This window comes from Pipistrellus kuhlii, unplaced genomic scaffold, assembly GCF_014108245.1.
Source record: "Pipistrellus kuhlii isolate mPipKuh1 unplaced genomic scaffold, mPipKuh1.p scaffold_m20_p_18, whole genome shotgun sequence".
NCBI lineage: Eukaryota > Metazoa > Chordata > Mammalia > Chiroptera > Vespertilionidae > Pipistrellus > Pipistrellus kuhlii.
The window spans coordinates 6,528,655-6,668,571 of NW_023425493.1; the positions used below are offsets into that span (position 1 = coordinate 6,528,655).

At 53.5% G+C, this 139,917-nt stretch overlaps 4 protein-coding genes and 1 non-coding gene across 8 annotated transcripts; 3 read left to right on the top strand and 2 right to left on the bottom strand.

Annotated features, from left to right (window-relative positions):
* The first annotated feature begins 16,084 nt into the window (after positions 1-16,084).
* LOC118721461 (neurokinin-B-like) lies at positions 16,085-16,814 on the top strand. The gene is given in 2 exon segments (XM_045583405.1): positions 16,085-16,123; positions 16,125-16,814. Coding segments are annotated over 2 exon segments (369 nt in total). The 5' UTR covers positions 16,085-16,099; the 3' UTR covers positions 16,470-16,814.
* A 3,579-nt stretch (positions 16,815-20,393) lies between these two features.
* TMCC2 (transmembrane and coiled-coil domain family 2) lies at positions 20,394-62,079 on the top strand. 4 transcript variants are annotated; one of them, XM_036442455.2, is made up of 5 exons: positions 20,394-21,210; positions 34,399-34,953; positions 56,799-57,742; positions 59,733-59,868; positions 60,567-62,079. In XM_036442455.2, the coding sequence occupies exons 1-5, from the start codon at positions 20,998-21,000 to the stop codon at positions 60,876-60,878; spliced, it is 2,160 nt and encodes a 719-aa protein (XP_036298348.1). In that variant the 5' UTR covers positions 20,394-20,997; the 3' UTR covers positions 60,879-62,079. The 4 variants fall into 4 exon arrangements, with proteins under 4 accessions (XP_036298348.1, XP_036298349.1, XP_036298352.1 ...); XM_036442456.2 differs by lacking the exon at positions 20,394-21,210 and adding an exon at positions 22,065-22,318; XM_036442459.2 differs by lacking the exons at positions 20,394-21,210; positions 34,399-34,953 and adding an exon at positions 48,182-48,417.
* A 4,053-nt stretch (positions 62,080-66,132) lies between these two features.
* LOC118721824 lies at positions 66,133-66,236 on the top strand. Its single transcript, XR_004988842.1, has one exon. It is a non-coding gene; the product is annotated as a U6 spliceosomal RNA (small nuclear RNA).
* A 19,657-nt stretch (positions 66,237-85,893) lies between these two features.
* Positions 85,894-104,390, bottom strand: NUAK2 (NUAK family kinase 2). Its single transcript, XM_036442280.2, has 7 exons — positions 104,085-104,390; positions 94,481-94,601; positions 91,547-91,698; positions 90,932-90,997; positions 89,043-89,162; positions 88,431-88,563; positions 85,894-87,779 (listed from the first exon to the last, which is right to left on the bottom strand). Exons 1-7 carry the CDS (start codon positions 104,295-104,297, stop codon positions 86,704-86,706), a joined length of 1,881 nt encoding a protein of 626 aa, XP_036298173.1. The 5' UTR covers positions 104,298-104,390; the 3' UTR covers positions 85,894-86,703.
* A 9,023-nt stretch (positions 104,391-113,413) lies between these two features.
* KLHDC8A (kelch domain containing 8A) lies at positions 113,414-121,068 on the bottom strand. Its single transcript, XM_036442282.2, has 5 exons — positions 120,279-121,068; positions 116,709-116,873; positions 116,254-116,469; positions 115,595-115,696; positions 113,414-114,454 (listed from the first exon to the last, which is right to left on the bottom strand). Exons 1-5 carry the CDS (start codon positions 120,652-120,654, stop codon positions 114,261-114,263), a joined length of 1,053 nt encoding a protein of 350 aa, XP_036298175.1. The 5' UTR covers positions 120,655-121,068; the 3' UTR covers positions 113,414-114,260.
* Between the last annotated feature and the right edge of the window lie 18,849 nt (positions 121,069-139,917).

Consider the following 139,917-nt stretch of genomic DNA (forward strand, 5'->3'; position numbering starts at 1 on the left):
AAAAAAAAAAAAATTTTACCCAAGCCAGACTTCTCTGACAGCCTGAATAATGTAGTTCCTCAACTGAACTTAAAAATAACTGTAGTTTGAATCTGAACTCCCCCAGTGCCTTGCCCAGGGACCTTACTTCAAGCCCTTTGGGCTCTAAAATCTTAACTCTTGCTTTAAAATCTTTGCTTCTGTCTCCCAACATCTCTTCCCTTGGATGCAGATACTCCTAGCTAGGTCCTGTCATGATGATTGGATTAGTTCCATGTGAAATGTGAAGGCTTTATTTTATATTTTTAGCGTGTTATAAAAAAGGGGTCTCTGGTTCACAGAACCTCTATTCGGTAAATGCCTGGCAAAGAGGGAGCCTCAAGCTTCCTCTCGGTACTACCTTCTGCTTTCTCACTTATTCTTCACCGGCCACTCCTCATCTTTGCAAGACCCCACAGGTAACCCATAAAAAGGCTCAGTGGAACAAAAAGGGAAATACAAAATGGAAGATTTAATACAAGAGGGTTGATATTATTATTAAAAATGAAGAAGAAGCCAAAACCGGTTTGGCTCAGTGGATAGAGCGTCGGCCTGCAGACTGAAAGGTCCCAGGTTTGATTCCAGTCAAGGGCATGTACATCGGTTGCAGGCACATCCCCAGTTGGGGGTGTGCAAGAGGCAGCTGATGGATGACTCTCTCTCATTGACGTTCCTAGCTTTCTCTCTCCCTTCCTCTCTGTAAAAAATCAATAAAATATATATTTTTAAAAAATGAAGAGGCACTATAACAAGACAACGTATGATACTTGCAACACAAAATAATTTCCAGCAAAGATCAGATGAGAGCTTACTTGAGCTGGAATTATCCAGAAAAGGAATAGGGAACTAATATCTACTGAAGAGAGAGGAAGATTTGGATAGGCAGAATTAACCAGTTAACTGCCACGTGTCCAAAACGGAAACCATCCCCACACTCCACGATACTTTGAATTTAATTTTAAAAAATCAATTTTCAATGAATCTTATAAAAGTAAATACATTACTCACAATTTGGGTGTTCTTGAATATTTTCAATTGAAAATTCTCATGAAAAACGATTTCTTCAAGCATCTATAGACACAGGATACTAAGGGAGGGCATTGTGTCAGGTAAAGGTCATGGAGCTCATTCTTTTAGAAACTATTCGTTAGTACTTTATATTTATTTTTAAATGAATATGGCTGTGGTATGAAATTTAAATAGTACATAAGGAAAAAGCAAGTCTTCCTTTTTAAAATATATATTTTATTGATTTTTTACAGAGAGGGATAGAGAGTTAGAAACATCAATGAGAGAGAATCATCGATCAGCTGCCTCCTGCACACCCCCTACTGGGGATGTGCCCGCAACCAAGGTACATGCCCTTGACCGGAATCGAACCCAGAACCTTTCAATCTGCAGGCCAATGCTCTATCCACTGAGACAAACCCGTTTCGGCGCAAATCTTCCTTTTACTTGCTGTCTTCCAGTCACCTAGTTCCCTCCCAAGAAATAACCACTGTTACAGATATAGATACTACATTGGGTGGCCATATATTATTATATGTTTTTTTCTCTTTCTTCCTTCCTCTCCTTAAAATAAATTTAAAGAATGGGGATGAGATATACTCATATATTAAACGTTATGTATGTAGGTTAGTTATTGCAGCATTGTTTGTTAACACTGAAAGCCTGCAAGATATCTAATGGTCCATTGATAGGGGACTTGTTATGATATTATGATATTATGATCTCTGAACACATAATCATCTGGTCACTCAGTGTGTGTATGTGTGTGTGGTATACACACACACACACACACACACACACACGTATACAACTGAGTGGCCAGATGATTTTCTATATATATAGTATATGTATATGTATATGTATATGTGTATGTGTATGCTTATGTGTATATGTATATGCATGTGTGTATGCATATGCGTATATGTATATGTATATGTATATGTATATGTATATGTATATGTATATGTATTAGAGGCCCGGTGCATGAATTCATACCTGGGTGGTCCAGCCAGCCTGGCCAGGGGGAGGGGGGACATGGACAGTTGGCCGGCCTGCCTGCTGGTAGAACTCCTGGTCAAGGGGACAATTTGCATATTAGCCTTTTATTATATAGATATACACTGAGTGGCCAGTATATTATGATCTCTGAATGCATAATAATCTGGCCACTCAGTGTATATAAATATGTATTTTTAAGCCCAAATGATAGCCTACTATACTAACTCTGTACTGCCCTTCTAGACTTTTCTACACCAAGACATAAAGATCTGCCTTATTATTTTTAACTGTATAATATACTACCATATGGATTGGAATGTTCATTTAACGAGTCCCCTATCAATGGACCATTAGATATCTTGCAGGCTTTCAGTGTTAACAAACAATGCTGCAATAACTAACCTACATACATAACATTTAATATATGAGTATATCTCATCCCCATTCTTTAAATTTATTTTAAGGAGAGGAAGGAAGAAAGAGAAAAAAACATTGATGTGAGAGAGAAACATCAGTTGGCCCTCCTGCACACCCCCCAACTGGGGATCAAACCTGAAACCTGGGTATGTGCCCTCACGGGCAGTTGAGCCCACCACCCTTTGGTGTACAGGATGACGCTACAACCAACTGAGCCACACTGGCCAGGGCTCATCCCCATTTTTTATCTGCCGAGGAAAGTGGTCATTTGTTTTGTGTCGTTTAAAATCTTAATGATGGTGAAGGACAATGAACTCTTTCTAACTCACAATCACCTAAAGTGGAAACACATGTTTTATTCAGATATCCAATTCAAAGAACAAATAGATGAGCAGAAGGGCTTGAATGATAATGAGAGGACTTACGTTAGTACAGGAAAGTGTTTCAGAAAGTGATGAGAGTTCAGCAGTTAAGAATGTCTCCTTTTTTCTCCTCTAGACCACTGAAATGACAGTACCTGGACTTTCATTTTGTTAATTCTCACCTGAGAATATTTTTTCCCACTGACTTTTAGAGAGGGTGGAAGGGAAGGGGACGGACAGGGAGAGTGAGAGAGAGACATAGATTGGTTGCCTCCCACACCCACCCTTGACCAGGGTAGGGGATGGAGCCTGCAACCGAGGATTGTGCCCTCGACCAGAATCAGAATTGCACCCACAACCCTTCACACTTCAGTCTCAGGCTGACATGCTAACCACTGAGGAAACCGGCTTGGGCCAGTAACTGGATTTTTAAAAGCATAAACCCACAACAGTGAGAAGAACCCGTACTAAAACAAAAACAACGAAATAGAAGCTGAAAAGCAAGAGGACAAGTATTAACTAAGGTAACCAATCTGGAGAAACCTAAATTCTAAATCCAAAGTGGGGAAAACCTGAGAGTCCATGTGTCTTCCTTCTGCTTGTGAACATTTTTTTTTTAATTAATTTTTTTTTTCCCATGTAAAAAAGGCCGAGGCCCAACCTGGTTAATACTGCAGAATCCCCAAAAGTCTAAGTAATTAGTTGCAGGCATTCTGAGGATTTTACAAGCTGTTTAAGATCGGCAAACTCATTAGTCAACAGAGCCAAATAGCAACAGTACAACGATTGAAATTTCTTTTGAGAGCCAAACTTTTTAAACTTAAACTTCTTCTAGCGCCACTTGTTCTACATAGACTCGCCCAGGCCGTGGTATTTGTGGAAGAGCCACACTCAAGGGGCCAAAGAGCCGCATGTGGCTCGCGAGCTGCGGTTTGCAGACCACTGGGTTAGATCTCCAGGTCACCTCTCCCTTTAACTATCCTACTCCTCCCCAAAGAAGACTGTTTTCTTTATTCTCCAGAGAGGGCGAAATAGGAGGTCTCCTTATAAACAGGGAGATTCAGTTGAATGTATGGATATCAGTTGCTAAAATTCCCAGCCCTCTTCCTCCACTGAGGTCCTAGGTCTGTGGCTACCAGATGTTTCCCCTTTAGAGTGGAAGCCTGAAGTGTCCGAGAGGAAAAGCCCAAAGATCCTGACAGCAGAACAAGAGGTGTTTGTCTGGCTTGTTCACTGCTGGGTCTCCAGCCCTGAACAGCGCCTGTCCCTTAGAGGGTGCTCATTAGATGTTTGTTGAATGAGTGAATATTCACTGTCATATATATTGATATATATAGATAGATAAATAGATAGATAGATAGATAGATAGATAGATAGATATAGATAGATATAGATGGAGACACTTTGCATATTAGGCATATATATGCCTAATATGCAAAGTGTCTCCTCGGGAGTTCGACTGGGAGTTCGATTAGTTGCTAAGACATGTGCTGACCACCAGCAGGTGATGTGTAACAAAGCAAGGCCCTGGCTGGCAGCTGGCAGCCAGGTAAGGGAGGCCCCACCGGCATCTGACAGCCACTAGGGACCCTATCTGTACCTGAGTTTCATGCACTGGGCCTATAGTTTTTGAATATTCAAGAAAGCGCAAGGGAAAAAAGAAAGACCATTGATGTTTCTGCTATCCAGAAAGAATTGGTAGGTTTACATTTGTATAAATTAATGTGGTCCATGTTGGAGGAAGAGGAATGGGTAAGAAATATAACTTTCTAACTTTACTGTTCTATGACAAGTTCCTCTTGGTTAGGTGATTCCTGGAGAGATTCTGAAACCTTGGTCCTCACGTTCATGTAGGTGGGATTCGAGTGTATTTTTATAGGACACCAAAGACATTAACATTGCTGCCAAGTGAATTAGAGACAAGCTTACTAATGGAAAGTTATTACTATTCTCCATCATGAAACATAAAATCACAATCACAAATCTAAGAATTAAGAAACCCACAAATTAGCCCTAGTCGGGTTAGCTCAGTGAGTAAAACATCTGCCTGTGGACTGAAGGGTCCCAGGTTCAATTGTGGTCAAGGGCACGTGCCTGGGTTGCGGGCTCAATTCCCAGTAAGGGGCGTGCAGGAGGCAGCCAATCCATGACTCTCATCATTGATGTTTCTATCTCTTTCCCTCTCCCTTCCTCTCTGAAATCAATAAAAATATATTTGGAACAGAAAGAAAGAAAGAAAGAAAGAAAGAAAGAAAGAAAGAAAGAAAGAAAGAAAGAAAGAAAGAAAGAAAGAAATCCACAAATTAAAGAAATACAATTAAACACTTGAGTTTCCCATAGATATTTTACTACTGTTCAATTGTCATCTTCTAAAGCTATCACTAACAGTCAATGAAACTTGGCTCCAAAAAAGAGAGGGGGAACATTAGGAAAATAAAATGAGATAATAACATTTGTTAACCATTTCTTTCCTATGAATTGGGAAAAGATCACCATTATCAAGTTTAGCAATAGAAACGTGCCTTCTTCCAGCTCAAAGCGGATTTCCAAGGAAACATACATGAGAATCTCTGTTTTATTTTTTGTTTGTTTATTTTTGTTTTTTTTTCTTCTTCCTTTCTTTTTAGGAATCTTGTTCTAGATTATCTTGCTCTCTTCTCTGCTTATTCTGTATATTGCTGACGGTGTTGTAATTCAGCACTTCTCAAACTTTAATGTGCACAAGAATTGTGTGGGCATCTTGCTAAAATACACTTCGGATTCAGTGGGTCTGGGGTGGGACTTGGATTCCACATTTATTACTAGCTCCCAAGTGATGCCAGTGCTGCGGTCTGTGGACCACACTTGGGGAAGCCCAGGTGTATGGAGACAGAATAGGAGTTAGCAAAGCCGCAGGGTTCAGCAAATAGTCTTAGAGTCCGAGAGACCTGCATTCAAATCCTAGCTCTGTCCCTTCCCGTCTGTCTGTCCTCAGAGACATCACTTTCTCTAAGTCTTAGCGTCGACCTGCAGACTCAAGGGTCCCAAGTTCAATTCTGGTCAAGGGCATGGACCTTGGTTTCGAGCACATCCCCAGTAGGGGGTGTACAGGAGGCAGCTGATCGATGTTTCTAACTTTCTCTCTTCCTCTCTGTAAAAAATCAATAAAATATATTTTTAAAATATATATATATATTTTAAAAATAAAAATAAAATAAAAGAACAACGCCAATTGTAAATCTCAAATTATGTCAAAGTTTTTAAAAAACAGTATCTGACACGTAATCAGCACTCAATCAATGGCTGCTGCTTTTATCAATTATATTATCAATATTACAAACCTGAGTTCTAGCCCTGACTTGCAACTTTACCATCTTGGGCAAATTGTTGGCCCCTCTGAGTCTTGGTTTTCTCAACCATCAAATGAGATAATAATAGGTTATCATAAGGATTAAGGTGAGGTTATTATAAGGATTAAAATGAGGGGGAAAGTATTTTTGAAAATGCTCAACACAGAGCTTAGCACATAAAAGACACCCAATAAAAGGTAACTGAAAAAATGGTGATAGCTATATACCTAAGTCCTAAAAGCTGGCTCTGTTAAAAGGGAGAATCCTATGATTGTGCTCCACATCAGTCTTTTGTTGGGATGAGCCACAGTAAATGGAAATTAAATTTCGTAAAAATTTAGGGAAAAGCCTGAGTCACAGAGAATCTGACCCGAGTTCCGGAGCTGGTTGTGTTGCTATTTACTTTGTGAGTTTAAGCAAGTTTAGCTTCGTGGAGCCTCAGTTACTGCATCTGTATAGTTGAGCCAGTACCGCCTAACTCACGGGGTTGTACAGATTGAATGGCATAATGTGCAAAGCAGTTAGTACATGGCCTGGCACATAGGCGTGCTTAATAAATGGTTTATTCCCCAGAGACCAGAGGTCTATAAAACAGAACTAAATGCTTTTTATTTAATTATACATCAAGTATCATCCCAGTGCTGAATATTTCATCAGCGGCATCCTTGGCTGCTAGGATGCACAGCATGGAGAGGAAAGATACTTAATGTGGTGCAACCCCAAACAGAGATCATCTTGTTTTACTGCCAAGTAGAGGAACAAAGTTTCTAGAAATTTTTCTTTTTTATTGATGAGAGAAAGGGGGCGGGGAGAAACATCGATTTGTTGTCCCACCTTTTTATGCATCCATTGGTTGATTCTTGTATTGCCCTGACGGGGATCGAATCCACGGCCTTGGTGGGGTTATTGGGACGATACTGTAAACCAACTGAGCCACCTAGTCAGTTAGAAATTTTTAAAAAAATAATTGATTTTTTTTACAGAGAGGAAGGGAGAGGGATAGAGAGTTAGAAACATCAATGAGAGAGAAACATCGACCAGCTGCCTCCTGCACACCCCCTACCGGGGATGTACCTGCAACCAATGTACATGCCCCTGACTGGAATCGAACCTGGGACCTTTCAGTCTGCAGACCAATGCTCTATCCACTGAGCCAAACCGGTTTCGGCCAGGGTTAGAAATTTTTTAGAATCACTGACCCAAAGCTTTCCAGAAGTCCTGAACATAGTTTTGCCACAATTCATTCCTCATCAGCAAGATAATACTGCTTTTCCCAGTCTAAGTGCTTTTGATTCTTTCTCCGCTATGTTGTCTGACTTTAGTGGAATTCATTGTTGGTTAATGTTTTTTGCCTGCCCGGCATAAAACATAGCAACAGGTTGTACTTTTATATCTCCGGGCCAGTCCCTGTTGGAGGAAGATGGATAGATGAGAACCTGTCGATACCCTTTTCTGTGTCAACGCTCTCTTGGCAGAGGTTTTCTGAAAGATTCTGAAGCCTGAGTTCCAAAACATACTCCAACTGGCTTAGGACGTGTCTATCCATACGTGTCAAACATAATGCCTGACACAGAGAGCGTGCTCAATCTATTTCGGCTGAAAGAAAATCTCTCTCTCCCATCATCCTCTGGCCTGCCCGCTCTCTCAGGAATCCAGCTCTGAAGGGAGGTGGTTTAACGGAAGCGAGGGTTAGGATTCTGAAGCAGAATTGGATGGAAGACATCCGGGTCACAAGAACATTCCCCATCCCCAAAGTGTAGAGGAGAGAGGGAGTTCTCCGTAGCAAGCTGCACATACATCTCTAAGGGCATGGAAAGCAGGTCCTGGGACCCAGTGGAGCCACCTTCCTACGTGCCAGCATCTGGGGCTTCTATCCTGGAGCTGATTTCAACAGCACTGCTCTCCGGCCCTTCTTAAAGGGCTAGTGACCCATTTGGGCAAGTTTCCAGAAGACATGAGCATACATCTCTGGCCTAGGGAGTATGGAATGTTTTAAGGATGTGGAGGAATAAAGGGGGAAAGTAGTATTACATTTAAGACAACATAAAAATAAATACATGTCAAATAACAATGTTCAATAGCACTCCCATCCCATCCTGGTTTCTGCAGATTTTTATCCATAGAGTTTATATCAGTTGGTCCGAAGGTTGTGGGTTATTGTTAAGCTGATTAACATAGAGTTTATATCATCTTTAATTCTTATAACAGCCCTGGAGAGATAGATTTGTTTACCTCCTATTTTATAGACAAGGACATTGAGACGCAGGTTAAGTGACGTGTCTCAGTCCATCTAGCCAATAGCACAAGCTCGTTGGACTCCAAAGCCCTCATTCTAGCTCTGTGGTCCGCAAACCGTGGCTTGCGAACCACATGCGGCTCTTTGGCCCCGTGAGTGTGGCTCTTCCACAAAATACCACGGCCTGGGCAAGTCTATTTTGAAGAAGTGGCATTAGAAGAAGTTTAAGTTTAAAAAATGTGGCTCTCAAAAGAAATTTCAATCATTGTACTGTTGATATTTGGCTCTGTTGACTAATGAGTTTGCCGACCACTGTTTTAGCTCAAGGCAAACTTTGCAGTCTAATGTTTTCATTTTACATCACTTAAAGAAGGCTTTTTGTGTTTCTGTATCCTTATATGTATTTTTGCTTAATAGCAATATAATATTCCATTGTATCGTTATGCCGTTGTTTCTCATTCACTCCCTTATCTTGGACTTTAGGGTTGTTTCAGGCTTTTCATAGTAATAAGCATTTTTTGTTGTTGTGCCATTACTTGCTTTCTTTTTAATTACTTCCCAGGATAATGCCCAGGAGGGTATAACTTTGTGAAAAGAGTACAGACAGACATTTATATGACTTGAGCTCTACACTGCGAAATTGCACTGTCATTCCAACTCCCTTCCCCAGCACCCTGGGAGAGGTACAAGGCAAGCCTGGGTGGATTCACCAATGAAAACACCCCTTTGTCTCTCTGTGTGAGTATGCCCCAGGCTATGAGAGACTGAACATTATTTATAAGTAGGCATGCTTCGGAATGAGAACTCACATGGGACAGTGTGATTCCCCCTTCCCAGAAGAGGCTTCCTTGATGAAGTTGTCCTTTTCTTTGTAGTCACAAGACCAGCAGCAAGTTTTTCAAGCCATTGGCATTTTCTTCTTGATTTAGACTGTGGCTCTCGATCCTGTTCAGAAAAGATGTGGTAGCTGTTAGAAAGGAGACCTAGATTTCAGCTCACGATTGGCCATTCCAAACGAGGTGCAAAAGTGTTGGGATAGCTTAAACCAGTTTGGCTCAGTGGATAGAGCGTCGGCCTGTAGACTGAAAGGTCCCGGGTTCAATTCCGGTCAGGGTCATGTACCTTGGTTGCGGGCACATCCCCAGTGGGGGGTGTGCAAGAGGCAGTTGATAGATGATTCTCTCTCATCGATGTTTCTAACTCTATGTCCCTCTCTCTTCCTCTCTGTAAAAAATCAATAAAATATATGTATATTAAAAAAAAGTGTCGGGATAACGTATACCAAAAAAGGAAGCCCTGGCAGCGAGAGCTGAAAAAAAAGATTAAAAACTCAAGAAGAAGTAAAAGTGAGGGAAAGCAAAGAAAGCTCTGTTGTCCCTGGTGGAAGGTACTTTTGAGATTATAAATTAATAATTCTGAATCTTAGTTGTCTTGCATGGGGCAAGAGTACCATGTGAGGGCATTGGAAGATTTAGGTTGAAATTATATGGCATATAATGGGCACTCAATCCTAGGCAAGAGACGCTGTGGTAGGCATTGTGGGAAAAGGAAACACATTGAAGGCTAGCAGAACTGGTTTGGCTAGCTCTCTCTAACCAGGTGAACTCAGCAAGTTTTCATTCTCTTTGAGCCTCAGTTTCTTCAACTGTAAAATGGAGGTTACAATACTTACCTATGAAGTTTGTTTTACAGACGAAAGTGAATGTGTGCTAGGCACATAGTAAGTGCTCAATGAATAGGAGATATTATCAGCTCACACATCTAGCCATCTATGTGACTAACCAAGTCTTCTGCTACATCACTTTCTCAAACTTCAGTGTGTGTAAGAATCACCTAGGGCCCTGGCCGGGTAGCTCAGTTGCTAAGAGCATTGTCCAAATAGGCAAGGTTGTGGGTTCAATCCCTGGTCAGGGCACATACAAGAATCAACCAATGAATGCATAAATAAGTAAAATAACAAATCGATGATTCTCTCTCTTTTCTCTCCTTTCCTATCTCTCTCAAAATCAATAAATAAAAATTTAAGCCCTAGCCATTTTAGTTCAGTGGATGAACCATTATCCTTCAGACTGGTTCAATCCCAGTCAAGGATACGTACCTCGGCTGCAGACTCCACCCCCACCCAGCCCTTGTAGGGGTGCCAGAGGCAACTAATCAATGTGTCTCTCTGTCTCTCTTCCCCTCCCTTCCACTCTTTTTAAAAATCAATGGAAAAATATCCTGGGGTGAGGATTCACAATGAATGAATGAATGAATAAATAAATAAAATTAAAAAAAAGAATAACCTAGGATACTTGTTTAAAATGCAGATTTTTTAAAAATGCAGATTTTCAGGTTCCACCTCCAGCAATTTGGTTTCTATCAGTTTGGAGTGGGGCCTCAGAATCTGAATATATGAAATCTGCATGTATACCTAAATTCCAAGGTGACTTATGTTGTCAATGTGATACCATTGTATCCATGTGATACCATTGTCATTAACCCAGTTATTAATTAATTAACAGGAAAGGAGCAAAGGGAAGGCCAGAACATACAGGCACGCCATTTGTGCTAGGAAGCTGCAGCTTAACACTCTCCAGGTCTGTTCCCCGCAGAACAGGGGGGAGGGACTGGACAAAGGAAGAGTAGATGCGTGCCCAGTGACGTCTGGGTGATGTAGAGACGGTGACTCTCTGTCCATCACACCTGGGAGTAGGTCATGGGCCAGAATAGGCAAAGCCAGTGCAAGGGCGTGAAATCTGAGGCATAGAAGCTCCTAAAAAAGGGAGCTCCCTCTCACAGCCCTCTTGCGTTCCTGGCTCTCTTGTTGCAGGGAGTCTACTACTCTGCATTCGCCCACAAGGCCCACAGCCATGTGGACCCCACACACAATGGACTGATGGACTAAAATGAGCCTGATGCTGTCTTAGCTGGTGTGGCTCAGTGGATAGAGCGTCAGCCTGTGGACTGAAAGGTCCAGGATTCGATTCCTGTCAAGGACATATACCTCAGTTGCAGGCTCAATCCCCAGTAGGGGGCGTGCAGAAGGCAGCCAATCAGTGATTCTCTTTCATCATTGATGTTTCTATCTCTCCCTCTCCCTTCCTCTCTGAAATCAACATACATGCATACATACATACATACATACATACATACATAAAATGAGCCTGATGCTGTCCTGGACTCACCTCCACCATGGAGTGGAAACTTTGGACACTGGCTTTACCGCTAGCCCTGCTGAACCCCCAGCTGCACACTCTCCAGGACTGGGTTTAAGGGAAATGGGACTTTACCAACCAAGGGCTATAACTCTATGCAAATGAAAATCACTCATTCTCCCGTGTGAGTCTTAGAAACATCTTTTTCTCGAGATATCATAACAACCCTGCTCCCATTAGCAATGGAGAAACCCCACCCTGGTAACACTCTGATAACACGTGAGCCATACTCTGAGGAACACTGCTCCGTGGTCTCAGAGAATACAGAGAAAAGGTGTCTTTCCCATGACTCAGACCCCATAAAAATTCTGTAATATGCAGGCGTTGAGTTAAAGAGTTCCAAATACTGAATGAGTACATATTCAAGATGACATATAGTTCCTGCCTACTTAAAGGCTTTTGAATCATTCCAAAGCAACATTTTATCCTTTTAACGTGAGTGATATGGATGGATGTGTGTACCGCTTCTTCCTTAGTCATCTTAATCCATCCCAGAGAGCTCCCTCTCTCCTCTGGACGGTGGTAGGTAATCTATTTTAGTCCTGTACTGTTGTTTTATGTTCCATGTGTGTCCCATTTCCCCCACCAGACTTCTTTTTAAAAATATTTTTTAATTGATTTTTTTTTTTTTAACAGAGAGGAAGGGAGAGGAATAGAGTTGGAAACATCGATCAGCTGCCTCCTGCACACTCCCTACTGGGGATGTGCCCACAACCAAGGTACATGCCCTTGACTGGAATCGAACCTGGGACCCTTCAGTCCACAGGCTGACGCTCTATCCACTGAGCCAAACCGGTTAGGGCTGGAACTTTTTAAGTGCAAAGGCAGGGACCAAGGACTTCCTTTTGTTCTCTACCTTCCACAGGCATCTTGTAAAGCGTTTGTATGTATGTGTTTCATAAATATATTTGAATGTCGGTATATTTAACTGTAGACTAATACTCATTGATAAATTCTTTACCACGAGAGTGGCTCAGAATGACAGCTGTGAAAAGGTGAGCTATAGGTTCTTAGGGTTCGAGCCAGGCAGAGCACAGCGCGGATCTCAGGCCTGTGAGAGGGCTGGGCTCTCTCCAAGCCTGTGTCCTCCCCGGGGTGTGCGGGGAACACTTGCCTTTGCAGACTTGTTGTGGGGATTCAGGGAGCCAGAGTTCACAAGGTTCCCAGCAAAATGCCCCACACCTAGGTTTTCCTGTGAGCAGTAGCTGCTTGCTCTTATTATTTCTAAAAGCACCACCTAGAATAGCAGATGAAACTGCTGAAGGTATTTATCCTCAGAAGTAAAATAATAAACAACGGGTTTTCTCTGAGCGACGCTGACATTTTCTCTTTCCTTCTTCCTTGTTTTTCTAAGGTCTAGCATTTTCAGCTTTAAGTAACAGACTGCCCGGGGGTTTGTATGGTTTCCCTATAGGGACGGGGAAGGACACAAAGCAGCCATTTTTCCAGTCCCAGGCTTTCACGCAGAGCAGTATAATCAGGGTTTGAGTGTTCGCCTCACAAACCTCCTCTGTTCGTGGCCATGATTATTGTGACTTTTCTCCCACCACGCAGTAGCACCCAGCACCCAGAATGAGGAATGTGCATCCTCCCCAAAAGGAGAAATAAACTTCCAGCTTGCTGTGCTACCGATAGGAGAGTCACCGCTCCATCCACGTCTAAAGATGCTGGGAGGGCAAAGGTCACAAGAGGGGCAACCTGCTCAGTTTGTTCAGTCCTTTAAAACACTGGCCAGTATCAGAGGTTCTATGCTCTGGAGGAAAAATATGTACCGTTTCTGAGTAGAAAGAATAATTACAGTTTATTTCTGAAGGTGAGAAATTGAAATAATTATCTAAGAATAAGGTGGTTAAACCCTGAAATATTCACGTGATAGAATGGTAAGCTGTCATTTTAAACGTTTACTTAGCATATGTCTAATTGCATGCACAGTAACGTGGAAAATGTAATGACATATGGAAAATGCTCCTGAGTACATTAAACACACACACACACACATACACACACACACACAAACAGGGTAACATTTGTTTAGCACAGAGCCTTCTCCAACTGACGAGCAAAGCAGAGCCTTCCTGGTCCTGCCCCCCCTTTACAATAGCCAATAGAAGGCCTGGATTGCGGTGGTGGGATGGTGACGTAATCAACGATCCAGCCAATCTCCCTGAGGATGATTTGCATAATTCCCTCCCCCCCAATCCAACAGAACCTGATTTATTTATTTTTAAGGGGAAATGGATATCTCCGAAAGAAAGGGAAGAAGGTTACATCCACAGAAGAATATTTGTAATGATACTGGTATCAAAATGCAGTGATCAAAATTATTATATCTAGTCATTCTAAAGAATGCGTTCACCTTCTCAGAAAAGCAGTCTACTCCGTATGTTTAAAATAGCTCTCAAAAACTACCTGTCCACTTGATACTTAAAATTTGTTTTTAAATTAAAATAAAACTTTTAAAAATAAAGTAATCTTGCCCTGACTGGTTTGGCTCATTGGATAGAGCATTGGCCTGCAGACTGAAGGATCCCAGGTTCAATTCCGGTCAAGGGCATGTACCTTGGTTGAGGGCACATCCCAGTAGAGGGTGTGCAGGAGGCAGCTGATTGATGTTTCTCTCTCATTGATGTTTCTAAACCTCTCTCTCTTATTTCTTCTCTGAAAAAAAAAAATCAATAAAATATATTTTAAAAATAAAATAATCTTAATAAAAATGTTTTTTAAAGAATTTCTACAGAATAGGAAACAATTTTCTTGGATAATCTACAAGCCTCTTGCTATTGGCAAAAAGAAGCTTTTTATTTCTCAGACTTGATTTTACACACACAGACACACACACACACACACCCTACTCTATGCTTACTTGTTGATCTCAGCAACTTATCCTCCATATAATTAAAACTGTATCAGTGTATCAAGCTAAATGAACTGGCTGCTGACAAAGGAACAAGTTTCCACAACCCTTGTCTTTATCCTTGTTTATACAACTCACTGGTTTCACAAGTTTGATTCTACCAGGAGAGCCCCCTTTCAAACTGGGATTTCCTTTGACAAAAAGCGTTAATCTTTGTGGGACAATTCTCCTTTCTCCTGTGGCAGTCAGGGACTTGAAAAAGTTGATTGTTTTTGTTTCGTTCAGGTTTATTGAGCACATACCATGTGTCAAGCTTCTTCACATACATTGTCTAGTTAATCCTTACAATACCATCTAGGATCATCTTGAACATCAAAACATAGTATGTGCCTGTATTTTCCCAAAGAAGCCTAGAAAAATAGAAGGATCTAATCCTCTTTAAAAAGGATATATATATATATATATATATATATATATATATATATCAGTGTATCAAGCTGTTTCTAGCTCTCTATTTCTCTCCCTTCCTCTCTGTAATATATATATATATATAAACATCTATGAGAGAGAAACATTGATGAGAGAAAAATATCAATCAGCTGCCTCCTGCATACCACCCACTGGGGATGTGCCCGCAACCAAGGTGCATGACCCTGACCAGAATCAAACCTGGGACCCTTCAGTCTGCAGACCGATGCTCTATCCACTGAGCCAAACCGGTTTTGGCAGGATCCAATCCTTTAAATAGAATTTCAATAAAAATACTTTCAGGTTCTATTTATCTTAGGTACTCAAGAATTTACGATGGAGTTGATCTGACCTGTTGGTCTCAGTGGATAGAGCGTCAGCCTGCGGACTCAAGGGTCCCAGGTTCCATTCCGGTCAAGGGCACGAACCTTGGTTACAGGCACATCCCCAATAGGGGTGTGCAGGAGGCAGCTGATCGATGTTTCTCTCTCATCAATGTTTCTGACTCTCTATTCCTCTCCCTTTCTCTCTGTAAAAAAATCAATTAAAATATTTAACATCAACAAAAAAAGAATTTATGATGGCCAATGAAAATGTGCTATCAGCTTCAAACTGGCTGTTGCAGGTCACACAGCTCTCTACACAGACTTCCCACTCAAACTGTCTTGGCAGTAGCACATTTGTTCTACAAAATGACACTCAGTGGAAGTCAGAAGTGGTGTGACACATTTAAATGAACTACCAAGGATAGAACCATTGGAGTGAAGTGTGCAACTCTTTTGAAGCCAGATGACATCTCTGATTATAGGTATCGCCCTCCCACTCTGCCAGGCAATATCTAAGTGCTTTGCAGACAGAGGTGGCAAAAGTAGGTTTACCGTTGTGAGGGTATATGAAATATACATCCTTCTGAGTTAATAAAACGATTGCAATAATCATAACCTGTAAGTCTGTTTCTATCCGAACTCCTGTAAACCTACGTTCGCCCACCCTATTACCCAACAGTCAGTCCCCCCTCCCTCCCCACTTCCAAACGAGGAATCTTGGCATAAAGAGGCTAGAGAGAGAGATTGCCTCCACTCCCCGCTTCCCTCTTCACAGCGGCAGCGGCAGCAGCAGCAGCAGCAGCTTTGTGGGGAGCAGGGCAGTAGTCCGCCCAGCTCCCTGATTCTGCTAGAGTCAGACCCTCCCGCGGTAGGCTCCACAGCACCATGCGGAGCGCCCTGCTGTTTGTTGGCAGCCGTCCTGGCCCTCAGCCTGGCTCTCGGGGCCGTCGGTGAGGAGTCACAGGAGCAGGTGGTACCCAGTAGGGGCCGCAGAGAGAAGGTCCCAAACATCAAGGAGCTGCTCAAGGCGCTCACTAACCACAACTCGGTCTCCGTGGTGGATGAACTGCTCAAAACTCTGAGCCAGGGGAGCAAGGATCCTAAGAAACGGTCCTTTCTCCAGAAACGCGACATGCACGACTTCTTCGTGGGGCTCATGGGCAAGAGGAACAGCCAGCCAGGCACGCCTGCTGAGGGGACCCCCCAGGGCGCCGCTCGCTCTGGCAGCCCCCCGTACCCCGCCAACATGGAATGAGGTGCCCCTCCCCGTCTCCTCTGCTCCCCCAGCTGGCGGTTGGTGGGAGTGTTACCAGGCAGAAGATGTGATTTCATTTTTTTGGTCCTCGGCACTCTGTTTCTATTCTCCTGGCTGCATCATGAACAACCCCGTCACCCCCTCCGAATCCCCAAGTGCATGCACTCCGATTTCCCTTCTCTCCCCAGCCTGCACCCTTCTTGTGCTGAGCCTCCTTCCCCATCCCTCTACCCAACGCGGATGTGGACAGTGCATAGTGACCCCCCAGTTCCAGCTGGCATTGACAGTATGTTCCCCTAGCTTCTTCCACAATAAAGGATTTTTACATATGAAAAAAAAAAAAAGTGGCTAGAGAACTGGCCTCCAATCACATACTCAGTGGAGAGCAGAGCCAAGATTGGTCCCCAAGCAGTCTGGTCACAGAGTCTGAAGCCTTAACAACTGTGCTATCCTGCCTCTCCAAAACGGAATGTAAAGTATTAGTTGATTTTATGAAACACACCACAAACTTTTTGTTGACCTGCATCGCACCTTGTTAAATATGATCACAAATAGGAAATTTGGCTATGTGTATCCTATATGAGAAAAGCCTAATATGCTAAGTATCTGGTCAACTGGTTGGCCATTCAACCAATCAAAGCGTAATATGCTAATGATATGCTAAGGTCACCCAACTGCTGGCTATAATGTGCACTGACCACCAGGGGGCAGATGCTTCGACCTGTAGGTTAGCTTGCTGTGGGGGTCCGGCCAATCAGGACTGGACGAGATGGGGAGACAGCCCTGGAGCCCTCCCTCAGTCCCTCCTTTGCTGGCCAACCTCCTTCTGGCTCTGATCATGCACCCAGTGGGTCCCTCAGCCTGGCCTGCACCCTCTCACAATCTGGGAACCCTGGGGTATGTCAGAGAGCTGGTTTCAGCCTGATCCCACAGGCCAGGCTGAGAGACCCCACTGGTGCACAAATTTGTGCACTGAACCTCTAGTGATAATATGAAAACCAAGGCGTTGGCCGGTAGCTCAGTTGGTTAGAGTGTTGTTCAGGTATGCCAGGGTTTCAGGTTTGACTCCTGGTCAGGGTATTTTCAAGAATCAATTAATGAATGCATAACTAAGTGGAACATCTCTCTCTCTCTCTCTCTCTCTCTCTCTCTCTCTCTCTCTCACTAACAAATAAAAATTTTAAAAATCAAACTTAAGGTCACTTCAACCTAGTACAGAAATGAGGCATAAGTCAAAATGATAATAGTATCTGCTTCCTTAAAGCTTCACCCCATCTCTCCACTTTTCTTCAGCTTAGAGTCAGGTCATGAACATGTGTCCATGTAGGGTCACCATTTGCTGGTCACTGCTTGCCCCCCAAGACTGGCCCAGAGTCTGAGGGGGCCCCTGCACTTCTCTGGAGCCAGTCAGGCAGGGGGCAGTAGACTCCTCTGCCTGACATCTTGCACCCTGTGGATCTGCCCCACTGGTTCTGTCTGGATCTGCCTTGGTCTTCATGGCATGTAGCCTTTACCTCACCTTTGGGAATGCTGCAGGTGCATTGTGGCTTGTGTTTCTCTACATTGTGTCTGATACTGTGTAGTGGATGTGTGTGTGTGCGCGGGGGGAGTGTTACATTCCCAACCATCCTAAGTTCCCATCTTCTAAAAATGGAGCTGCCTAGTTTAGAAAGCAAATTCTTAACAACTTAGGCTCTTCTAGGATGCACATTAAGATGAGTGATTAGAATGGGAAGAAGATGAAAGAGTCAAGAAACTCACAGGCTAGCCTAACCAGTTTGGCTCAGTGGATAGAGCGTCTGTCTTCAGACTGAAGGGCCCCAGGTTTGATTCCCATCAAGGGCATGTACCTTGGTTGCGGGCACATTCCCAGGAGGGGTTGTGCAGGAGGCAGCTGATCGATGATTCTCTCTCATTGATGTTTCTAACTCTCTATCCCTCTCCTTCCTCTCTGGAAAAAAAAAAAAAATCAATAAAATATGGGTGTTTTTTGTTTGTTTTGTTTTGTTTTTAAAGAAAGAAACTCACCGGCTAATAGGACTGACATGAGGCTAGAAGAGTATGATGGGTGCAAAAAGTATTGTTAAACTGTAAGACAGTGGAGATCATCCCTGTGACTCAGAGTCAGTATCTCCTTCACGAATAGTCTGGGCCAGAGGTCCTCAAATGTTAGCTTGCATCAGAAATAGCTGGAGGGCTTGTTAAAACGGATTTCTGACTCGGTAGATCTGGCTGGTGTCCAATATTTTGCATTCAATCAAGACCCCCTGTGCTGCTGAGGCTGCTGGTCCCAGAACCACTCTTTGAGAACTGTGGTTCTAGGCTTCTGAATCGGCAACAAGCACGCAGTAGGCATTCGGATGGTCTTGTTATCACGAGGCTCTGTATTTTGGTTACCCCAATAGTTGCTCTCCTTCTGCCTTCGGATTACTCAGTGCAGTTTGGCTGAGATTTATGGGGAAAAGAGATTGTGTTCCTCTCCTCTTCCATGAGTCCCCATCTCCTGCCACTGATATCCTTTCTTATTTAAAAAGCTCTTTACAGCCAAAACAGGTTTGGCTCAGTGGATAGAGCATTGGCATGTGGATTGAAAAGTCCCAAGTTCAATTCGGGTTAAGGGCATGTACCTTGGTTGTGGGCACATCCCCAGTAGGGGGTGTGTAAGAGGCAGCTGATCGATGATTCTCTTCTCATTGATGTTTCTAACTCTCTATCCCTCTCTCTTCCTCTCTGTAAAAAAAAAAAAAAACACACAAAAAACCACACACACAATAAAATATATTTAAAAAAATAAAAAGCTCTTTACAGCTTACAAGGAACGCTCACGCTCATTATTGTGTTCAAATATGAAAGATGTTGTCATTCCTGAGCCTAAAGCCAAGACTCATGAGAGTTAAAGTGGGGGAAGGGACAATGGGATGGAAGAAGTCGCTTTCCCTTTGCGTTTGCAGCACTGCATGTAGCTCTGAGTTTCTGTTTCAAACCAAGTTTCCTAGGCACCAGGGTCTTCCACATGGAAGGAAATATCTATATACCTATAAGTATGAAAGGCTAATACACTGTGTTCAACTGGCCACCGTTGACTGCTAGCTATGATGCGCACTGACTACCAGGCAGGCAGTCAATGCACAGGCATGGGAACATGGAACCGACTGATGAATCTCAGAGGGAAGAGGGGAAAGGGGAGGGCGAGAAGAGATTAACTAAAGATCTTATATGCATACTAGAGTCTTGCTGTATGATTTGTGCACCGGTGGGGTCCCTCTGCTGGCCTGCACCCTCTCCCAGTCTGGGACCCCTGGGGGATGTCAGACTGCTGGTTTCAGCCTGATCCCGCAGGCCAGGCCAAGGGACCCCACCAGCACACGAATCCGTGCACCAGGACTCTGATATAGATAGATAGATAGATAGATAGATAGATAGATAGATAGATAGATGATAGATAGATAGATAGATAGATAGATAGATAGATAGATAGATATAGTGTATGCAAAGTTAGAGTGAAAAAAGCAGTGGATAATAAGCATACCTCCTGCGCCCCCTCCCCACCAAATAAAACTGAGTGGGTGGGAGTAATCCCGAGAGAGTCTTCCCTGGGAAGTTCCCTGCAGCATCTGTCACCCGGGGCCCCGGGTGGCCCGCTGTCCCCTCCCCTACTCTGCAAGACCAGGACGCCGCGACAGAGCCCTCCAGACCTCTCCTGGGGGCGCACGCACACCGTGCAACCAATCCTGACACCCTAAAACGTGGCCGCGCGACGCCCCCTCGGCCCCGCAGGCTTCCCATTGGCTCGCTGCCGTTGTCACTCCTTCCTTGCCTCGCCTTCCCCTGCCAGGCGGCGGCGCCGGGCGGGGTAGGTTGCGCTCGCCGCTGGCTGTGGCTGCGGCCGCGGCTTTGCAGCAGCGGCGCGCCGGCGGGGAGCGGGGAGCGGGCCGCGGGCGGGTGGGAAGCGAGGAGGCCCGGCGCTGCAGGCTCCGCGACCGGCCCATGCGGGGCTGGGCCCGGGGGCAGGGCCGGGGGCCCCCAGCCCGTGCCGAGGGCGGCCGCCGAGGTCCTCCTGCCGGGCCGGCCGGCAGCCCCCAGCCCTGCCTCGCCCAGAGCGCGGCCAAGCCAGAGGGATGCGCTGCCGCTGCTGCTCAGCTCCCCGGCCCCGGCCGGGCCCTGAAGCAGAAAGTTGGGGGGCCGGGGGCTCCCCTTCTCCTCCTCCTTCCCCCGCTGCAATGATCGCCCGAGGACTCCCGCCGGTCGTCCTCCGCCGCGCTCTGCCTGCGCGCTCCAGGTCGTCGGGAACGGTTCCAAGCTGTAACCAAGGCTCCCCGGATCCTCGTCCCTCCCTCCCTCCCCTTTAAAGATTCATTTCCCAATTCAAGAAATCGTATTCCGTCGGCTCCTTTCCTCGCTGGTCCTTTAGATCGCGGGCCTCGTTGCTGAGTGTAAGAGGGGGTGCGGTCTCCCTCCCGCCCCCCACCCACCCACCCAAGACGGGTCGCGGGAAGGACAGATTCCCTCCGGCCGACCCACATTCAGCATGAAGAGGTGCAAGTCGGACGAGCTGCAGCCGCCGCAGGGAGAGGAGGATGGAGGTGGGCTGGAAGATGCCGTCTGCCACCTGCCCGGCGCGGACCTCCGGCCCGGGTGGCCTATGGGTGCTAACTCTGCGGGCGGCGGGCCAACTAACGACGCGGGCGCTGCCGCCTTGGCGCCCAACCCTGGACCCCGGAGCAAGCCTCCCGACCTCAAGGTGAGCACAGACCCTCCTTCCCTCCCCTGGCCGGGTCAGCCGGCGACTTAGCTTTTATTTTTCCCCTGCCCCGAGCGCCCAAGTACTTTCAAACAGGATACAAAGTGATGGGAAAGCCAGGCAGAGGTCAGAGAGGATGTGGGGCCAGAACCCTGGGCTGGGCTTCAGGTCCCATTGGTGCCTCTCTGTCTTTCGGCTCCATGTCAGGCTTCTGTGTCGGTTCCTCCTTCTTCAGCAGGCCTCCGAATGACTCACCCATAAAGATATGTTTGAAAGATACTGTGTGTGAAGTGCTTAGGCTCAGACAAAGGGCTGGGGAAATCCAGAATGCTAACCAAAAAGTTGACACCACTCTCCTCCGTTCTGTGAGATGGCAGGGGGAGAAAACAGACAGAGCGGAAGGCCAGACAGAACCGTTAATTAATCGTCTTTGCTGAATTGGTTTCCTCCTTCGGAGGCCTTTCTGGGGGAAGGAAGCTCAGTTTGTCCATCTGGGAAAGGGGAGTGTGGACTTCCTGCCGTTAGGTGGAGCCAGAGGTTAAGCTAGTGTGTGGCCATCCCCGCCTGTCTGCCTGCCTGCCTGCTGGTGGAACCAACCTCCGGGTGGAGAACGGACAGGTGGCCCAGCACTTGGGCTGGTGTGGGGCCGCGGTTCAAGTTGCACACACGCTGAGCCGGCAGTGAGAACCAGAATCCGAGGGAGCTGACCACACGCAGCGGGGAGCGGTTTGTTTTCCGGCCCGAGGGTGCTGAGGAAATGATCGAGCTGCGTTGAGTATGCCTCTATATTGATGAAAACAGCCGCTGCGATAAAATAACGCACCTTAGCTGGAGCAGGGGCTGCAGGCGTAGGCTGCTCAAGCCAGCTCGCCTCCAGTCCGAGCGAGATGTCAGCCCTCAGAAGGAACTTAGATGCCTTGGAAATGGATGCCTCCAGGAGATTTTTCTCCAGAGGGGCTGCGAGGTCTGGACTCGGGGAGTGAACGGACTCGCTATGTCAAATAAAGCCCGTATCCTATAGCAGCAGACGCCAAAGAGCTTACCAGAATAAGCCAATGACATTCCTCGCGTGGCCCGAGTGGCTCAGAGTCAGGAAGTCAGAGCGCAGGTGAGTGTGCTTTTACCTGTGTGTTACCTGTGTGTGTTCCCTGGGGAGGGATGAGAAGGGGGACAGCTAGCTCCTTGGGTGTGGTTTTTTAAAAACTGTAGTAGCTCCTCGAATGTGACCTCTGGTTCTGCTGGCCTTTTCAGAGGTCTGGGGCTAGCCTTATGTCTGAAGATGTGTTCCTCGGGCTAGGCTGTGCCCAGGGAGCTGGGGACTGGCCCCGCTGTCACCCTGGAGCCCACCCAGGGTGCTCAGGAGGTGTGGTGAAGGGACAGGGATGCCCTGAATGCAGCTGTGGAGAGGGGCCAGCCTTCTGCCCCAGGCTTCAGCTTCATTCCGGGCCAAGGTAGATGCGTTCGGCCAGCGAACTCTGGTTCCTTAATCAAATAGAAAACCTCGCCCTGAGTCCAGAAAGAGCAGCTTGGAAGCCCCCCCACACTTCCACTTAGGCCAGCTGTGGAAACTGTGGGCTCCACTCATCCTCCATCCCCGCCCCCCAAGATGGGCCGTTTGTGGTGTGAGGGCTGCAGCGTCTGCCTCTGTAGATAAAGCTGCTTGAAGAAGCTTGTTCATCTCACTCTGTAACATCTCTCTCTCTCTGGTGACACCTTCATTCTGGCTGCGGTAAAAATAGCAGCACCTCTACACTTGCTATTGAATGCTGAGCTCCCCTGAACCAAAATTAACACCAGGTGTGACAAAGGGAGTTGGATTCCCCCACCCCCACCCCGGAGAAAGCAGACCCCCGAGGTGGATCTCGGCCATCTGGACCAGGTTGGCAGCAAGGAGTAGACACCATAGCTGCTGCCTGCTGGTGGGAGCACAGGGCTGTTTATCTCTGTGTGCTTTCACACATGTTTACAGGGGAGGGACCTCAGAGCCAGACATGCGCTTCGGGGCTATTGCAGTGTGATTTGCTGTGTGATCTCAGGCAAATCACTCCACTCTCTGAGCCCCTTTTCTGAAGAAAGGGACTAGGAATACCAAGTGGGTCCAGACTTGTTTTCCAACGCTGGCACTGCCTCCCAGCGATGGAAAAATTCCACCATCGGCTGTAGCCCTGGGTTGAAGCAGAGTTGTTTTCGATTTGATGCCAGTACAAGGAAGGGGCGAGTTTAATAACACCCCCTGCTTCACCTGTGTTTGGCCGAGGGAGACCCGCAGTTCTGGTTTGCTTTTATGTTCATCCTAAACGTTGGAGACAGGGAACTTTTGGTTCCTCAGTCCCACTTCTGTTTGCTGGTGAGAGCTTCAGGCCTTGGGATGCGTTGAGTGCATTGGGGGAAGTCCTGTGAGAAAGGGGCAAAGAGAGTAGGAGGCTTTATGGGAAGCACCTCCTTTGAGGTGAGGGGCTGGGGAGAAGAGAGCATTTTAGCCTTTGCCAGAGAGATCTGAATGATGCCCTGACTAGTGGCAGCGAGGTGTTGGGGAGAGGCCGGACCCCGCGCCTGTGGTCTCCCTCCCCGTCCTTCCATCCTTCAGTCCTGAGGCGTTGTGGAGCATGTCGCTCTGCCCTGTAAAGCTTCTGCTCCCGTGGCCTGGCGTCTGTGGTTATAGGGTGGGGAGGGCCAGTGAATAGAAGGGGCAATAGTTAAGCAACAGTCTTAACTAGTTTAAGCGCCATCATACAACTGTAACTGGCCACCTGCACATGAACACTGCCCTACAGGAGGCTTGTGCAGCTGGGTGGGGGGGCGTCTGAGCTACTCCTCACGCCACAATCCAGAGCCACATCCCTTCCCTCTGTGGCTTTGGGTTCCTGTTGATCCCCCCGAGTTCATGTCCTGATGCCACTGTCATCATTACCCAGTCCTTGGCTGCTCCCAGAAGCCCTGCTAGGAGATGCCAGGATTGCTGGCCACGGAGCGTGCTGGCTGACCCAAAGTGCACTGGAATTCTCCAGCCAGGAGCCCGGCTCCAGGGAGAACGGGAGTGGGCGGAGCTCCGGGAAGACTGGCAGAAAGGGGCACTCTGGTGCCCACACAGCAGGTGATGGACATTCTGAGGCCAGGGAGTTGCTAAGCACAGGTCCCCAGTCCTGTCCTGATGCAGCTCGGAAGCTGAAGGCAGGGGAGGAACCCCCCAATCTTCTCCCCTCTGCCCTCTTTCCGCTGCCCTCCCACCCCCCTCCCCTGGCCCCCACTCCTCCCACCCCTCCCCACGTCCCCCTGCTATTAGCGGGAGGAATTTCCGGAAAGGAAGGGTCTGGATGTGCCGGCCAGAAGCATTTCCCTGGAGGTTCTTTTCCCTCACAAAAGCCCCTGCGAATCATTTCCCCAGGGATTTCTGAGCAGTATTTATATTCTTCCGTGAAGAAATAGGGGGTGGCTCCAAATTCCATTATTCCAAGTGCTTTTGACCCAAGTCCCATTTGGGCTCCCGCTCGTGTGCTTCCATTCCCACCGTACCCTGGTCCCACTCAGGAAGGTCAGGAAAAGCAATTAGAAGCCGAGGGCCAGCCACAGCCGCTCGCTCCTCCGCCTTGCCTGGCGGGCGCAGGGCCTCAGCCCACACCCCACGGCGGCCCTGCTCTCTCCCACTCCTGCCGAGGGCCCCCTGGGGAAGGGATCAGGGTCCACAGGCGCCGGACACCCTCAGTTTTACACTGTGAAACATGACCTGCATACACACACCTGTCCGAAAAGACAGGTATGCTCTAAGGAACAGTCCCAAATCCAACACCCCACCACCTCCCTACTGCCCAAGCCAAGAAAGAGAACATTGGCATTCCCGGAAACTCTGCTGCTTGTTCTGTTCTTTTGTTTGTTTTACTTTTATTTATTTATTTTAAGGCCCGGGCCCTAGGGTTTTGATAAAATTAATGGGCCTGGGTTTCTCCACGTGTTCAGTGGAGGAGACCCGCTGTTCATAGGAATGTGGGCGGGATGGAGGCGTGCGCGCTCTGGGACGCGGGGGGGAGGTCCCCATGGCAGGAGTGTGGCTCTGTGTGGCCTGGCTGCCCCTCGAGGCTCCTGCTTCCACGTTAGAAGTGAGGTGCCGAGGTGTGGAGACCCCCGCAATCTCAGGTGGGAGCTGGGCCCTCGGGGGTTGGGGGGCAGGACTGAGGTAGACCTGAGAGCCAGGTCAGGGAAGATCGGTTCTTTGGCAACGGGCACTGCCTCTGCCTCTAGGTGAGCTCCCGGCCAAACAGGATGGGGTACTTGCAAGAGAGTCATCCATCGAAGGACACATGAGTTTCAGGGTGCTTCCAGCATCGTGTGATCGAATCAGAAGCAGGGGTTAATTGGGAAAGATGTTCTGGGGTAGGTGGACATAGAGCATGATATCAAAGTAAGGGTGGCATGTTAATGATGAAACGAGAAGATCCGGGCTTTCCAACGGGGGCGGGAGGGGGGGGGGGGTTGAAATGGCAGGGGGCCAGGTCCCTTCTGGGACAGCACTCTTTTGGGCTGCAATGGCACTTGTTTTCAGCGGAGGGCGCTGAAGAATGGTGAGGTCACCTGTTTGTGTGTTTTGTTTTTGTTAATCCTCACCTGAGGATATTTTTCGATTGTTTTTTTTGTTTTTTTTTTTTAGAGAGAGTGGAAGGGAGGGGGAGGGACACAGAGAGAGAAACTTCATGTGAAAGAGACACAGGGATTGGTTGCCTCAGGCACACACCCAGGCTGGGGCTGGGGATGGAGCCTGAAACCGAAGTTCGTGCCCTTGATGGGAATTGAACCCGGGTCCCTTCAGTCTGAGGATCTTCGGTCCGCTGCTCCACCCGCAGAACCACTGGGCTAGGGCAGGGTCACCTGTTTTCATCCCACCTGCCCTTCATGTGAGGAGGGCAGGGCTCCCGAGGCCTGGGATTGCCCACTCCCATCCCCTCTGCCTTCAGTAATATTCAGAGCAGCCCGTGCGTAGGCTCAGGAGGAGCTAGCGACCGATGGGAAAGCATGAGGCAAGAGCAGCTTGCTGTTCTCCTGCCACATGTGTTCTAGATCAATCCCCAGCTGCCTCGTTCTAGCGGGAACTGTCCCGCCGGCTCAGTGTTTACAGAACGTCCTCTCAGCCCATGTCCTTGTGTCTTCACTGCCAATCCCATTAACAAGAATCTCTCCCTCAAGGAATGCAAACATCTGCTAGGATCTGAATTTGGGGTTGAAGTTTTTGTTTTTTTTTAAAGTGAGTGTTGGGGCTAGGACAAAGCTCAGCTGGCTTCTCAGAGATGGCCTTGGAGGCCAACTTAAAACTCGCCTCCCCCTTTCTGTTAGAAGCACAGTGATGAAAGGTTTTTTGTTTTTTGGGTTTTTTTTTGAGTCATTTCTTCTCCTGTGGGAAACAGCCCCTCCGTTGGACATCCTCATTGACTAAAAGGGTCCTTCTTAGAATGAGGGCTTGGCTGGACAAGGTCCACCTCAGCCAGCCAAACGCGTCAGCCTCTCTCCTTGTTAAGAAGTTAGGCCGAAGCCAGTTTGGCTCAGTGGATAGAGCGTCGGTCCCGGGTTCGATTCCTTGTCAAGGGCATGTACCTTGGTTGCAGGCACATCCCCAGTAGGGGGTTTGGAAGAGGCAGCTGGTCGATGATTCCCTCTCATCGATATTTCTAACTCTCTATCCCTCTCTCTTTCTCTCTGTAAAAAAAAAAAAGAAAGAAAATATATTAAAAAACAAAAAACAAAAGAAGAAGTTAGAACAAAGGTGTTGAGGGACAGCAGGTACGTTTCCGAGATGATGTGAGAAAGACAGCACTTGACTTTCCAAACCTATCGGGGAAAGGCTCGCTCATTTCAGCCAAGTGAGCGGAGTGACGCCCGCCCAGGGAAACGAAGCCGGCAGCAGGGACACGAGCCCCGCCGAAGCCACGTGTGGGCACCGTGGACACTGGAGCTCCTGGGTCTGCCACGCCCTCCACGCCAGCGTGGTCCTGTCAGTTACCCCGACAAGGGTTGAAAATGCAGCAGGAGGGATCTGGGTTAGTTAGGCACGACAAAAAGCGGCCTGACTGAGCACTTTATTTATTTATTTTTTTTTAATTTTAAAAAAAATATATATATTTTATTGATTTTTTTACAGAGAGGAAGGGAGAGAGATAGAGAGCTAGAAACGTCGATGAGAGAGAAACATCGACCATCTGCCTCTTGCACAGCCCCTACCGGGGATGTGCCCTCAACCAATGTACATGCCCTTGACTGGAATCGAACCTGGGACCTTTCAGTCCACAGACCGACGCTCTACCACTGAGCCAAACCGGCTTTGGCCTGACTGAGCACTTTAGATCTTTGGAAAAGTAGTTGTCTAAGAGTGAAATGACCTTTTAAAGACGTGGATAATTCCACTCAGAAAGTAAACATAATTCAGCGCCACTCGCCATGTTTGTGTTGCGGTCTCTGCCGGGCAATATTAGGGACACTATATAGATACAGATGATACAGGTTCTGTCCTCCATTCACTCATATGCTCATTGTCAGTTTCGTCAGAGCCGGTGAAGCCAAAACCGGTTTGGCTCAGTGGATGGAGCATCGGCCTGCGGACTTAAGGGTCCCAGGTTTGATTCTGGTCAAGGGCATGTACCTGGGTTGTGGGCACATCCCCAGTGGGGGGTGTGCAGGAGGCAGCTGATTAATGTTTCTCTCTCAACGATGTTTCTGGCTTTCTATCTTTCTCCCTCCCTCTCTTCCTCCCTGTAAAAAAAAAATCAATAAAATATATTAAAAAAAAAAAGCCAGTGAAAAGCTTGAGTGACATTTGAGAGCAGGGGAAGCCATACCATGGGGCAATCCACGCTTAATTGCAGATAATGTGCTCTCTAGAGTGCAGAGTTCAGAGCAGGGGTGGGGGGCGGTGAGCGCCCTGCAGACGGTGTGGTCAGAGAGGGCTTTACGGAGGGGGAGGCCGGGAGAGGACACACCATGCAGGTAATTGGAATCACAACCTTCTGTGCTGGTGGATGCTGAGTCTGTCCTTCCTAAGGACCCGATGGGTGAGGTCACTGTCCCACCTCGCGTTGGCTCTAGACAGAACTCTGTAAGCCATGAAGGAAACGAGGAAATCATTTGCCCCAGTTGAGGTCTGTTTTTTAATGTCACCTGTGATGCTGGAGAAGAAATGATTTAAAAAAACACACAAAAAAACCCTTTCATCAGGGTGCTTCTAATAAGAAACCCCAAACAGGCCTGTCCAACCTTCCTTGTGGTCCTTGGTGCCAGACTTGGGGTGACAGCTCCCGTCCCCCTCTGACCCCGGGTTCCCCACCGGAAGCTTCTGAAGAGCCGTTGGAGACTTCCGCAATTCACTTCGCATCCCAGAGGGTAGAACTCTGTGGGTTTTCCTGGCGATTAGCTCTCTAATGTTGGCCCCGTTTCCATAGAGACCCTATAAATAGAGAAACGTTGGCGACTTAGGCTCACTGAGGCTCACTGTGACCCAGTCACCCCCTGAACCCTCACAGCCAAAATTTCGCAAGGGACGGGGGGTGGGGGTGGGGGAGGGGGTTCAAACCCGAGTGTGAGGAAGGGGCATGCAGTCAGCTGCCAGGGGGGATCGGTGAGCCGTAGGTTGGTATGGCTTCACGATGCTTCCAGCTCTTCGGGGAGTGGTGAGGCACACAGGGACCTGTGGACCTGAGAAGCCACTCGGGCTATTTTTTTTTTTTTTAATTTTTGTTGCTCCATATAGACCAATTTTTTAAAAAATATATATATTTTATTGATTTTTCACAGAGAGGAAGAGAGAGGGATAGAGAGTTAGAAACATCGATGAGAGAGAATCATCGATCAGTTGCCTCTTGCACACCCCATACTGGGGATGTGCCTGCAACCAAGGTACATGCCCTTGACCGGAATCGAACCCGGGACCTTTCAGTCCGCAGGCCAACGCTCTATCCCCTGAGCCAAAGCGGTCCCGGCTGGGCTATTTTTCATCAGATGGTGGCAGGGGCTCTGCACCTCGAAGCATTTTACTGTTGGCCCCGTGCAGCTGTGCTTGCAGATTTGGGAGCGGACTTCCTCTTTGGGGGACCCACACCCCAGGAGGAAAATAGATGAAGCCCAGCTGTTTGGAGACCACAGGCGTCTCAGGAAGGATCTTTCAGAAGCCATCGAGTCCGCCCTTTCTTCCGGAGAGGACGATGTCCCCGGAGAAGATGGGGTCCTCCCTGCCCTTAGAGAGAGTTCCAGGGAGGGAGGCAGCCCCTCCCCTCCTGACCTCCCCAGGCAGCTGACGCGGACGCTCTCTTTCTGCTCACCCCCAGCCTCCGGGCTGTTTGGGTAGATCTTACTTTTCCTTGTGAATCGGGACACCTCTGTGTGTGCCCACCTCTGACTCTGAGACATCTCAGCCCTTTTCCTACTGCACGGCTTCAGGTGGCCACCAACACTGGTTTCTGGCAGCCGGGGGGGAGCCAGAGTCAGCGTGGCAAAGCAAGTGACATTTAGTCGCTGGAGCCCGTTCGTCGGAGCAGCTGGTGCTTGCTTTCTGCTGCGTTGGTGGCTACGTCCCCTCCGGCTAGTCACCATGGTTTTCCTCGTTCCCTCGCTTCCAAAACTCGAGGCTGCTGGTTCCGCGGACGTGCTGAGTGGTGGTTGTTTTTTTAACACGCCGTGTTGTATCAAAACTCCTAACCACCTCCTCCCGGGCATCCACGTGCAGGAGCAGGCCGGCCCGCCACCCTGCTTTCTTGCCTTGCTCCTTGGGAGGAGAAGCCCTTGTGTGTGGAACTCACCTGCCCCCTGCTATCCTTTTGACTTTTTTGTTCCCTCCCTTCGTGCCCACCACAGGCTTGAGCAGACTCCTCCGTGCTGCTGGGCCAGGGGCCCTGCGTCCCTTCACCTGCTACACAAGTGGGGAGGGGTGACACGAAGCCACAACGTCAAAGGTCTTGCCCAAGTCCTACTCAGTTCAGGGGGCCGTGTGCCTCCTGGCTCAGGCGTTTGTTGTTGTTTTAAAATATATCTTTATTGATTTCAGAGAGGGAGAGAGAGAGAGAGAAATAGAAACATCAATGATGAGAGAGAATCATCGATCAGCTGCCTCCTGCACATCCCCCACTGGGGATAAAGCCTGCAACCCGGGCGTGCCCTTGGCTGGAATCGAACCTGGGACCCTTCAGTCTGCAGGCTGACGCTCTATCCACTGAGCCAAACTGGCTAGGGCGGTTTGTTTTGTTTTGAACCTGCCTTTGCTACTGTCCCAGGATGCAGATAGCTACCGTGCCCACTCCAGGGTTGGGGTCAGGGGGTGAGCAGGGGAAGGCCCCTCAGAAGCTGGGGGTCTGCCTGTGTGATTTGGGTGAACCACGTAACGGTGCTCGCCTCCATTTCTTCCCCTGCAAAATGGAGATACTTGCTGCTGTAGCCGTCCCCTCCCCCTTCCCGAGGGGCAGGCTGGCATCGGGCTGGAATGACCGCATACGTTGGCAAGCACTTTGAAGAATGCTGTTGTGTAATATTAAAAACAAACGGACCCAGGATCTTAGGATGCAAGGCCATGGGGCAGACGGCGTTGGCCGCTGTCCATGGCACCTCCGCCCATTTCCTGGGGCTCAGCTGAGGGCAGGAAATGCTGCAGGGCGCTGGGACCTCTGGGGAGGCCTTCCGGAGGGCCTGCTTCTTCCCTGAGTGGACATGGAAGGTTGGCCTCGTTGCTGGAGAAGCTGGGTTAGGAGTGGTGGGGAGAGGAGAAAGACCTGGGATGGGATGCTAGAAAGACAGTCTGTGATATGTAACGGGACCATTTGGCAGAAGCAACTGGACCGATGCCAGAGCCAGCTGGCCCATCCCTGGCACTGGAGGGAGGGCTGGTATCAGCTTGGGCATAAGGAGGGGGGAGGTGTCTTGGCTCACGCCAGGTCTGGAGACGGCGAATCTGGCCCTTTCCAGCCCATAGCCGCCTTGGCTCCCCGATCCAGGCTTCCTTGGACTCATTGGTTCTGCCCAGAGTGGATTCAAGGGGTCCCGCCTCGTCGGGCCCCGAGGGAAGGTGACTCCCACTGGAAAGCTGGCATTGTGTGCCTGAACTCGGGGCAGTCCCAGCGTTAAACTCCTGAGATGGAATGGTGGTACCCTGTTTCCCCGAAAATAAGACAGTGTCTTATATTAATTTTTTCCCCCCAAAGTTGCGCTAGGTCTTATTTTCAGGGGATGTCTTATCCTTCCATGCGCTAGGTCTTATTTTCGGAGGATGTCTTATTTTCGGGGAAACAGGGTAGCTTTAATTTTCTCGTCTGAAAAGGGAAATGTCTCTGCTGTCACTGTTGTTAGATTGGGGAAATCAGGTGAGGTAATTCGGGAGAAAAAGCACACGGAGGCTGTGAAAGGTCAGTTTACAGTGAGCGCTGATGAGGTAACGTATCTGGTCGGTAGGATGGGTGAGGCCAGGGCCCCGCCCACCTGGAGGACTGCAGGGAGACTCAGGGAGGTGGAAATGAAGATGCTGACCAGCTCCGTGGTGGTGTGGCCGCGGACACGCAGGTGCAGCGGGGCCAGCGGAGCAGTGAGCGTGGGGCAGCTAACTCAGGTCTACAGGCAGCGGGCGTCTTCTGGTTCTACATGGTCTCAGTTTTCTGCTCTGGAAGTTTTGTGTCCAGAAAAAAAAGAAAATCCTGGAAGTGTAACTCTCTGGAATGTTTTTAAAATGACGGAGGCTGCCTCATGTGATTAAGGGCTGTTCCTCCAGATGTGGCTCCTGGGGCCCCACATGGCTGGGTTCAGAGTTCCTGCTCAGGAGGTACAGACTGTGGGTTCTCACCTGGTCGTCCCGGTCCCCGCCCTCCTCCCATGGGCTCTGAGGGCTCAGCCTGGCCACAGGAACCAGCCCCTGACAGAAGCAGCTGCCTGCGATTACAGCACAGTTGCCTCGCCTGGCCCGGTAGTCCGGCTGCCTGCCTCTCTGAGCAGCCTGCCTGGGAGCAGGTGGGGGATCTCAGCAGCAGAGCTGCAGGGGCTGGCTGAGGCCAGAGCCTCTTGGGTTATCTCCAGTCTGAGAGTAAAGGCACTCATTTGGACAGCAGGTTTTTTTGTTTGTTTGTTTTTTAAATATATTTTTATTGATTTTTTACAGAGAGGAAGGGACAGGGATAGAGAGTTAGAAACATCAATCAGCTGCCTCCTGCACATCCCCGACTGGGGATGTGCCTGCAACCAATGTACATGCCCTTGACCGGAATCGAACCTGGGACTTTTCAGTCCGCAGTACCGACGCTCTATCCACTGAGCCAAACCGGTTTCGGCTGGACAGCAGGTTTTTATATGTGTGCTAAAGAAGTGGTCACATTACTGACATGAAAGGTTTGTCCATAGGTGTTTGTTTATTAAGATTTTTTTTTATTGATTTTAGAGAAAAAGGGAGAGGGACAGGGAGGGAGAGAGAGAAACATCATGAGAGAGAATCACAGATCAGCTGCCTCCCGAATGCCCCCCCCCCCAAATTGAACCTGCAATCCAGGCATATGCTCTGACCAGGCATTGATCTGTGATCTCCTGGTTCACAAGTAAGTCAACGCTCAACCACTGAGCCACACCGCTGGAGATATATATGTGTGTGTGTGTGTGTGTGTGTGTGTGTGTGTATATATATACACACAGTATATATATATATATCGATATATATATTTTTATGGTTACCAGTTTGTTATAAGAGACACGGAGGAATAGCCAGAGGAAGAGGTATAATGAGTGAGGTCTGGAGGGGTCCCAAGTGCAGGAGTTTCTGCCCTGAAGGAATTGGGGGTGTCCCCCCCTCCTGGCACGTGGCTGTACTCACTGCCCTGGAATCTCCAGTGAAGTTTATTTTATTGTCAACAATACCAGGAACGAGATTGGCTCCAGATAACAGAACATCATACTCGTGTTGTATAGACAAAGCTAGGTTTATTTATCTCGTGCAGCAAGAATCCCAGGACAGGCACTCAGAGCTGGTTTGGGCGTTCTGTAGGGCCCTCGAGTCCTCAGGCTCCACTGTGTGCAAATGGACCTTCGTATCGTGCCAGTCACCTGGTGGCAAGATGGCTGCTGCGTCTCTAGGCATTGCCTCCACATTCCAGTCAGGAAGCAGTGTGAAGGCCAGGACCTTTATCAGGGAAGCAAGTCTTTCTAGACCACTGGTTCTCAACCTTTCTAATGCCTCGGCCCTTTAATACAGTTCCTCATATTGTGGTGACCCCCAACCTTAAAATTATTTTCCTTGCTACTTCATAACTGTCATTTTGCTACTGTTAATGAGTCGTAATGGAAACATCTGTGTTTTCCGATGATCGCGACCCACAGGTTGAGAACCGCTGCTGTAGAGCCTAAGACCATCGGAAAACACAGATGTTTCCATTACGACTCATTAACAGTAGCAAAATGACAGTTATGAAGTAGCAGCGAAAATAATTTTAAGGTTGGGGGTCACCAACAACATGAGGAACTGTATTAAAGGGTCGAGGCATTAGAAAGGTTGGGAACCACTGTTCTAGAGCATCTCACCTTGTTATTTTTGTTTGTTTGTTTGTTTTGTTTCATTTTGGCCAAAACTGTATCATGTGGCTACTCTTAGCTGCAAGGGAGTCTGGAGAAGCAAGAATTTTTAGCGGGGTGCATGAAGGCTATGCAGACTGGTTGTTAAGGAAGAAAGGGGGAAAGATGAGGAGTGTGCAGTTAGCAGTGTCTGCTACAACAGCATAGCCTGATTGTGTGGCTCTGATTTTCCCAGAGTGCCACCATGGGGCCTCCTGGGAAATGGATGCCTGCTGGTCTAGAGGAGCCCATGCAGCTTGAAGGAGGACCTACCTTAGAATGAGGAAGGGGTTGGGGGACGGGAGGAATCAGACCAGAGGGAAACCACCTCCGTCCTGCCTGCGTGTGCCCCTGTGCCCCAGACTGGCCCCGAGGACCTCAGGCCCAGCAACCCTGACCCCGGTGTGGCTTGGGAATGTCCTGTGGGAGCCACGGAGGTGCATTTCTTTGGAAGGAAAGGAGCAGGTCTGGGCGGCCACCTCTCTGCAAGGCGTGGTTTTCAGGTGTGACCCGGGCCCTTTCTAGGATCTTCCAGGTTCAGACAGCTGTGGTGGCTGCACTGATCTCCCAGGAGCAGACGCCTCACGCCCGCTGGGCATTCGGGAGCGTCCCACTCACCAGGGGCCTCTGTCTGTCCCTCTTCAGAAAATCCAGCAGCTCTCGGAGGGCTCCATGTTCAGCCACGGCCTGAAGCACCTGTTCCACAGCCGCCGCCGGTCACGGGAGAGGGAGCACCAGGCGTCTCAGGATTGCCAGCAGCAGCAGCAGCAGCCACAGCCGCAGCCACAGGGCGTCTCTGACCATGACTCCCCGGACGAGAAGGAGCGTTCCCCCGAGATGCACCGGGTCTCCTACGCCGTGTCCCTGCACGACCTGCCCGCCCGGCCCACCGCCTTCAACCGCGTGCTCCAGCAGATCCGCTCCCGGCCCTCCATCAAGCGGGGCGCCAGCCTGCACAGCAGCGGCGGGGGCAGCGGGGGCGGGGGCGGCAGCCGGCGCACCAAGAGCAGCTCCCTGGAGCCCCAGCGCGGCAGCCCCCACCTGCTGCGCAAGGCGCCCCAGGACAGCGGCCTGGCCGCCCTCCTGCACCAGCACCAGTGCCGGCCCCGCTCCTCCTCCACCACGGACACCGCCTTGCTGCTGGCGGACGGGGGCAACGTGTACCTCTTGGCCGAGGAGGCCGAGGGCGTCGGGGACAAGGTGAGGTGGGACGAGGGGAGGAGGGCCTTTCAGGTCGGGGGGCTACTCCGAGGCCAGTGCTGTTTTGGGGCACAGGAGGTGGTTCTGCACACACACACACACACACCCCCCGCACAGTGGGCTTGGACCCCTGTTGCCTGCGGATCTGTCTGTCTGCTTGAAGGAGGCAGAGGTAGACTACACCAAGGCCAAAGAGGACCCCAAAGGCTCAGGCCGATGCTAATGTTGGTCTGTTTTCTCCACACGTGCTAGTGAGAGGAATTACGTGCCGTGGCGAAGAGCACAACCCTGGCTTTGCCACTTGACCAGCTCCACTAGTCACTTAACCTCTGTGTACCTCGGTCTCCCCAGGTGAAAAGGGGGATAATCATAGGGTTACTGCGGGATAATCATAGGGTTCATATGTGTAAAAATACGTGGAATGGAGCCCGATACAGCAGCGTTTTTATTATTCTTACCAACCAAAGGGGTGGGATCCAGGAAGTGCTGCTCAGTAGACAGTCTAGTTTGGTGGTACTTCCCGAACTTACTCGTGTAACAAGTGTTTTATCGAATGCTCTTTCACTGCTGTGAGAATGGACACGCCAGAGGTGTCCTCAGGGAGCTCCCTGGGTAGAGGGGAGACAGCGATGGGGTGAGGAGGCTGTGGTAGAGGCCGTGGGAGCTTCAGGAGAGGGAGGCTGGAGCGGCGGGGGGAGCTGGCAAAGACCTTCTGGAGGAAGCCGTCGCGCTAAACCTTGAAGAAGGACTATGGTTTAGGCAGCAAAGAGCTGGGTGGAGGGGACCAGAGAGGGAAGGCGTAGCGGGTACCAAAGCAGTTTAGGTGGTGCCAGGGGCTCCGAGGGGCTCATTGTGGTTGGAGAGTCCGGCCCTTTGGGGGCCTGACAGGTAAACTGAGGCCAGTGAGACACGAAGAGGAAACAAAGTGAGAAGACGCGTGGCGTTAGAATCAATGGTGCCAGTTGAGAAGTGGACATGGGCGATGAAGAAGAGAGGGAGGAGGGGGTGGCTCCAGGGGTTGGGGACGGGGCTCTCTCTGGTTAGGAAACACGGTGGAAGGAGCATGTTTGGGAGGAAAGGGGTAAGTTCCGTTTTGCTGCTGTCTGACTGCAGAGCACCAGCTGGCAGCCGGGGTCTGGGGGCGAGGTCCGGGCTGGGTCCAGCGGCCCGGAAGTCAGCACTGAGCTCCAAGTCCCGGGTGTGGATGAGACTCCGGGAGGGCATGTGTTGAGTGAGAAGGATACCAAGGGCGCGTCTGACATACAGGGACAGAGCAGCCAGGTTTGAGGAGTGAGAGGAGAGAGGAGGCCGAAGCCAGAGGAGAAGAAAGGCACTGGAGGAGGAGGAAGTGGTCCACAGAGTGAAGTGTGGCAGGGGTGCAGGTCCGATCTGGGTTTGGAATGTAGATGGGTAGTAAGTGTCACGGTAGGGCTACGGGGGTCACTGGTAACTAGCAAGAAACCAGTTTCAGGGCATTGAGGGAGATGGTGGAAGGCATGGCAGCACGTGTAGCTAGTCTGGAGAGGAGAAAGGCCAGTGATATGGGGTTGGGGGAATTTTATTTTGAGTGAGTGGTTTTTATTTTATTTTAATTAATTAATTAATTAACTTTAAATATTTTATTGATTTTTTTATAGAGAGGAAGGGAGAGAGGGAGAGAGCTAGAAATGTCGATGAGAGAGAAACATCGACCAGCTGCCTCTTGCATACCCCCTACCGGGGATGTGCCCGCAGCCAACGTACATGCCCCTGACCGGAATCGAACCTGGGACCTTTCAGTCCACAGACCGACGCTCTACCACTGAGCTAAACCGGTTTTGGCTTTATTTTATTTTATTTTATTTTATTTTATTATTATTATTTTTTTAATTAACTATTAACGTTAATGAATTTAAACCTTCCAGAAAACATGGATCCAAAAGGAAATGTCCAACAGGTGACCGAGCCACATATTTTATGGCCTTTCCTGTATCGGCCTCGTACTTTCTAAACATCAATGGGAAAAAAAAATCTTTATCGAGTTTTGCAGTTTTATTCTTCCGGTGCACAATGTTCGGCCGCTTTATTTTATTTTTTGAGTGTTTTTGTTTTTGTTTTTGTTTTAAGACGTCGGGGAGGATTGCAGCTCACATAGGGCTCCGTGGACCAGGAAGAAGGCTTTTGACTTCTTTTCCCCCCTCAAGTGCGATGGGAAGTCATGAGAAGGTTTTCACACAGATGAGTGACACCTTTCCAGACGATCACTCCGGCTGCTAGGTGGAAAACGTGCCGTGAGCCAGGGCCTGAGCATGGAGCCCAGCGAGAAGGTGCTGGAATCCTCTCGCGGGGTGGTGATGGCTCGCAGCAGGGTGGGGGTGCTGGAGGTGAGGAGAGGGGGTGGTTCTCTGGATTTGCTTCCGAGATCAAGCTACCTCCATCTCTGGCAGATGCGGGGCGTGGCGGGGAGCAGGCAAAGACGGCCTGCATGGCTTGGGCCTGGCAGCTGGAAAGAAGACACTGCCCTTGACGGAGTTGGGGGAAAGCAGCGAGTGGAACAGATACTTGGCCAGGGCTGTGGGGGTAGCAGCGGAGCAGGTTTTAGACATGCTACATTTGAGATGGTTATTAAACACCCACGAGGAAATGCTAAGCAGTCAGACGAATAAATCTGGAGTCTCGGGGAGAGAGCCAGGCTGGAGGCATTCACCGGGGAGTTGTCGGTGGATAGACAGTATTTAAGACGGTGGCGCTGGATCGTGTGCAAGCAGAGTTTCAACTGCGAAGAAGTCTGTTCCGAGAGTGAGATCTGGATGTATCTCCAGAAGGGTGGTGTGGCCTTGCGGGCGGCGGGGGTGTGTGTGTGTGTGTGTGTGTGTGTGGCTCCGAGGGGCCCGGCACACCGTCATCCCTGCATGTGAGGCAGCCAGGCCCCACCTCTCACTGCTGAGTCATCGGATACATTTTAAAAATCAAATTAGAACAGTCCTGTTGAGTGAAGGCCTCTGGTGCTACACGGGAGAACGTGGACCGTGCAGCCTCTGCCCCTGGGGCAGACGGAGCTGGCGGGCGGTGGGCCCCGCGGGAAGCTGCGAAGGGTGGTAGGTGTTTGCTGACTGGGAGCACGGGTGGCTTGTAGGTGGCCTTCACGGTGCCCTGGAGATGCCCAGAGGGCAGGCAGGGTTCTCTTCTTGCTGCCAGCGGCGGGCCAGGCCCAGAGACCCCTGGGTGAGCTGAGTGGGAGATGGCTCCTGGGGGCAGGGTGGGGATGGGGGAAACGGTTGTTCCTGTGATTGTTTTCCATCCTTATTGAAAGCTCTCAGCTTTCCAAAGCGCTGTCACGTGCACCGCCTGGTTAATCGTAATAACATCCCTGAGAAGCAGGCATTTATGATCTCCGTGTTACAGCTGGACAGACGGAGGCTTAGTGAGCGGGAGGAATCCAGGGGCTGCTGGTCTGAGGGTGCCCGGCTAGCTCATGGCAGGGAGGAGACTAGACCCGCTGTGTCTGGCCTGTCCACGAGATCAGATGGAGACTGTTTCTTTCTTTTCTTTTTTTTACATTTTTTTAATTAAATTATTATCTGTGTACATATTTTAACGTTGCCCCCCCTCCCATACATACCCTCCCTCCCCAGAGTTTTGTGTCCATTGGTTATACTTATATGCATGCATACAAGTCCTTCAGTTGATCTCTTATCTTCCCCAGATCTCCCCAGCCTCCCCGCTGTAATTTGACAGTCTGCTTGTTGCTTTACTGTCTCTATATCTATCTTTTGGTTCGTCAGTTTATAATGTTCTTTATTATCCATAAATGAGTGAGGTCATGTGATGTTTCTCTTTCATTGACTGGCTTATTTCGCTCAGTGGAGACCGTTTCTATGCAAGGTCTCCCGCGAGCGGGTTTGCCCCGGCCCAGGGAGGGCGACTCGATCTCCTCGTTGACGTCTCTCTCGGTGACACAGCTTCCTAACCTGGGGCTGTCTCTCCACGGACAGGTGCGGCCTTGAGGGAGGTCCTTCCAGGTCAGGGAGGGAGCCCCGCTCTGTCAGCTGACTTCCCGGGACCCGGAGGCCATTGGCTGGTGCGGGAAGCTGTGGTGGTGGTTCCCCGCTGGCCTCTGGCATGAATAGAAGGTATTCTTCTCTCTCGAGTAAACACAGCCCCACATGCTCTCGGCGAGCTCCCTGGTGATTACTAGCATCTATTTTTAATTCATCAGCCTCCCTCACCACAACACCCTTTGCCATTGTTTAGAAGGACCAGAGAGTCCTCTCGGGGGCTGAGTTATCAAAACGCCCCAGAGGCAGCAGAAGTTGCTGGGCGGCCCTGGAGAGGCTCATGCCACCCCAGCCTAAGAAAGTGGGGGCCCCAGAAAGTGGGGGCCCCAGAGCTCCGAGGAGAGCGTGGGCTCCACGGAGGGACAGGATGGGGTCCCCCCAGTTCTAGCCGCAGTTCTGCCTTGGTGACATGGCCTGGCTGTCATTTGTTCCCTTCAAACCCCATTAGCTGCCTTAGAGGTGGTGTCTTACATAAGTCCCTTTAAAACCGTGGCCGGTCAACTGTGGCTCGCGAGCCACGTGTGGCTCTTTGGCCCCTTGCATGTGGCTCTTCCACAAAATACCACGGCCTGGGCGAGTCTATGTTGAAGAAGTGGCGATAGAAGAAGTTTACGTTTAAAAAATGTGGCTCTCCAGAGAAATTCCAATCGTTGTGCTGTTGGTATTTGGCTCTGTGGACTAGTGAGTTTGCCGACCACAGCTTGAAAACAACAAAAATATTGTCCCCACAGCCTCACCATTCTGCTTTCTAATATTTGTGTGACACTGAGCAAGGTAACGACTCTGTCTCATGGCTGTGGAGCGGAGAAACGTTGTCAGCATCCGCTGGCACCCTGGGGCGTTGGCGGGAGAAGAGGGAAGGCAGGTGACATGACTTCTGAGCCCCCATCGGTGTGGCTTGCTCCTGGGAATCCCGGGTCTGCGGCAGGAGACGCCGGTCCCAGGCGCAGATATATGGGCTGTCAGGTTCCTCAGCGGCTGAATTCCTATCCTCAGTTTTAAATGTGTTCTCTGCTGAGCAGCAGTTTCTAGAAAACGTGTGCTCAGGAAAATCGAGTCACTCTTCCATCCTGGCTTCGTTACCTGGGAGTGGATTGGCAGGAGTCAGCAGTCTGTATCCCCTTTCTCCTCTTCCTTCCCTGTCCGGATTGTCCTTTGCTTCCCTTTCAGCCTTGTTGAAAACCTCTCCCCTGCCCTGGCCCGCGTTGCTAAGTGCACAGAGCATCGGCCTGTGCTCCAAAGGGTCCTGGGTTCAAGTCCCAGTTAAGGGCACACACCTGGGTTGCAGGTTTGCTCTTTGTCCCTAGTTGGGGTGCGTGCAGGAGGCAGCCGATGGATGTGTCTCTCACATCAATGTTTCTCTTTCTCCTTCCCTCCCTTTCCCCCTTCTTCTCTCCCTCCCTCCCACTCTCTCTGAAAAGCAATGGAAAAAATATCCTCAGGTGAGGATTAAAAAAACCCCACCAACCTCTCCCCAGCTGTCACCACATTCCTCCCACCCTCCAGCTGTGCATGGTGTCCGCATTGTGGAGAGGGCTAGCGCAGGAGTGTGGGTTTACAGCTAGCTCTGCCCCTCGCCTCTGATCTTGCCCTGCTCGCCCTTTCCCCTCTGTGCAGTGTGCCCCGTCCCCTCTGAGCACAGGGAGCAGCACGGGGTGTGGGGAGCCGGGAGTTCCCAGAGGGGGTCTGGGCAGCCTTCAGAGGCCAGCCAGGAGGGCCCGGGGGCAGGAGGGCTCTTGCTGCCAGGCCGGCCGGTGCCCCCGGCGTGGAGGGCAGGTAGGGCGGGGAGAGGCCGGGTGCGGAGGAGTGAGGAGGTGGAGGTGATGTCATGACTGGACAGTCCCCTGCGCCCGTGGCCGCGTTATCTTCCGGCTGCAGCTGGGAAAGCAGGGCCGGCTCCGGCCACTCCCCCACCAGATTCATCAGCAGCAGGACTTCCCCTCCACCCTGGCGTAAATAAGCACCCCTCTGTGCTCCGGGGGCTGGGGTGAGGGGCCGCCCTGCGCGGGGTGAGGCTCTTGCCAAGAAGTCAGGGCTTGGCAGGCACACGGGCTCTGGTTTATTTATGTCTGGGAGCCTGCTGGTTCAAGGTGGGTGGGGTCGGCCCTGCTGGGAGAGGTTTCCAAACACGTCCCCTCGGCAGCCGGGGGAGGCCAGGCCGTGCATCTGTGCGGCCTGCGGAGGCATCTGAACGCAGAGCCCACAGGGGGTCCCTCGGCCTGTCCACTCGACGACACATGCACCTTTGGAGCCTGTGGCGCTGCTCCCGGTCACAGTCACTCCTGAGCCAGTTGCTGGGGAGGACAGCTGCCGCCTCTCTTCCCTGGTCCTCATTTCATCCTGTCTTCCCCGGGCTCTCCCCGCTGCCTGGAGAGAGGTCCTGGGTTCAAGTCCCAGTTAAGGACACAGACCTGGGTTGCAGGTTTGCTCTCTGTCCCTAGTTGGGCTGCGTGCAGGAGGCAGCCGATAGATAGTCTCTCACACTGATGTTTCTCTTTCTCCCTCCCTCCCTCTCATTCTCTCTGAAAAGCAATGGAAAAAAGAGGCTCCTTAGGCAGAGCAGGCCAGAGGCAGCCAGCCCCGTGGCCTCAGAGGAGCCTCTGAGGCCAAGGCAGGCTGCTCTGCGATTTGCCACAAACTCTTGCTCCCAGTGATTAAAAGCCCGTATTCCCAGGGGCCTCTGGGCCCGGCCACAGCGATCTGTCTGACGGTGCCTGGCCAGCCAAGTGGTGCAGATCAATAGTGTCGTCATAACTCTGCACGGGGACCAGTGGCCACACTTCCTGTGGGGCTCGCTTTATAAGTTACACAAATGTTGCATCACTGGTATGCACCTGAGACTAATGTCATATTGTATGTCAGCTGCACTTTCGCTTTTAAAAAAGCTCTTTCTTGCCGAAACCAGTTTGGCTCAGTAGATAGAGCGTCGGCCTGTGGACTGAAATGTCCCAGGTTCGATTCCGGTGAAGGGCATGTACCTTGGTTGCAGGTACATCCCCAGTAGGGGATGTGCAGGAGGCAGCTGATGGATGTCTCTCTCTCTCATCGATGTTTCTAGCTCTCTGTCCCTCTCCCTTCCTCTCTGTAAAAAATCAATAAAATATATTTAAAAAATACTTTCTTTCTTTCTTTCTTTCTTTCTTTTATAGATATATTTTATTGTTTTTTTTACAAAGAGGAAAGGAGAGGGACAGAAAACTAGAAACATCAATGAGAAAGAAACATCGATCAGCTGCCTCCTGCACACCCCCTACTGGGGATGTACCCGCAACCAAGGTACATGCCCTTGACCGGAATCGAACCTGGGACCTTTCAGTCCGCAGGCCAACGCTCTATCCACTGAGCCAAACCGGTTAGGGAAGAAAACTCTTTCTTTAGTCTGCTTTGAATTCCCGTTTCAGGGGGAGCCCCTTTCCTCTGAGGGTCTTGTCCCATCAGGAGAGGGCTCTGCCCCTGACCGGAAGCTCTGGCACCAGTGGGCCTGGGCAGCAGCCTCCTCTTGGCTTCCAGAACGGATCGTGGGCTCAGGCAGTGTCCCCGGGGGCACCTGCCTCTGGAATTGGCCTTTCTTCGTCCTTTCCCCGCTGATACCATGACTTGCTTTCTAGATAGAATGTTCCGAGAGCTCCCCAGATTAGCTCTGACTTCTGCGAGGTCAGAGTCCCTGGGTGCCGTTAGGTAACATCCCGTCACCTCCCTGAGGCCTGATGTCAGGCGCTTGCCTGCTGACGGCGGAGCTGATGCCAGCCCAGACGCAGATGGGCAACCCGGTCAGGCCCCCAGCCTGCGCCCTCCGCGTCATCGTCGGCCTCGGCCCGGGCCTCGGCGCCCTCTGGCACACATGTCCCGGCGCTGCCTGGGGAAGCAGCGCGGCAGGGTCCGGTGTCAGCCCCCATGCCAGCGCGATAGCAGTCAGCGGCAAGAGGAGCCCTGTCCTCTGGTTCCAGACAGCGAGGAGCCGGCGCTGGCGATGTGGGCACGGGGCATAGGCGCTGGCACGGGGCTCCCCGACGCTGGGCACATTCCTCCCTGATCCAGCACATCCCTGAGACCTGAAACGTGACTCCGGGCCCCTCGGGTGCCAGATGAGGCAATGGAAATACAGTATCACGAACCTGATCCCTGCCTCGGCCTCTTCTTGCTTCTCATGGGCACAGTGTGGGCTTTCTGTGTACCCTCTGGGGCAGAGGGCACGGACGTAGGAGCAGAGAGGAGTGCACGCCACCCATGGCCTTCGCTCTGGGCTCCCGGGGACTCCCTGGCTCCGCAGTAGCGGGGCTGGAGGCGGTGAGCGAAGTTTCTCAGAACAGCAGCCTACCCTTCTCTCTCCAGCAGGCGTTGGGGTGTTGCAAGCAGCTCGTCTGAGTGTCCTTGGTGCCCCCGGCCCACTTCCCACCTCCCGCAGAGGCTGATCGGAGGCCCCTGACTCCTTGGTCCTTTTCGACCTTCACCCAGGTCTGGATTTGGGGGGATTCTCACTGCCTCCTTTTCCTATCTCTCCAGATACCCCGCCACGGGGACCCCGGAGCTAGGCCAGTATCCATAGCCCGTGAATAATTCAGCACGCTCACCACAGCGGACTCGGATCCAAAGTGATACTGTGACCAGGGGGCCTCCTGGGGGTGGCTGGAAAGGCGAACCCTGCCCTGGAAAGACGAGTGCGCTGTAATATTAACTTCCTTATATAAGGTTTCTTCCCGGCCTGCGGAGGCAGCTCCACGCCCAGACATTAGCCGCGTCCCAGGACTCCTCGGGGCTCAGCGCCATCGTGGGCAATCCCCTGGGACACGCCGGCCTGTCCCTCGGCGCCTCCCGGTGCAGGTGCGGAGCGCTTTCCCATTCATCCCTCCTGTGGTCGCTCACGGCGGCTCCGGGGAGGCTCCGAGCCTTCGAGGCCGCAGGTCGCCCAACAGTTCTGTGTTCCCACCCTCCGCGTTCGGTGGAAAGCGACCCTTTGGAGTTATTCTTGGCAAATAGGGTGGCGTGGAGGGTGCTTTGTTTCCTAAAAATTGCCCCCAAATAGTGCTTTTCCCTGCATCACATTCTCTTAGACCAGTGGTCGGCAAACTGCGGCTCGGGAGCCATGGTTTGCGGCTCTGTTGACTAATGAGTTTGCAGACCACTGTCGTAGGCCTGTCAAGGTCCCCTCCCCCAGGAAAATAGAGCGGCTGGGAAACGCATGGCATCGTCCCTTTCTCTACCTGCCTGGCACCCGTTTTTGATTTTTTTAAAACGTGACCTCGGTGCGGGGCTCTCTCCACTGCCCACCATCTGGCTCACGACTATGCCCCAGGAGGACTCCGGAAACAGGAGTGTCTCTGGCATCAGGCGGGCAAAGGACCAGTGGGTGGCAGAGGTGATCTCCTCCCTCCCGGAGGCAGCTGAAAGGTGGTGTGGGGTATGCGTGTGAGGTCGCCCATGACTCTCTGGCTGCGGCCTCACTGCCTGCTTCTTCAGCCCCTTCGGCCAGGCCTGGCCATGTGCTCCTTGGGAAACACCCTGGCCCTGGTTCCTCTAGTTCATTCTGAAGAATATGAACCTTGCCAAAACCGGTTTGGCTCAGTGGATAGAGTGTCGGTCTGTGGACTGAAAAGTCCCAGGTTCGATTGCGCTCAAGGGCATGTACCTTGGTTGCAGGCACATCCCCAGTAGGGAGTGTGCAGGAGGCAGCTGATTGATATTTCTCTCTCATCTGTTTCTAACTCTCTATCCCTCTCTCATCCTCTCTGTAAAAAAATCAATAAAATAAAATTTAAATTAAAAAAAAATATGAACCTCCTGCCGCATTTCCCCAGAGGGAGGCCCAGCTCCTCGCTCACTGGAGTTCCTGAGAAAATGCAGTTTCCGGTTGCGGCTAGAAGTGAGCGTTAGTGACTGTTTCCCAAGACCCGAAGTCCGAGAGGTGAGCCTTAGAGGCCGGTGTGCTTCCCAGCACAGCCCTAACAGAGCTCACAGCTCCTCTGGAACCCGAGATATTTCTTTAGGCCTCACCTTGTACCCCGAGCTACTAAATTTAGCTGCTTTTCAGCATTAGATTTTTGCTCGTGAAGACTAGGACTTCTCAGGTTCCCATCTTTCAGAAGGTGTGGTTCATGCTTTCTTTCTTTTTTTCTTTCTTTTTTTTCTGCCAAGACAGAAAAGGAAGTAGGAAGATTTAAAGAGGAGGGGACTGAAGAATGATCACAAGGGCAAAGGGAGAGACAAGAAATGTTTAATACTTAGAGCAGTGGTCAGCAAACTCAGTCCACAGAGCCAAATATCAACAGCACAACGATTGAAATTTCTTTGGAGAGCCAAATTTTTAAAACTTAAACTTCTTCTAACGCCATTTCTTCAAAATGGACTCGCCCAGGCCGTGGTATCTTGTGGAAGAGCCACGCACAAGGGGCCAAAGAGCCGCGTGTGACTCTCGAGCCGCAGTTTGCCGAGCACGAACTTAGAGTATTAAAGGAAGAAGGGGCGTGGCATGAAAACTGAGGGCCGGGAAGGGAAAACTAAAAGAAAGGAGCCCAGTGAGAGAGGGGGTGGGACCCGCCGGGCGTGCAGGGTGGAGGGTCTGCGAGCAGGACCTGGCTTCCGTCCAGGGTCCCTGTCCCGGGTGCCCGGAGCCCGCCTGTCGCCCCCGGACTCGGGCTGACTTGCAAAAGCGGCGAGGGCGAGGCCGGCCACCTGCCCCGCTCAGCTGCCCGGCCTGCGCCTCCCCCGTGACTTGGCGAGGCAGGGCCCGCGTCTCGGCCAGGCCCCGGAGCAGGTGGCGGGGCAGCCAGGGGGTGGCCAGGACTTCCCAGGAAGGACACGTACTGGCACCTGCCCAGCTCTGTGGCGCCTGTGCTTTCAGAGCCTGTGGCTTTAGCACCCACGGCGGCAGCTCTTCCTGTGTCCTCCTGCCACTCTCAGCCGTGCTCCTTACAGCAGCCGCTTTCCTGGCTTTTCCTGTCCCAGGCAAAGTCCTCCAGGGGCCTTCTCTACTGACTGGGGCGTGTGTGGCATGTGCGTGCGTGCGTGCGTGTGTGTGTGTGTGTGTGTGTGTGTGTGCATGCATATGTGTGTACATACACAGGTGGTGAGGAAGCCTTAGGACCAGTCATCTGTTCAGTAAGACCTATGACTTGTCATGCTCCCATTTTACCTTCCCTGTGGCTTGGGAGCAGCTGGGCTTCAGAAGCAGTCTCCAGGGCTCAGCTCACCCCCTCTTCCCGCCTCCCCATGCCCGTGCCCATGCCCTGGTCAAGGCCGTGTCCTTCAGGCAGCCGCTTTGAGGGTGCTGCTGCCTCCTCGTGCAGCTGTGAAGAAGTGTGTCCGAGGCCACACAGCCTCTGAGTGGCAGGACGAGGACTGACAGCAGCCTCTGGCTCCACACCCTCAGTGTGCCGCTGGGTCTCAGCCAGCACCAGGGACCACCGTGCCTTCCTGCTGCTTGCCCACTCCCAGCCAGGGCCTTCCCAGCCCCCCCTCCTCTGGAACCCTCCCACTGTTGTGGACACTGAGTGTCAGAGCCTCTGGTGACTTGAACAAGGTCCCTTAGCAGCTCTGGACCCGAGACCCAGACCCTCGCCGTCCATCCTGAGGCCTTGGGCGCCTGCTTCCACGCCCCAGAGCAGGAGGCGGATCTGAGAACAGGCCTCACCTGCAGACAGAAACAGACTAGAGCAGGGGTTGGCAAACCGCGGCTCACGAGCCACCTGTGGCTCTTTGGCCCCTCCAGTGTCCTAACGCCACTTCTTCAAAATAGACTCGCCCAGGCCGAAAGCCGACTTCTGCGCATGGGCCACGAGGTTTCAATCGCACTGTCCGTGCGCCCGCACGTGGTATTTTGTGGAAGAGCCACACTCAAGGGGTCACAGAGCCGCATGTGGCTCTCGAGCCGCGGTTCGCCGACCACTGGACTGGAGGAGCGGGATCTCCCGCGGGCTCGCCCACCAGGCACGGCTGCTGCCTGTTCGCTGCTTTCCTCTTAGCAGACTTCACCCCTGGACGTCCCCGCTGAGCCCCACCGGCCCTTCCTGAGGCGGTTACTGTGCTGATGGGTGTGTGTTTCTGGAGGGTGGCTGAACCCCCTCTTAGGGGATGCATCGGGCTGTGTTGGGGTGACTCTCCTTCGGGTCGTCCTGGTGGTTCCGTGTGGCCTGGTAGAAAGCTCTTCCGGGTGCTTCTGAGCCTGCACGATCCTCGGCGGCCTGAGGAGTGAGACCTGTGAGGGTTCCTGAGAGAGCCCCAGGCTCAGCTCACTCAGCCGCTCCCACCGCAGGCTCCTGCTGCCACTGCCTTCTCCCTTTTCTCCTCCAACTCTTTTTTCTTTTTTTTTTTAATATATATATATTTTTTATCGATTTTCTATAGAAAGGAAGGGAGAGGGACAAAGAGTTAGAAACACTGATGAGAGAGAAACATCGATCAGCTGCCTCCTGCACACCTCCTACTGGGGATGTGCCCGCAACCAAGGTACATGCCCTTGCCTGGAATTGAACCCGGGACCCTTCAGTCCTGCAGGCCGATGCTCTATCCACTGAGCCAAACTGGCTAGGGCTCCCCCGCCTCTTTGAGGAAAGGTTACAGATCCTTGCCTGGGGGAGTCTAGAAAGGCCGGGCCAGGAGGGTTGCCTTGTGTGTGAGGACCAGGCCGCCCATTGCTGCTGCATCGATGCCTGTCCCGGTGGCAGTCAAGGGAGGTGACACCGTCACTTTACAGACAGAAATGCCGAGGGAGGGTCGGTCTCCCGCTGGGTGCCTCGCAGGGCCTGGCGCGTGTGCCATCTGCTCCCTGCCTTCCCTGGGGGACAGCGAGGCCTATTTATACACAGCCGTTATGCAAGAGGACAAGCGCTCCTGGCCAAGGCGTCAAGTGAAAATCGAGAGAGCTCATCCTTTATAGACAGGGGGCTGCCGAAGTGGCCCCTGGCCCCACACGTCCCTGCCCCCACGTGTCGGAGCTGGCCCCAGACATTAGAATCTGTGTTTTTGCTTTTGCTGGGTTCCTGTCCTCCCAAACACCCGAGTCATCGGCCACCACAAATATTTGTAAGGTTTTCCCGAGCCCAGGGTGGGGACTCCTGCCCCTGCTGTTTTGGCTGCAGGACCTGGCCCTGGGCCCCAGAGATAACACGGGGTTATGCCCTATCTCCTCGCACCTTCTGGAACTCGGAACCACCCCCTCAGCACGATGATCCATGGTGATCCTCAGTATTTAAGCTCTGAGTCCCTCACCGGGCTCCAGTGCGTGCAGAACCCATGTCTTCTCTGACTGGTGACTCTGCCATGGGAAGCCGCCCTTGAGGGACGGAGCAGACCCCAGAACTCTTGTGGCCTCCCCACTACCCTCCTCACGGCTTGCGCTCCTCAACTGTGAACCTCTGGCCCCCTCTGCTGGCCATTCCCGGGATTGCCTGCCGGTACTGTAAAGATGAAGGTCAAGGAGGAAGAAGCTGCTGTGAGTTGACCTTTCTCTCGGATGTTTTTGCCTGGGCGGTGGCTGCTGGGGGTGGGGGTTGGGGTGCGGCCGGGGGTGGGAAGGAGAAGCTAGTGGAGCTGTAGCCACAGGGCGTTCGGAGCACAGAGTGGATTTTAGGAGAGGGCCTCAGGGCAGAGGAATTCCCTGGGGAGGCTAGTACAGTCTGGGCATCGGAGAAAGAGTGCATTGAGAGTATGGTGCCTGAGGCCAGTGGGCAGGGCAGCAGGGCGAGTCCGAGGACTTGGCTAGGCTGTCTGCGAGGGGATCCAGCATGGAGTCCCCTTTGGGCTCTAGCCATTGGCTTTGCAGAGCTTTCGATCCCGGAAGCCTGGCTAGGAGACCCGTCCCATTGGGAGGCTGAGGGAGGGAGTCAGGTGGCTGCACCTCTGTTTGCGAGGGGGGTGGTGATGGCGGGGGTGTGTCTAGCCTTGCAGGACGGCAGGGAATGATGCCGGTGCACGCGTTAGAGCTGCTTCGAGTCACACCCGGTTGCTCTATGCACACTGGACTCACTTGGCAACAGCTGGACTTGGGGACAGGCAGGGTGGGTTGGGGAACACCTCATCTGAGCTTGGTCTACGGGCCTGGCGAACCCTTCTGCCACCTTCCCGATGGGAAGGAGCAGTGCGAGCGAGAGCCCCAGGGGAGGGGGAATCGCCCAGAGCAATCCGCCCCTAATCCTTGGGCTGGGCCTCAGGCGAGATGGCGGCTGCAGAGCCCGGGAGCGCCGGCACCCCTGCCCACCGGCCCCGGCTTCCCCTGGCCAGCCCAGCGCTGCCCAGGGACTGTGACCCCGGGGGTCTGGCTCAGCCTGCAGAAAGCTGGGGCCCGAGAGCCCCCGGCACCCCGGCACCAGCACAGCTTCGGGAAATGGTGCCCGGCCAGGTGAGGCCCCGGTGGTGGAGGAGAGGAGCTGGCGGGTGGGGCAGGGGGATGGGAGGAAGCCTTGTGGGCAGTGTGTCAGGCGGCTGTGCTGGGTCTCAGGGTGCGGCTCCCCTCCGCTCCCTGATAGAGAAGTCTTTGTGGAGGGAGAAGGGAGGAGGGGCGGGCCCTGGGCCTCCAGGCTCAGGCTGCCCAGTGCTGGGAGGGCCTCTGGGGGGACTGGGGCAGGAGGCGAGTGAACCTCGGCACGGATGCTTCCAGAAACCAATAGCCACGTGTCCCTTCCGCCGGGGCCGGAGGAGCGGAGGGAAGTTCCTGGTTGTGGTTGTTTATCCCGTGGACACAGCGGCAGGGAGAGGGGAGTGTGAGGGCCCGTGGGAGAGTCTAGAAGGAGCAGCCTGTGGGGTGCTGGCAGCTCTGGGGGAACTCCGAGGAGGCCCCGGGTGGGAGGGCAGCTCGGGGGCCTGTCGGGGCTGTGGGCGTGAGGAGAGAGGGGACTGTAGGACTTTTGTGTGGACAAAAGGGCATTGTTGTCAGCAGGGCAGGGAAGGAGGCCACGGAGTGGAGGGTGGGTTTTGGCCAGGACCCAGGGGTGGACCTAGCAGAGAGGCCTGGCAGCTGAGGGCTAGGTGAAGGGGGTCCCCAGGAAGGAAAAGGAACCTGAGGGTCGGGGAGGGGGGAGAGGGGGAGAAGAGTCGCTGGCTGCAGGAGGAGGCTGATCAGAGCCTCAGCCAGTGGCGCTGCCTGGAGACCCTGGGTGCAGCATGAAAGGATGAGGGTGCTTCCTGTCTGTGTGCTCTGCACCGCGAAATCCTTGTGGCAGCGTGAGGCTGCCTGTGAGCCACCCAGGCCGGGAGAGCCAGGAACCTTGTGCCTCTGCCCCGCCCCTCGAGGGCCCCGTGTGGAGGGGGGGATGTTGCTGCAGTTTTTCACCCCACTTTACCCCGGGGAACAGGCCAAGTGTACACCCCTGCTGCCCCCTGTGTACCCCGACACCTAAGCATTTGCCTCCAGCCCTCCGGAGAAAAGCTGAGGCTCTCGGGCGCTAGTGGGACCACTGGGCGGGCTGGTGTGCTCTCCAACCCCCTCCCCTATACCTGTCTCCACCGGAAGTGCCCGGTTAAGCGGTGAAGCCGTATGTATCTGCCAGGAAGAGAAAGAGCCGGCTGTGGATTTTCCACTCCGCCTGGCCTGGCTTATCCCCCTCCCTCTCCCTCTGGGAACTCATAGGAAAAGGGAATCTGGGGGTCCTCCATCCTGAGAGGGGTGCTCCGTCAGTCATGGGGCCAGAAGTGAGCAGATGCAGGCATCTTTTTTTTTTTTTTTTTTTAATATCTTATTGATTTTTTACAGAGAGGAAGAGAGTTAGAAACATTCATGAGAGAATCATCGATCAGCTGCCTCTCGCACACCCACTTCGGGGAATGTGCCCGCAACCAAGGTACATGCCCTTGACTGGAATTGAACCTGGTACCCTTCAGTCCGCAGGCTGACGCTCTATCCACCGAGCAAAACTGGTTTCGGCAGATGCAGGCAGCTCCCGGCTCACTTGCCGGCTGGGCCTTTAGCCCCTGGAAGCCCAGGCCCTGCTCTGGGCAGTGTCCTGAGTGGACCTTGACCCGAGTGGCCAGGCCCACAGACAAGGCAGCTCCCCTGGTGCCACAGACCCCCTTCTCCCGGCCCTGGGAGGGCACCTCAGGGCCCCCTCTTCCTGATTGACAGGCTGCCGTCCTCCTACAGGGAGGCATCAGCACCCCGGCGCACTTTTCGTGTGTAAGAGCGACCCACCTCAGTGCTGGCTCCCCACCCCCGGGCGGGACCGGAGGCCCCTCTCCCTCAGCCGGCTCTGGGGACCGGACAGGAGCTCTTTGTAAACCCAGGAGGGCACTGCCAGTCCTGGGGGTGGGGGTCAGGCCAGGCCCCTCTGCAGTCTCTTGGGAACTGGGCGCTCGGGTGTGGGGCACACACCGTCGTTAGGACCCTTTCCCTCCCGCAGGGCCCCCCCCCCTGAGCCGGGGTGCTCTCCGTTCCACAATGTCTCCTGTGTGCTCCCGCCTCGGGCCCGGGCCGCCGGGCTGGGGTGCGGAGGAAGGACTGCTGTCCCGTGCCTGGGCCGGGTTAGCACGAGGACATGAGCTCAGGCCTGGGAGGAGGGAGGAGGGAGGCGGCCAGGGAGCCAGGGCTGGGGAGCTCCTATAATCTGGCCCGGTGCCTAATCTGGTTCTGCTTAGAGAGGAGGGGTGGGGGACGGGGGAGGAAAGGGGGGAAGGAGGGCAGGGAGGAGAGTCCTGTGAGCCATGTGCAGGGGTGCTTCTGGGGTCTCTCCCAGGGGCAGGGAGAGGAAAAGGGCAAGTAGGGCCCCCTGGACACTGGAGACAGCGTCCCAATTCTGACTCTTCCAGGACGTTCACCCGCACTTCCTGGAGCTCAGTCCCTCTGTGGGGTACGGTCTTCGGCGCGGGCCCTGGCTGGTGGGCACCCTGCACAGGGAGCGTGGCATGGCCTCCCTCGTGGCCTGGCATAGACGGGGCTCCCTCCACAGTCTCCTCCTTTTAGAACCCGCCCAGCCTGTGCGCAGGGCTCAATGCCGGGGTCGGGTACCTGTGGAGTGTCCAGCCCCTCTCAGGCAGGAGAGAGCGGGGAGGGAGGGGGCCTGGGTCAGGTGAGCCCCTGACAGTTTTGAGAGAGGAGGAGTGCTTCGTGCTCCGGGCTGAGGGACCCTGGGGTTCCATCTGCTAGGAGCCGTGCGCTGAGTGACCGGTATTGCTCTTCTTTTCACTCGCCCAGCCCCAGGCCGCGGCTTGGCAATGAGTTAGAAAGAACCTCTGCACTAACTACTGAGAAGGTGGCTGTCAGAGGAAGGACCCACATACCCTCCACAGTAGGACTTTGGTTGCGCCCGCAGCCCAGGCTCGCAGGTGGGAGGACCTTGACCCTCCACACCCAGGTGTGCAGCCATCACCTCTAGTTCCCGAAGGCAGGCTATACCCATCAAGCAGCCACGCCCCATTTCTCCCTCCCAGCCCTGGCCACCACTAACTGCCTTCTGTCTCTGTGGATTTAACTGTGCTGGATGTTTCATAGAAATGGGGTCGTTCAATATGTGGCCCTTTGTATCTAGTTTCTTTCACTTTGTGTAATAATGCTCTCGAGGTTTGCAGTGTTGTAGCATGTGTCAGTACTTCATTCCTTTTATGGCCAAATAACATAATATTCCATTGTCTAGATTAGGGGTGTCGAACTCAATCAGAGAAGGGGCCAAAATCTAAAATCCAGCCTAAATCGCGGGCTGAATGGTTTACTGAACAGTCATAAACTGTCATTGTGATGGAAATGCAGTGGAGTGCAGTGATGACAGCGCGGTGCGGGCCACATTGCAAGGCCTGGCGGGACAGATTTGGCCCGCGGGCCTTGTGTTTGACACATGTGGTCTAGATTGACCAGTTTTGTTTGCCATTTACTAATTAGTGGGCATTTCGGGCTCTTGTGAATAGTACTGCTATGAATAATATGCACAAGTATTTATTTGAATACCCATTTTCAATTGTTTTGGGTATCTACCTAGGAGCGGAATTGCTGGGTCATTTCATTTGGTAATTCTATGTTTAACTTTTTTTGAGGAACCACTAAATTGTTTCCACAGTGGCTGCATCATTGTACATTCCCACCAGCAAGGTCTGAGGGTTCTAATGTCTCCACATCCTCGCCAACTGTTGTTATTTTCCTTTTTAAAATCATAGCCATTCTAGCCGATGTGAAATGTTGCTTAATTTATTCTCACTTGTTTTTGTGCACCTCCTGTAGGCCCTGAGGTTGTACTGCCACTGTTGAATCTTCCTGACAACTCTTTGGAGTAGGTAGAATTACACCCCTTTTCTAGATGTGAAAGCTGAGTCTCAGAAAAGTTAATGACATATCCAAGGGCACACAGCTGCTAAGTGAAAGCCGGGATTCTAAACCGGTGTCCAACCTCAAGTTTAGTGTCATTTCTGTTCCCAGCATCGGTCCTATAGCCTGTCTCATTGCTTTTGCTTTTTGCAAATCTTTCTCCTTTTCTCATACTCTGCTTGTTCCATCCCTCTTCAAAAAAAAAAAAAAATTATTTTTATATATATATATATATATATATATACACACACACACACACACACACACACACACACACCCGTATTTTTCGGACCATAAGACGCACTTTTCCCCCCAGAAGTGGGGGGAAAAAGTCCCTGCGTCTTATGGTCCAAATATAGCCTACACATATACTTTAAAAAAAAAGTTTTTTTACTTGCCCGGCTCTGTGTGGTCTCTGTGTGCTTGCTCAGCTCTAAAATGGTTCTAAATGCTGCTGTTTACTTCACAGGGTTGATTACATGTGTTTATGACTGTGATGTTGGGTTTTAATGCACATAAAATATTTTAGGACACTATTTGTTTCAGAATCTTTTTTTCTTCATTTCCCTTCTCTAAAAACTGGTGCATCTTATGGTCTGGAGCGTCTTATGGTCCGAAAAATACGGTGTGTATGTGTGTGTGTGTGTGTGTGTATGTGTGTGTGTGTATATATATATATATATATATATAGATATATATATATATTTTTTTTTTTTTTTTTTTTTTTTTTTTTTTTTTTTTTACAGAGAGGAATAGAGATTTAGAAACATCAATCAGCTGCCTCCTGCACAATCCCCAATGGGGATGTGCCCACAACCAAGGTACATGCCCTTGACTGGAATCAAACCTGGGACCCTTCAGTCCGCAGGCTGATACTCTATCCACTGAGCCAAACCGGTTAGGGCTGTTCCATCCCTCTTAACAGCTTTCTCCTTCTGTGCTCTCGTTTTCCTTCCTTAGTTGACGCACCTCCCTCCTTGTCCCTCTGCCTGTCTTCTGCCACCTCCTTGGCTCTCGTTCACTCAGCCACCCCATCTCCCTTCCGTCCGTAGAGGACACTGCTGCTGTGGGGGGTGCCTGGGCGGCCAGGGCGTGGAGAACCCCCTTTCTCCACGGTGACGAGGGCCGAGGGGATGTTCTGTGACTGGAGGTGACCAGCAGGACCCAGGCATGGCAGACCTGGGGGATGAGGGTGGGGGGCAGCGAGGGTGCTGATGTCCTGCTGCAGGACCCCAGAGCAGAGAAGGGGTGGGCGAGGGGGCCAGGGCCCCAGGCCCAGGTCACTGCAGCCCACCACCTGGCTTTGTTCCCCTCTCACTCCTGGGACTTCACAGCCAGCTTCAACTCTGCTTTTCCGTGTGTGAGCTAGCTGGACTCCACCAGGGACAGACTCCAGGCTGCCAGAGCAGCGCTGCCTGCACACCCTCTAGTCCTGGAGCACCTCCACTTTTCACAGCTTTTCCGAACCCACGTCTCATTACTGCCTCCCACCCTCCTCCGAGGCCCTCCTCCTTATGAAGAGGAGCGAACGGCGGTGCTGAGCCTCAGGCAGGCGGCAGCCAGACCCAAACTCTCCTCTGGGAATCCTTTCTCCAGGAAGAGGGTGGAAAAGAGGGACAGAGTTGAGTTTCTTTGGAAAGCACAGTGGCCTTCTGAGAAGGTTGGGTTCCTTCATTGTCAAGCTACGTGTTACAGAGAGAATGCTGTCTAGTCCACTGGCTACATCGCAGCATCAGTACTGAGTAAACGCATTGGCATAATCTCTTAAATACGTGTCACTCCTCCCCTGAGAGAGGATTGTGCTGCGTAGACCCGACAGCATTGATGAGCGCCTTCTGTATGCTCTGCAGGAGAGCAGTACTGATCACTCAACGCCCGGTCCTGTGTGACCCTCACCACAGGCCTGAGAGTAGGTCTGATGATCCCTGTGTCACAGGAGGGGACTCCAAGGGGCAGGACACTGAGAGGTGGGCTGTTGGCCGTCACTGCAGGGAACACCCAGGAGGAAGTGGCTAGCAGCAGGCTCGGTTGTAAGTCACACTGGTGGCGCCGTTAGACCTGGGGACAGACCACGTGAGGGGCTGTGGCATAGGCCCCCCTGGCATACCAGGCCAGCAGGTCAGAGGAGCAGCGTCCTGCCGGGATGAGGTGTGGCAGGAGGGCCAGGGAGCACGAGGGGAGACCCCCCAAGCAAATGTGAGAGGGAAGTCCTGACTGCACGGGAGGTGGGGAAGGGACCTCGGTGTCCCCAGCATTCCCAGTGGAACCAAGACCTGAAAGGGCCCAGAGGAAGCCCACGGGGGAGCCGCCCTCCCCTGCCTGGCTCCCGAGGGTGGCGGGGCCATTGTTCTCCGTCGTGTTTTCACTGCGTTGTACCTCGGCAGACGTCGCGTTGGGTGACTTCTGCCTGCCATTGGCATGGGCTGTTTCCAGGTCTAGAGCGTGTGACCGGGCCACGTGCTCTGCGTTTGACCCCTTCCCCCACACAGACCTCGCCCCGCCCCTGCCCCCCACACACATAGAAAGCGATGATGATGTGACCCGGCCGAGTCGGGGTGTGTAAAAATACATGGGGTTGAGCCATTTCCTGCTGCTTCCGCTGTTGCATGGCGATAAGACACCGAGACTGGGCTGTGGAGAGAGAGCCTCCCACAGGCTGAGGGGAGCCGGCCCTGGAGAACGGGCCTGCCTTTCCCATCTTTCCTGTCCGCTGTGACCTTCCCTTCCTGCCTTATCGGTCTCTCTTTCCTTCGTGCTGGGGGTCAGGGGCCTGCTTGCCTGCCGGCGAGGACGGGGCTGTCACCTCTTTCCTGCACGTCCAGCCCCTTCCCAGCAGGGCAGCTGGGGAACCTCTGGGCCCCAGACCGCCGCCTGCCTCCCTCAGCCTGTGGGTTACCTCTGGCCAGCAGGGTGGCAGGGGGTGCTCCCCTCCCAGTTCTGGGGGCCTGGGCAGCAGGGTCCGGTGCTCCCACCACCATGAAGCGGAAGAGGCTGCTGACAGTCCCAGCGAGCTGGAAGGTAACGGGCTGGCCGGGAGGGTGCCGCCGAGGTGGGGCGGCCCGCGGAGCTGCCTTGGAGAAGCCGGGGTGGGGAGGGCGGGAGCTTCCTGTGCCAGTGCTGGGACCAACGTGCGGGCTCCGGTCAGGTCTGAGGAGGAGGCCGCTGAAGGCAGGAGCCTGCGGGGGGAGGCTGGGTCAGGAGGAACGGCCTGGGTCATCCCTGAGAATCCAGCCCTGTGACCCCCAGGGCAGCCTCAGCCCCGCGAGGCCCGTGTGGGCGGGAGGCCTGGCGGCTCCTCGTTGTGTGACCTCTGCCCCAGGGGGAAGGAGCACCTCCGCCCAGGCTGCACTCAGGGCCGTTGTGGGATCCGCTAGATGACAGGTGGCCAGTGGCTGAGCGGCGGCTGTCAGGGATTCCGTGGTCACGTGGAACCCTCTTCCTGCGGTACCCTCCCCCCCCACCCCCCACCCCCGCTCCTGTCATCTGTCCCCCACTTTCTGGGTAGAGAGACCAGGCCCATGGGTGTCGGCTTCCTCGGTGGTTTCGTGGTTTCACCCAGGCTTCCTCTGCTTGCCTCCCCGCCCCCCCAGGTGGACAAGGGGGACCTCGTGGGCCTGAGCCTGTCCGGCGGCCCCGGCCACGGCGACCCCGACGGCCCCATCAGCCTGGACGTGCCGGACGGCGCCCCCGACCCCCACCGGACCAAGGTCGCCATCGAGCACCTGCACCAGAAGATCCTGAAGATCACGGAGCAGATCAAGATCGAGCAGGAGGCGCGGGACGACAACGTGGCGGAGTACCTCAAGCTGGCCAACAACGCGGACAAGCAGCAGGTGTCGCGCATCAAGCAGGTGTTCGAGAAGAAGAACCAGAAGTCGGCCCAGACCATCGCGCAGCTGCACAAGAAGCTGGAGCACTACCGCCGGCGGCTGCGGGAGATCGAGCAGAACGGGCCCTCGCGGCAGCCCAAGGACGTGCTGCGGGACATGCAGCAGGGCCTGAAGGACGTGGGCGCCAACGTGCGCGCGGGCATCAGCGGCTTCGGGGGCGGCGTGGTGGAGGGCGTGCGGGGCAGCCTCTCGGGCCTCTCGCAGGCCACCCACAGCGCCGTGGTGTCCAAGCCCCGCGAGTTCGCCAGCCTGATCCGCAACAAGTTCGGCAGCGCCGACAACATCGCCCACCTGAAGGACCCGCTGGAGGACGGGCCCCCCGAGGAGGCGGCCCGGGCGCTGAGCGGCAGCGCCACGCTGGTGTCCAGCCCCAAGTACGGCAGCGACGACGAGTGCTCCAGCGCCAGCGCCAGCTCCGCCGGGGCCGGCAGCAACTCCGGGGCCGGGCCCGCCGGGGTGCTGGGGAGCCCCAAGTCGAACACGCTGTACGGGGGGGCGCCCGGGAACCTGGACGCCCTGCCGGACGAGCTGCGGGAGATCAAGGAGGGGCAGTCGCACCTGGAGGACTCCATGGAGGACCTGAAGTCCCAGCTGCAGAGGGACTACACCTACATGACCCAGTGCCTGCAGGAGGAGCGCTACAGGTGGGTGCTCCCCCGCCCTGGCCTCCGCCCAGCCACCCCCGGCCTGAGGCGCGGGGCCCAGGGCTCGGACGCAGGGCCGTGGAGCCCGTGGGAGAGCATCTGCAGGCCCTGCGCTGCCGGAAGCCTCCTCCGGCCCGGGCAGGGAGACGGGAGTACGGCCCCATGGGAGGGAGGCTCTGCCTGTCTCAGGAGCTGTGAGCATCCCCACTGATTTTCTGTACTCAGCGTACAGAAGGGGAAACTGAGGCAGAGACCAGCTACATGGCCTCTCCTGTGGTGTGGAGCACTGAGTCCGGAGTCAGGTTACCCGGGTTCAAATCCCAGCTCTACTGTTTGTTTACTGTTTACTATTTTTTAAATAAATATATTTTATTGATTTTGTACAGAGTGAAAGGGAGAGAGTTAGAAACATCAATGAAAGATAGACATTGATCAGCTGCCTCTTGCACACCCCCTACCGGGGATATGTCCGCAACCAAGGTACATGTCCTTGACCGGAATCGAAACTGGGACCTTTCAGTCCCCAAGCCGACGCTCTATCCATTGAGCTAAACCGGCCTTGGCTGTTTACTTTTTTTTTTTTAAATATATATATATATATTTTATTGTTTTTTTTACAGAGAGGAAGAGAGGAGGATAGAGTCAGAAACATCGATGAGAGAGAATCATCGATCAGCTGCCTCCTGCACACCCCCTCCTGGGGATGTGCCCGCAACTAAGGTACATGCCCTTGACCAGAGTCAAACCCGGGACCTTTCAGTCCACAGGCCGTTGCTCTATCCACTGAGCCAAACCAGTTTCGGCTACTGTTTACTACTGACAAAGCCTCACTGCACTCAGCGCCTGGTTTCCTTGTCCGTGAGGGGGAAGAGCATGCATCCCCACTCGAAATGCCTGTGAGGATGGAATGAAACCAAACCTATGAGGTTAAAGGGTGTGAGTCTCGGGCACGGCCGGTGTGCATTGGGCCCTGGTCCCACCTCCCCTCTGCCCACCTGCTCTTCTGCGCTTGCCTCTCGTGTGGCATTGGCACTCGCTCCCTGGGATTCTTGGGGATTTTTATCCTTAGCACTTTTTCTTTTTTTTAAAAATTATTTATTGTTTTGAGAGAGAGAAAGGAAGAGAGAGCGAGAGACATCGATTTGTTGTTCCACTCATTTATGCATTAATTGGTTGATTCTTTTAAAAATACATATATATTTTATTGATTTTTTTACAGAGAGGAAGGAAGAGGGATAAAGAGTTAGACACATCCATGAGAGAGAAACATTGATCAGCTGCCTCCTGCACACCCCCTACTGGGGATGTTCCTGCAACCAATACACACGCCCTTGACCGGAATCGAACCTGGGACCTTTCAGTCCACAGGCCGACGCTCTATCCTCTGAGCCAAAACTGTTTCAGCAATTGGTTGATTCTTTTTTCTTTTTAATTTTTTTACACACACACACACACACACACACACACGATATAGACAGCTTAATATCAATTGGTTGATTCTTGTATGTGCCCACCTGGAGATCAAATCAGCACCATTGTGTTGGGAGCTCTCACCATCTGAGCTACCTGGCCCGAGCAGCACTTCCTGTTTGTAGATATGAACAAGGTTTGGAATCCTGCCCGAGAACTAACCACCCCCACCTAAGGCTCAGCTTCCAATATCTGCCTGCAGAGCAGGGATTGTGACTCTGTATCCCTGCATGCCCGGTCCCCAGGAGAGCATCTTAGCTCGGGGCAAATTCCTTAACCTCTCTGTGCCTCAGTCTTTTTATCCGCAACGTGGCGGTGACGAGTACTTAGCCTTGTGGGGTCGCGATGGTGATCCTAGGAGGCAACCTGGGTGGAGTGCTGTGTGAGCAGTAGCTTTCATTGGTGTCGCCGAACACAGTGGAGTGGATTGGGTGACTGCCGAGAATGAATGGAATTGGTCCTGGGGAGAGGAGGGAGGCTCCGGAGCCAGGCCTGGTGTCACACACGCTTCCTCTGCCAGGTACGAGCGGCTGGAGGAGCAACTCAACGACCTGACCGAGCTTCACCAGAATGAGATGAGCAACCTGAAGCAGGAGCTGGCCAGCATGGAGGAGAAGGTAGCCTACCAGTCCTACGAGAGGGCTCGGGACATCCAGGTATAAATGAGACCCTTCTTGAGGAAGCCCCAGGTGTGCTGGCAGCTGGCAGCAGCCAGAGGGGGAGGCTTTACCACGCGGGGGACGGCGGGCACAGGCTGTTGCATCAGCTGGGGCAGACGGACACGTGGGGGAAGCGGGTAATGTGGGATGGGGTCGATGGAGATAAGTGCGGAGCGGCCTAGGCAGAGTATGCACTGTGTAGAGCAGTGTTTCCCAAACTTTTGACATATGTGTACCCCTTCTATAATTTTCATAATGCTGAGTACCCCTCGTACTCATGAGAATGTAGAATTAGGCGCAGCTAAGCACGGTGCAGTGCATATCCCCACCAAACTCCGGTGCAACGCGTACCCCCATCAAACTCTTCCCGTACCCCTGGGGGTACGCGTACCACACTTTGGGAAACACTGGTGTAGAGGCAAGCTGACTGGTGAGGGCTGCCAATGCCCCCAGCTCTGTGATGGCAGCCTTGCCCACGAATGATGGGAGTTCCCAGAGCCTCAAGAGGAAGCTGGGAATGGGCCAGCTCCTCCCCCTCCCCACACTCATCAAGACCAGTCTTCTCCCAGCCTCCCCAGATAGTCATATAGGGCTCTGCCCACAGCTGCCGCCGCTCAGCCTGTGCCCGCCTGGCCTGCGGAGGGGGAGCCCGGGCACAGTCCCTCTCTCACGGGCCCGCCCTCTGTCCCCCTCAGGAGGCCGTGGAGTCCTGCCTGACCCGGGTCACCAAGCTGGAGCTGCAGCAGCAGCAGCAGCAGGTGGTGCAGCTGGAGGGCGTGGAGAACGCCAACGCCAGGGCGCTGCTGGGCAAGTTCATCAACGTGATCCTGGCGCTCATGGCCGTGCTCCTGGTGTTCGTGTCCACCATCGCCAACTTCATCACGCCCCTCATGAAGACGCGCCTGCGCATCACCAGCACTGCCCTCCTGGTCCTCACGCTCTTCCTCGTCTGGAAGCACTGGGACTCCCTCACCTACCTCCTGGAGCACGTGCTGCTACCCAGCTGAGCGGCCGGTTTGGCCCCTGCCCCGTGCTCCCCCGGCCCCCGTCTGGCCATGGCTCTCCAGGAGGGACCTTGGGACTCCCCACTCCCTTGGTGGACTTTTTTCATGCGTCTGGTTTGGCCTCCGGACCAAACTGTTCATTCCAGCAGCTCCTGCCCTCCTCTGTTCTTGCTTCTGTCTGTCACCTTCTCCTCCCTGTTGGCTAGAAGGGGACCTCCAGAGCAGCCCTGGCTTGGAGGTGGTGGGGACACGTGTGGCCAAACGGAGCGGAGGAGGACACCGGCAGGGACTGTTTCGATTGCTTACATTTGCACAAGGATGTCTCCCAACTGCCTTGGAGGCGGCCAGGCAGGAAAGCCCGTGAGCGTAGGAGCAGGAGGGGGCCCGGGCCTCAGCTTCCCCAGCAAGAGTCCCCCCGGGGGGCCGTCCCTGCTCCCTCGGAGGCTTTGCTGGCCCCAGAGAGAGGGAGGGCCTTCCCGGCCTTGGGCACCTGCTGGGCTGGGCCAGAGAGAAGGTTCAGTCCACCCCTCCTTCCTCCAGAGCTGGTGTGAGGCTGGGTTCTGGCCTGGCCCTTTGGGGGGGGGGGCTGGAGGATGCAGGCCCTGGAGGCCTGGCAGGTGTGACTTTGGGCTGGCGTTTTCCCTCCTCTTTCCGCCCGTCACTGGATCTGCTCGTTTTCAGGGAAACAGGCCCCAGGGGCCCTGAGCCTCAGCCTACGCTCTTAGGCCCCTGGAGCGCGTGGGGCTCTATTTATTTATTTATTTGTTCATTTGTCCCCTTTCCCCACAGAGCTCCCGGGAGAGGCCCGCCCCCGTCCTCTCTCGGAAGCCAGGGCTTGTGCGTGGCTGTCAGGCACTTCCGAACCAGTTAGCCTCCGGGGAAATCCTGGCAGGGAGGAGCGGGCAGCGCCACCCAGCCCCTCTCCCCAGCAGCCTTCGGAGCCAGGACAGGAGGCGCGAAGCTCCCCCTTTATGTGTCTATTTATTTTGTGTGTGCTTGTGTGGAGGCGGTTGTTTGTGGCTTTATTTTTTTTTAAGGCTCTGGGGTGTTGTGTATGGTTTCTCTTCCTACCCCGGCCTCCCCGTGAGCACTTCCAAGAAGAGAGGGGATTTCTCCGAAAAGGAGAGGGAAATCCCCTGGGACGGGAGGGCCAGCAGCTGCCAGCGGTGGACCTTAGGAGAAATAAATATCCTCTAAATTTTCACCCTTCCTGTCTGGTGTGGATGGATTAGGCTGTCTCCATTGGGTCTCCGTGGAAGGCGCAAGTCCCTCCCCACTCTCCGGCGCTGTGGTGGGGAACACACACCAGGCCTCACCTGTTAGCCTGAAGTCTTCTTCCTCTGGATCCTACATGGAACAAGGGACCATCTACTTGGCTCAGCCTACCTCCTCCAGCCCTCCCGGAGTGCTTTCCAACAGGAGGGGACGGGGATTTTCTTAGCTGGGAGAAGACAAGCAGCCGGAGGCCTGGACAGCAGCGGTCCTGCCCAGAGGTGGCCAGGAGAGGGCAGCACACTCCTTACGTCTCCGGTTCAGTCCCTAGGGGCCTCTGTTGGCCTTGGCGTGGCCTTATCTGTTCTGTCTAGCCGGCGCTGGAGCAGGGCCTTCGCACAGAGGCCAGGCCCTCTGGCTGCGTCTGCCGCCGAAGGCACTGGGTTCCCGGCAAGAACACTGTGGGAGCTTGAGTCTCCCTAAAAGGAGAAGGATGCCGGCTGCCAGCATTACAGAAGCAAGAGAATGTGGGGAGGGCACCTGCCCCGAAGCCCTGGCCCGCGGTGACCTACCCGAGGCCAACTCCCCTTCCCCCGGGCGTCCGTTTCCGTATCTGTACGACGGGATAGGTGCAGCAGCTGCTCTTTGCAAAGGGCTCTGACATTCCGTGGTTCTGTGGGTCTGAGGAGTCAAAGTTTAGCTGCCTCCATGAGGGCATTCCGGGAGCCGGGACCAGGCCCTCACAAGCTCAGAAAGGGCACGATGCTGGTACCACGGGCAGGGCAGCATTTCTGTTGTTTTTTCCTATTGCTTTTTCAGAGAGAGTCGGGGGGAGGGGGGTAGAGAGAGTAAGAAACAATGTGAGAGAGACATATGCACTGGCTGTCCCTCTTGCACTCACCCTGACCAGGGCTAGGGATCAAGCCTGCAACCCAGGTACATGATGTCGATCAGATGTGTAGGCCAGGGCTCTAACCACTAAGCACACCGGCCAGGGCAGGCGTTTCACAAGGTGACCTTAGGGGACCCCCAACAGTGTCATTCTTGAACCCTGTACCTCCCCCCCCTCCCTTTCCCTTCCAAGCATAGGCACATCTCCCTGGGGGGCACTGGAAGGGAGGCTGCCTGGCTGGGAGCCCACATTCCTGGGCCCTAGGTGGGGGTTTTCCGCTCCAAGCTGCAGACATTTTCCACATTCCTCCCCAAGGTCAGGTGCCTTCTCTGTGCTGGCTCTTAATGTCCCTGCAGCCACAGTCCACCCTGAAAGGGACGGGGAAGGAGGGAGGGAGGGAGGGAAGACGGACAGGCTGCGTTCTCGGCCCATCCTGAGGCTGCAGGCCCAGCAGCTCAGGAGGAGGGGAAGGTCAGCTCAGCTCTGGCCACCTGCAGAAAGCACCACGAGGCCCCTCTGCCTCTTCGTGATAATGGGGTGCCCAGTACAGCCCCACCCCAACGGGGAGCTGGGTTTTGCTCCTCTGATGATCCCTGATGCTCCCTTGTCTGGTCAAAGCCCCCACCCTCTGTACAGAGGGGGTGAGTTGCCCCCATTCTGGACCTGCCTCCCGCCCCTGCCGGGGTTCGCAGGGTGGCCTCCTCTGTGGGGGACCATCCTCCCTCAGCCGCAGCACCCACAGGCAGGCTCCTCCCCAAAGCATCTGTGTGCCTGCCCTGGCCCCACACTGGGGGCTCAGAGGGCCTGCCCGGGGTGTGGGCTGCCTGGGCCTGGTGTTTCCTGTGCCAGCGGCACCTGGGCAGGTGGCTGGCCTGGAGCCCCACGCTTCCGGGGCCCACGCCGAACTTGAGCTTCCGCCAGCCGGGAAACGGCGGGGCAGTGGCAGGTGCAGGCTGAGCAAACACCACCGTCCTCAGCGCAGCACCTGCAGAGAGAGTGCCTTCCCCCGCCTGGCAGGTCCTTCTGGGGACCCCAGGAGAGGGGGGACGGAGGGAAGGAGCAGAGACTGGGTCACAGGGTGGGAGAGGAGAGGCGCTGGCGCTGGGGCGCCTGCAGGGACCCTCATGGCTTCATTGCCCCGGGGTGGGGAGGCCCTGAGGGAATTCCAGACCCCAATATTAGAGCACGGGCTTTGGGGCCCGCAGACCTGGGCTTACATCCCAGCGCTGCCCTCGCCTGAGACGCGGCTCCGGCTGCTCTCACACCAGCCTCCCCCTCTGCCAGTCGGAAAGCAATGACGGGCATCGCGGTTTAGGGGCAGGAGAGAGGGCACTCGCAGGACTTGAGCACGTCGCCTCAAACCGAATGGGACAAACCCAAGGCAGTGTGGCTACTCCTGCTTCCTGGATCCAGGCCCCGTCCGAGGGCTGAAGAACCGCTCACAGGAGTCCGGGGCAGACCCTGCAGGCCGCGCAGGCTGAGGGGGCCGGACGTTCTTGGCCTCCGAGGCCTGCCCTGCGAGCCTGCTTATTCCAGAGCGGCTCCCTCAGTCTCAGGAACAAGGCAGCCCGGTCCCAAGAGCGGACCCAGGCAGCTGCCTGTGTGCCGGCCCTGGAGTGGCCTGGGTTTGCCCAGCTGGGGTAGCTCAGTGGTTGAGTGTTGACCTATGAGCCAGGAGGTCACGGTTCGATGCCTCATCAGGGCACATGCCCAGGTTGTGGGCTCGATCCCCAGTAGGGGCATGCAGGAGGCAGCCGATCAAAAAGTGTTTTTCATCATAAATAAACAAACAAAAATAAAAATAAAAAATAAAAAATTGTCTTTCATCATTGATGTTTCTCTAACCCTCTCCCTTCCTTTGTCTGAAATTATATATATATATATATATATATATATATATATATATATTCTGAAATACTATTGTATGTGTATACACACACAAATATATGTATGTATGTGTATATATATATATTTTATTATTATTATTTTTTTTAATTTATATTTTTAAGAGGCCTAGGTTTGAGTGACTGAGACTCAGCCACTTGCTGGCTCTGAGGTCCAGGGCCTCAGTTTCCTCATCTGAAGCATGATAGCGATTCCTGTGCTGCCGAGGGGCAGGCTGCACTCCTAATTAAGGCTGAGGACACTCAGATACTTGGCCATGGGTGCCTGCCCCCACCACACCCAGAGCTCTCTGCAGGGCAGATGCCGGTTAGGAGGCTGCTGGGCCATCTGAGCCCCTGGGAGGGATCCCACTTGCTCTTGGCCTGAAAGGCTGCAGCCCATCTCCAGATGGAGAGGGAGGAGGCGGTACAGCCCTTCCAGGCATGCTGGGACAGCTGTGGGGAGGGGGTTACTTCAGCACATCCTGATCTGCCGGCAGGGAGACTAAAGGGAGGTGGCTCCTGCCCGGCAGGTGTGGCTCAGTGGTTGGCGTCAGACCGTGAACCAGGAGTCACGGTTTGATTCCCCATTCAGGGCACATGCTCCGGTTGTGGGCTCGGTCCTAAGGGAGGGGAGAGAAGGAAGGGGCGTATAAGAGGCATCTGATCAATGATCCTCTCTCATCCATGTTTCTATCTCCCACCTCTCCTTCCCTCTCTCCAAAATCAATAAAAATATTTAAAAACATTTAAAAATTATCTTAAGAAAAAGGAGGTGGCTTCTACGCACAGCCACTGTCTACTCAGGTGTGATTTGAAGGCGTGGGAAGGCCCCAGCCCAGGCCACAGTTGTGGCGACATCAAACCCTTTTTCTGTCCAGAGCCTTCCAGCTTACACATGCTACGTGTGTACACCGACCCACTTTCTCTTCACCACAGCACCAGGGGATGGCTGAAGAGATGCCACTACGCCCCGTTTTCACACACAATCAAACTGAGTCGCAGAAAGATGAGGGGGACTTTCTCGCGGACACATGGTGAGTGGCAGACCCAGGACAAACCCAGCCTGGCCGACCATGTCACTGCCGTAAGGAAAGCCTGGCACCCACAGGCAGGTGAACGCCGCTTCTTCAAGGACAAGTGCACGTGCTCTCAGGAGAGGCAAACCTTGCCCCATGCGCACCTTAGGTATGTGTTATGCTCACTGCTGGGGAAGGAGGAAGTTAGGGCTTGTGGGGCGAGGAGAAAACACTTTCAAAGAGGCGGCAAGGTGCTGGCTTCAGCAGCACATATGCTAAAATTGGAACGATACAGAGATTAGCAGTGCCTCTGAGCAAGGATGACACACAAATTCATGAATCATTCCATAGAGAGAGAGAGAGAGAAAGAGACAGAGAGAGGCAGAGAGAGGCAGAAAGGGAAGACAACCCTTCTACAAATTCCATTGACTTTCTAATTTTCCCCAGAACTGGGTCCTTTAAACCTTGAAACCCAAAGCCAACCCCAGAGGAGAAAGGCGAGGGGGTCCCAGGGCACCGTCTATTCACCTGGGCAGCAAAGCTGTATAAGCGTCTGCCTTGCGTGAGGCCTGGAGGATGCTGAGGGGAGCGAGGCAAACCCTTTATCCTCAGACACCTGGCGATCCATCCTGGAAGACAGAGATCAACCTGAGTGAATGCCAGGGCAGCTCGGTGCCTGCGGAGACAGCTGTGATCTGAGGAAGAGCCACCACTGCTGGAGGGGAGCCGGGCTGGCAAGGCTCTCCTCACCCGATGACACACGGCTCCTCATACACTTTTCACCCATCCCAGCGGCTCCCGAGTCTTCCGGCCGGAAAGCCTTTGTTGCCTCACGTACCCCTCTCTTGCCCAGCACTGCCCAGGACACCTGGCCATGCCCAGGGATGCCACCCTGGGACCTGGGCAGCTAGGTGAGGGGCACTGGGGCCTTTATGGAGTCTCTGGCCAGTGCTCCCATTATACAGATGAGGAAACTGAGGCCAAGGCAGGGGAGATGACTTGCCCAAGATCACCGAGGCGGGGTGGTGCTGCAGGAGATGTCCCCCCCACGGCACATAGACCTGGAGGGGTGTGACTGGGGACCCTGTGCTCTGTACGTCATTGAAGAAGAAGGAAGGTAAAAAGGCATGTGGGGGACCTGACTCCACCCTGAAGAGAGGGCGCTCTGAAGCCAGGGGGAAGAGAAGGTGGGGGGAAGCACCTGTCAGGACAGGCTCAGATGGTGACAGGGCCGGAAGCTCCTGCTAAGACCCCAGTTTCTGCCCTAACCGGTTTGGCTCAGTGGATAGAGCATTGGCCTGTGGACTAAAGGGTCCCAGGTTCGATTCCGGTCAATGGCATGGTCCTTGGTTATGGGCACATTCATAGTAGGGGTGTGCAGGAGGCCGCTGATGGATGTTTTTCACTCATCGATGTTTCTAACTCTCTACCCCTCTCCTTCCTCTCTGTAAAAAAAAAAAAAAAAAAAAAAAAAAAAAAAAAAAAAAAAAAAATCAACAAAACATATTTAAAAACAAAAACAAAAACAAAAACCCAGTTTCCCTTCACAGATGGACACCCCTCCTGCAGGTGTCTGCTCTCTACGAACCTCAGTTTCCTCAAGTGAGCTGCAACCCCTGCAGCCTGCCATTCTGAGCTTCCGTGAGCTGCAACCCGGAGGCATCAGGAACGGAGACGTGGGCTTGACTGGGGGTATGAGGAAGGCTCTGCCCCTCAGACCAGACCAGGCCCTGCTGAGGGGCAGGGGTGGCACCGTCGGGCACTGACCCTGAGTTACCCTCACTCTTCCCAAGCTCCCCCGGGGCCCTGAGGCAGGGTGGGGTGCTCAACAGGCCTGCTAGGTGAGAACAGAGGTTTAGGAAGGGTGTGGTGGGGAGGGTGTGCCCTCAAGCCGGTGTGATCACTCCAGGGGGCACGCCTGCCAGCTTCCTCCGAGGTGCCAGACGGGGCAGGGCAGCTTCTCACCTCTTAGCAAGGAGAGAGGGGAGTTAGACACCCACTCCCTCACCACCCACCCAACGCCAGCTCACCAGCCCAGCCTCGCTGGGTGATGGACAAGGAGGGCCCGGGAGCCAAACCCAACTGCCCAGAGCTGTGAGGACGGGCGTGTGGAACCTGTCCTCACAGGCCCGGCTGGCCAGGAGCCTGCTCTCCCTCCCCCGGAAGGAGCCGGAGCAGACAACTGCCACAGGTGACTCACCAAGGAGCCTTCTTGCCATTCCCATCCCCAGGGCCAGCCCAGGACAGCCCAGCTTCTGCCCGAGGGTCCTGGAGACCAGCCCTCCTCACGGCCAGCTTCTCTGGGTGTCCAGCCCTGCTCCCCTGCTCTGTGCAACAATCAGGGTCCGTGGGATGGGGCTAGAGGCCAGATTGGGGTGGGGATGGGAGTTGGGGGGGGGGGGGGCCTGTGTTTGCAGCAGATCCAGCCAGTCAGAGCAGAAGCCTTTGTGAAAGCAGACAGAGGCCACAGGGGCCCAGACCTGGCCGAGGCTTACTGCCCTGCCCCCTCTCTCCTCCACACGGCCACACCCCTTCTCCCTGAGTCCAGGGACAGAGTGGTCATTGTCTTCTCTTTTTCTTTTTTCTTTTTTTAAATAAATATCAATGATGAGAATCATTGATTGGCTGCCTCCTGCACCTCCCCTACTGGTGATGGAGCCCGCAACCTGGGCATGTGCCCTTGACCGGAATCGAACCTGGGACCCTTCTGTCCGCAGGCCAACGCTCTATCCACTGAGCCAAACCGGCTAGGGCATCCTTGCCGTTTCTTCATCTCCTTCCATGCTAGAACTGAGACCCTGCCTCACATTTATTCCCTTCTCAACGCCCAACGCTGTGGGGCCCTGGGGAGTCCCAGTCCATTCCCTCCCCGTGGGATAGAGCTCACGGTGAGAAGGTATTTTTGCTGAGTCGCAGTCTACCTCTGTGGAATCCATTCCCAGCACTTCAGGAACTGCATGTCCCCTCCCCATCCCCCATCTATCAATAGAATTCTTTGTTCTGAGCCAAATACCCTCCGGTCTTCCAGTCATTCCTCCCGAGGCTGGTTTCCAGACCGTTTGTCAGCTGGCCCGTGTCCTCCGGACACATTTCCATTTATCCGCGTTTCTCTCAGAGCACCGTGGGCACGACGCCAAGCCGGGCCAGCATGGAGAGTGTCTCAAGATCTCACGTTCTAGATTTGGTCTTGATTTGATCTAGATTTGATCCTCACGACATGGATGCGTCAGCTCTGCTGTCTTGCTGGCCTGCTGAGAACCATCTCGTTGGCATTTCTGGACCCGTGTAGCTGTCTCCCCAGGTCCATGTTCGACGGGTACGCACAGGTCACCCCAGCCTGCGTTCCTGCTGATCCTTGGAGGCCTCTGCCTGCCTTGTGGGCAGTTCCCTGGCACCTGAGTCCCCATTGAGGGAGTCCTAAGGCTCAGGCCTCTTAGTAGGTTTTTACTTATGGATTCCTTTCAGGGTCTGATGGGAAGCTCCATCCTCTTCCTAGAAAAATGCACTTGCTCAAAGGTCTGCACATGGCAGCAGGACTTTCTGCAGGCCAGCCCTGGACCCAGGTTCAGAATTCCCACCTGGAAGCTGAGGCCCAAACAATGAACCCTGCGACAGCCTTCTGTTCAAACGGGGGCCCAGGGCAAAGCCAAAGAAATAACCTCCCAGTCCAGTGCTGTGCTCAACAGCTCACAAAACCTGTTCACCTACCTCACCCCAGACAGACCCTCGGGTACAGATTACAACTGAGCAAACGAGACACCGAGGTCCAGAGATGTGCAGTAACTTGCCCAAGGTCACACAGCCATTCTGGGCAGACTCCTCTACCCAGACGGGGCCTCAGAGAAGCGCAACACAGTAGGGAAGATACAATGGAGAATCCACTCCTGCCCAGCTAGTGGCTCAGTTGGCTGAGCATTGATCTGTGCACGGAAGGGTTGCCGGTTTAGTTCCGGCTTAGTGTACATGCCTGGGTTGCAGCTTGACCCCAGGTTGGCGCATGTATTGAAGGCAATTGATCTCTCTCTCTCTCTCTCTCTCTCTCTCTCTCTCTCCATCCCTTTCTCTAAGTACGTCCTGGAGTGAGGATTAAAAGGATAATCAGCTCCACTTGGCTACCTGGCACACTGGTCCTGGCCTCTGTGGTGAGCTGTGCTTTTAGCAGCCTCCTTCTTGGCAAAGGCAGAGAAGGGCTGTGTGTCAGGCTCTGGCCAGTGGGAAGGGAGGGACACGGGCAGAACCAGGCCTGGAGCCTGAACCTCAGGGACCAAGGGGACCGAGAAAGAGGCTCCGGCCTCCATCTCTCCATCTCTCCCAAGAGTGCGGACAGGTCTCTGGGCAGGAGGAGCATAGCCTCGGGGAACTACATGGGGGGAGGGGAAGAAGAGGGGGAAGGAAGTCACGATACAGAGCACATCTGAGTATATGGGTCTAACACAGGCACCAGAACTATTTGAGGTCAGTTTTTAAATTTCCCCCAAATTCTTATTTCCTAAAACCCCCTCTTCTTGGCCCAGAGAACTCCTCAGCCTGTGTGGCCCAATCAGTCCCTGCAGGAGGCTTTCCCAGGCCTGTGGCCGAGGGCCTTGCTCCCTCTCATGGCCTGTGTTCAGACCCCACTCAGGCGCTGTCTGGTCATCATCTGACTCCTCTGCTGGCAGCTGCAGTGGGAACGCAATGTCTCACCCCAGCCCTGGCCAGTGAACTCTAGACACTAGAAATGACCGGCTCTCTTTTGCCTCCACTTGTTCTGTGTCAAAGCCAGCCAGGCCCATCAACGTGTCCTTTAAAACCTTCTGAAGGAGCCCGGCTGGCGTGGCTCGGTGATTGAGCATCAACCCATGAACCAGGAGATCAGGGTTCAATTCCCTATCTGGGCATATGCCCATCAATCAATGATGGAGGCAGCCCATCAATGATTCTCTCATTGATGTTTCTATCTCTCTCTGCTCTCTCTTCCTCTCTAAAACCAATAAAAACAAACAAAAACAAAAAAGAAACCACCCTCTGAAGGAGCAGCTAACAGCTGTTTCCAGGTTCTGCTGGGTGAGGGAGAAGGTTCCGGAAACTGTCATTTCTGTCTTTCCTCCAACCAGATTATTTCCCTTTGCTCCAAACAGTTGGCAAAAATGGGCAGAAGGGTCTAGAGCTTGGAGCATTGCTGACAGCTGGATAACTCTGTTCTCTATTGATCTGTGGCCTGGGCCAAAGGCTGGGGAGTTGCGGGGGGGGTGGGGGGAAGAAAAGGGGGCTGGAAGGGGGAAAAAGGAAGGGGAAGGAGCTTAGGTTGTGGAGCGGGTTGCTGCTTGGGCCTTCAATTATTCACTCTTATCTCCATTAATTCATGCGTTCAGATTGATTTTGTGCATCTGTCTCCCGCACTGGACTTCAGGCTCTGGAGGGCAGGAACCACATTTTATTCAATTCAGGATCTCCGGGGCCTGGCACAGTGCCAGCTACCCAGTGGATGCTCATACACGTTGAAGAAAGCGTGCACTGCAGCCTCCCTCCAGTCTTCTGTCTGGGGACTGCTATTTCCCTCCGGGGGAGAGCTTCTCGGAGCCTCCCGGGCAGGTGCAGGGAGCGGGCGGCCCTCCTCTGGGCTGCGCCTGAGGCCGGTTCCTCGTGGATGTTTATTTCCAGCCCCTTAGGTTTTCCTGCCCCCTGGCTGGGCCCTGCCCCGCCCCCAGCCTTAGCTGCCTGCCCAGACGTTGATTCACCTCCTGCCAGCCCCTGAGAGACCTCCCCCACCGAAACCACAACTATTTTTAGCGGAATCTCACGTGTTTGACATCCTCCTCCGCCCCCACCCCCCCTTCACGGGTGTCACTTCCCTCTTTTAATAACAACAACATTGAGGATGGTGTGTTTCTCTGGCCTGTTTTGCTGGTGGGGTTGTCTGGATTCCTTGGGGGTTGGTGACTCTTGGGCCCAGCTCAGGGGAGAGGTTTGTTCCCCCAGGTGGTCCCCTGGGCCCTGAACAGCCAGTGGCCTGCCCTGGAGGTCCTCGGACACTCGCTGACCTTACCGCTGTCCAGAACAGGGAATTCTCCCTCCTTTCCTGGGTCAGAATCCCAGTGTACGACCCAAGTTCTTCTCACCCTCACCTAGGCCTTCCCTGCCCTAGGCGTTGCCAAACTTAGCAAATAAACATTCAGAACACCCATTTCAATGTGACTTTCAGGTAAACAAGAGCTTTCCAGTTCAGCATGTCCCAGGCAAAATACGAGAGAAGTATTTGTTGTTTCTCTGAAGTTCACATTTCAGTGGGCAGGCCTTCTATGTTTTATCTGGCACCCCCACCTGCTGTGTTCCTCTCACCCGAGCCACAGCTTTGAGATGTTTTGGTGTCAGGATCCCTTTACACCCTTAAAAAAATCACTGCGGACACTCCAGCTTTTATGTGGGTGAGTTGACATTTAGCATATTAGAAATGAAAGCAGAAATTAAAAAATACTATTAATTTATTTTAGTAAAAACAACTCATTACGTGTTTATGTAAAATAAGACCTTTTAGTGAAAAATAACTACATTTTCCAAAACAAAAACAATTAATGAGCCAGAACCAGTTTGGCTCAGTGGGTAGAGTGTCAGCCTGCGGACTGAAGGGTCCCGGGTTCAATTCCGGTCAAGGGCATGTACCTTGGTTGTGGGCACATCCCCAGTGGAGGGTGTGCAAGAGGCAGCTGATAGATGATTCTCTCTCATCAATGTTTCTGACTCTCTATCCTTCTCTGTGAAAAATCAATAAAATATATTTTTTTAAAATTAAAAAAAAAACAATGAAGAGGACATTGTTCTGTTTTTTTGCAAATGTCTTGAAGTATGGCTTAAAGGGAGCTAGATCCTTTAAAAAAATTTAAATTTTAAATTGTGGTAAAAACACTTTAAACGCTTTAACTACTTAAAAAAATTGATGAGAGAGAGAGAGAGAGAGAGAGAGAGAGAGAGAGAGAAACATTGATTCTTGTTCCACTTATTTATGCATTCATTGGTTAATTCTTGTATGTGCCCTGACCAGGCATCAACCAGCAATCTAACCAACTGCACTGCCTGGCCTGGGCTAAGATGCATCATCTTAACAATTTTTATGTATTCAGTAGGGTTAAGTATGTTCACAGTGTTGAATTCTTCTATCTTCTTCAGCATTCAGTGTTTTCCCATTATTAGTAGAACAGTTTTGACTGTGCATATCCTCTGAAAGGATCTGAGGAACCCCCAGGGATCCCCGGGTCACACTCTGAGAACAATCCCAGAGACTTCAGTACCTGCTCCTTTCCCTCTTAACTTAATTAACTAGAGGTGGGGATGGTGTTAACACATCATTTAACGTGATTCCAAACTGGTTCTTATTTCTGAATAGATGGTGGGCTGGGAGGCTGGATCTTGCCCAGGGCCTTAGTAAGGAAGAACAAATGGGTCTGGAAAGACTGAGCCAAGGGACCTGGGCACGGGACACAGGTTGCAAAGTGCTCCAAGCCGACTCAGGTGAGAAAGAGAGTGGCAACGGTCTCACTTTGAGACTGTAAGAGGCATCTAAGAAGGTACCCCCCTCCAGGCAGGCAACCTCACCCCCAACATGGCTGGCCTGGCTCTCTCCTTAATTCCTCTCTGGTGTGTATCCTTCTGATCCATGTCATTTGTCACAAGGCTAAGTGGTCCGAGTCTAGCTTTGGCTGTGAGGAAGGATAGCTGGACGGTCACATTTCAGCCAAGTGGCCTCAAGTGAGACCCTGCCTAGGCACCTAAAACCGCCAGTCAGGCAAGCCTATCCCTCCACTGGCCAACCTAATGACCAAAGAGTAGGGACCCTAAACAGTCAGTGGTCCATCCCACATCCACACCCGTGGTCCCATCACAGCCAAATCCAATGGGACGTCAGCGTCTCGCACCGATTTTCTGTGCCAGACACACACCCTTCACACGCTTACCTCTGTGCCATTCATGACCACCCTGTAGGTGTTAGTTTATACTTCATAGTTTCAACTTTATTGTATACGAATTCCTTGCGGGAGGGGACCGTGCCTTTATTGTTTCTGTAGTTTTCATGGCTCCTAGAACAATGGTAAGGTCTCAATACATGTTGACAGTTTATGAGGGGATGGGCTTTTACTGATTTAACTACTGGAGTCCCCTTTATAAGGGGCTGGGGCCTGGGAAGTGGGCGGAGGCCCTTTAGTAAACATATATTGAGCACCCACTCTCACGCCTCAGGCTTTCTCTGTTGAGGTTGCACTGACAAAGTGCGTTCCTGCGTCGTCCCACTTCATCCCTGCCGCCGCTGGACGGTGCGAGGGGACTGTGAAAGCGACCTCGGCGATGTGCTCTGCCTGACGAACGTGCTAAGCCAGGGAGGCCATCTCTGCGCACCGGCTGTGTGTGGGGGGTGCTGTCCAGGGCTGTGCTGGGCAAGGGTGTCCTGAACGCAGCCATCTGGTGTGTCCTGGCGTGTCATGAAGACCATTCAGCTGGCGTTCCTTGCCCAGCTTGCATGCTCTGAGTGACCTCCCCACTGAACGTGAGCTTTCCCGTGTGAAATTGCCAACACGGAGTGAACCGTGCTCATCGGCAAATCCAAGTATCCAGTTGGTTTGACAGCAGCTCTAGTTTTCAGAAGAAGCCCATGGGCTGGCATTCTGACGGTGCCCTTCATCTCCTGGAGAGTGTGCGTCTGCCCTGGGGTCTCCCACGCCTGTGGCAGGCAAGGCTTCTGAGCAGCAAAGGTTAGGCCTGGACCCTGAGCTGTGAGGAGGTCCCAAGGAAACCTGTCACAGTGTGGGGCTCTGTCAAAGGGCCAGCCTGCCCTCCTTTCATGGAGAATGGGGCACCAGGCTTGCTGGGAGAGCAGTGGGGGGATGTGGTGCTCCATGCCAGGGCTGGGCGGCTGCTACCAGCCAGGGACCTGCCTGTGGACATCAGAGTGATCCCTCAGGGATCAGGAAGACTGGGGTGCACAGGCCGGGCCAGGAGGGTGAGGCACAGTCCACGGGTGGGGTGGTGTGGGGTGGGGGAGCTTTGGAAGGTCATCACACCTTTTCGCCAGCTTCCAGGTGGGCAGGTGGGCAGTCCTGCTGCACTGATGAGGGTCCCAGCATCCAGAGCCAGGCCCGTGGTCCCCAAACTTTTCTTGGCCCTGCCCCACCTAAGCGTCTCTAAAATGCCCCCGCCCCCACATATAATTCTTATTATTCAAAAACTGACTCCTATTCACATGGAGGAAGCCTAAAAAGCCATTAACTTGGCTTAAACAGGCTTCCAAAGAACATGGCATCTATGAAAGAGAAAAATAAAAGAACGAAAGGACGGTTGAAGTACCGAAGAAGAAATCCTAAGAAACTGTTAACAAATAATATGAAGTGATCTGAAAAAAGAGCCAATAAAGTTTCAAAACATATAATAGGGAACTGAAATGCATAAATATGTCACAATATGTACTTCTATACTGCAGAGAAGGCCCCTAGAACCGTAAGAAAAAAACTCACTGTTAACAACTCCTTCTCCAATTTCCCCCCTTGAAAATCAGATTGCCCCCTCCCTTCAACCCCCCCCTCCGTGGGCGTGGGCTCCATGTTAGGAATCACTGGCCCAGGCCAGTGCAGCCTGGAGCTGGGATCGTCCCCAAGAGGAGAAAGTGGTGCAGCGCAGGGAGGAGGTGGGCCTGTGACTCTAAGGCAGAGCTGAGCACTTCCACCTGGACACGGAGTTTCGGCCCCCCGGGCTGGGAAAATCCTGGCTGGCCGTCTGTTTATCACGGAAGCTGAGTCAGGCTGTCCCTATCTCCTAAAAAACTCTGCTGTTTTTAGAAGTTCATTAGTCAAGCCAGCCAGGCCGCCTTCCTTTCCTCTGGGAATTTCTCTGGGGGAGGGCACAGAGGGGGGGGTGAGACTGGCCCTTTCCCGGAGGCCCAAACCTGAAATCAGAGTTTTCACCCATTTATGGACGGGAAGCCCCTCCCCACCCGAAGATGACTCATTTCTCCAGGGTGACCTCAGAGCCCCGAGAGGGGATTGGAATTGAGAAGGTGGGATTAGCTCTGGAGAGGACTGGAGACTGGACAGAGCAGGGAAGAGATGACTGATAAGCCTGGGGAATTCCTTTGCGAAACAGCAGGGAATGCAGGGGAGGACTTTAGAGCCAAAGAAGGTAGAATGTGTGTGTGTGTGTGTGTGTGTGTGTGTGTGTGTGAGAGAGAGAGAGAGAGAGAGAGAGAGAGAGAGAGAGAGAGAGAGAGAGGGAGGAAGAGAGGAAGGGAGAATGGGAGGATGGGAGGAAGGAAAGACGGAAGGAAGGAAAGAAGGGAGAAAGAAAGGAAGAAAGTGTTCTGTATCCGAGATAGAAGCTGCCTGCAGGCAGAATGAAATTCCTCTAAATTCCTTTCTTTCTGTTAAAGGCCATTTGGATATTTATAACGTCCTTTGCAGGCCATACAAAATATCAACTTAACAATTAGCCTTCTACATTTGGTCAAACTCACTCCTAAAGCCGTGGCAGGGCCAGACCAAAGGATTAGAGGGCCTTATATGGCCCACTGTTCCCCATCCTGCAAAGGCAGCAGTCCAGAGAGGCAGGTAAGGACCCTCAGCTGGAGTAAGTATATATATATATATATATATATATATATATATATATATATATATACATACACACACATACACACACACATACATATATATGTGTGTGTATATATATATATATATATATATATATATATATGATTTCAGAGAGTAAGGGAGAGGGAGAGGGAGATAGAAACATCATGATGAGAGAGAATCATTGATTGGCTGCCTCCTGCACTCCCCCTACTGGGGATTGAGCCCGTAACCCTTGACAGGATCAAACCCAGTACCCTTCAGTCTGCAGACTGATGTTCTATCCACTGAGCCAAACAGGCTAGGGCCGGAGTAAGTTCTCATACTTCAGTGTGATCAGAGCCACTCGCCAAGCTTGTTAAAATGCTGATTCCGGGGCCGCGGTGGGCTGTGCTCAATCCCCAGTGACCTGAGGGAGGAAGTCCTGAGAGGCGGGAAGGAGCCCGCAGCTGGAGGGCTGGCTCATCCTCTGGGAGCAGCGTGACGTTTCTAATGCTTTATAAAACCTGAGAAGGCCTTTCAGGATGTGCAGCCGTGGGGTTTCAGAGCCAGAGGGTCTTGAGAAGCCGTTTAGTACAGCCCCAGCTCCTCATGGCATAGATGCGCAAACTGCATCTCAGGAAAGTTGGACTATACCAGTGGTTGACATACTACAGCTCGCGAGCCACATGCAGCTCTTTGACCACTTGACTGTGGCTCTTCCAAAAATACCACGGCCTGGGTGAGTCTATTTTGAAGAAGTGGCGTTAGAAGAAGTTTAAGTTTAAAAATTTGGCTCTCAAAAGAAATTTTAATCGTTGTGCTATTGCTATTTGGCTCTGTTGACTAATGAGTTTGCTGACCACTGGACTATACGAAGGACCATTTCCCCCGCAACCTCCTGTCTTCCCTGAGAGAGATCCCTTTGGTCTTCCCCAACCAGGCAAATTGCCTCCCCAGCCCAGCAACACCCACCTCCCCTACTAGCAACGTATCAGCTACGAAAGTAACTGTTCCTATTCCATAAAGTCCTAGACTCTACAACTCAGAAATCTCTGAGATCACCTAGGTCCACATTCCATCCCTAGCAGGAATTCCTTCTCACAATTCCTAAATCCCTATCTTTAGTTCTCATCTCCTCCTCAAACTGCAGACGCCTTATATGTCTTATCGCCACTGGAGGCCCAAGTGCTCCCAGGCCCCCGCCCCCACCTACAACCCTTCCTGGTCTCAGCTAATGGCCACTTCATCCTTCAAGTCCTTCAGGCCAAAGATCATGGAGTTGACCTCCCACCCCCCAGCTATTCTTAAAATGGAAAGTCAGATCATGCCATGCCCCTTGTTCAAAACTGGCTCCCCATTTCGTTCAGAGTAAAAGCCAGCGCCTGTTTAATGGCTCCCAGGTCCACCATGAGCTACTCTCCACCCCTCATCTCTCTTGACCCCTTCTCTCTCCACGCATTCTGCTCCGGCCTCACTGGCTGTTCTAGAACTTGCCCGACCTGCTCCCACCAGACAGTCTATGCTTGGCTGTTCCCTCCATTGGAACTCTGTTCCTCCAGATATCCGCCTGGTTAGCTTCCTCCCCTCCACAGGTCTTTGCACAAATGCCACATTCTCGGTAAGCCTTCCTCTGATCATTCCTGTTTGAAATTGTATTCCCTGTCCCCTCCATTCCAATGCCCCATCCTCATTCTCCTAATTCTTATTGCCTGCTGACATAGCATATACTTTTTAAAGAGGATATTAAATTGTTTCTCAACTTCTCATGATAATGGATGCCACACAAGCTTCTTTCCCATCAATAACTGTGTCTGGTACTACAAGTCAACTTGGATATATTGCATAGGATGTGCCAACAATCATTCATGACCCAACAAACTTTTCATGGCGAACTCCAGGTCACAGCACAGTAACTGTCCCTTCGACCACACCTAGGTCTCTGAAGCCAACGGCTTCTTGCCCAAGCATGTTGTGAATCATTTTCAAAAGGGAGCTAGCATCACCCTGAAGGAATTCTTACTCCACACTGATGACTTCAGAGCAGACAAACTTTGCACAGCACATTTTTAAAAAGACACTTATCAGCATCATGATCAGACGGTTACATTTAGCAGTCAACAGCACAGGCACACAAAAAAATCTACAAGAAAACTTGTTGGAATGCTTTCCACTTTCCACTGAACAGAGATGAAAATAACCTGTTACAGAATTAGTCACAAATACAGTCCTCGTGGTTCTTGCCCTTCCACGTGCGTGTTGTCTAAACCCTTGGTCGGCAAACTGCGGCTCACCAGCCACATGCGGCTCTTTGGCCCCTTGAGTGTGGCTCTTCCACAAAATACCACGGCCTGGGCGAGTCTGTTTTGAAGAAGCGGCGTTAGAAGAAGTTTAAGTTTAAAAAATCTGGCTCTCAAAAGGAATTTCAATTTTTTGTACTATTGATATATGGCTCTGTGGACTAATGAGTTTGCTGAACACTGGTCCAAACCATGTCTTCTTGGTAGCAGCCTGGCCCTGCTACCACTGAGCTGGGCTGTGTTCACACATTGCTGTGACCTGTGGCTGCCCTGGCCCTTCTCCTCTCCTGCTAAGCATGTTTCCTGACGGTAATGCAAACCGCTGCCGCTGCCACTGCCACTGCTGCTGCCGGCACCGCCCACCCACTTGGCTGCGTGGTTTGGCAAAGCGCGGCCTCCACCATCACAGGGGCCAGCGCTTCTGCCTCCAAGGCTTCCTCCTTTCACGGGCCCAACATTTGAAGGTTAATCGTTGTAATTGCCAAAATCATTGTAGCCTCTGCCACCTCCAAAACCGCTTCCCTTGTTACCAAATCCATTACGGCCATCCACCATACCCACCACCACCACTACCACCATACCCACCACCCCTACCCCCAGCCCCACCCCTGGCTGCCACCTCTGATGTTTCCTTCGAGGCCAAAGCTGTCATTCCCACCAAAACCACCTCCACGAGCAACACCGACGTTTCCAGAACCACGTTGGCCGGAGGGAGCACCGGCCGTCTCTGCTCAGACAGGGCTCTGCTTGCTCCACGGCGGTGGCATTCTCAGTGCGGTGCTTCTGAGCAACAGCCTAGACTAGAGTCACGGTCATCAAAGGTCACCCAGCAAAGCCGCCTCCTGCCCCGGCCTTGGTCAGTCGTGATCTCAGTCTTCCCACACTGTTCAGACAACCTCTCGGCGATGTTCTTCGGTGTCATCATCCACACCACCGACAAAACCTTCCCATAGTCACGTGGGCACTGGGTCCTTGAGAATTCTCTCTTGAGACAGCCCTCTCGGTCCCTCACTCTTCTGTCCACCCCGTGTGGCCCTCACTCGTGGCTGTATCCATCTCCACCCTCCCCGCCAGTGGCATCGTGACAAACCAGAGCCCCCGGAGCCTTGGTGTTTGGGTCTCTCGTCCCCACAGCCTGGGAGCGTCCCCCTGGCTCAGGATGGCTCCTCAGGCTTCCATTGGCTGTCTCAAAGCTCCAAGCTCTGATGAAAAGCTTTCCGCAGCTGTTCCGGCTTTTGGGGGGACTGACTTAGACATGAGGACCATGGGAGGGGAGACATCCATTGGCAGAACATGATATACTATGTAGTTTACTAATCTCTCACGCCTATGGCTTTCTCCTCCTCCACTAGAATGGACGCCCCGTGGGGTGGAGATGGTCGTCAGTTTGTTCAGTGACTCCTCAGAGACTAGAACAGTGTACAGGGTAGGCACTCGGTAAGTCATTACTTACGGAAGGAATGTATGGACACATCATGTAGCAGGCTGCCCTACAAGCAGAATCCTGGCTCTCAGGAGCCCCTACCCAGGTCCCGGTCCTGCTCTCTGAGCCTTGAACCTACAAGTCTACTTCCTCTTTTCAGAAGACCACTCCTACCATTTGTTATGTGGTTTCCCCTCCATCTCCTCTTCTGCTTAAAAATGACAGGCTCTTCAGCTAATCCTCTGTCCTGGGTCCATCCGGGTCTTCAGTCCTCAGGACATGCTTCAGCGGCCAGTCAGGTGTCACATTCTGACTGAGCTGACCCAGAAGCTCCAGCAGGATGTGGGCACTGTGCCTGCAGGGGAAGGTGTTCCCCACACAGCGGAGTCGGAGTCCCCATGCCCCTTCACTTGGGTCCATCAGGAGGGTCCAAGGCAGCCCTCTGAAGGAGTGGTCCTACCTGGGGACAGGCTAACATGCCAGGGGGGTGTCCCTCCTTCCACACAGAGGAGACTTGGTTCTACAAAGGGGCTTCCGCTCAGGGACAGCTTGGATGGACTTGCCCAGGAAAGGGCTGAGGACGGGAGAAGGTTCTGGCCAAGACATTCCGAGGGCCTTTTCCTGGCTCCCAACACTGGCCGTTGCCTTTGTCTAGGTTATTCACATTCCGGAAGCGCTCATGTGGCACTAAATATTCCTAGGACTCCAGCATTCTCCCCTGGGGCCCAGCGTCATCTCTCGGAGCCTGCTTCTGGAATGTTTTTGATATGGGGCTTCGTGGCAGGTGAGGGGAAGGGTCGTGCTGCGTGGGATTCACAGCCCACGTCTAGGTCTCTTCAGGGCCGGATACTCTCTATCCACCCAGATTCTCCTTCCCTAGCAGGCTTCCCCCACATCGCCCCAGCGGCCTGTGTGCCCTGCTGGCCCCTGGATTAGAAGGGGTTAAGCAAACTGGTCAGTAGGAGGACAGCTATCTCAGGATCTTTCAGTTCCTTCTCCACTGAAATGCCAGCTTCCCCCCTGCTGAGGTAGTGCTAATGGGATGAGGCAGCAGAGACTATGGCCTCCTGCTCCCCTATTTTCTTTATGTGGCTGCCCCGCCAGTCCCTCCTCTCACTGTAGCTTCTCCTTGTTCCCACTCACCCTCTTCTTTCCTAGCTTCCTTTGGGGTTTGGGAGGTAAGGGGAAGATATTTTTGTAGGAGGGACTACTATATATCTCCTGCCTGTAAAAGAGCCTGGCATGTAATAAGTGCTCAATAAATATTTACTTGTAGTTCCAGACACTTATATTCTTGCTCTCAACTCTCCAATCCAATCCAGATAAAATGTACCCCCACCCCATCCCACTAAGATTTGGCATCCCACAGACCTGGATTGGAGGTCTGGTTTTCCCATTTGCTAAGTAGACAAATTATTTAATGCTTTAATTTCTACTTCTGCAATATGAGAATGATGAAAATTGTATTAAATGAAACAACACAACACAGTGCTTGATGCATAAACACTTAATAAATGGTAGCCCCTATTATATTATCTTTAAATATATATATTTTTGTTGATTTCAGAGAGGAAGGGTGTGGGGGAGAGAGACTGAAACATCAGTGGTGAGAGAGAATCATTCCTGCACGCCCTCAATGGGGGATCACGTCTGCAACCCAGGCATATGCCCTGTCCTGGAATTGAACTGTGACCTCCTGGTTCATAGGTTGATGCTCAACCATATGCCGGCTGGGCTGGAACCCCTGTTATTAACTTCTAGGTTTCAGTTCTTTTTCCCATCATTCAAAGTCTCCTTCCACATTCTCTGAACTGACAATTTCTATGTTGAATTTTACTTATTTTTTAAAATCATTTTTATTTTTCAATAAAGGTATAAAAGGCTAATATGCGAAGTGTCCCCTCAGGAGTTTGACTGGGAGTTCAATCGCTTGCTATGATGTGCGCTGACCACCAGGGAGCAGCACGGAAGGAAGAAAGTCCCCAGTTGGCAGCCAGAAGGCCCCAATCTGCCTTGATTACCTGCCAGGCTTAGGGACCCTACCCATGCATGAATTTCATGCACTGGGCCTCTAGTAAATTATATTAGATTCAGGTGTGCACTACAGTGATTAGACATTATACAACTTACTAAGTGATTATGCTGATAAATCTCATACTCATCTGACACTATACAAATACATTTTTATTGTTTTCAGAGAGGAAGGGAGAGGGAGAGAGGGATAGAAACATCCGTGATGAGAGAGAATCATTGATCAGCTGCCTCCTGCACTCTCCTTACTGGGGATCAAGCCCACAACCTGGGGGAATGTTGAGAAATCAGCTGACAGTCTAATGGGAACTCCCCTGTAGAAAATTAACTGGTTTTCTCTTGATGCTTTTAAGATTCTCTCTTTGTCTTTAAACTTTTGTATTTTAATTATGATGTGTCTTGGTGTGGACCTCTTTGGGTACATCTTGAACTCTCTGTGCTTCCTGGACTTGTTTGTCTATTTCCTTCATGAGGTTAGGGGAATTTTCTGTCATTGTTTTTCAAATAGGTTTTTAATTTCTTGCTGTCTCTCTTCTTCCAGCACCCCATGATGCAAATGTTGGTATGCTTGAAGTTGTCCCCGAGGCTCCTTACCCTGTCCCCATTCTTTTTGCAGGGGAGGAGGGTTCTTTTTTCTTTTTGGGTAGTTTTTGCTTCCTTACATTCCAAATTGCTGATTTCTTTCTTGGTTTCATCTACTCTAATGTTGATTACCTGTAAATTATTCTTTATTTCAATTAATGTATCCTTCGTTTCTGCCTGGTTCTTTTTTTTGTTTTGTTTCCATGTCCTTTTCTATGCTGTTGAAGTTCTCATTGAGTTCACTGAACATCCTAATAACCAGTGTTTTAAACTCTGCATCTAGTAGATTGCTTGTCTCCATTCTGTTAAATCTTTTTCTGGACTTTTGTTCTGTCCTTTCATCTGGGTCATGTTTCTTTTCTCCTCATTTTAGCCGCCTCCCTGTGTTTGTTTCTAGGTATTAGGTAGAGCTGCTATGTCTCCCAGACTTAGCAAAGTGGTTTAATGTAATAGGTGTCTTGTAGGGTAAAGTGGTATAGCCTCCCTGGGCACTCCAGATATACCCCTCCTCCTACCCCATGTGAGCTGTGTAGTTGAGTTTTGATTAATGTTGGCATGTTAGGGGGAGGGATTTACCCCCGGGGCTAATCAGCTGCAAAGACTGGCTGCAACCACTGACCACCAACCTCTGAGGAAAATCAACTGTGCAGGGACCCACTCCACAGAGCTGGACTTACTTCAGCAGGGCTCTGGTGCCCACTGAGTCTGCCCCTTGAATATGTCACTTGCAGAGATGATTGGATGATGCTCTAAGCTGCCCAGCAGGTGCACTGGCTCTTGGGCCTCCTGGAAGGTGCAAGCTAAGGTCAGCTGCTGCCTGTGTTGTGCCTGGGGCCACCTTGGAGGTGCTCAGGTGAGGCTCAAGGCTGTGAACCAAGGTTGGCTGCTGCTAGTGCCAAGCCAGGGGCTATTTAGTGAGAAGTATAGGGAACATGAGGTTGGATGCTGCTTGTTTGAGAGATTTTAGGAAAGTCTGAAGCATGAGCCAAGACATTTGTATTAAAAAGCCACTGATGGGCACCAAAGTTGGGTGGGGCAGGTTCTCTGGGAATCACTAGGGCAGAGTGAACAGTGTGATCCAGGTTAATGGAGACTTAAATATGGAGCCTACTTGCTGGCTCTAGAGGGGGTCAGGGAGGGCGGGGGTCTCTAGAAAGAAAAAATGGCCTCTGCCAGCACTTTTGTCGGCAGAAAGATGCTCCCCTCCAGCTCTCCCCCTGATGCAAGACAATCCAGTTCCTTCCTATATGTTCCTGGTGCCTTTTGAGTTGCTACCCCGGTGCTGGAGCTCAGAGGGAGGGAGTCTGAGTAAGTCTGTGTATAGGCCTTTTAAGAGAAACTGCCTGGGACTCCAAATGCCCTCCGTCTCACTCAGTTACAATCCCTGCTGGGTTTTATAGCCAGAAGTTATGCAGACTCCTCTTCCTGGTACTGGAACCCAGGACTTGGGGGCCTGATGTGGGGCTGGAACCTCTCACTCCTCAATTTTTATCCATCACACATGGGTGTGGGACCAGCCCGTCCTATTTTCCATCCTCCTACAAGTCTCAGTGTGGTTTCTTCTTTAATTCCCTAGTTGTCAGACTTGGATTCAGCCAGGTTTCAGGCAGTTCTGAAAGATGGTTTGTTCTGTAGTTTAGTTGTAATTTCGATGTGGTTGTGGGAGGAGGCGAATATCACATTTACCTACACCACCCTCTTGACCATAAGTCCGAATTTTACTCATTTTTACACATGCCACCTTGCTGTCCAATCGGCAGCCTCTTTGAGGCTAAGATCTTATGCATTGCACTAGAGATATAGCAACAACCTTTGTCTCCACAGAGCTTAGCAGAGAATAGGGCTGATTCCTAAGCTGGATGAATAAAGGAGTCAGCCAACTCTGCAGCTGAACTCTATGCTTCTTGAAGGTAAAAACCCTCCCTTAGATTTTCCCGGCGTTCACCCGGAGTTTATAGCCCAGAGCTCCAGTCCTCAGCAGTACCTTGAAGATATCAGATTGAAATACTCCAATTGTAGTCGGAGCAATTTCTTGTTAGCTCTAGCATCTTGCCCCATACTTGCCTGGACTCCTTACTTACTCCCCAGACCCATCGATTTTGCAGAGAAGGGGAGGGAAGATCCCGAGGCTCAGAGGCTCCAACCCAGAAGAGCAGGTGTGCTGAGGGAAGGGAGCTGGAGCTGGCTGGGACAGGGGTGTGTTGGGGTAGGGAGTAGGGCATAGGGAGGGAACCTGCTTGAAGCTGGAGTCTTTGGGCTGCTTGCCTGCCTGCCCTTTGTCCTTATTCTCCCTTTCATCTGTCCTCATGGGACCCTGGAGTTTCTCAAAGGAGCAGAGCGGGCTGGGCATGCTCTGCTGGGGGTTGAAGGACGGCCTTCGAGGGGGGCATTCCAAGCATTCTTTATTTCACTAGGGGTCAGGCGGTGGGGGCAGACTGGGCAACGGGGATTTCTTTGGGGAGAGAATAAAGGCAGTGGGGGTGTCTTCAAGCAGCGGGGGACAGAACTGGGTGGGAGAGGGGTGGAAGGAGAGGCAGAGAAGGCTGGGAGCAGGGCTGGACAATCAGCCAAGCCCAGTTCTCCCTTTAGTGCCCATGACGGGAAGAGCAAATTGGGACCTTCAGCCCAGGACTCCGACCCCCCCCCCCCCCCCCCGCGTTTAACAGGGCAGAACTAGGAATGCAGGGGTCTCAAGGAGCTTCTGGGGGCTACAGCTGGGTGCTTGTTGTTGGCTTGTTTTTATGAAGTAGCGTCTCTATTTCCCAGCAGGAGTGTGTGAAGGCTCAAAGATCTGTGCCCCACCTCCCCACACAGGACAACAGAGGCTGTTTTCAGTCGCCGTTCTGGTTTTTAATGGAGCGGTTCTTTTCCTGGCCGCGGAGAAGGGAAGAGGGACCATCAGGTAGACGGAATCAGGGCGTGGACAAGGGAGCCAGAGACCTCCTCTGGCCAGTGCCACGGAACACGCGGATTTAAAAAGGGCCCCCTTCCCCCACGATCAGTAGGGAATCACTGCAAAAATAGTTCTCTGAACACAAATGTTACACGTATGGCGGGTTTTCCAGAACACAGTATTCACAGTATAGAAAACAGCAACATACATTTTTTAAAAAGAACACAGAGCTTGGAACCATAAATAGGACGTTCTGGGGTCCGGAAACCCCAGAGACATAGGCGCATCCATTCTCAGGAGCCGGAGCAGCTTAGAGGCCGGAGAAGGTCACAGAGCCGTTGAGGTTCACGGTGGGGTCCTGAGGAGTCGGGGCCCCTTGAGATGAAGTCCAGTAGCAGCCGGAGCCTCTTCAAGTCTTTCAGATTCATAGCAGCGACGCCAGGAGGCCTGGGCGTCAGGAGGCTCGGAGGACAGGAAAGGGGCGAGAGCCTTTGAGGAAAACGTGTGTTCTCTCCCTGCTGGAGGAATGAGGACAGGCACACGCAGGAAACAGTCTGAGGACGTCCCAGGCACAGGAGCAGTTTGCACAGGAGCAGTTTCCGTATTCCAGTTTTAGTGCCAGGTGGGGATGGGGGTGGGGATGGGGAGAGTTTCCATCCCGCCTGAGGCGCAGGCACCATGCACAGCAATTAAGGACATGGCTGCTGCAAAGTGTGCTCTTCCCATGGGGCTGCGTACAGGAGATGGAAAACTTGGACTTGGCCACGGGCCTTCCCTCTACTTCTCTACCCTTCCCCCCTCTCCACTATCTTCTTGGTTCCACAGGGCTGAGGACATCGAACCCTCAATGCCTTTCACGCGCCCGTTTTGCCCATATCTGTTGCTCCCCCAGGACTAAACGGCCAACCATCTCAGCCTTCTGGGCTGGGACGCTGGTCCTAGGACGCAGGGGAGAAGGGGCTCCCCTCAGGGTGTTGCCAGGTGCATCTTCGAGCCTATCCACTGGGGCGATGCCCCCCCCACCCCCCTCAGCTGAGCTTTGAGCAGATGCCCAGGGCCTGTCGGTAGGCCTCCGTCACCTCCTGGCAGTCCATCAGGGAAAAGCAGCTCTCCCCCAGGGGGTCCTGCCTCCAGCGCCTCAGGCCCCTGCTTCCCGGGCCCTCTGAGGGGGGCTCCTCCAGCCCTGTGAGGTTGTCCACGGACACACAGCCCCGCAGCAGAGGCCCGGGGAGCCGATCAGGCAGGTCCAGCTGGTCAAAGGACTCGGAGGACAGGATGCTTTCCTCGCTCACAGCTCCCGAGGGGCGGCTGGCCCTGGACGGAGGGCAGGCTGAGGCCAGTTCGTTCAGGGAGCAGAAGGTGGCGGGCGCCGTGAGCGGCAGGGCCGCGTGGGAGAACCTGCCGTTGTGTTTGAGGATGCCCTTGCGGTGGTGGTGGAGCAGCCCCGAGGCCTGGGCCGGCTTCTGCTCCACGGAGTCCCCCGCGCTCATAAACACGTCCCCCGCGTCCAAGAGCTCCCCAGAATCGCTGGGCTCGGGAGAGGAGTAGTACCCGGACTCCCGCTGCCGGGACTTCTTGAGGATGCCCTTCTTGGGGAGCAGGGGGGCTGCAGCCTGCTCTGGGCCTGCGGGGGCCGGGCTGAGGTCAGAGTCCCCCCCGGCCTGTTCCGAGGAGGAGGTGGCGGCCTTCTTCTTGAGGATGCCCTTCGGCAGTATGAGGTTGTCCTTGCTGGGGCGAGGGGCGGTGTCACCAGCCGGGCCCCCCTGGAGGGACTGGGCCATGGCGTTCTCTTTGCGGGACTTCTTGAGGGAGTGCTGGCGCTCCAGGCTGGGGGCCACGCTGGCCGCCCCCGGAGCGTGCTGCTTGAAGAAGCTGCACACCTTGGCCCCGTTCTCCAGGAGGGGCCGGGAGGAGCGCCGGAGCCAGTCGGCCATGGAGGCCCGGCCAGAGTCACCGCCAGAGTGCCCTCCCTCGTGCACGGCCTCCTGCTGCCCCACACGGGTGGCGTAGCCCCAGTTGACCCACCAGTGACTGGTGACATCCTCCAGCGTGGCCCGGCGGGTGGGGTTCACCATTAGCAGCCACCGGATCAGGCCACAGGCGTCTGGAAGACAGAGACAAGGGGCTTCAGGTGGGCAGTCATGAGGATGGGCACCCACCACCCCTCTCCCTGGCTCACCCCCACCTGCGCTAAGATGCCCCTCACTCTGTGGTAAGTTACGTTGACTCCCACCGAGGGCTCCACACACGCCCCAGCCCTGCCACTGCCCAGCCTCTGACTCTCCTGGATGGACTCTGCCAGCTTCCTCTCTCATGCCATGCCCCTCGGGCCCCTTCGTTAGCCTTGTTGTATGTGAGTGTGCACCCTCGTTCTCCCCAGAGATGCAACCCTCCAAGAATGTGGACTGTGCTGAAGGGTAAACCAAGATGCTTACAATGTAGGTAGAAAGGACAAAAAGAACTCAAAGGATGAGGGCAAAAGCAGAGGAAAGTGAGTCAACTAAAGCGAAAGGGATCTAGGTTAGACCTTAGAAAGCATTCCCCAAATACAACAGAGCGTGCCCACAAGGGAAGGAAGAGACATCCCTCCTTTTCCAGGTCACAGACACCGGAGGCAGAGAGAGAAGAGCAGGAGGCGATGGAGGGTCCTCTCAGCCGCATGGGGTGTCCTCCTCACTCTGTGCCACTGACTCCGCCTCAGGAATTAGCTCAGGACACCTGGGCCTGGATGCGAACACCCAGACCGCCCACTCACCTGAGGGTTTCGGCGGCTCCCGGTAGGCCCCGCTGCTAATTTGTTTCACCAGTGTCTTATGGTCTTGCCCGTCGAAGGGCATGGTGCCATGCACCAGGATGTACAGTAGAACACCCAGGGACCAGCTGTCCACCTGAGAGGGGAGGAGGGGGCAGATCAGCAAGGATACTGGAGGGCCTCCAGCCCCCCTTGCACACCAGAGAGAGAGGCCAGTGCATCTGAGAGTCACCTCCCTCTAGTATCTGAGGGCAAAGGAGTGACGCTGCAGGAGGGACTGAGCCTCAGGGAGAGGTGCTGTCCATCACCTCTCCTAGGCAGGGGCAGCCACAAACACGAGGGCAGTGGCGAGGCCATCCTTCGGGGACAGGAAGGAGTGGCTGGCTGGGCGCTGGGAAAGGTGATGGGAACCAGGAAGGTGAGCAGCCCAGAACTAGGCTGAGGGACAAGAGATTTGAGTTCTTGTCCCAGTTTGGCCACTGCTGGCTAGAGACCTGGCAAGTTGCTGCTTTGGGGGAGTAGGGGTGAGCGAGCAGTTTTGAATTGTATGCTCTGAGGAGCTAAAGTCACACAGGAAATGCCTGAGGAGGCCGGTGGTGGAGGGCGGGCACCCACCTCTGGGCCCGTGTAGGGCTTCCCGTTGACGATCTCGGGCGAGGCGTAGAGGGGGCTCCCGCAGAACGTCTGCAGGAACTTGCCTTGGTGGTAGAGGTTGGAGAGGCCAAAGTCAGCGATCTGCAGGGTGAGACAAACACACAGGGTCACGCCAAGGCCTGGGATGGCCTGGCACTTTCAGCCTGCCCCTCCCGGACCCTGGGGAACCCCAGGCCCCAGCAGGAGGAAAGGCTGCCCATGACTCCCGCCCGCACTGGGCGCTGTCCACCCGGCTCAGGCCCTGGAAGGAAGTGCCCTGCGGAAGCTGTGTCCATGAGCACTCCGGTAGGGGTGTGGGAGGTTCCGGGTCCTCACTGTGCCCAGGCTCCTCTGCTCATGCTGTACTCCACCCCAGGCTTATGCATCCTCTGGATCCAGCAAGCCCACCTCCCCCTGGGAAGCCCTCCAATGCCCTGAGATCTTCTCCCCCGAAGCTCTACAGTTTCCAATGGCTTGCTATAGCCACTGCCTAGAAGTTCTGTCTCCTCATATTGCCACCTCAGTGCTCCCAGTGCGGACCTCCTTCTGTCTCCATCCCTCCTGCAGCTCCTAGCACAGGTGTGACCCATGAATGGGACCCAATGGGAGGTTGACCAGATGGAGGGGGAGACTTAACATCTCATGCCAGTGTCACGACCCTCAGCAGCATGCCACCCCAGCTCTGAGTAAGCATGTAAGGCTGGGCCGCCCTTCCTAGCGAAGGGTTTGTTTATGTCCACGCCCGGGCAGGATCATGGGGTCAGCCCAGTATGGCTGAGAAGCAAAGGTGAGGGCAGAACAAAGATCACGGCCGGAGTTACAGCCCAGGAGAGGGAATCTTTTCCCCAGGACTCCCTGAGCCATCGGATCCCGAGGCTGTGAGAGGCCCCGAGTCCACCTCTTGTTCTCTGGAGAGATCTTTCCCCAACCATCCTCTCGGACAGACGCTGAGGCCAGCGCCCTCTGCTCCTGACCTCTTCCCCCCCCCCAGCAGAGGGCCATGTGTGTCCAGGGTGGAGGGGGCCTGTTTACGAAAGCCTGGCTCCTTCGTTTATGGCTTTATTGGCCCCTTATCAAGCCCATAATGAGGCGGGTGATTGGTGCAGATGGAGAGTTCATGCCAGTCCGGGGTTTATGGGCTCTGCTCCCCTCCCCCACCCCATACATCAAAGCCAGCTCCACCTGTTCCGGGAATTGGCTGGGGAGGGGGAAAGAAGTCAGCGCCTGGGCACCTCAGAGCACAGGGACTATTATGAGAAAGGACTATGTCCCGAGTTCGAGAAGATTCTGAGGAAGTCTGAGTGCAGAGTCAGTGCCCTCCCAGGTACATGCAGGGGCCGGCCTGGCCTCTCCCCCTTCCAGCGCCGTGCTCTGAGGTTATCTCATCAGCGTGCCCTTCTCGTTCCTAAATTAAACTGCGGGAAGCTGGTGCTAGAAGGCCTGGCCTTTGGGGAAAAGTGCCAGAGGGTTACCTAACTGCAGCAGATGGATGTGCGCATGTGTGTGCGCATGTGTGCACACATGCACACCGGCAGGGACAACGACGGTCTGCTCCCTGCCAGTCCCAAGTGAGCAAAAACTGCCCCTAGACCTAGACTTTTGTCAGTCTTGTGATGTCGAGAGCACTGGTTGGGGAGTCAGCAGACCTTGGTTCTAGCCCACACTCAGCCCCTCATTAGCCACAGGACCTTGTGCGAGTCGCCCCTTATTTTGAGGCCTCGGTTTTCCATCCATAAAACAAAGGGGCACCAACATGTAAGTCGGAGCTCGTTCGACTCCTCCTGGGACCCCAGGGCTTCGAGTTACTTGGCGAAAGGCTGCGGAAAGGCTGGGGAGGAGGGGGAGCTGCTGGAAACAAGACGTGGGCTCACCTTGATATTGCCATTGGCATCGAGGAGGATGTTCTCCAGCTTGAGATCCCGGTGGACAACCCCATTCTGAAAGAGGGAGGAGGAGGCTCAGGGGGAGGTCAGCAGGGAGGGCGGGCATGAGGGCCTAGTCCGGAAAGGGAGGCAAACACGAGGCAGTGGTGGGGGGGGGGGAGAGACAAGTAGGCTGGGAATAGCCATGGTTATCACAGGCCCTTCCAGCCCTGGCCCAGGGACTCAAAGTCTAGCATCCTCTAGGCCCATGGCCCGCAAACTGCAGCTCAAGAGCCACATGTGGCTCTTTTGGCCCCTTGAGTGTGGCTCTTCCACAAAATACCGTGGCCTGGGTGGGCCTATTTTGAAGAAGTGGCATTAGAAGACGTTTAAGTTTAAAAAATTTGGCTCTCAAGAGAAATTTCAGTCGTTGTGCTGTTGATATTTGTCTCTGTTGACTAATGAGTTTGCCAACCACTGTACTAGGCCGAGAGCCCAGAATCGAGTCTTGCCTCTGCTCATCTCCCTGTGTGATCCTGGAGAAACCTGGAACCTCTCTGGCCCAAACCAGCCCCAGAGCCCGGGACCACCCCCTCGGAGCAGGGCCGGGCGGGTGGGGCCCACCTGGTGGCAGTAGTGCACGGCGGAGACGATCTGCCGGAAGAAGTGACGGGCCTCGTGCTCGCTGAGCCGCTGCCGCTCGCTGATGTAGTCGTACAGGTCGCCCCGGCTGGCGTACTCCATGACGATCACAATCTTGCTGCTGTTCTCGAACACTGGGCAGAGCAAGACAGGACATCAGGACCCTCCCGCGCACACTGCTCCCCCTGGGGGCCACTGGCCTCTCCTTGGCCCTGGACCAGGCCCCCCCTCCAGGACCTTCCTCTGGGGATGCCTGTGATGGGCAGGAGGGTGGCAGGTAAGGGCAGGAGAAGGGCCTCTGACGCTCTCCACATCTTTCAGCAGTGACTCGTTCAGGCCAAGCACACTGGCTCCCCCGCCCTCTCTGGAGGTTCTGGCTTTTGTGGGTTCGTGAAACCACCTTGCAAGTTCCCAAAGGGCAGGGCCATCCCCGGGTGAGAATGGGAAGGCTGTCGGATTCGGAAGTCGGTGCTTTTTGCTGTGGGACGTACGGCAAACCTCTTCTAGACCCAGCAGCAAGAACGTCAGTTCGGGGCTGGAATCCTAGCCCCATAACTTACTGGCTGGGTGGCCCTGGCAAGTTATTCAACCAGCGTGCCTCAGTTTCCTCATTTGAAGAGGGGGATGATCATGGCAACCTCTGAGGGCTGCGATGAGAACTAGATAAAAGCCGCTCACATGCCGAAACCGGTTTGGCTCAGTGGACAGAGCATCAGTCTGTGGACTGAAGGGTCCTGGGTTCGATTTCGGTCAAGGGCATGTACATTTGGTTGCAGGCACATCCCCAGTGGGGATGTGCAGGAGGCAGCTGGTCAATGTTTCTCTCTCACCGATGTTTCTAGCTCTCTATCCCTCTCCCTTCCTCTCTGTAAAAAATCAATAAAATACATTTTTTTTTAAATTAAAATAAAAAGGCCAGTGATAGCCGGGGACTGGCTGAGCAAGCTGGCGGGGGGGCTGACATAAACGAGCCCTCAATACATGCCACCTACTGTTAGATTTATTAGTAGCGTCCTCCTATATGTAATATACATAAGAATGCCCACACAATGCCTGCCTTGAGGGTCAGAAAAGGAACAGAAGTCTATGTAAGTGGCTTGTACACTACACAGTACCCTGGAGAGCTGAGTACTCATCTCCCCCAACACCTTTGACTTCCCACCCAGAGTCCTTCCAGGGCCTCGGCCACAGAAGCAATCAGAATGTTCGGTAATTCATTGACTGGCTGGGCTCCTGGCAGGCAGCCTGCCCCATCTGGCTCATCAACACGTAGAGGAGGGGCCCTCTTGCCCTGTGAGGCCTCGTCCTGGCTCCAGCCCCCTGGAAAGGTTAGGGAACGACTAGGTCGCCAAACTGGCCCTTCAGCTGGGTTGTGTCAGAACACGCATGGCCCTGACATTGCATCTTTGTGTCAAACAGGTCCTAGGAGTTGGGCTTGCTGGGCCAGCCCCGGGCTGCTGCTGTCTAGCAGGTGAGAGGGAGCTGAGGGAGGTGGCTTCTCCCAGGAGGAGCCTCAGCTCCCAGGCACTCGGATACATGGCGGGGAGGACTGAGCTTTTTCCCAGGGGAGCATGAGTGAGTGGCCCTGATGGGTGGTAGCCCAGCCTCCTGGGGGGTGTCCAGCTGAGCCTCTCCCCCTGTGCTTCTCCATATCTCTGCAGCCTCTGTGCCATGAAATCGGGGGTTAAGAGCCAGCACACTCTGGACAGCAGCTAGGTCAGTCCCCCAACCCTCCACCCCCCAGTCTAACCTCCTGAGGGCTGGGTCACCATGGGGATGGATCCGGAGAGCCCTGCCGCTCACACAGTAACTATGACAGCCCTCCATCTGCAGAACTAGAAGGGGAGGGGGAAGCCACATCCTGAGCTTCAAAGCTCAGTGCGCAGACCTGGCTGGGGGTATGGGTGTGGGACACGCACCCATATGTGTACACACACACACACACACACACACCGATCACCACGCTCAGCCGGGCTTAACCACTACTCCGCCATGCCCACTCTGCCCTAGGGGAATACACAGAGATACAATGGGCTTTCTTAGCCTCTTGCCTGGGCTCCTGTGGGACAGGCTCAGGCCACAGGGCCGTGTGAGTGGCTCTGCCCTTCATCTTCCTATGATATAGCCCAAGAGAGAAGACTTCTCTCATATTTCCTACCAGGACTATTCAGACAGAGGGCAAAGCCATAGTCTTCCTCCCTCTGCTGCTATCCCTTGTCCCATCTAACTGACATTATGTAAAGGCTGGAAGCAGACAGATGTGTGTGGGAAGGTGTTCCCCCTCTTTCCCTTGTCTCTCCCCCCTCTCCCCACCGCCTCTTGCTTGCTTTGTTGTCTCGGTCACAGGGAACAGGGCAGCTGGAATGGAAAGCCACCACTGTTGTCAGAGCAAGAGGAGGCTGGGAGAGGTGATAAGGAGAGGAGGGAGCCAGGTGCCTGGCGGGAATGACTCCGAGGACGGGGCAGGCCCTAGGAGGCTGGCTCTCAGCACCCATGCGCCCGAGACAGGTGCAGGCCTCCCTGTGTCAGCCGCCCCCGTATCGCGGAGGCTCTCACTGGGCTGGGGAGGTAGCATTCAAGTACAGAAACCCGAACAATAACCACAAAAAGCCTACAGTACGCAGAGTCCCTCCCACGAGCTGAGCACACGGTGACATTTTGTTTGGCCTTTGCAACTCCCCCTGTGACGCAGGTGGGATTATCCCGTTTTACAAATGAGGAACTGACGCCCACCCAGAAACTAAATTGAATAGCTGCCCAAGCCACACCACTGAATTTCAAATCCAGCTTTTGTCAACTCTAAAGCCTGTGTCTCTTTTCTTTTCTTTTTTTCCCCGTATCATCTGTTCTGACTGCTCCTACACACACACACACACACACACACACACGCACAGGTGCACACGCCTGCCTCTGTACCTTCGTGGATGGCCACGATGTGGGGGTGGTTGAGTGATGACATGATCTCAATCTCCCGCCGAATGTGCATCAGGTCTTGCTCATCTTTGATTTTGTCTTTCCGGATCGACTTGATGGCCACCTGGGGAAAGAGAATGTTGGAGAGTGAAGAGGAAGGTCTGGCAGCTAACAGTGTCCCCAAGGACACTCTCCAAGTCCTGACTGTGGTCCGCCTGCTGCTGCCGCCGAGGCCACAGGACGCACCCCAGGGTGCCACTCTGACCTCCACCAGGGAAGATGGCGGAGAGGCTGGAGAGCACCTTCTGTAGGGGTGGTCCATGCAGCAGGAAGGAGTCAGGACCAACGATGAACAAGGAAAGTAACAACCATCGGGAAGGCTGATGCTTTAGGATTCACACAGCAGATTTACCCTACTACCCCAGGAGGACGAGGATGTGCCCACCACTGGATCCCTGATGCCAAGCATAGTGCTGGGCACACAGTAGGCACTGCATAACTGTTTGTTGTGCTAGTAAATTAACTGGTCCTCCCAACAGCCCTGGGGGGTAAGCACAGGAAGCATTTTCATCCCCATTTACAGGCAAGGAAACTGGTACCCAGGGAGGTCAAGTGATCTGCTCAAAGTCATACTGTCACTAGCCGGCACGCCTTGATGAACCTGGACAGCAGTATATGAAGTGAAGCAAGCCAGGCGCACAGGCCAAATGCTGTACCAGTCTATTTCGATGGGGTGACCAGGAGGGGAAAATGCCCAGGACAGAAAGCAGAACAGGGGTTGCCAGGCGAAGGGACTGGTGGCGGGCTGAGCAGGACTGTCTGACGGGTACAGAGAGCTTCTGTCTGGAGAGATGAAACGATGGGAGGAATGCATAGCGGTGATGGTTCCACACCATGAAAACTGTACTGGAAGCCACTGAATCGTACACTTAAATGCTTAAAATGGTAAATTTTATGTTATATATATTTTACCACACAAAAAAATATGAAAACTAAAAACCCCTCACAGGTTTCTTCAGTCCAGGGAAGGAATGTCCCTCTCCCAGCAACCGCATCCTCTGAGCTTCGCCCTCTTGCCTGTAAAGGTGAACATGCCATAAAAGGACAAATGCTCAGCTGGGTTTCGTGGCCGGTCCTCAAGGGTGGAGGGAGGCAAGGGAGAATGAAGAAAGAGCTGCCAGATGCCTTTGCGACAAAGCTCTGGAGACTGGGGGGTCTCCGTCCCCCTCTCTCTCCATCCCACACAGGGCCAAGGTGACAGAAAGGGGAGAATCACAACTGTGCGGTGTGAGTGTGTGTGTGTGTGTGTGTGTGTGTGTGAGAGAGAGTGTGTATGTGTGTGAGTGTATGTGAGTGTGTGTGTGTGAGTATATGTGTGAGTGTGTGTGAGTGTGTGTGTGAGAGTGTGTATGTGTGTGAGTGTGAGTGTGTGTGAGTGTGTGTGTATGTGTGTGAGTGAGTGTGTAAGTGTATGTGAGTTGTGTGTGTGTAAGTATATGTGAGAGTGTGTGTGTGAGAGTATATGTGTGAGAGTGTGTATGTGTGTGAGTGTGTGTATGTGTGTATGTGTGTGAGTGTGTGTATGTGTGTGAGTGTGTGTGTGTGTGTGTGTGTGTGTGCGCACGCGCGCGCGGGCGCACACATGTGTGCAGAAGACACAGCCTGGGAGCCAGGAGACGGCGGTTCTCCTCCAGGCTCTGTCGCTGTCCCCAGGGGCCGTCCCACCCCTCCTCAGAGCTTTCTTTTCCGTGAAACAAACAGGCTGAACGGACTTGTGTGGTGCTTTCCTGCTTTGGCTGTGAGATGAGCCAGGCAAATGCCACGGCCGTAGAGGCCTGCCTTGCTGGCATCAGTGCTGGGCAGGGGCGGGGTGTCCCAGGGCTGGTCACTTCCTGTGGAGCCTGGTGCAGGGACACAAATGGTAAACACAAGACTTCCCCTTCACCGGAGACAGGCAAGTTAGGAGAAACCCCAAGGCACAGGCCGAGGTAAACAGCTCCTCATTCAGTTTCCCAGGAGAGTTTCAAAAGGAGACGGAGAAAAGGAAACCACTTCTGGGAGGGGGGGCCTCTAATCCCCCCTCTCACCCGGGCTGGGAGAGGCAGACAATGGCTTCCTGCTCACAGGGACAGCGACAAGAATGCGGAACAGCCCCGCGTAATCCCGTAAGAGGAGCTGCTGACAGTGCCCAGGGCCGTCACCCCGGCAACGGCAATGGGCCCTCGGCGTGCCCTCCTCCCCTCCCCGGGAGCTGCCTCCCGGAAAGAGCCAGGCCCAGCTCTCTGCTCCCTGAGCGGGGCAGGGAGGACAATGGCAGCGGGAGGGACTGTCACCATGGAACCTCCCGCCAAGATGCTGTGGAGGCCCACGCTGCAGCTGCAGGTGCTCGGTGCACGCCCCCACCCCTTCTGCTCCAACACGCCCCCAGAGCTGTGCTGCAAAACCCCTGACTGAGAACTGGATGGGGGGTGGGGATGGGGACAAAGGGACTGGATTCCTCCATCAGCTCTGAGGTTTCAGCCTGGCGCTCGGCTTCCACACATCTCTCTCCCCAGACCCTTATCCTCTCCCCGAAGACACAATTTTATAGGCTAATTCTTTCCTCTCTAAATGTCTGCATTTTAATAATCAGACAATGGATAAAGTACAATGTACTCTTCAGATAGAGGGCCATAATAACCTATTAACAGGTAGTAAAAAAAAAAAACATACATGAATCACATAACTTGATAATGAGACAGAACTATGTGAGGGCTTAAGATGCGCATGTATGGCCGGGACCGGTTTGGCTCAATGGATAGAGCGTCGGCTTGGGGACTGAAGGGTCCCGGGTTCGATTCCGGTCAAGGGCATGTACCTTGGTTGCGGGCATATCCCCGGTAGGGGGTGTGCAAGAGGCAGCTGATCGATGACTCTCTCTCATCGATGTTTCTAACTCTCTATCTCTCCCTTCCTCTCTGTACAAAATCAATAAAATATATTTAAAAAAAAAAAAAAAAAAGATGCGCATGTATGAAAAGGCTAAGCACACCTGGGATGTATAACTGTGTACACACAGACAAATACAACAAGAGAGAAACCATTCTAGGCTTAGGAGGCAGAGCTCTCAAAAAGACAAGACCTAAAAGAAAGGAGGTCCCCCCTTCCCCCCTCCCCCCAATAAAGGGTCTGAGCTGTGCTAGAAACATCACGCTGATGGATAGATAGAGGGTTCAAATCAAACCTTGAGATCCATTTCTCTCAAATTTGGAAGCCCATGGCCCTAAATCAGAATTGTTAACCTCCACGGACAGTTCCATCCTCCTGTTAGCTTATGCTCTGGCCTCAGGGGGGGGTGGGGGGGCAAGGACCCCAATCATCTACATTAGGACCTAGGACAGCACAGTGTGGCTGGCACCTCCCAGGAGAGAAACAAGTAATGTCAGCAGGCCTCCACCAGCCCTTAAGCAGGTGACAAACCAGAAGAGCAAGATGTCAGTGCCCTGGTGAGGCTGGGCCGCGGCTCCTCAGCCCATCCCATGAGAAGGGCCTCTCGCTACCTGCTGGCTAGCCTAGCAAAGCAGATAAGATGTAGCCAACGCTCAGGCCTAGACAGAGCCCCGCAATCGAAAGCACTCAACGACAGTTTACTGGGGAACACCAATCACCATCTAGAGATATTGGTGAGGTCATGGGGCTGCTCCCTGACTGATGGGGCCGGTGCCAGGTGAGATTTTCTGCCTTTCTTCCCGGGCATGGGTGGAGAGGCAACCTCTGTCACGGGTACTAATTCGGAGGGACCTTTGTTCTCCATAGGCAAGGCGGTTAGTGAGCAACCACTCTCTAGAATGAAAACGTACTGACGGGAGCTACGCGGATCACCCAGAGGTAGAGAGATCACAAGCCCAGGGACAACCCTGGTTCATCCCAGCAATATCACTAACAGGGACCCCTTCCCCTCCAAAGTACCTAGGTTTAGATAACATAGTATGTGGCCACTCTACTCAGAGGGAACAGGGAACCCAGACACAACAATTGTATGAATGCACACGTAAACACTAGGTCTATGGAGAGGGTGTCAGGAGCTCAGGTATCTCTCATCTTTATGTGCCACTGCTGGACTCTGCAACTCAAGACAAGTCACTTAAATAATCTGGTCAACTGGTCTTGCTGCCCTCATCTGAAAAATGAAAAGGTCATGTATTCTCCAAACACCTGCTGAACGCCCACTACATGCCTGGTGCTATATGAGGTGTTGGGGATGTAAGACAGCAATTGGACAGTCCCTCTGCCAAGGTTTTCAGTGCATAATGAACATAAACTCCAGTGGAGTGTGATGAGTGTGAAAACGGAGGCCCCTGTCTGCCAGGTGCTCCAGGGGCACTGGAGGAGCCTCCTCGGCCGGGAGGAGCGGGGAGAGAACTGTTTTAGATCTTGACAGATGAGTGGGGTTTGCCAAGCCAAGGAGGATAGGCTAGGGAGGGGCAGCACGGGCACGCCAGGCAGAGAGAAATGTTTGAGCAAAGGCCAGGAAGAAAGGGGCCATTCACAAATTTGCACGCCAGGATCTCAAAGCTCCCTTCCAAACGCCAGCATTGTCCGCTGAGCGTCTTCAGAAATGGGTCACCTGCGACCATGCCAGGAAGGTGCTGGCCAAGGATCGTTATAAAGAGCTATGTCTCTGCTAACCTGTCTGAGCACAGCTCCTGCTGATCCCAGCCCAGGGATTTCCTCACTCCCGTGGCCCTGCAGGGCTAACTCTCTGCCCTGTGTTGCAAATGGCAAACACTGCAGAAAAGGTGCACCGACTCTTCGAAGGCAGAGTCAGGATCCAAGAGGGAGAGGTGTTCCCTGGAGAAGCTGCCGTCTCAAAAGACAAAAGATCCTCACAGATGCCCCACCCTGCCTCCAGCTCCCTCCCTCCCGCCCCTGGAGAAGGGAATGCCCCACACGCTGCCTCGGGCCAATCTGCACACTACCACCAGCCACCCCCATCCCACTTATACAAACACTGGAACACAAACACATGGGTGCTGGGGTTCCAATAGTTAAATACTCCCCCTAACTGCCCCCCCCCCCCCAACTCAGATCAGGAGGAATGATCTGGATTCAGGAGAGGATGGCAGGAAGGTCTTAGAAAAACAAGATCTAAAGGTGCTGATCCCAGGTCCCAGGAAAGAGGGTGCGCACTGGGCATCTCTGGTCATGGCTATTGCCAGGAGTTGGGGCCAAGGTCCTTGGCTCCTCTCTGACCTTTCACGAAGCAGCTGCCACCTGGGAGGAGGGGAAGGAGATGGAGGATGACCCACTTAGATAATGGAGGAGAGATTGAGCTGGGCTGGCCTGGGCTGGGCAGAGTGGGCGTGGGCCCAGCGTGTGGGGGCTCACCCTCCCACCAAGCTTGCCAGAGAACCAGCCAGGGAGAGGGATGGGCTCCAGCCATGAGGGGAGTCCGAGCTGCTTCCCCTAAACCATACTGTGCCCAACCCTCCTTGCCACCCTCCTGCCCACTCTGCCAGGTTGCTGGGCAAGGCACTTCCCTGCCCAGCTCTCTTGTGTGGTTTGGCCAGGGCCCAAGGACAAGAGTCGCCCGCTGCTGAGCAGGCAGGTGCAGGAGGCGCTGGGAGGGCGGCCGGCCAGGTGGGAGCCCTTCTCTGGAGTCAGGGCTGAAGGAGAGATTGGGACTTTGAACAAAGCAGAGACCAAAGCGGTTTAGGCTTAAAGAAGATGAGCACAGCCCAGGGTCTTGCTCAGGGCAGGGAGACCCAGAATGGATGTCTTCAGAGAGGGGAGGGACTGTAGTCACAGCAGCCTGGCTGGGAGGACACTGTATAGGCTACTGTACTCAGCACTTTGCCATATATTATCTTATTTAATCCTAGGAGACTATCATGCAGTAGCAGTTACCATAACCCCACTTTACAGATGAGGACACTGAGGTACAGAGAGGTCACAGAGCTGGTGGGTGAGCAATAGAGGCAGGATTTTAAACCCATGCATTCTGACTCTGAGTGAAGCAGCCTTCCTGACAAGGTGAAAACCAGGAATGTGGTGCAGTTCACCCAACCAGGATCCTTCACAGGCAGTGTGTGTGTGTGTGTGTGTGTGTGTGTGTGTGTATGTGTGTGTGAGAAAGAGAGAGAGAAAGAGAGAGAGAGAGAGAGAGAGAGAGAGAGAGAGAGAGAGAGAGAGAGAGTCGGTTCTCAGCGATCCTCCAACCCTCGGCACTGCCTGAAGTGCTGAGAAAGGTGACTGGAGCAGACTTGTTGGGATGACAAAACACACTGAGACAGGCCGGGGGACAACTGAAGGCCAACTTCCAGGCCAAGACTCAGACGTGGTGATCCAGGACTTGGGGTGGTCAGATCGGGGCCTAGGCTGCAGGCATGCACTAACCAGCCAGAAGACAAGTCTCCTCTCCTCTCTGGGTCTCAGTCTCCCCATCTGTCAATGAAGGGAATAGGACCATCTCAGTCATTTTCAAATCCCAACAAGCCATTGAATATATCGGACAGAAGCGCCTCTGCCCCAGATCACCAGCCATTTGGCCCCCCCTCGTGTTCCTCATGGAAGCCCTTAGAGGTTAAGACTTCCATGCAGATCATCCCAAAGGCTCTGGTCGACTCTACTGGCGGGTGTTTTTCTCTTTAAGGGGACGGAGGGTGAGGGAGCTGGGAGGGCCACAGGAGGAAATGTCATCGGGATACCAGAAATGCACTTGGAGACTAGGAGATCCAGAGCAAATATTTGTTTTTCCTTTGATGCCCTCCTGGAGTAGCCATTAGTCCTGCCCACCTGCCCCCCCCCCCCTCCGGACAGTCCCATCAAGCCCCTGACAATCTCATCTAGGCAGGCTGGGGACGGGAAAAGGTCTGTAAAAGTGGAGAGAAGATTGGGATGGGAGTCACCCAGCAGGTCTTCCTCTGACGTTAGTCTATCAGTAATCTCGGTTCATTTTGAGGGGGTCTGGGTGGCTCCATGTCCCTCTCTCCTGTTGAAGATCCTGAGGTTGGTCTCTCTTCAGTGAAGAGAGAAGGAGGGAACAGTGAAGAGGCAGGAATGAGGGGGTGGGGTGGGGAAGAGGATTCCTCTCCAGAACTGAGGAACCATCAGCACAGCAGGCAGCTGCTCCACAAGGAGAAGAGAGACACTGAGCAAGTGCCCAGCAGAAGCACAGAACGGTCTATATGGATCGGGGAGGTTCGGAACAGGTCCCACTCCTACAGATCTCGGCTCCCTGCATACAGCAGAAGGCAAGGGGCGGGAAGTACCTTCTGGAGTCAGTGTTCTGATGTAACAAGAGCTGGAACCCCTGCCTCCAGTCGCTGAGATTTGGAAACTGAAAGCTGGTTTATCTCATTCCAGAATCAATAAGATCTCTTTATTGCTCCCTCCCTCCCCACCTTCCTCTCTCCCCGCCTTCCTCCCTCTCTCTCCTAAATGCAGTGACCTAGGTCAAAAGCCTGATGAGCTCTCTAAACTTAAATCTCACTTTCCCAGTTTTAAGGCCCCCCATGCCCCCCAACCCAATCTGCCCCCCATAATCAGCTATCTTCCAGCTAAGCCGCCAACAAAGCCTGGGCCCAGAAGTCTGAAGCTGGAGCCTCACCAGGCCCTCACACTTTATAGAAAGAGAAAGAAAAGGAAAGTCAGGAAGTATATGATTGCCCAATATCTGTAACCTGGCAGCAGGCAACAGGGACCATGCCAGGCATTAGCAGAAAAAGCATACCCGGTCCTATTGATGGGGCCATAAACCCATCCCCTTTTGCCAGCATCCACTCTCCTTCACCAATGAAAGGACTTCTTGAATTTCAAACCAGCTACTGGCTGCTAAAGCAAACAATCCGGGGCGGCGACTGCAGCCACAGCCGATAGGACAAACCATGGCTCCACACACACACACACACACACACACACACACACACACACACACATATACACACACACCTGTACTTCCACACATCTCATAACCAGCACTCAACTGGATTTGGCAAAACAGTTCCTAGAGCACCTGCCCTAAAAGGCTTGTTAAAATACAGATTATTTGGTCCCAATCCTAGACCTTCAGAATAAAATCCTATGGGTGTGGGAGCAGAGAACAAGGATTTCAAACAAGCAGTTGACTCCTATGCCTATGAAACTCCAGTTTGAAAACCACTGTTCACCAACTTTTCGGCAAGCATGTCACTCTTTCAGGGTTGGCCTTTCCAGATATAAGCATCAGTTCTCACAGTGGTTTCTTCATGTCAGAGCAATTTACATTCACACTTACTTCTCACTCAGTCCTCACAGCAGCTGGTGAGGGAGGCTGAGGTTTCTCCCCGTGTTTGCAGAAGGGGAAACTGAGCTAAATTAATTGCTCAAGGTCCCACAGATTACTACGATAAATTAATTGCTCAAGGTCCCACAGATTACTATGATTACTACAATGTGCGCGCGCGCGCACACACACCAAATTAACAGGACACCTTTCTGAAAAGGCCTTGCACCCGAAGGAATCTTGGGACACAGTGGACCTTGCTCCAGAGCCTGGTTTCACATTTCCCAGAATAAAAAACTCATCGTATTGCTGCTGTTGTTTAGTGGTGGAGTGCTGACCTATGAACCCGGAGGTCAGAGTTGGATCCTGGCCAGGGCATATGCCCCAGTTTTGGTTTCGATCCCTGGTAGGGGGTTAGCAGGAGGTAGCCTATCAATGATTCTCTTTCTTCATCGTTGATGTTTCTATTTCTCTCTCCCTCTCATTCTCTGAAATCAATAAAAATATATTTTTTAAAAAAACTCATCATCGGACACTTCGACTCACTCTTAGATTTAGAAAGGACATAAGTGTCCAAGCCCCTTTCCTCCCCCCCCCTCCCCATTCCATCCCCGTGCATATCTCCGAAGTATGCTGGGCTGCCAGACGCATAGGACTGAGCTGAGAACTAGAGGCCTCACTCATTCATCCAAACACACACACACACACACACACACACACACACACTCACTGGGACTAACCTCCCTCCCTACCAGGATCAGGCACCTTCTACTTCCTCTTCCCATTCTGCTGGATTGGAAGTCTGTTCCCAGCAAAACCCAACTCAAGTTCCATCTTCTTTAGGGGGGACCTCTCGTCCCTGAGGATGCTCGTAGACTTCCAGGCTCCCTGCACCCACTGGCCATCACTAACTGGCCATCGCCACATGCTGCCCGGTGTTGTTGGGGTTCTCAGGTCCACGACCCTTGTCAGTACAACCAGGGACAGACACATCTGCGATACACACCGTCACCGCCGCCCCGGCCCCGCAATCTCAGCTTGGTCAAGAATGAATGAAGCCCTAACCGGTTTGGCTCAGTAGATAAGAGCATCGGCCTGTAGACTGAAAGGTCCCAGGTTCGATTCCCGTCAAGGGGATGGACCATGGTTGCTGGCACATCCCCAATAGGAGGTGTGCCTGAGGCAGCTGACCCATGTTTCTCTCTCTTCGATGTTTCTAACTCAATATTCCTCTCCCTTCCTCTCTAAAAAAAAGCAATAAAACATATATTTTTTTAAAAAGACTGAATAAAGGGGTTCCCCACCCATCCACGGAGCAAGGCTCTGGCCCCCCGGCCCAGCCGAGCAGGAGGGAGCCGCACTCACCAGGCGCCCCGAGCTCTCCCGCGCCTTCTTCACTTTGCCGTAGGTGCCCTTGCCCAGCGTCTCCAGGAACTCGTAGCGGTGCCGCAGGTTGTGCTTGTGGTGGTGCCGCTTCACCGCCTGCTTCTTCATCACCGGCTTGGGCGACTTGAGCCCGTCGGCCAGGGCAGCCGGAGGAGCCGGGCCGGGCCGCCGAGCGAGAGTCAGCGATTCCATGGCGAGAAGGAGCCCAGAGCAGGTGGCGTAGGGGTCGGCTGCGTGGGTAGAACCAGGGCACACGTTCCAAACCCTGCCCGTGAGCCCACCGCCGCCTCGCAGCGCGCGTCCGGGCGCCGCATTCCAACTTGTTATAAATGCCCCAGCCCGCGGCCAGGCCACACCCCCCGCGCCCATTGGCCCGCTCGCCGGCTTTGTGTGTCCGGGGCCGTTCTCATTGGTCCGCCCAGGACTCCGGCCCCGCCTCCCCTCTCCGCGCTGCTTGGAAAGGTGTCAATGGGGCCCGCCCACCCCCTCCTGTGCAACCCGCGTAGGGACAGGCCCAGCCTTAAACCTGAGGTCGCCAAAAGGTTGGCAACCGACCGCTGGACTAAAGGACACCGGTGGAGGCTGCTGGGTGTGTTGTCTGGAAACTTTGAGGGGCCCTGGAACTGCTCTTGTCTCTGAGTGGTGCTTGATCCTGTTTGGGGTCACCTGTTGTCCTTCTCTTGTGCTGTGTTCTCAGTGAGCCTGGGGCAATCTGACAGGACTAGAAGTCACCCAAGTATTTTGCCATCCTAGTAATTTGCCTCTCTCAAGCCAAAATCTAGAAAGTCACTTACCACTTCGTTAAGACTCTAGGGAAAAGGAGGGTGGGATGGGATAGAGGTGGGCTCCAGCTACGTGGGAGGGCTAGCTGTTCCAGGCTTTTGAGTTCATATTCAGTTCAATCAACCTTGATTGGATCTCAGAAATGCGGTTCTAGCAAGTTCTTACCACTCCATCAAAGATGGCTTCTAGAGTTGAATGGACCTTCAAGATGTGGTGGGCTTTATGAAGTGTAGGAAGGAGGTGGAAAGAACCAAAGGGAAACACTCATTCATTGAAAAAATAAAGCTACACCCCATTGCTTAACTTGTACCTCTAAATTCATAGGTAGTTGTCCCTGCAAGGTTTTCTTCTCTTCGATCTTAGAGTCAGGAGGACTGGTGGTAGGTCATAGCACCAGGTCCATGCCCAGTGTCATTTAGAGTGAAATCAAACAGCCGCAGGTTCTCCTCCTCCCCTAACACTTCCCCTTGAGTCTTCATGATAACCCAATCCTGCGAAGTGGGTATCAAAACTGATATCGATACCCACTTGTAAGAAACTGGGGCCAGACCCCCCAGGAGGATGGTGCCTTCAGCTGTGTCTTCAGGGCATGCTGAGGATCAAGAGGGACTAGGTCCCCACTGACTGAGTTTTGTATTTGGTGTCTTACTTCTACTGGTGCTCTGATCCGTTCCAGCGGGAGTTAAGGATGGAGAATGGGGCCCTTTGCCCTCTGGTGGCTGGAGAAGATCCACTTGTGCAATAAATCCACCCCCTTTCCCAAATCTGAAAGGACATAGGAGGGGGACCCAGTTTGGCGCTCTTCTCTCTACTGTCTCTTCCTCCCCCCCCACCCCCCCGGATTGTAGGAAAACAGAATGTGGTCCAGGTGACAGTTCCCCTGACCTGCTGTTAGCTTTCTCCCTTGAGATCTGCATCCATCCCTAGGGGCTCAGCTAGCTGGGATCATACAGATGGATACGGGCTCTCAAGTGGAAGTGTGGGTACTATAAGAGCAAGCCCAGGGCACAGTGTTGGGAGACCTCAGTTCTAGCCCTGACATACCAGCCAGTTCCGGGGCCTTTTACCAATCACTTATTCATTCTACACATTCTTAGTGCTGGGTCTGTGGATCTGATGGTGACGAGATAGACATAGTCTCTGTCCTCAGAAAATTCTCAGTCTAGTGAGAAATAAACAAGCAAATCTTAGGGGAAGATGTGTCCAGAATGGGGGTAACAGAATCCTTGGGGTGTGTAACAGGAGGGAGCACTTAGACCAGGCAGGAGGAGGTTGGTCAGGGGCAGCTTCCTGCATACACGGTCCTTGAAGCTGAGACCAGACGGGTGTGAGAAGTGAATCAACATCTCCTCATAAGTAAGATGAAAGAATGATACAGATGAGCCTAAGCTCCTCTTTCATGCTCAGGCGCCTATGAATGCTTCCAGGTGTCCCCAACACCAAAGGACACTCAACAGACGCTAGGAACCAAAGGAATGCAATGGAATTGAAAGGCTAAAGTGAAAGCAACTGCAGAGGAGAAATTTCCTTCCCTCCATTAGCAGCGAAACTGTGAAGGCAGTGGGGGGTAGATTTCCCCACCCTGTTGCCTCTTTCCCACCCCCACGTCAGCTTCCTTTGACCAGAATGTGGATCTCTCACCTCAGAGAAAAGCGATCTCCCCTGTCCTGAGGGCTCCTGTGGGGCTGCAGGACAGGGCTTTCGTGGCACGTGCATCTGGCCGCTGTCTGTCCCCAGCAAACAGGCAAGGGAGGCAGAAAAACAGACATGCGTCTCGGAAATGATCTTAACTGCTGAAACTCAACTCTCAGATTCCTTAGAGGGAGACCTGAATGCCTGACAGGGAATCTAATTACGTCAGGTGACTCAGCTGCCAGCAGATCCTGGGGAATTCCTGGGCCATGTGCTCGGAAATGCCGGGAATCTGGGCTGAGCTATTTCCATCCTGCCTGTCCCACTGTCCAGTCCTGGGAGGAGGAAGCCTGCCCCCTCCCCCCGCACGCTGGCATTTAATCACTGATGGCAGCCAGAAGGGCTCCCTCTAGTGAGAAATAAACAAGCAAATCTTATCTAAGGATAACCATCCATTGGGCCTACTAGGTGCCACACGGGGGAAAACTATTAGGAACAAGCACGTGTCCCAATCCTTACACATGTAGTAATCTGGGTGTCTGTGTGGATCTGGGCTTGAGAAGGGAGCGTTAAAATTCAGTTCAGAGTAAGGACTGCAGTGATATGTGGAGTGCAGGGTGCTTGCAGGAGGACAGGCGAGGGACACCAAGGTCGGGCTGCGGGGGTGAGGTGGGAGTGGGGAGTAAGACAGGTCGCATGAGAAAGAAATTCTCTGGAGTCTTGAGAAAGAAATTCTCTGGAGCCTAAGAACTAGCTCCCCGCTCTCAGGAAGTTACCGTTTAGTAAGGGAAAGAAGATAAACACACAATTCAAGGCAGAAAGTGGGAGGACTCTCAAGATAGGCACAAAGTGCCATGTGGGGCTTAAAGGATGGGTCTTTGAGGGGTTTGAGGGAGGACCTCACAGGAGGCCGACTGGGCGTTGGAGGGGTGACCTCTTGGAGGGAGGGTAGGATTTGGTAAACGGAGGAAAGGCCTTGCCTGGTGGAACTGCCTAGATAGGAACCTGGCCATTGGAAGGGTGGGAGTCAAAAGAGAGGGTTGTAGATCCTGGAACTCTTTGGGCAAATTGGTATTGCTGACTCAATGCTGCCCTCTTCTGACCAAAGTAAGTCTAGCAAGTTTTATGGGATGCCCAAAGCTGTAGCACAACTTGGGGCCCCTTAGGCAATTTGTTCCTTCAAGGATTCAATCACTGGTTCATTCATACATTCAGAAAATATGTACCTAGCAACTACATCAACAGGTGTAATAATAAATCTAACATTTACTGAGCCAGCCCTGGTTCTGAGTGAGCATTTTGGATCCAGTGTCATGCCCTACACCAGTGTTCAGCAAACTACGGCTTGCGAGCCACATACAGCTCTTTGGCCCCTTGAGCGTGGCTCTTCCACAAAATACCACGTGCGGGCACACACGTACAGTCGATTGAAACTTCATGGCTCATGCGCAGAAGTCGGTTTTCGGCTCTCAAAAGAAATTTCAGTCGTTGTACTGTTGATATTTGGCTCTTTAGACAAACGAGTTTGCCGACCACTGCCCTACACCATTAGCCCCTGGCTGGGAGTAACAGAGCGGGAGGCAAACCCTGCCAGTCCAATGTCACAGCTTGTTCCTAAGGATTGCATTGCCTTGTGATGCCCAACTGGGCTGGAGAAACACAAGATGGAACTAGTGAGCTGCTTACAATCTAAATCCTAGCCAGGCTTACTGGGAATTGAGGGGGATTTTGTGCTGCAAATACAAAAAACCCTCCCCAAGCCCTTGATTGCAATGGGAACTTCATGTTATTCACTGTCCAGGCCCAGAAGGGATATGACCCATGAAAAAGCTAGCTCTTCTCCCCAAGACAGAGAGTTCCTTGTCTCCCCAGCTGAAGTGGCAGGGAGAGCACATGCAGATGGATAGAAGACAGGAATCCTGGGTTCTAGCTCCTTTTTTTTTTTTTTTTTTTTTTTTTTTTTTTTTTTTAACCACAACCCACATTATAGTCATGGCCAAGGACTTCCACTCTTGGGGGCAGTTTCATCATCTATAAAAAGGTATTTGGCCCTAGCCTGTTTGGCTCAGTGGGTAGGGCGTCAGCCTGCGGACTCAAGGTTTGTTTCTGGCCAAGGGCACATGGCCAAGGGCACATGTCCCAGGTTTGATTCTGGCCAAGGGCACATGCCCCAGTTGCAGGCTTGATTCCCCAGTGGAATCTCATTATTGATGTTCCTATCTCTCTCTCTCCCTCTTCCTTCCTCTCTGAAATCAATAAAAACATATTTTTAAAAAAGGAATTTGGATAAATCAACTGTGCGTTCCATTTCCACTCAGCTGTAGCTTCTCTGCAATGTGTAAGCAGGAACAGATTAGACATCTCAGTCACTCAGCTCTTTTGCTCACCTGGTAACTGATCCCTAAAACTAGTAGATCCAGGAGCCCATTCCCTCTCTCACCCCCAGACTGGCATGATGGGGTGCTCTGCTCTGCCACTGATTGGCTTCCCTCGGCAACTCTGTAGATGACAATGATTCTCGCATACAGCTTCCCCATGGTGTGCTAGCCACTGTATGAATGAGTTCGATCCTTACCGCAACTCTAAGAAGTGGGTGATTATCTTCATTCCACAGATGAGAGAACTGGGACTCCGAGAAACTAGGTAACTGCCTCTGGGGGATCACGAAGCTGGCAGGTGGTGGAGCCAGATTGCAGCCCTGGCCACCTGGCCCCGGAAACAGTGCTCTCAGCCATCATGAGTTGGCTTAGAGAGGCTTCTTGATTTGCCCAAGTCTCAAGTAGACCATGCTTCTTTTAAAAATATTTTTATTGATTTCAGAGAGGAAGGGAGAGGGAGGGAGAGAGAGAGAAACATTAGTGATGAGAGAGGATCATTGATCAGCTGCCTCCTGCAGCCCCCTACTGGAGATCGAGCCCACAATACAGGCATGTGCCCTTGACTGGAATCGAACCCGGGACCCTTCAGTCCACAGGCCAATGCTCTATCCAGTGAGCCAAACCGGCTCAGTCTAGACGATGCTTTTTGATGTCCCAGTTTACTCACCCTGCAGTGTGGCTCATGACAGCCTCGTGGGCTCGCTGTGGGATGTAAGGAGATGTGAAACCTGCCCCCATCGTGTCAGATTGATGGCTTCCTATAGTCCGCTTGGGGTTTCTTCAGGGCTCTTGTCCCCCCAAGTCTCCTCCCCCAATCCTGGCAGAGACCCAGTGTGTGTGTGTGTGTGTGTGTGTGTGTGTGTGTGTGTGTGTGTGTGTGTGTTCGGGGGAGGGCGGCCATGACAGCAGGGGCTTATCAGACTCCCTAAGCTACAGCTGCTGTGACCCGGACAGAGCACAGTTAAGATAAGCTCAGAGCTAGGAAGTGACCATGAAAACTGGCCCTGCTGGAGTTCTGTGTGTGTGAGGAGAGAGCAGCCTGACTTGGCAGAGAAGAGAAAGGGCCTTTAAACCACCATCAGAGATGTGATTTTTTTTTTTTTCTTTTCTTTTTTTGCATGCCAGACCAGGGTGTTCTGAGAGATGGAAGGTGGGGAGGGTGAATATTTGTGTAGATTTAGTCTAGGGCTCCGGGTCAGTGGTTTTGAAAGGATCTCCTCATCTCATTGTTAATGGCAAAACCAAAAGGTCTTTGTCTTTTTCTGGCCCTCACCGCTGTGTCCAGTCCTGGTCTCTGAGGGGTGCACCTTGTGCTGTGGGGAGGGAAGGGAGACCTATGCTTATGACTGGGGTAAATGTTTCATGGCTCATCCACTGGGCACCTTAACTGTCCTCTGTTCCAGTCACAGCAGCTATAGCTTAGAGTCTGAGAAGACCCTTGCTGTCATAGCTCTCCCCCCCTCCCCTATCTTGCCACATACTTTCACTGACTAATCCTGCTTTACGATTGCTGGAAGTCATGTGGGGTCCTTGAAGGACTGAGATGGGGTATAAATAAAGACAGCCCTTCATCTTTACGGGGGTCAACACTTTCACACCCGCTATTTTATCGATTCTCCACTAACTCTGTGGTGCAGGGGCCTTGGGTTAGATCCTGGGATACAGGATCTGTTGCTATGGGTGAGGCAGGGGGTACATGAGTCTCAGAGTAGAAGTCAAAGGGTGGGGTTCTACGTCTAGTCTGTGCCTTGCTGGCCACAGGATGGGGGCAGAGGTCTCAGTGCCCCTGGTCCTTAGGTCCTCAGTAATCAAAGGGGACCATGCACAGCAGGGGTCTCTGTAAACTATTAAAGACTCCAGCAGCCTGGGGGTTATGGCGGTGGGTACTGGGCTCAGTGCTCAGTGCTCAGGACTTCATACTCCCTTAAAGGGGCTGAGTGTCTTCTTCCTGTGGGCTCTGCCTCCACAGCTGCCAGCGAGGACAGGGCAGGGCCGGGCATGGGCTGTGTGCCCAGGAGGGAGCGAGAGAGGGCTGCCCAGTGCCACCTCCCTGCCCTGTGCCTGGATCCCACTGGCAATCTGAGTCCTTGGCCTCCCAAGCTGGCCCTGGCCTGGAAATCCCAAGCGAAGCACATTCCTCAGCCCGGTCACCAGCTCCCGGCCGGCCGTGTTGAGGGAAGGTGGGAGGCAGCATTTCTCTTGGCCCCGAGTGACACAGGCACAGATGGGTGCTGCAGCTGAAGCCCGGATCAATAGGCTGGCTGTCCCTCCCCCCACCTACCCCACCACAGTGTATAAAAAGCCCCCATCTTAACCTATGGCACTCCTGTCAGAGCCCACAGCACATCCCTTGGCAGGAGGTTTGAGATACTGCTGATTCCTGGGTCCGATCCTGTGCCAGCTACAGGCTGTAGATGGGCCTGGAGGTTCCTCCCAATGTCCTATGTGGATGATGTCTAGACTCCTGAAGGCCCTGCACTGCCACCCCCATCTCCTTAGAGTCTCCAAGTGGTGCTGCCACCCCCCTCCCCATCCCTCCGAAAATCAAACCCTTCCCCCTAGTGGGCTGTGAACCCCTTTGCCTCTCCCTCAACAACAAAAATAGCAATGGAGCTACCCACCCAATGTAAGTGAATTCTTTTATGTGAAGGAGGGGGCTCGTATCCTCACAGTAAGGCCTTCTTTTGTCCGGTTGACAAATAAGGAAACTGAGGCTCAGAGAGGTTAACAACATCCCAAGATCACAAGACGATCATGATTCAACCCATCTCTCTCACGTCAAAGCCTGGGACCCTCCTCCCGGCCTGGCTTGGCCTCCCTCTCCTATCAGAGTGCAGCTCAAGATTTGCTTCCTGGAACCCTGCCCGGACATCCACAGCTTGGTGGAGCTCTCTGCGGCCACCACGGGCGAGTCGCTTCTGGGCTGTGCTCACAACGGCTGACAGCGATCTCGTCTCATTAAATAGCAACTGCAGATTGAGTCCCATCTGCCTCCCCAGGCTGCAACTGCTGGGCGGCAGGAACCGGCATCGGGCACTGAGCCAGGCACAGCATAGGCAGCCAGGGTTAAACAAAGCCCTGGAACAGCCAATGGGATAAAGCAGCGAGAAGGGACCTTTCCTTAGAGATGCGTGTAGGACTGTTCTCTGCTGAGTTCATGTTACCCCTTCCCAATCTTTTCTTGTCACTCCTAATTCCTTGGGACAGAAAGTCTTCCGTCCTTTGAGGTTTGACATTTGGGACCTAAAGCTAGGCTAGTGCAGTTGATCGTCTCCATTTTTCCAGGTGCTATTTTATTGGAGACAATGCAGTGGGGTTGTTTTAGAATCAGGCCTCATTCGGTCACTTACCAGCTTGTGATCTTGGACAAGGAAGGTACAGCCCCACAGGAGCCTTCGTTTTCTAATCCACAAGACGGGACGATCCTACCTGCCTCACAGAAGCAGCAGGCTCTACCATCTTAACACACCTCAGTCCTATCCACGGATCTGGTACCGTTTTGTGCACATGGAAAGCCCCATACACCCCACCCACACTCGTGCTAGGCTTGGCTTCCTCTAGGAGAGTGTGGGAACTCCTTTCTGGGGGAGGGTGGTGAGGACAGTGTGGAAATGGAAGTGGCCTGGGGAGACCAAGCCAGGGCTTCCCTTAACGTGCTGTTCCACCCTCAGTACCTGCAGCCCATTCGCCCCACGTTCCAACAGCTATTTCAGGAGGCTGAGCTGAAATAGGGGTGTCCAGAAGCTATAGAAAAGGCCTCTCTGCAGCCAGCTCACCAGGGGGCACCCGTGGCTGCAGAATGCCTCTAGCTGGGAGGGAAGGCAAGGCAGGGCCGGCTGGTGGCGGTACCCTCCTAGGGACCATGTAAGTACAAAGGCCAGGTGCCAGAGGAGAAACAAACAGCCCAGCTCTGAACATCACAGGTTCCACGTGTGCAGCTCAGCAGAGTCACTGCCTCTGGAAGGCGACTCCCAGCGTCCCTGCCCCAGATCCAGGCGGGCAGGCCTTCTGCCTCCGTTCCTGCCTCACGAGAAGTCAGCGTGGTGTTCTCTGGCTCCCCCGCAGCCACACAGGAGCAGGCCTTTTTTCACGTCTGTCTCCCTGGTGCCAGTACTGCTTTTAAAAATCACTGGGAATCAGGAAGAGGCATGTTCTCCAAGTTCTGGGGCCAGGCAGAAACCAGCGGAAGCTGAGTGAATAGAAGCCAGAAGTGAGGAGGAACCGGAAGCAGCCCGTTACTGAGGGCAACCTTTCCTCAACACATCCGTGAAGCCTCCCTTCTTTGGAAAAGGAAGCTAGGCTGCTTTCCTAGAGGGGAGGTGCCTGGTTGGGCAGTGCTGGCTTGAAAGCAGAACCTCTTCAGAGGCAACAGCCAGGAACAGGGGGTCCCTTGCGACCCTCTTTAGCCTGAGAATGTCAGAGGGACTGTTTCATGGAGTCCCCCGCTAACCATCAAGACACCTGTCCACCCCCCACCCCCACCCCACCCCATCCCGTACCAAGATGCCAGGAAGATAGGAATATAGATTTTAATCATTGTGCTGCTGCAGATAACCGGAGTGCAAGTAATCCATCCTTGGTGGATTCGGATGCCACAGTGTAAATGAGGTTTCACACGGAAACACTCTGGGGCTGTTGGGGACAGAAGGGCCAGGCCTCTGGTCGGCGGAAGGGGTGGCAGAAGGAGGAACAGTGAGGAGAGGCGTGGGGAGCAGAGCCGGGGCGGAGTCGGCTCCTTTTTCAGCATCACATGCCCATCGGGGACCCTGGGGAGGCCTGGGTCCTTCCTGGCCAAGGCTGCTGACAGGGATCAGTCCACGACTTCGCTTCCAAAGCTGCCTCTGAGGCCAATTCTTGCTGCGGAGACGAGGTCCAGGGCAGGCTCACTGTTGACCAGCAAATGGGGAAGGGATGTAGACCAAGGGAGAGAGGAGGCATTTGGGAACACCCGCCTCCCCAACCCTTCTCCATTTCCATCCTAAGAGACACCAAACTCGTTGAGAGCTGGGGAAGGACAGCGGCAGCAGCTCCTCCTCTGGAGATGGGGAGAGGTGGGACTCAGAGTGAGTCAGGGAGCAGAGACTCCTGTGCATGCCTCTGCCTGAGCAGTGACTGGGGACTCTCCCCCGAGGTCCACTGAGCTCCAACCAGGGGCTGGAGGTCACTGGGACTTCCTATAGTTTCCTGGGAGTTGGTAGGATTAGGAGGCGGAGCGAGGTCATTTAAGCCCCGGAGCCTGGCCCCACTGGCTGCTGACAGGAGCTGGCCTCTGGGAAGAAGCCCAAACGGCTTTGACAAGACAGCGCCTCTTGTCCAGAGTCAGGTGACCCAGTCCAGGGCGAAGGCGCCGGGCCCAGGACAGCTAGGAGTCAGAGACACACAGGGCTTCTACCGCGTCACTCAGGCCCTGGTTGACGCCCCCCACAGCCAGGAGGCAGTTCTTGACGACAATGCTGGAGCAGGCACAGCGGGGCGTGGGCATGGCCGGGAGCACCTCCCACTTGTTCTTCCCCGGGTGGAACGCCTCTGCCGACTCCAGGACCGTGGGCTGGTTCCCTGAAAGGGAACCGGAACTTACAAAGGAGTCCAGCCACCCATCCGTGCCCTGCAGTCACCCCGCCTCCCTCGCTCCCACTGGTAAAAGCCAAGCAACCTCAACTTCCTTGCTGCCCCTGCCTACCCCACCCCCGTACCTCCCTGCTAGTAGCTTTGGTCAAACAGCCACTCTGCCCTCCCTGCTTTCCATCTCTTCATGAGTAAGCTTTCTTTCCCCGATCTCCTGCTTTTACCAGAAGTTTCTAGACACTGTTACCTCCTGCTTTGTATGGGAAGCAGCCCACGTGGTCTAGCTCACACTGTGCTCCTTTTAGGAGATAGTGAACTGGAGTCTGTCCACGCTGAGTGAACGCCGTCTGCCTGGAAGCCCGCTGCCCATCTCTCTTCTCCCTTGCTGCTGGGGTTCTGCCTCCGGGAGGGAGGGTCATACAGCAAGTCTTGAATTCATCACACTAACATGTGTGATCCAATTGCTCCCTATTCCATGATGCTCCCTATTCCAGCTGGGAATCCGGGGAGAAGACGTGGTCAGAGAGGACCAATGCCAATCCCTGACACACTTCTGCCTCTGCCATTCTGGGCAAGGGGCCCCAGGGGCCTGAGCACCCCAGTTACATGGTCATCAGTATGTTGTTTATGCTCTATGGTCCTGTGTTCCTTGTGTAAGTGGACAGAAAGACTACATCAGGCCCACATATGGACATGTGAAGTCCAGGCTAGGAGAAAGGGAGTGTTGTGAATTCTTTGGAATAAAGCAGAGGTGGGCCCTCGCCTGTTTGGCTCAGTGGATAGAGCATCAGCCCGCGGACTGAAGTGTCCCAGGTTCAATTCTGGTTAAGGACATGTACCTTAGTTGCAGGCTTGATCTCTAGTAAGGGGTGTGCAGGAGGCAGCTGATCGATAATTCTCTCTCATCAATGTTTCTAACTCTCTATCCCTATCCCTTCCTCTCTATAAAAAAATCATATATATATATATATATATATATATATATATATATATATATTTTTTTTTTTTAATTTTTTTTTAAAGCAGAGGCAGGCAGAGTGCAAGGAGCCAGCTCCTTCTCCTGCTTGTGCAGAGTGTCAATGATCCACCAAGCACCAGAGCCCCCGCACCCACCTCAAGCCCCATCCTTACCAAGTCCTCCGGCCACGATGACCCGCCCACTCAGAGAGCCGGCCACAAAGTCTGCTCGGCGTTTCTTGAGGAAGAAGGAGCGTTCCATCTTCAGCCACCCCCCTGCAGGCCGTGGGAGAACACAGAGAGAATCAGGTGCGACCCCAGCGCCCCGAACACACATGGAGTCCCAAACAGCCCTCCTCTCCACTCACACGATGCCTCCCGTTGTCTGAATGAACGCGCTCTGTGGTGAACCCCCTCTCCCAAGTCTGCTGCAGTCCTAGGAACTGTGATCCCCCACAACCAACTACTTGTTCCACCTCTGATCTCACAGGCTCCGCGCTGGGAAAAAAGCTAAGGAGCGGCAGTGAGCGCAGGGGTCAGGATCCTTCCGATTCTCTACGAGGCTTCCCGTGGCCCTGCCTGGATGTTGTAAGAACAGACAATGGGTGGCAAAGGCTTTGATAGAAACAAAACCAGCCCACCAATGGGAGCTCAGTGCGGATGAAAGAATTTGGTCCAAAAGAACCCCTGAATGGAGAGGGATGTGTAGACTTCTGAAAGGCTCGCCCAGCTGGGCGAGCGGCCCTGGGAGTGCGGATGGGAGAGAGGTACGGTGGAGGTAGGAGGGAGGGGGTGGGGGTCAGCCAGACGCAGATAGATGGCCCCCAGCTCACCCTGCTCCATGTCAAACATGTCCACAGTCCGGAGGAACTTGGGCTGCCGGTAGAGCCGGCCCTGCCGCAGGCCTCCCAGGCTGTACAAGCGGTCGTCCAGGGTCACGAAGCTGGAGAAGGCCCGTTTGCAGGGGATGTTGGGGAACTTGGTCCAGGAGCGGGTCTCAATGTCAAAGACCTCGAAGGCGTTGACTGCATACTTGGCCTGCCGTCCTCCTGGAGACCAGAGCAGGGTGGGGGGTGGGCGGAGGAGCGAGCCCCTGAGGACTGGCCTGGGCTTCCCCCTCTGACGGTTACCCAGTCATAGAGAAGCTCCCTGAGGGATGGGGTGGCATGCTTTCCCCCCAGTGCCAAGGAGATGCTCAACACACAAGGAGTTGCTTCTCAGGGGGAACTGACCGGAGGGAGGGAGGGAGAGAAGGAACGCCTGATGTGGGACAGACAACCGTCCTTACCCAGCACGTAGATCTTGGAACCTCTCAGGAAGGAGGTGGCCGCATAGCGCGGGGTGGGCATGGGTGCTAGTGACACCCACATGTCCTTGAGCATGTCATAGTGTTGAAGGTGGTTGTGCGGACGCAGGTCCAGACCCATCCCGCCTGCCGCGTACACTCGGTAATCTAAGGAGAAAGGCCACACGCAACCCCGGGCTCAGCTCACAGACCCTGTGAGACAGTCCCACCTGTGCTCACCACCTATCACAACCAGGCTCCGGTAACTCCCTGAACACCAGCAATGCGGGCAGGCCACTGCTCTGGCTGAATGAGACACACACACACACACACACACACACACACACACACAGTAGGGTTGAGGCAACATTGAAAAGACCCTGCTGATGTTGAGCCTGGGTCTTCCTGCATGCCTCAGCTACCTCGTGTCCAGCTGTTAGCTAAGCCCGAAACACCAGGCCTCGCGTAGGGCAGATTGCGGTGGAGTCCAGACCTGGACAATCCTCTGCAGGTCTGGTCCCTCCATCTCCTTCCTGAGAAGCCAGAGGGGATGGGAAGCGGAGGGACGTGGCTCTGATACCCCCCAGAAGTGGCCTGGCCCAGGCACTCTGAGACTGGCGCTCTCTACAGCTAGCAGGAGCCTTGGAAATGAGGTCAGCCCTGCTGTCATTGGCCTTGGGGGACACTGGACTGCTGCTGGTTCTTCCATTTCCTGCCACCCCCATGGGGTCTGAGTGCCATTGCACTGCCCCCTGCTTTCTCCACTGTCCTCCTTCACAAACTGGGAAGCTGGTGGGCCCCAGGAGATACTGCACTGAAGGGACTAGGGCTCGGGATGTATGAGGGCGAGGCTCGGAGGAGAGAAAACCAGCCCCTTCGAGAAGCTGCCGGGCAGGGAGCTGGACGCTCTGGGAGAGCAGCTCTCCCTCACGTTCCACTGCTCTGGGCTGCAGGTGCCTTTTCAAGGCGATTCTCTGCCACTATCCCCGAGAGGACCGGCAAGGCATCCAAGGGTCCCTGGGCCTCACCTGCAGCCTGTCAGGGGCACAGCTCCCCACAGGGCTATTTCCCTGGACCCACTCCCACCTCTCAGGAGCCAGTCCTCCCCACGTCTGACTCTCAGAGGCCTTTGTTCTTCAAGAGTACTTCAGGAATGAGTACCACTTCCTTCTACTTTCTAATCCTCCTGAGAGGATTAGAAACCAAACAAAAACCCCAACCCTAGCCTGATTATATATGAATTTACCTTCCATAAGCTCCACCTCTCCCAGCCCTGGGCCGCCTGAAACACACCTGCCGATGGGAATCCTTCCGTCCCCTCTACTCATTCCTTCAGACTCACTGGGAGCCCTGAACACCAGGATGAGCTGAGAGCACCTGCTCAGTGCCTCCATGACACTTGCATCAGTCTAGGCACCACACTCTCCTGAAATAAATCTTTGTCTAGTTATTCCAATAGATTGTAGGTCCTTGAGAATTAGTTAATCTGTGACCCCAGCATCAGATACAATGCCTGGCAAGCAGGCATATAAATGCTTATTAAATTAACTAGAGACCCAGTACATGAAATTCGTGCAAGAGGAGCGGGGTATCCCTCAGCCTGGCGTGTACCCTCTCCAATCTGGGACTCCTTGGGGGATGTCTGACTGGCAGTTTAGACCAGATCCCAGAGCTGGTGGGATTGGGCCTAAACTGGTAATCGGATATTCCTCTCGCAATCTGGGACCACTAGCTCCTAACTGCTCACCTGCCTGCCTGGTTGCCCCTAACCCCTTTGCCTGCCTGCCTGATCACCCCTAACTTGCTCCCCTGCTGGCCTGATCGCCCCTAACTGTCTCTCCCTAGGCCCCTGGCCTTAAGCCGCTGTCTGGCCTCCCTCTGCGGGAGGTGACCTGGTAGATCAGGGGAAGGCGCCGCCCCTATTACTCCACTGCTGCTGTCACTGCTGGCTGAGCCTGGGCCCTTCATAGCCACACCATGGCCCTTCGCAGCTGTCTGCAGGGGACTGAGCCTTGGCCCTTTGCAACCACTGCACCTCTAATTAGCATATTATCCTTTTATTAATATAGATTGGTGAACCCACTCAGTGCCACAGTTAAGAGCATAGACTCCATCATCACTTACTGTGCAACCTTGGCAGGTTTTTTAACCTCTCTGGGCCTCCCATTGCATCTCTCTAAAATGAGGACAATCGCTCTTACCTCATCTGACAGGTTGTGAAGATCAAAGATGTTAATATATATAAAACACCTATGGTGAGGGTTCGATAAATGTTAGTTCTGAATCTCTTAGCACCATTTATTAAGGCTTGGGGATAAGCATGGACCTCCATGCCCTCCTTCTTACTGGGAGTTTGTGGAAGCTCCACTGACCATCGGGCCCTGAAGGATTCTGGGTTAGAGTTTCTCTCTGGTCACCTCCATTGGTCAGACCTGGGTTCCTGAAGGCAGAGCACAGACCTGCATCTTTCTCTCCTCCCCAGACCTAGACCAGTGGCAGAGACAGAGCAGGTGCCCGGGTGATACTGGTGCCTACTCTATAGTAAGACCCAGCAGGCAGCTGGATGCTTTTGTCAGAGAGGGAGGGAAGGTTGCATCCCATTAAGTCTGTCTGGATTTGGACTATCCTAGTTCCTATTGGGCCACTTCTCACAAAACCCTTTATGTTTTAACAAAAGGGACTTTTGAAGCTCCCTCTCTATTCTGGGCTGTTCCAGGCTGGAAGCGAAGGGAAGTAGGGGCTTGGGGAAAATGAAATGAGAATCATAAAACCACATGGTCAGCACACCAGTGCCATGATAGGAATGGGTGGGCAAGATGCTGCAGGAGTACAGCCCTTATCCGTAGCTCAGAGATTAGGAGGCAGAGGGAGAGCCTGAGGGTGGGGAGAGGGCCCCAAACCCCCTCAGGGGAGCCTGGTGTTGGGGCAGTGAAGGTGTGAACAACCCCAGGACCTCAAGTATGTGTCTGGAGGTGGTGGCAGGTGCAAGCCAGTTTCAGGGGATGGTGTTGTGGATGGTGGGCTCCAGCATGCTGCTGAGAGAAGGGGTGTGCAGAGTCATTGCACCCTCCCTCCCCTCCCCTTCGGCCCAGCCTGCCAGTTGGTTAGGAGGAGCCAGGTGGAGTGGGGATGTGGCATCATGTGGGATTACTAGACCCTTCACTCACTGAGTCTCAGTTTCATCATCTGTAAAATATGGTTGGCCAATGGGCCTCTAGTTTTAGTGTCTACTGGCTCAGTGGATAGAGCGTCAGCCTGTGGACTTACAGGTCCGGGTTCAATTCTGGTACCTTGGTTGTGGGCACATCCCCAGTTGGGAGTGTGCAGGAGGCAGCTGATAGATGATTCTCTCTCATCGATGTTTCTAACTCTCTATCCCTCTCCCTTCCTCTCTGTAAAAAATCAAATATATATATATATATATATATATATATATATATATATATATATAAATTTTTTTAAAGGAAGGATCAGATGGGACCAGGAATGGGATCCCCCTGCCCCCACCCCATTCCTTCCCCGTGGTCTCTCCATCCCTCCTCCCCGCCCGCCCTCAGCCCTCGCCCCACTTGCCTTTGGCAGTGACGGAAATGCCCATGGCGGCCTCGCGCAGCACGCTCCTCTTCTTCCACTTGCCCTCGTCGATGTGGTACATCTCCACCACCTTCAGGGGCAGCTGGCTGGCGCCCACGCCCCCAATCACCATGATCCTCTTGCCCAGGGCGGTGACGGCCATGCCGGCCCGGGCGGTGGGCAGCGGGGGCAGGGCCGTCCACTGGTCGGCCTCGGGCGAGTAGACCTCGAAGCAGTCCCTGGGGACGCCGTGGTCGTCGCAGCCCCCGATGGCGTAGACCTGCCCCCCGCTCTCCAGCAGGGAGCAGTAGACGCGGCGGCTGGGCAGCGGCGCCAGGCGCTTCCACTGGAAGTCCTTGGCGGTGGGCACCTCCATGGCAGCCCCGCCCGCCGGGAACGCCGGGGTCCGGACGAAGGTGCGAATCCGAGGGGATGGGGAGGGAAGGGTGCACGAAGGCGCCGGCTACTCCGCGGCCCCTCTCCCCGCCTCCATCCACGCCCTGGCGCCGGGGCCCGCCCGGCCCCGCCGGGGCCCCGACGCCGCCGGCGAGCGCTCACCGGCCCTCAGCGCCGCATCCCGCTGGTCCGCGCCGGGCCTGCGGGGGGAGCGCGGCGAGTCACGGGCGGCCGCGCCACGGGCCCTCGCCTTCCGCGGAGTGGGCTCCCAGCCATTCCCTAACTTTAAAGGGCGGTCGCCGCGGCCCAGAGCGCCACCCGGTGGCGGCATCGCGCCCTGGAACGCTTTGTCCTCCGCCCCTGCGCGCGGGCGGATTGGAAACCCGCGGGGGCGCGAGGGGCGCAGGGGCGCGGGGAACGCGGGGAACGCGGGGCGGGCGCGTGGTGGGGCGGGGCTTTCTCGGGCTCGGGGTGCCCGGCTGCCTCCCCGTCAGCAAAGAGTTAACACCTTTCTGTGTTCACGTCCCCACCTCCCCCCTCCTCCCCCTCTTCCCCCTCCTCCCCGCGGCCTCCCGCCCCCGCACCGCTTACCCAGCCGGCGGAGCCGCGTGGCGCGGGGCGCAAACAGCGCATCACCGGGAGCCCCGAGTCCCCGCCCGGCGGCGCTCTGTCCCTCCCGGGCTCGCGCCCCGCTGTCAGGCAGGCAGAGGAAGAGAATACATAGATGGACAGCAGGAAGGACAAGGGCTGCTGCTGCGGGGGAGGAGGCCGGCCGGCTCCACACACTCCCACCCGCAGCCGCGGCCGCACATGTGCGGGAGGAGCCCGCGGCGGAGCAGCTGTGACCTCTTTACAGAAGCCCCAGCCGCGCCTGGCCGCGGGGAGGCAGCGAGGGAGCCCGGCGGAGACGCTGGTCTGGTCTACAGGATTGGGAATAGCGGGACACTAGGCCCAAGTACTCAGAGGACAGGGCCCAGACTCCCTCCGGTGTGGGGGTGGGCGGTTTGTATGTGTTTGTTTTGGATGAGGAGGCGGAGAGTCCAATTACCCAGTGTATCTACAATACACAAACCCAGTTCGCGACAGGCTGGCTCCGTAGCCAGCTTTGCTTTGGGGGAAGCTATGATCAAGTGGTTAACCTAATAGAAACACGGGATGTGGGCGTGACCCACGCAGAGCTGACGCAGGTGCATCCAAGTAACGCATGCACCATGCAGAACTTACACATCACCTCCATCCACCCCACCCGTCCCCTGCAAATAAAGATACCCCCAGAGGAACTGACAGATGCACGGATATGTGGACACAACTAGAGACACCACCGTAGATACACTCACAGGCTGTCTTTCCAATAGATATCCAATCTTGGCCCTCGGCACCACTCCACAGGCTTGCCAAATATTCCTTTGAAATTATTCTCTAATAGCTTTTTCAGGACAGTTGTCCCCAATAACAAAGCTGCCCGGGACAGCAGTGGCCACCTGGTCTGATGGACTGTGGGGCCTATGGGGTGATCGTCCTACTGAAATACAGCCAAGTCTTAAAAACGCTTAGCTTGGGTGTCTGACAGACCTGGGTTTGAATTCTGGCTCTGAAATTATTTAATGACTCTGAGCCTCCGTGTCCTTCTATTTTAACTAGCCTTTTCATTTTGTGACATCATTTTGCATCTAGTTTGTGACATCTGTATCCAGGGGCCTTTCACTTTATCCCAAATCCCAAATGAAAGAATTGTACACGCTTTCTCACTCTCCCCTGGCTTTTTGTCCAATTACAGTAAAGGAAGGAGCCCAGACCCCGAAGTGTTCCCACTGACGTACTGTTAGTGCTGGGCAGCCCGGCCGGGAAGGACTGGGATAGGCCCCAGAATGGACGCCTTTCAAGCCCAAAGCTCATGTCCCACAGCACCACCCCCTGTGAGGTTTAGGGACTCAGATGCTTGGGAAACACCTAGAACAGGTCGCCCTGCAGGCCGTGGTATCATTGCTTGTTCTGGAAGTCCTGGCTTCTCTCCATCTCCCCCACGCCTTCCCTATGGCGCTTCCTCCCGCCAGGTGCCAGGTGGCGTCCTTTAGTCTTTACTCGAGTGCACTTTGAGGAAGCTTGTAACCTAGCAACCATCACTTAAGATTCCCTGCATCACCTGGTCTCCATGCCTGGGCTGCTTGCAACAAGCTGGGGCTTTAAGTAGCGCCAAGCAGAGGGGGGGATCCCGTGACCCACCACCCCATTCTAGGGTGTAACCGCTTTTCCTGTGAGGAGTTTCCTCATGTTAAACCCACACCCTTCTGCTCTGAGGCTTTGCGTTGCATTGGGCCTGGGTTTCGCTTTTCTCTTAAAGAGTGTTTGACCTTTGGCCTTGGTTACACTGGGAGGGGAGGAAAGTGGGAAAGGGGTGTTTGTGAGACTCTAAAGACAAAGCCTTTGGTACCGTAGAGTCTTTATTGTTGTGATGCTTATGCATCAATCAAACTTGCTGAGTGTGGTTCAGGAATCAACCAATGAATGCATAAATGAGTAGAAGAACAAATTTATTTTTCTCTCTTTATTCCTCTCTCACTAAAAAAAAAAATCAATTAAAAAAATTGTTGAGGGATGTTCAGCCCCAGAAAAAGTCATATCTGGGTTGTTTTTTTAAAAAAATATATATTTTTTTATTGATTTCAGGGAGGGAGTGGTAGAAACATCAATGATGAGCGAGAATCATTGATCAGCTGTCTCCTGCACGCCCCCTACTGGGAATGGAGCCTGCAACCTGAGCATGTGCCCTGACCTGAATTGAACTGTGATCTCCTAAGTAACTAGTTCATAGGTCGATGCACAACCATCCAGCCACACTGGCCGGCCACATCTGGGGTTTCATCAGGTCTAACTTATGTGCAATAAAATGCATACTTTGGCTCATTGAGTATTACATTCAGCAGGAGCCTGACTCCCCTGACCTCTGGTAGGTTTGGGGGGAGCTGAAGAGGGGAGGAGGAAGGGCAATTTCTTCCTGTAAACCAGGTGAATTCCATGGCAAACGTGGCTGGAGTCACTCGCTATGTGGGGGGCTTGAAGGGACTGGTGAAGCCCCTGTGTAGGGCACACTGGGGATGGGGTGGGGAAAGGGGACTTATTTATTGTAGCTCCTGCACGGCTCCTTCTGCCTCCTCAGAAATACTGAACTACCATCCTGTCAGTGGGCACCACCAGAACGCCCTGGGGGTACCATTCTGCCTGGCAGAACCTGCCTGGAGCTTCCAACGCTGGGGTCCCCCCTCTCCGTCATTCCCTCTGCAGTGCCCCGCAGATCCCGGGGGAGTGGGAAGTGTATGGACTCCGGAATCAGAGACACTGGGCTTGGCTCCTGGTTCGGCCCCCCCTAGCTGTGTGGCCGAGAATAAGTCACTGTCCCCTGCATCTCAGCTCCTCGTCTGTGGACAAGGAAGAAGGAAACCTACTTCCTGGAATTGCAGGAGGAACAGGAGGCCAGCACCGTTCCTGGGCAGGCACCAGGCACCCTATCCAGGTCTTCTTTCCTTCGGACTGCTGACTGTATCAGTCCCCTGTGCCCGAACAGCAGGTGCCAGGGTCAGAAGGCAGGCACCCCACCAGGGCCCACTCCCTCCCCGGGGCAGGCATTGCTGGAGCCTCTGAGTTGGACAGAATATTTTCCCTCCTAGAAAAAAAAGACCTTTTCCTCTGCAGCTTGACAACATTCTCATCTGGAGAGTGGCTGATGCCCTTCCTTTATAACCGCCGCCTACTCCCCGCCAGAAGCTCGGCTGGTCTCCGGAGGTGGGAAGTGAGGTGACTCACCCAGTGGGACTCAGGCTGCTCTGGATCAAAGGGAGGGGGAATTCCCCCCAACCCAGGAGAGTCCCTTCGGGCCTCCTCCCGCCCTGTCCCTCCCTCAGCCCAGAAGAGGGACTTAGGGATCCAGGAGACTTGATTGGAGATGGCGCGACGCAGGTGCCAGCGGTCAGAACCATCATCTGCACTTGTCCACATGACACTGGGGTGAGTTACTCACGTGAGGTCCTTCGAAATGGCCTCAGAGGTTAGGTAGGGGTGTCGAACTCAATCAGAGAAGGGGCCAAAATCTAAAATCCAGCCTAAATCGCGGGCCGAATGGTTTACTGAACAGTCATAAACTGTCATTGTGATGGAAACGCAGCGGAGTGCAGTGATGACAGCGCGGTGCGGGCCACATTGCAAGGTCTGGCGGGACGGATTTGGCCCTCGGGCCTTGTGTTTGACACATGTGGGTTAGGGCTTTCCCTTTGGACCACACAGGCTGGAGGCCACATGTCTTTAGCTACCTGCCTGCTCCCTCCTCCTCGGCCTAGCTCAGTGGTCGGCAAACTCATTAGTCAACAGAGCCAAATATCAACAGTACAACGATTGAAATATCTTTTGAGAGCCAAATTTTTTAAACATAAACTATATAGGTAGGTAGGTACATTATTAATAGGCCACGAAGTTTCAATCGCACTGTACTTATGTGTCCGAACATGGTATTTTATGGTAGAGCCACACTCAAGGGGCCAAAGAGCAGTATGTAGCTCAAGAGCCGAGGTTTGACAACCACTGGCCTAGTTTTATGCCAGGAGAGACTTAATGGGTATCAGAAGAGGAATGTATCTGTCCGCTGGTGAGCAGCTTCCTGCCACTTTGGTAGAATCGGGAAGTGGGTCTCAGGTGTGGGATGGCGGGTGGGGGAAAGGCCGTCTTGGTTTTCAGATCCAGGAGGTGCATGGTTTAGGGAAGAGAGTTCAGAGGGTGATTTAGTGTTTCTGGGGAGGAGGAGGGAGCTGCCTCCGGATGTAAACAACCCCTCTGCTCTTGAGGGCAGGAGATGGTCACGCCAGCAGGAAGGGACACGTTCTCTAAATGGCCTTGGCCAGGACTGCCCTGTGTTTATTGAGGAAGCTGTAAAAGGAAATGGACTTACAATAAAGCCTGAGGATCTGGGTTATAGACAAGGAAGAATGTCCTGCCCAGGAGCGGCAGGGAATTCAAACACCAGCAGGAGGTGAGGTGAGAGGTCATGGGGCCATCTCGCCTGGGAGAGCCTGGGACTAGGAAGGGCACAGGACAGAGTCAGGAGACCCTGTTCCAGCCCACACTCCCTTTCCTGGCCTCGGCACCTCTGGGCGAGTGGCATCCATTCTTATGTCTGCAACACTGGAAAGGAAAAAGATGAAGAAGACAGCAGGCTGAGGCCTCTCCCAGCTGGAGTATTCCTCTTCCTAAGGACATACAGGGCAGGAAGTAGCTAAAGAAAGAATCGTTTAGCCATAGGAACAAAGCAGCCGATTCCAGAATGGGCGCCCTCACATTTTTCCGGGTGGTACAAACGCCCAGAGGTCTGACCCCACCTGCTCACGTAGCCACTGCCGGTCCCACAAGGTCCAGTAACCAGAAGGCAGTTTCCAGGCGCCTCCTCTGCCACCACCTTCATTTCTACCCCCGTCAGCCAGGACAGGGCCCTGTGACGGCTGCAGGTGTTGCCACTGGGCTGGCACGGTGCAGACCTTGGGCACCTACCTGGGAACCTCATCACCCTTTCTATGGGGTCCCGCCACCTCTGGGTGGGTGTTGCCTTCCCACAGGACCGGAGGCAGAGGCTCAGGTGTCCCAATTCCGGCCCTTCCTCCAAAAGCAAAAATGTGTCCATGAGTCCCAGGTCAGCAGGCTGGGGCGATCCTCCACCCCCTCTGAGGGAGGGATAGCAAAGCCCGGGGTGGGGGTGGGGGAGGGAGCGTCTGGCAGCTCTGCAGAGAGCGGAGGCCACAGGCCAGGGAAGGCAGCCGCTGAGCAGGCAAACATGGCTTTTTAAGTGCCCATTAGTAAGTTAATATCGCCGCTTCCCGAGTCAGCAGCATCCTCCATTCTTCTTAATTAAAAAGGGCTCACGTCCTGGCAGGGCTGAGAGCGGCCCTGAATGATTTACACGCTGGCCCGCTGCTGCAGCTGGGAAATCGGCGCCGGAGATTGATTGGCAGCTGGGCCAGCCTGCCCGTCACGGATGGCGTGTGCCTGAGCTGGGGGGCGGGGGAGAGAAAGGGGGGCCGGCTCTCCTGACGGCAGACTCAGAATGGGGGGAGCCCTGGGGGGAGGCACTGGACCCACAGAGCTCCTCAGGCCCAGGGGTAAGATCTCCCTCCCACCGAAGCCTGAACAAGAGCCCCCCTGCTTACCTCCTGCTGGGGTCCCTCATCCCTGCAACACTGGCTCATCGGGGGGCCAGAAGCTCCGGCTGTGAGGCTGTCTCATCTCGCCCTGGAGAGAAAGGGGCCCCTTCCCCATGGACTCCCCTCATTTCCTGGTGGATGTTGCTCACCCGATAAATACCACTCACTGGGCTTCTGTTTGATCGCCCGCTCACTGTAGGGGGGTGTCTCATGGCCGATCTCCTTCCGGGCCTCCCTGCTGGTGCACAGTCTTGTCTGAAACCCATGTCGGTGGAATCCAAGGCTCTAGGCCCTTTTACAGGGTGGGAAGGGGGTTGGGGGCCCACAGGATGTGAGATGACCCTCAGCCCAGGCCTGTACGGAACAGGAAGTGAGGGCAGCCGCCTTCAGAGGTCCCCGCCCTCCTCCACGCTCCCTTCCCCCCAGGTCAGGGCAGTGTCTCAGGGAGCAGCCTCCTTCTTCACCCTGTGCCCCTGCTCACCCCAGAGCCCAGTGTTCTCCACGGGTGCCAGAGGCAGGTCCAGGTGACCCTCCAGCCTGAAAGAGGTGCCTGTCCACCGTGGGCAGGACCTTGACAGCCTTATGGAGTGGCTTTCACGGGCCCTGTCTCTCCTCCCCTCGTCCCCTTATCATCCTCGGCTCTTCGCATCACTCACACATGCATGAGCACACACATACACACTTGCACACACAGACATATGTGGGCACTCACAGACATACACACACATGCACGCACACATGCCCACCTTCCCAGAGGTTCTGTAGAAGGGCCCAGACAGAGGCACATAGAAGGGAGGGGTGGGGACTGCGGAGCAGCAGCACCCAGTGCCCTGCTTTAACCCACTCACCCCCAACCCCACTTCCCCACCCCCTCATCCCCCCCCCCCACCCCCGGAGGCAGCGATCTGCCTCAGAAACAAGGTTGCCCACAAGGTGGCCTGTGTTCTCTGTGCCAGAGACAGAGGAGGGGGAGGCTGGCTGCAAGTGGGCTGTGTGACTGTTCAGAATAGATGTGCCCAACTGGCGTGGCTCGGTGGTTGAGCGTCCACCTATGAACCAGGAGGTCATGGTTCGATTCCTGGTCAGGGCACATACCTGGGTTGTGGGCTCGATCCTCTGTGGGGCAATCAGGAGGCAGCCGATCAATGATTCTCTCTCATCATTGATGCTTCTATCCCTCTTTCCCTCTCCCTTACCTTCAGAAATCAATTTTAAAAACTTAAAAAAAAAAAAAAAAAAAAAAAAGAATGTAAGAGAGCCCAAGGAAGGGGAGAGCAGGCCAAGGCTTTGGTGAATCCGAGGGCCTGTGTCCTCACGAGCAGGCTCCCAGCGTGGCAGCTGGGTATAGGGAGGGGCCCTACATCGGCCTCCCAATTGAGAGCAGCAGGGCACTCTCCCCACCTGGCACCAGGAGAAAGTGGCTGCCTGCTTAGTGCCCAGCAGCCATCTGTCCTGCCCCGGACATCACCAGGCAGGAAGTAGGATGACACCTCTATTCATGCCTGACCCAGTGGCTGGCACCCCCGCAGGGACCACCACCAGGGGTCCTGCGTGTCCTTTTGTCCTTGGCAGTCCGGGCCCCTAAAGTGCTGTTTGCTTCCTTGGATGACACCCCTCCCCTGAGGAGTTATGTTCTGAGCGGTTCCTTGGTGCAGACACCCCCAAATCACAGGTGAAAGCCTCTGGTGATCGCATGGACCAGGGGTTTGCAAAGGTGACGTGGGGCCAAGTCCAGCCTGTGATGCTTTTGTCCAGCCTGTGACCTAAGAACAGTTTTTACATTTTTAAATGTTTGGGTGTGTGTACGGGAGGAATCCAAAGAAAAATATTTTATGATGTGTGAAAATGACGTACATTTCACATTTCAGTGTCTATAGATAAAGTTATATTGAAACACGACCATGCTCATTCATTCACGTCTGTGGCTGCTTTCCCGTTACAGTGGCGGTGTGAGCGGAGTGGCTGCAATACAGTGTCTGGCCCTCAAAGCGTAAAACATTTACTGTCTGGCCCTTTGCAGAAAATGCTCGCCCTCCCCATCTTAGGCTTTTTTACGGGAAAGAAGGGCCACCGTTTTCTCAGCCACCTGCTTCTCCCTTTCAGCCGCAGCTTGGGACAGTGGAAGGAGAGGAGCATTTGTTTGGACACCTATTGCTTTCTCTGTTTGTCACCTGATCTTTACAGCAATCTCGACAGGAACAAGCATTACCAGCTGTTTACCCTACGAAGACAGAGACACAGAGAAATTAGAAAACTCACCCAGACTCTCACAGCTCATCAGGAGGTTCCTGGATTCAAACCCAGGTCTGTCTGATGCCAAAGCCCACATCCTCTCCTCTCCAGGCCACCAGGCTTCTGAGATGAACTCCGGCAGCCCGGGGAGGACCCGCCCAAATGGCCATGGGCCTGGGCATCCCCGTGAACATGAAGGACAGGGGAGCTGGGCTCCCCCAGCCTCAGAGCCCAGCCCTTGGTAAGGGGAGTGCGGGCCACGCAGGAGTCACCAACATGACAACAGTGACAGCTCTGACAAGGGCACATCAACACCCCTTCCCCCCTTCCAGCCTGCTTCCTCGGGGCTGGCTATCTCTTTTCATCACTTATTAGCTTTCCTTCGGGAAGGTTCAATTTGCATTTAAATAGGATATCTCTGCAATGGCTCCATAGAACGTGAAGGCACTAATTACAAATGCATTCTCCTTTAAATATTAAGGCTCCATGGTTCATCTCAGGGGTGATGGGAAGCAGCAGGAATGCTTGGTATTTATGAGTAATGAATATTGAGCTGTTGACTGCAAGGCTTTTATAACTCCCCGCCAGTAGAGGGCAGAGAGGAGGCGTTCGCAAGACCCAGAGGCAGGGAGGTGGGAGGGTTGCAGGTTGGAGGGAGGAGGTTGCAGGGAGGAGGTCTTGGGAGCCTAAAATCAATGAAAATAAACATGCAACAGCCAAAATGGTTTGGCTCAATGGATAGAGAGTCAGACTGAAGGGTCCCAGGTTCGATTCCGGTCAAGGGCATGTACCTCGGTTTCGGGCACTTCCTCTGTGGAGGGTGTGCGGGAGGCAGCTGGTCGATGTTTCTAGTTCTCTCTATCCCTCTCCCTTCCTCTCTGTAAAAAAAATCAATACATATATTTTTAAAAATAAAAATAAAAAAATAAACGTGCAATAATAACGATCTTTGAAAGAAGGTGGAAGACAGCCAGCAGGATAGAGAAGCACAGGTACGTTTGCAAGTGGCTAGTTCCCCAAGTTGCTCATAAGCATCTCAGGGCTGGGTCCGGCCTCTCTTGTTCATCAGTCTCATCACCAAGCCTAATGCCCAGCATGCTGTGGGGGCTCCAGAAATATTTGCCGAGTGATGGATGAGTCAGCCAATCAATCAATTATGGGAGCGATCATTCATTCAAAAACTATGAGTCAGGTGTTGTACTAGATTTTCCTGTCTCCTTGTCAAATGATTTATTTCTTCACATTTCCCCCAGAGCAGTGCAGATGGCAGACTAATTCTTCTTTATCTCAAAGAATAGCACTTTGCATTTTACATATTGATTTATAATTCATAAAAAAAGATTTTTAGAGAGAGAGGGAGAGAGGAAGGAAGAGGGAGAGAAACATCCATCAGCTGCCTCCTGCACACCCTCTACTGGGGATCGAGCCCACAACCCGTAACCGGGGAAATGCTCTGATTGGAATCAAATCCGTGACCTTCTGGCGCATAGGATGATGCCCAACCAACTGAGCCATACAGGCCAGGGCTGATTTATAATTTCGCCTTCCTGGGCCATGGCCAATCATGGCAGTAAGTGTGAGGTAAACCAGATTTTAGTATTCCCACGTCACAGGGGAAGAGATTAGCCTAAGAAAACCCAGTTCAATTGACGGCTCAGGCAGGACCTGGACCCTGGTCCCAGGGTCCCCAGCCTGACTCTCACTCAAGTGACACCCTCCTCCACACCCCGGTGTTGGGCTGGTTGCTCTAGTATTCACAGTGTCACACCCCGAGCGGGGATCCCAGAAGAGCGGAAGACCAAAGTTCAGCCCAGCCCCTCGCTGGTGCCCAGGAGGCCCCACACCGTAGCCTGTGCTCTCTGGGGCAAGCACGCCTCCCAGCGGGCGGCAGTCCCATGCATTCTTCACCGTTCCCCAGGAGCTGCCTGCTCTCCCTGCAGGGACAGTGATCTCTCTGGGTTTCTGAAAAACTTAATCTGTATCCCTGTTAGCATTTAGCACTGCCTCGCAGGATAATAATCACCACTGATATTTAGAGCACTCTGCCAAATTCTTTTTTTTAATATATATTTTATTGATTTTTCTTTTTTTTTTACAGAGAGGAAGGGAGAGGGAGAGAGCGTTAGAAACATCGATCAGCTGCCTCCTGCACGCCTCCCAATGGGGGTGTGCCTGCAACCAAGGTATGTGCCCTTGACCGGAATCGAACCCGGGACCTTTCAGTCGCAGGCCGATGCTCTACCCACTAAGCCAAACCTGTTTCGGCTATGCCTAGTTCTTTAAATTATGTTTTACATAATTTCAGCTTCATATGAACTTAGTAGTAATAGTTAAGAAGTAGATGTTGATCATTGAACTGTTCTGTGTGTGTGTGTAATGTCACCTATAATGTAGGCGCTATTATTATCTCCATTTTACAGCTGAGGAAACTGAGGCTTAGAGAGGTTAAGAGACCTGCCCCGGGTCACATAGTCAGAATATGCAGTGAAGCCCAGCTTGCCTGACCCTAGAGCCTGCACACCCATCTGTGCAGATGCTCTATCTTTCTTAAGCGTTTTGGAGGCAGGGACTGTGTTGTGTGTCACTCTTGCAACGCCCTCTGAACCAAGCACAGCTACTGGCACATAGTTGATATTCAAAAGTTGTGGAGGTTGCTGTGTGTTGGTCAGTCTGTGCGTCAGCCAGGGATCTTTGAAGTTAATGATCTGGTTTAAAACCAGGAACCTTTGCCTGCAAAACCACAGAGGCCCAGCTCAGGAAAGAATGGCGCTTGGAGACCCGCATGCCTCGGTCCCGGCCGGCCTGTCTGGGCTGAGCAGTCCTGCTCTCAGAACCCAGCAGGCACTAGGAATGCCAAGGTGACACTCTGCACAGAGGATTGAAAAAACTTACCTGACCAGGAAAAGGGGACGTCAGGTGCCAGAAACCAAGAAGGGGGCGCTGAAGAGGGTCAGGCAGCGGTTGGCTGAGGCTGCTCCTAGAAGCAGGCTGGGGTGGTGTTGGCACAGTCCCCAGGGCTTCCTGCTGGATGGACGAGCCCACTGCTGCTGCCTCTGGCAGATGTGCCAGGACAGAGCCAGGCCTGTGCAGAGTGCCTGGAAGCAATAGGGCCCCTGAGCTCCAGGAGGCAGGACTCCCACCAGGAGGCCCTCAGCCAGCTCGCCAGAAACCCAGCATCTTTGATGCTTCAGCCGAGAGGGCCTGCTCAGTGAGGAGCCGGGGTGAGGAGGGGGGCCGCTCACACACAGACAATAACTGCCAACAAAAAGGAGATTTAGGGAGCAGACTCTGCCAGATGGGGAGGATGAAGGGGGAGAGGAAGGGTTGTCCTTTGAGATGCTGCCAGGGCATTCATGCAAAGGGCAGAGGTTCAGTCCAGCCCTAATCCAATCACTGCAGGTTTCCCTCTTGGGGATGGTGAGTGGGGCAGTGGCTAACCGGCAGGGGGTGGGCTGAATGTTTTGTATTAGGGTCCCCAATAGCCACCCCATGCCTTTGTCTTTTTGCTGGGGTGCAGATAGGGCATCACTGTTCAGAGAGGGCGAGCAGGTCCCTCAAAGTCGCTCAGCACTGCTGGCAAAGCTGGACGGGTTCTAGCACACCACGCTGAACTTTTCCATTTGGATCCCTGCGCTTGAGGAGACGGCTTGCAGGAGTTTCTTAGATGACAAACCCGGTGTTTCAAGGGGTCATAGAACAAGGCTGCTTTTTTTTAAAATACATATTTTATTGTTTTTTTTTTTTTTTTTTTTTTTTTTACAGAGAGGAAGAGAGAGGGATAGAGAGTTAGAAACATCGATGAGAGAGAAACATCGACCAGCTGCCTCTTGCACACCCCCAACCGGGGATGTGCCCGCAACCAACGTACATGCCCCTGACCGGAATTGAACCAGGGACCTTTCAGTCCGCAGACCGACGCTCTACCACTGAGCCAAACTGGTTATGGCTCATTGATGTTTCTGACTATCTATCTTCCTTCCTCTCTATAAAAAAATCAATAAAATATATATATTTTAAAAAGACATGAATTCCATAATCCAAAATCTGAGAACAATTTTGAACTCAATCTGTGACCGTGCATTATAAGCAAACGTTTTTGGGGAGCTGACATCTTTTTTTTGTTTGTTTTGCTCGGGTTACAGGCTGAGAGACCAATGGAAAGGCAGTGGTAGGGTGAAGATGCTCCATCTTTCAGGATGGCTTCCCTTATCTCTTTAAAGATGTTCACATTTGGGACAGGGAAGGAAGGGGGTGAGTTAAGATTGCAACAACTCAAGACGCCCTAAGTTACAGCTCTGAGTGTGAAGTCCTGGTGAGGAGGAGGTCACATTTCAGCTCGGAGCCTTCCCGCTGGTGAGAAGGAGCACCAGCCGGTGTGGCCGTGGTCTGCAATTAAGTGAAAATCAAGCAAGCGTGTTCCAGTTGAAATGAGAAGGCTGGAGTCCAGGTTAAAAAGCAAACGAAGGGAGGCAGCTGTGAGAACCCTAATTCAGAGAACGCCTATTTGCCCAGTGTATGTGTGCAGGCGAGGATGTAGCCTGTCATGTTAATGTAGCATGCAGTCACAAATTGGCATGTGGCCTCCTCTGTGTGTATCACTGACTGGCACGTGGCCTCCTCTGTCTGCGTGTATCACTGATGGGCATGTGGCCCCCTCTGTCCGCGTGTATCACTGATTGGCACGTGGCCCCCTCTGTCTGCATGTATCACTGATTTACACGTGCCCCCCTCTGTCCGCGTGTATCACTGATGGGCACGTGGCCCCCTCTGTCCGCGTGTATCACTGATGGGCACGTGGCCCCCTCTGTCCGCGTGTATCACTGATGGGCACGTGGCCCCCTCTGTCCGCGTGTATCACTGATGGGCACGTGGCCCCCTCTGCATGTATCACTGATTTACACGTGGCCCCCTCTGTCCGCGTGTATCACTGATGGGCACGTGGCCCCCTCTGTCCACGTGTATCACTGATGGGCACGTGGCCCCCTCTGTCCGCGTGTATCACTGATGGGCACGTGGCCCCCTCTGCGTGTATCACTGATTTACACGTGGCCTCCTCTGTCTGCGTGTATCACTGATTGGCACGTGGCCCCCTCTGCATGTATCACTGATTTACACGTGGCCCCCTCTGTCCGCGTGTATCACTGATGGGCACGTGGCCCCCTCTGTCCGCGTGTATCACTGATGGGCACGTGGCCCCCTCTGCGTCTATCACTGATTTACACGTGGCCTCCTCTGTCTGCGTGTATTACTGATGGGCACGTGGCCCCCTCTTTCCGCGTGTATCACTGATGGGCATGAGGCCTCCTCTGTTCAAGCGTCTAAGTTGCTATGACCAGCCGGGTGGGCTGGGCTGGGCTGCTTTGCGTGGCCGCTTTGTGAACCTGCTCTGTGGGCTGCTTAGAAGCACCCCTTTGCCTGATGGCTCCTGTGGAGCAATGGCTCCTTGGTCTACCATCAAGTCTCCTGTATATGCCTGCGACTTCTCACGTCTCTGCCTAATGCCCGGCATCCGCGGCCCCGTGCTCCCATGGCAGCCCCGAGTCAGCTGGGTTAGGGGTATAGACGAGTCTGGGTTCACCGGCAGTCATCAGGATTGATCAGCCCAGGGTCTGTTTCTAAGGCTCTTATCTACTCAGCAATTCCCCCCTCCCCGTCCCCTCCCCGCAAGCCCAAGCTGAAATATAACAAGGCGCTGGATCTGAAATCCTGCCTGATTTAAGCTCTGCTCACAAAGGAGGCCAGGGAGCACGGGAGGGTGGAAATCAAGTAAGTAAATGTCAGCCCTGCCGTTGGGTGGAAGCCATTAGCCAGGCAGAGCATCCAATTAGCGAGCCACTGAATCAGAGCGGAGAGAGAGGGGGCCTGACATCAGAGGGCCCTGCGGGAGGGACAGGCTAAGTGGGCAGGAAGGAGCTCGAGGCGGTGGCGGGTGGAGGATTACCCTAAGATGTGCAAATAGCAGGCACCGTCCAAATGACAGCCTCCGCCGCTCCCCGCCCCCCGATGCAGACCCCCTTATAAAATGCCCACATGATTCCTTTGTCCCCTTCTGGATCCTGTCTCAGGGAGCCCCGCCATCTCTCCGGGAAAGACTCTCCCTTCCGCCTGAACCCAGAGACAAATGAGCAGCTCTCAGCCGCTCCGACGCAGGAGGGAGCAAACCCCTCGGCAAACAGTGCTCGGGAGGTTTCATTTCCCCGCTTTCCAGGGCAAACCTCCTCAAACAGACGCTGGAATACATGCCCGTGCTCTGGAGAAGAGAGCTGTGTTCACATGGAGACGTTTTCATGTAACTCGACACTAATTATTTTATTTTGTAACCAGAGGTTGCCACTGCAGAATCTTCTCTCTCTCTCTCTCTCTCTCTCTCTCTCTCTCTCTCTCTCTCTCTCTCTCTCTCAACTCATTTCCTTGTCCAGAGGAGAAAAAGATGACTGTTTCTCCCTTTTCTCCTGAATTGGAAGAGTTCAGATTAAGTCCCTGAAAAGCTGCATATGACAGTGATGCCCAATGTGCCACCAATTCCAGGATTTAGGGGCAAATCCACTCTGAAAATGAAAATAGAAAGTAGTTCTGCCCTGGCTGGCATGCTCTGTGGTTAGAGAAGCAGCCTGCAAACAAACAGAAGGGCCACAGGTTCAATTGTGGTCATGGGCACCTGTCTGGGTTGCAGGTTTCCCACTTCAGGGCGCATGTGGGGAGGCAGCCAATAGATGTGGCTCTCTCACATCGATGTCTTCTCTCTCCCCCTCCCTCCCTCTTCCCTTCTATTCCCTCTAAAATCTATGGGGGGGGGGGTATCCTGCAATGAGGATTAACACCCCCCCCCAAAAAAAGCTCTGATTTAGGACAATTGAGGTTTTGTTTTTGTTTTTTTTTTCCATTTAACAAATTGCCAGTGGGCCGCCCCTGAGTGGCATCTCGGGTGTTGTCTGTATGCTCAGGAGCTCCGGGCTCCAGGCGGTCGGGGGCACAGGACATACACCTCCAGGGCGAAAGGAAGCACGTGGTTAGTGACGCGTGAACGGTCTGTGCTTTGCACTGTGGGAGTGGAGAGAAGGAAGAAAGCCTGAGCGTCTGAGGCTGCTGGAGAGGGCCGGTGGGGAGAAGCCTGTGGGTGGGGGAGAAGCCTGTGGGTGGGGGAGAGGGCTTGTGGGGGAGAAGCCTGTGGGGGAGAAGCCTGTGGGTGGGGGAGAGGTCCTGTGAGGGAGAAGCCTGTGGGTGGGGGAGAGGGCTTGTGGGGGAGAAGCCTGTGCGGGAGAAGCCTGTGGGTGGGGAAGAGGTCCTGTGGGGGAGAAGCCTGTGGGGGAGAAGCCTGTGGGGGAGAAGCCTGTGGGTGGGGGAGAAGGCCTGTGGGGAAGAAGCCTGTGGGGGAGAAGCCTGTGGGGGAGAAGCCTGTGGGTTGGGGAGAGGGCCTGTGGGGGAGAAGCCTGTGGCGGAGAAGCCTGTGGGTGGGGGAGAGGGCCTGTGAGGGAGAAGCCTGTGGGGGAGAAGCCTGTGGGTGGGGGAGAGGGCCTGTGGGGAAGAAGCCTGTGGGGGAGAAGCCTGTGGGGGAGAAGCCTGTGGGTGGGGGAGAGGGCCGGTGGGTGGGGGAGAAGCCTGTGGGGGAGAAGGCCTGTGGGGGAGAAGCCTGTGGGTGGGGAGAGGGCCTGTGGGGGAGAAGCCTGTGGGGGAGAAGCCTGTGGGTGGGGGAGAGGGCCGGTGGGTGGGGGAGAAGCCTGTGGGGGAGAAGGCCTGTGGGTGGGGGAGAGGGCCTGTGGGGGAGAAGCCTGTGGGTGGGGGAGAGGGCCTGTGGGGGAGAAGCCTGTGGGGGAGAAGCCTGTGGGGGAGAAGCCTGTGGGTGGGGGAGAGGGCCTGTGGGGGAGAAGCCTGTGGGGGAGAAGCCTGTGGGGGAGAAGCCTGTGGGTGGGGGAGAAGCCTGTGGGTGGGGGAGAAGCCTGTGGGTGGGGGAGAGGGCCTGTGAGGGAGGAGCCTGTGGGTGGGGGAGAGGGCCTGTGGGGGAGAAGCCTGTGGGTGGGGGAGAGGGCCTGTGGGGGAGAAGCCTGTGGGTTGGGGAGAGGGCCTGTGGGGGAGAAGCCTGTGGGTGGGGGAGAAGCCTGTGGGTGGGGGAGAGGGCCTGTGAGGGAGGAGCCTGTGGGGGAGAAGCCTGTGGGTGGGGGAGAGGGCCTGTGAGGGAGGAGCCTGTGGGGGAGAAGCCTGTGGGTGGGGGAAAGGCCCTGTGGGGGAGAAGCCTGTGGGGGAGAAGCCTGTGGGTGGGGGAGAGGGCCAGTGGGGGAGAAGCCTGTGGGTGGGGGAGAGGGCCTGTGAGGGAGAAGCCTGTGGGGGAGAAGCCTGTGGGTTGGGGAGAGGGCCGGTGGGTGGGGGATAAGCCTGTGGAGAGGGGTTTGAGCCGGGCCTTCAAAGGAGTGTCAGATTTTGGCAAAGGAGAGTAAAGGCACACACGCAGGGACCAAGGAGAACCATGTTTGCAGACTTGGGTGTTGCTGAGACTAACTACGTTGCCACATACACTCCTGCACATTTGAGGAGGTTACAACTGCATTTTTCAAAACACAGTCCTCCGAATTAAAAAGCAAAACCAGAAGGCACCCACAGTTACACTAAGCAGTGGTTACAGGTTTCACAGCAAATGTATTTATCCTCCGAGGGGGATTCTGTGGTGCACAGGACAGCAAGGAGGGGTTCAGCCACCACCTCTGGGGCCTCCCTCCACGTGTTTATTTTTCTGTCAAAATGAAATACTTGTACCGAGACAATGCATATGCCGGGAATGCATAATTGCCTATGAGCATGTGAAAAGATGTGTACAACGGGTTTGATTTGAAAATAATGTAAACAAACATATATAACAATAAAAGAAATCAGCTGGAGTAGCAACCTGAACAGCTTGCATTTCTTCTAACCCTCCTCTCCAACTTAGTACACGGGGGAAGGCTCCCAGGGGTAGAGAAGAGGTCCCGATGGGCTCGGCTAGTAACTGCCTGCATGTGCGGGGTGTGAGAACACGGCCCCTCCCAGCCCCAGCGCCCCTCGCGCGCCCCCCCGCCCCAGGCGGGGGAGGGATGTAGTGAAGGCCATCGGTAAGCAGACGCTGAGCTTTGGGAGGAAAACTACTAGAGGTGAGCCCAGACTATAAACAGCTGCAGAGAAGCAGCTAGTGACTGCACACAGCTTGCTGACACGTGACCACACACACACACACACACACACACACACACACGCCCCGCCCCTGCACGCCCTGTTTTGCTTTGTCTTCTGCTCTATAAAACCCTGGGTTACGGTAAACTCTGCCGGCTGGCCAACCCCGGGGCACACAGAAGTCCTAATAAACGCAGCTAGGCCTCTGGCTTGTTTCTTTGGGATCGGCAGGCATACGCCGAGGTTTTCTGGGACCCGGGCAGTTTGTATACCACAGCAATAACAGCTACTACCTGCTGAATACCTATTATACACAAGCTGCGTATTACCTGTTGCACAAAACCTATGCCGGGGAGAGATTGTAACTTACATTTTTTTATAATAAAAAATATCTTTCATTGATTTTTTTACAGAGAGGAAGAGAGAGGGACAGAGAGTTAGAAACATCGGTGAGAGAGAAACATCGACCAGCTGCCTCTTGCACACCCCCTACTGGGGATGTGCCCGCAACCAAGGTACATGCCCTTGACTGGAATTGAACCTGGGACCTTTCAGTCTGCAGGCCGATGCTCTATCCACTGAGCCAAACCGGTTTCGGCATAACTGACATTTTTATGGCTGAGAAGACGGAAGCCCGGAGGCATTTCCCAAGAGCATGGAGAGGCAGTAGGTAGCACTAGACTCTCAGCCCCGAGAGTCTAATGCCATGTATGTAGAAGGCTCTGCCGCGTCACTGGGCCTGGCTAACTCCTGGCCTGGTTCTCTAGTGACGATAAACCCCAACTTCACCCTCGCTCCTCCTCTCTGAGCTCACTCTGAAATCTCCTGACCTTCCCTGCCGCCGTCTTCGCCCGGTTCATGTCCAACCCTGGCTGCCCTGATGCCTGTGTCTGAGCCCCCGAGATGCTGCTGTAGTGGGTTGTGGCTACAGCCTGGGCCAGCGAGCAAGAACAGGTGTCCCTGTTCCGGCCCACGGGGTTAGGGGGTTCTGATGCCGAGTCTTCAGTCCAAACCCGCCCCCGAAAGGACTCAGAGGCGACGCTCCCATCTCCCACATAGCTTTGGCCAGATCAGATGTGCCCGGAAGCTGCTGGGCCTTTAAGATAAAAAAGGAAAAAAATGCTCCCATGCTAAGCCCGGTGGCCGCCCAGCCAAGCCTCGCCTTGTGGGTTCCTTGTCAGGCAGATAAGACGGAACTGGGCTCCTGGCCAGCACCCCGGGGTCAGGCAGTTGTTTAACCGGTTTAATTGTTGTGTGCACAGAAGGCACGGCTGCAGCGGTTTGTGGAATCGGAGCTCAGGGGGACCAGCTCTCCTCTCGCCCCTGCCTCGTGGCCCGAACAGTAAAGACAGCTGGTTAAGCAACCTAGCTCTCTCTCATCTCTCAGCTGGCTTCTGTCCACCTTCCAAGAGCCGGGCACTGGCCCCCCAGCAGCCGGAGAATCTGTGTCATTTCAGGAAACACAAGAGAGACATCAAAGGAGAATGACAGCAGGGCGACGGGGAGCTACCGGGGATGAACACCCACGTGGCTATCCCTCGGGTTTCTCTCTATTGTTTGCAAAACTCACAATATTAAGACACGCTGCCCGTCATGGGGAATGTGGGGAAGACAAGCAGAATTTTAATCTTCTGCGGTTTGGCCCTCATAATGCCATAAACTTGAAAGTTAAAATTCAGACTCCCTTCTCCCCT

Coding starts and splice junctions, on each gene's coding strand:
- TMCC2 (XM_036442455.2), top strand. CDS start 20,998: ATGAAGAGGTGCAAGTCGGACGAGCTGCAGCCGCCGCAGGGAGAGGAG. Junction 57,743..59,732: donor CTGCAGGAGGAGCGCTACAG/GTGGGTGCTCCC, acceptor TTCCTCTGCCAG/GTACGAGCGGCTGGAGGAGC. Junction 59,869..60,566: donor AGAGGGCTCGGGACATCCAG/GTATAAATGAGA, acceptor TGTCCCCCTCAG/GAGGCCGTGGAGTCCTGCCT.
- KLHDC8A (XM_036442282.2), bottom strand. CDS start 120,654: ATGGAGGTGCCCACCGCCAAGGACTTCCAGTGGAAGCGCCTGGCGCCG. Junction 115,697..116,253: donor CATGTTTGACATGGAGCAGG/GTGAGCTGGGGG, acceptor CACGGCCTGCAG/GGGGGTGGCTGAAGATGGAA. Junction 114,455..115,594: donor CATCGTGGCCGGAGGACTTG/GTAAGGATGGGG, acceptor GTTCCCTTTCAG/GGAACCAGCCCACGGTCCTG.
- NUAK2 (XM_036442280.2), bottom strand. CDS start 104,297: ATGGAATCGCTGACTCTCGCTCGGCGGCCCGGCCCGGCTCCTCCGGCT. Junction 94,602..104,084: donor GGGAGAGCTCGGGGCGCCTG/GTGAGTGCGGCT, acceptor CTCTTTCCCCAG/GTGGCCATCAAGTCGATCCG. Junction 88,564..89,042: donor AGCCCTACACGGGCCCAGAG/GTGGGTGCCCGC, acceptor CTCCCCTCTCAG/GTGGACAGCTGGTCCCTGGG.